This window comes from Lissotriton helveticus, chromosome 12 (assembly GCF_964261635.1).
Source record: "Lissotriton helveticus chromosome 12, aLisHel1.1, whole genome shotgun sequence".
NCBI lineage: Eukaryota > Metazoa > Chordata > Amphibia > Caudata > Salamandridae > Lissotriton > Lissotriton helveticus.
Window position 1 is genome coordinate 131,599,589 of NC_136073.1, and position 141,444 is coordinate 131,741,032.

Consider the following 141,444-nt stretch of genomic DNA (forward strand, 5'->3'; position numbering starts at 1 on the left):
ACGTCCGGGACCCGTGGAGCCCGTCCTGGGCACTCCTGTATGCCGTTGGCCCGGGGAAGGGAGCCCCGGACGTCCGGGACCTGTGGAGCCCGTCCTGGGCACTCTGAAATGCTTTGGCCCGGGGAAGGGAGCCCCGGACACCCGGGGGGAGGACTGCCCGGGACCCGTGGAATTCGTCCTGGGCACTCTGACATGCCGCTGGCCCGGGGAAGGGTGCCCCGGACGCCCGGGGCCCGTGGAGCCTGTCCTGGGCACTCTGACAAGCCGTTGGGCCAGGGAAGGGAGACCTGGACGCCCGGAACCCGTGGAGCCCGTCCTGGGCACTCTGATATGCTTTGGCCCGGGGAAGGGAGCCCCGGACGCCCGGGGGAGGACTGCCCGGGACCCGTGGAACTGGTCCTGGGCACTCTGACATGCCGCTGGCCCGGGGAAGGGTGCCCCGGATGACCGGGGCCCGTGGAGCCCGTCCTGGGCACTCTGACATGCCGCTGGCCCGGGGAAGGGAGCCCCGGACGCCCGGGGCCCGTGGAGCCCGTCCCAGGCACTCTGCCATGCCGTCAGCCTGGATGGAGCCCCGGACGCCCGGGGGGACGAAGGCCCGGGACGCATGGAGCCTGTCCCGGGCACTCTGCCATGCCGTCGGCCTGGATGGAGCACCGGACGCCCGGGGGACGACTGCCCAAGAGCCATGGAGCCCGTCCTGGGCAATTTGACATGCAGTTGGCCTGGAGGAAGGAAGCTCCGGGTGGCCTAGGGAGGTGTTGCCCAGGCATATACCATCTGGTCCCCATGGCAGAGAACCACCAACCCTGGAGGGGTGTCCGGGCATACCCTGCCCCAAAGTAATCCGGAGGCAAATTACCCCCCTTTCTTGCAATCTGTGCACGCGAGGTGACAGAGGGGACTCAAGGCGTGAAAGAACCCGACCTCATGGAGCCCTCGCTGGGATCCGGGAGGCGAATGGCACCTCATTAAGACTTCCAGGGAAGTTCGGCCATCTGGTCCCCCCCATAGGAAAGCGTTGCGGGCGACCAGATGCCCGAGGGGATCCGGGCGACCAGATGGCCGAGGGAATCCGGGCGACCAGATGGCCGGGCATGGAGGTGAAGCCGCCTGGACTCTTCCCCACCCCGTCCCCGTCCCGGGACGAATGCCCGGGACGCATGGAGCCCGTCCTGGCCACTTGACGTCCCGTCCTGGGCATTGAACCATGCCGTCGGCCTGGAGAAGGGAGCCCCCGGACGCCTGGGGGAGGACTGCCCGGTACCCGTGGAGCCCTTCCCGGGTACTTTGCAACTCCGTTGGCCTCCTGGAGATGGGTGCCCCAGATGCCCGGGGGTGGGCTGCCCGGGACCCATGGAGCCCGTCCTGGGCACTTTTACATGCCGTCGGCCTGGAGGTGGGTGCCCTGGACGCCCGGGGGAGGCCTGCCCGGGACCCGTGGAGCCCCTCCCGGGTACTTTGCCAATGCCGTTGGCCTCATGGAGATGGGTGCCCCGGACGCCCGGGGGAGGACTGCCCGGTACCCGTGGAGTCCTTTCCGGGTACTTTGCAACGCTGTTGGCCTCCTGGAGATGTGTGCCCCGAACGCCCGGGGGGAGGGCTGTCCGGGGCCCATGGAGCCCGTCCTGGGCACTGTGACATGCCGTGGGCCTGGAGGTGGGAGCCCCGGACGCCCGGGGGAAGGCTGCCCGGGACCCGTGGAGCCCTTCCCGGGTACTTTGCCATCCCGTTGGCCTCCTGGAGATGGGTGCCCCGGACGCCCAGGGGAGGTCTGTCCGGGACACGTGGAGCCCGTCCTGGGCATTGAGCCATGCCGTTGGCCCGGAGAATGGAGCCCCCAGACGCCCGGGGGAGGTGTTGCCCAGGCATATCTCATCTGGTCCCCCCGGGCAGAGAACCACCAGCCCTGGAGAGGTGTCCGGGCATACCCTGCCCCTAGTAATCCGGAGGGAAATTACCCCCCTTTCTTGCAATCCGTGCACGCGAGGTGACAGAGGGGACCCAAGGCGTAAAAGAACCCGACCTCATGGAGCCCTAGCTGGGATCCAGGAGCCGAATGGCACCTCATCGGGACTTCCAGGGAAGCCCGGCCATCTGGTCGCCCCATTGGAAAGCATCGCGGGCGACCAGAGGGCCGGGATCGAAAGGACTCCCAGCTCCCCATCCATCCCAAGCCTTCGCGGTAGGGTTCCTGACTGCCTGCCCATGCAAGGCAGGGCTCTTGGACCCCGGCTGGGCCTCAGGCGCAGGTTGGACCACCGGAGCTCTAGGGCCCGGACGACCTGGGGGAGGAATGCCCGGGACCCGTGGAGCCCGTCCTGGGTACTTTGACATGCCGTCGGCCTGGAGGTGGGTGCCCCGGACGCCCGGGGGAAGCTGCCCAGGACCCATGGAGCCCGTCCTGGGTACTTTGCCAATGCCGTTGGCCTCATGGAGATGGGTGCCCCGGACGCCCGGGGGAGGTCTACCCGGGACCCATGGAGCCCTTCCCGGGTACTTTGCCAATGCCGTTGGCCTCGTGGAGATGGGTGCCCCGGACGCCCGGGGGAGGTCTACCTGGGACCCATGGAGCCCGTCCTGGGTACTTTGCCAATGCCGTTGGCCTCATGGAGATGGGTGCCCCGGACGCCCAAGGGAGGTCTGCCCGGGACCCATGGAGCCCGTCCTGGGTACTTTGCCAATGCCGTTGGCCTCCTGGAGATGGGTGTCCCGGGCGCCCGGGGGAGGACTGTCCCGGACTCATGGAGCCCGTCCTGGGCACTTTGACATGCCGTCGGCCTGGCGGTGGGAGCCCCGGACGCCCGGGGGAGGGCTGCACGGGACCCATGGAGCCCGACCCGGGCACTCTGTCATGCCGTCAGCCTGGATGGAGCCCCGGAAGCCCGGGGGACGAATGCCCGGGACGCATGGAGCCCTTCCTGGGCACTTTTCCGTGCCTTCGGCCTGGAGCCCCCAGACACCCAGGGGAGGACCACCGTGAAAACCATGGAGCCCGACCCGGGCACTCTGCCTAGATGGAGCCCCGGACGCCCAGGGGACGAATGCCCGGGACGCATGGAGCCCGTCCTGGGCACTTTTCTATGCCGTCAGCCTGGATGGAGCCCCGGACGCCCGGGGGACGACTACCCAGGAGCCATGGAGCCCGTCCTGGGCAATTTGACATGCAGTTGGCCTGGAGGAAGGAAGCCCCGGGTGGCCTAGGGAGGTGTTGCCCAGGCATAGCCCATCTGGTCCCCATGGCAGAGAACCACCAGCCTCGGAGGGGTGTCCGGGCGTACCCTTCTCCCTAGTAATCCGGAGGAAAATTACCCCCTTTTCTTGTAATCTGTGCACGCGAGGTGACAGAGGGGACCCAAGGCGCGAATGTACCCGACCTCCTGGAGCCCTCGCTGGGATCCGGGCAGCGAATAGCACCTCATCGGGACTTCCAGGGAAGTTCAGCCATCTGGTCGCCCCATAGGAAAGCGTTGCGGGCGACCAGATGCCCGGGGGGATCCGGGCGACCAGATGGCCGAGGGAATCTGGGCGATCAGATGCCTGGACACGGAAGTGAAGCCGCCTGGACTCTCCCGACCCTGTCCCCGTCCCCGTGCCCGTGCCCGGGACGCATGGAGCCCGTCCTGGGCACTTTTCCATGCCTTCGGCCTGGAGCCCCCAGACACCCAGGGGAGGACCACCGTGAAAGCCATGGAGCCCGACCCGGGCACTCTGCCATACCGTCAGCCTGGATGGAGCCCCGGACGCCCGGGGGACTAATGCCCGGGACGCATGGAGCCCGTCCTGGGCACTTTTCCATGCCTTCGGCCTGGAGCGCCCCGACACCCAGGGGAGGACCACCCTGAAAACCATGGAGCCCGACCCGGGCACTCTGCCATGCTGTCAGCCTGGATGGAGCCCCGGACGCCCGGGGGACGAAGGCCCGGGACGCATGGAGCCCGTCCCAGGCACTCTGCCATGCCGTCGGCCCGGATGGAGCCCCGGACGCCTGGGGGACGACTGCCCAAGAGCCATGGAGCCCATCCCGGGCACTCTGCCATGCCGTCCCGACAAATTCGACATGTCGGACAACCACGTACACCCAGGGGATAGGACTGCCCGGGTCACATGGACCCCGTCCTGGGCACTCTGATCTGCCGCCGGCGCCGGGGATCGAACCGTGATCACCAGATGGGGATATCCCAAAAATCTGGCATGGATACGGCCCGCCAGGACAGGTTTGGGCACCCCTGCACTATACGATCACGGCGAGCTACTTGGGCTCAATAACATATAGTGACATGGAGAATTTATAATTCGAAACACTCAGGGAACTCCAGTGATAGGCTGAATGTGTTCATTGCTTCCTCATTCCTTATACAAAGGCTTTGTCTCCTCAGTGGTTGATAGGCTGAAACCGTTTCCTGGTTGCCTGCTTGTGAACTGCCAGAAGTCAAAGATCACACATACACTTGTTGGCCTGTGATGGGACACCAATGCAGAGAAACACACCTGGCGCAGATCTTCTATTCTGTCTATTAGGCCTGCATCTCCCCTGTACCTCCTCAAGCCATCTGTATGTGAAGCAAGAAAAAGTTAAGGAGCGGTCCATCTATACTTTTATAGGGAGGATGCTGCCGTGAGCTCCTCCCAGCTAATCACACAAACAGCAGTAAAGCAAGATAACTACACAGTTAGGGGGGACTGCATGGTTAGGTTTTTGAGGAATTATTGAAACTGACCTCAGTGACCCATGATCAGAGCTGTGGCTAATGACTGCGCGCCCAATTATGATGAAGCAAGCACCATGGCTCGTAGGGGCCCCACAACACGCTTTTCTTAGCTCATTGAATTAAAGTATAAACCTCTGCCATGTATGAGTGGTAAAGGCTTGTTAATTTGGTTGCTTTTCCAATTCACGTCTGACAACAAGATGAAGGAACATTGGGGCATCAGAAGCTTTGGAAAGTAGCCACCAACCTCAGAGAAAGAGAGAAAGAGGGAAAAGGCAGTATGAGGTGTGGAGAAAACAGCAGCAGGTACAAGGAGCTCAAATGAGATTAATCGCGCCTAAATAGAGCACATAAAGGAACAGTTACGAATCTAAGAAAAGGGAAAGAAAGACTAGGAAAAAAACATGGAAAGAGCCTGTAGATAAAATTCTCTTCCTGGGACAGCAGGCTAAGAGAAATTACACAGGGAGCAGTTAAGCTTATAACACGGGGAGAATAGAAAAGAAAATGCAGTTTTATGAAGTGTGTTTGCCTAATCCAGCAAGCACTTTTGTTTTATTTTTCTATTTGCTTCTTTTATTGGTAAAGTAAGTTTCAAGTGCATGAATGGTATGACTGAGAGAGCCAGGGTATAATAATTTGAAGTGTTTGCACCAGCGCTAATGTAGGACGAGAGTTATAGCAAAGATATGAAAGGGGTAGCGATAATAAATATGTGAAAGGGCAATAGTGACACCAAAATAAGCCACCTATTTATAAAACTGACATGGAAGAAATTCTAAAGGTTAACTTCTGAAATTGTAGCCGATGTTAAAAAGTTTCTCGTTGTTGGCAGGATTCGAACCTGCGCGGGGAGACCCCAATGGATTTATAGTCCAACTCGGCCACAACAACTGACTGTAAGTTTAGTGCAAATAATCTGTATGAAAGTTTTCAAGGTGTCCCACAGCAAATTCCTGGTATTCTGCAATGCACTTTTTTAAAATAATGTATTTTTCAGCAGGCACATTCTCTCCTAAAAACAAAAATTGCACGAGTATATCTCTAGGTTGGAAAAGGATAGGTTTTCATGCATACTCTCATGTGGCACTCAAGTTTTTGGGACCCTATTGCACTCTGTTTTCGTGCTGCTTTTAGTCTATGGCCCATATTACAGAAGTCTACCATCTTTGAGTATTTGAGGCTCCTTTGTAAGTGCTTTATCTTTTTTACTTGAAGAGCTATATAATAAAGGGGTCAGGGAAAGATTGCATTTATGGAAGATAAAAGAAGGCACACTTGTCTCACCAAATGCCGTAGAGAAACCTGATGTTTTACTCATGTTATCCTTAGTTTGTTTTTGTTAGACCTTGCATTCTTAAGGTGGCCTCAACCCTACCTTATTGCTTTTCACCTACGCATTTTGCTGTATCTTTTTGTTGGCCTTAGGACTCTGATCACTTTATTGCTACTAATCAGTGCTGAAGTGAACGTGCTTCTTCCCAAATCATGTGTGTAATTGGAGTATACCTGACTGACAGATTTCATTGACTTGAAAGCCCCTTGTAAAGTGGTATACCATATACCCAGGAACTGATTGTGCCGCCCAAAAAAGTATCATTTCAAACCTGTCTCAAGCCTGCTACTGCAGTGCCTGTGCTGCAGTGTACTGCCACTTCGACTTGCCATTTAAAACTACTTGCCAAGCCTTAAACTCCAATTTTATTACATATAATTAACCAAAAGGTAGGCCCTAGGTAGTCCTAGGGGCATCATGCTATGTAAGTAAAAGGTAAGACATGTACTGTGGTAGTTTGCATGTCCTGGTAGTACAAAATAGTCTATTACATTTTTCACTACTGTGAGGTCTGCCCCTCTCGTAGGTTAGCATTGGGTATTCCCTTATACTTTTTGGGGGGTAATTCCATATCAGAGAGGAGAAGCTTTATTTATTTATTGATAAAACCTATTTACTGGTGAGGTTGGATTTAACTTTACTACTTTATAAATGCCATTTTTAGAGAGTGAGCATTTCTCTGCACTTACTGCTCTATTTGCCTGAAAACCTGTCTCCAATTGACGTCTGGATTGGGCTGCGAGACAGCTACATTTGTGCATTCCCTCTAGACAGCCACAATACAGGTCACTCAACTGCAACTGCATTCATCTGCATTCTGATTGGCATGGGGGAGAGCTCCATTCCCCCACCGCAAATAGGTTCAAGAACGATAATTTATGTCAGTAGGTACAATATAGCTACATCTTATAATCATGTGTGTTAAAATAATTTGTCGTTAGATCGTTTAAATATTTTAAAGGATCTGTTTTTAATAGACATTTTACAAAAACAACTGGTACATTTTGTAATTCTGTAAAAGAAAAACCCAACTGCAGTGACATTGCCAACCACAATGCCGTGCCTCGGATCCGAACCGAGGTTGCTGCGGCCACAACGCAGAGTACTAACCGCTATACGATCACGGCGAGCTACTTGGGCTCAATAACTTACAGTGACATGGAGAATTTATAATTCGGTACACTTAGGGAACTCCTGTGATAGGCTGAATGTGTTAATTGCTTCCTCATTCCTTATACAAAGGCTTTGTCTCCTCAGTGGTTGATAGGCTGAAACTGTTTCCTGGCCGCCTGCTTGTGAACTGCCAGGAGTCAAAGATCACACATACACTTGTGGGCCTGTGATGGGATACCAATGCAGAGAAACACACCTGGCGCAGATCTTCTATACTGTCTAGTAGACCTGCATCTCCCCTGTACCTCCTCAAGCCATCTGTATGTGAAGCAAGAAAGAGTTAAGGAGCGGTCCATCTACACTTTTATAGGGAGGATGCTGCCGTGAGCTCCTCCCAGCTAATCACACAAACAGCAGTAAAGCAAGATAACTACACAGTTAGGGGGGACTGCATGGTTAGGTTTTTGAGGAATTATTGAAACTGACCTCAGTGACCCATGATCAGAGCTGTGGCTAATGACTGCATGCCTAATTATGATGAAGCAAGCACCATGGCTCGTAGGGGCCCCACAACACGCTTTTCTTAGCTCAATTAAAGTATAAACCTCTGCCATATATGAGTGGTAAAGGCTTGTTAATTTGGTTGCTTTTCCAATTCACGTCTGACAACAAGATGAAGGAACATTGGGGCATCAGAAGCTTTGGAAAGTAGCCACCAACCTCAGAGAAAGAGAGAAAGAGGGAAAAGGCAGTATGAGGTGTGGAGAAAACAGCAGCAGGTACAAGGAGCTTGTGAGAAGTTGGCCCTTATTGTTATTCTTTGGGCAACTGCTGTCAGTTTTTAAATGACCCACCTGTTTACAGGGATAACAATAAGGTTTCTTCTGGTTGTTGGAAGGATTCTGGGACCCACCCCCCTCAGAGGAGTTTTGGGGCCCTGATGTGGTTTGATCTGTAGATTTATTCCCACCCTTCTCTTGAGGCTTGGTTGATTCCTTTTTCTGGTCACCACCTTGGTTCTTGGGCCTAATCCTGGTTCTGACCCATTTGTCTGCCCTCTTACCCAATTCTTGTGGAGAGGTCAGATCAGAGTCTACCAGGTGCTGGTGTAATAACTGGTTCTGACAATTATTTAAGACTTGCTCTCTCATAATAAGATTATACAATCCTGTGAAGTCAGTAACCTTGCTACCCAGTAGCCAGCCTTCCAAAGCCTTAGTGGCACAATCAACAAAGTCAGACCAGTCCTGAGACTGAGTTTTCTGGGTGTCTCTGAACAGCAACCTGTACTGCTCAGTGGTTAAGCCAAACCCATCAACCAGTGCATTTTTCAGGACCTGGTAATCATTAGCATCCTCCACTCTTGTAGTGAGGAGCTTATCTCTACCTTTACCATCAAAGGAGAGCCACAGTATAGCTGCCCACTGACTCTGGGGAATGCACTGCACAGTGCAGGCCCTCTCCAAAGCAGCCATCCATTTCTGGATGTCATCCCCTTGTTTAAAGGGGGGCACTATCTTAGTCAGGTGTTTAGTATCTAAACCCTTCTCTCTATCTCTTGGGAGATTGCTGCCACCAGTGGGAGCTAACCCACTCATCTGCTGCTCTCTAGCAAATGCAAGCTTTTCCTTGGCCAGGGCAAGTTCTTCCCTTTCAATCCTCAGTTTAGCTTGTCTCATCCTTGCTTCATGCTCTCTTCTCTGAGGGGAAGTCAATCTCCTCTGGGGAGAGTTCCTTCTCCCCTGAGAAGAGGCATTAGAGTGCAGAGATCTAATGGAGTCCCTAGAAGGAGATCTATCTCTCCTAACTCCAAGGTTAGGCCTCATTAGGGTCAGTACTGGGGGTCCCCCAGATCCTTCCCCAAGTAGTTCTAAGTTGGCCCTAGTTAGCCTTCTGACTACCTCAAGACCTTTGTCTACCTCATCCCCAGAGAGTTCCTCTTGATCCTCCTCCTCAACTGCAGTAGCAATGTTGGGGAGATCTGGATCCCCAGAGGTTCCCTCTAAGGCTGGCATGTTCTCATGTAACTGAGAAAGCTTTCTGGCATCATATGTCTCTAAGAGACCTATCAGAAAGGGAATGGTGGGGTTAGACCCCTGCTTCAGTTTTCTGGAGACACAGATTTGTCTCATCTCCTGGAAACTGAGAGCTGCATATCTTGAAGTGACCTGTGGAGGGTCAACACTGACCAGGGGAGTCTCAATAGATTCTCCCTGGGTAGACATGCTTTTCTAGTGAGGTGTAAGTGGTGCACTTACCTACACTATATGTTTGCCTACTGATCCCTTGCTAGAGTTGTAGTTTAGGGTGTGCTAGGCCCTAGGAGCTACAACAGCTGGTTCAGTAGAACTCAGAGTATTCTAAGCTAAGTTATATGTACCTTTAGTACTTATGTGATCTTTCACAAGATATTCTTAGGGCATGTGTGGTAAAACAACAGCAAGCTCAAATCCCAACCGCTGCTCACCAATGTGAGAAGTTGGCCTGATGTGCAGTGCTCACTATTCTAGTGATCACTATATATCAGTCCAAACAACCCTTATTGATGATTGGTTGTAAGTCAACCTTATAGACCAGCTATCCTAGTAGCATGGATACGAGCAGTCTAAGGCTAAGACTCTAGAGGGCGTGTTAAGCCAGCTGTTTTACCATCACATTACCCCTTGAACACCCAGTGAAAGGACACCACACAAGTGTTATGAAAATAAACAGTGTATTTATTAGAATCACAACAACCCTGTACTCTTTATGAGGACAGGGTGCTAGGCACACAACAAAACTCTTACGAAAATACTTAAGTTAGCACAGTATACACAAATGCCCGAGGGGCACGAAAAACCATATACTCTAAAAGTGGAATGCGAAATTACTAGCAGGTAAGTACAGTACTAATAGGCTTTGGAATCGCTAGGACTTGACTAGGGAATCGTTAGATTACTTCTAGGAGGCCTAGGGGACTCGGGTGCAGAGTGTGCACTCTCACGCGGGATGCGGGACAAAGTCTATGGAAGCTAGTAACGCTAAAGTTAGTGTTCACGGGCGAACCCGACCTGGTAGGAAGAAAACGACAGTGGATCCTGACACTAGGATAGTGAGGCTATGCTGGGACACCGAAGTGCCGAAGTTACCTAGCCCAGGGGCTGCAGCTGCATAGGTCTGAAAAGACGTCGGGAATCTCGTTGCCGGACCAGGAGCCTGGAAGAAGGAAGTTGCTGGCAGGCGACCAGTGAAGAAAAGTTCGATGGATCCAAGCCTGGATCAAGGAAGAAGAAAACCTGAAAGCAGAGGGGACCAAGTTCTTGTATCACTAGCCAGTGATTAAGTGGGCACCAGGATGGCACCGGGCGAAGTCACCTCGACTAGGTGAGTGGGCGACGCTGGCTCTGCAGATCTCACGGACCAGGAGGTGTTGTCGGCGACCAGGATGGAGAGGCGAGCTGTCCCACGATGGATGAAGCTGTCGGCATCGAAGTTACCCAGGATTGGGCAACAAGCCTTGGCTAATTCAAGCCCATGCGGTGGACTAAAAATGGCGTCTTGAGTGGACCAGGAGGGTCCGGAGTGCTCCTCTTCTGGAAGGGAGCAAGGGCCAGTCTGGAGCAACCAGACTAGCAGCAGTGATGTCGTCGGGCGTCGTTCAGGAGGCCACAAGCCAGCGGGCTAGTAGCCAAACAACGCGGTGAGCAGCAAAAAGCAGAAGGGCCCCACGCCGATCGTGGAGATGCTGGGGGGCTACTCTTCGGTGCTGGAGCTGCTCAGGGTCGGGGCTTCTCGGACCCCAAAGCACTCATCAGGAAATTACTCGGCGGGCTTGCTGTGCAGAAGTCATGCAGTCTTGAAGATGGCCGGTCCCTCGAGGTCTCGTCACACCCACGAATCTCAGCGTGACTGATGATGTAGGTAGAGGTCAGAGGTGCCAGGGAAGCCGGTTCTCGTCGAGCTGGGCAGTCTTGATCCGGAGGAGAGACTTGCAGCAGACCGCAGTGTTCTTAAGATGGTGCCTGCGGATGCAGGGTGACTACTCCTTAGTCACAAGGGAGAAATCTTAGGAAGAAGTCTTGAGTTCCTTTCGTGGAAAGTAGTTTCAGGATTCAAAGATGATCTGATTTGGAAGGGGGCCAGTTCCTACCTTTATCCTGTAAAAAGGGGCTGGCACGCGACTAAGTCCTGCCCTAGGGGTGGGACTAGGAGGGGGGTGGTTACACCTCCTTCCTTGGCGGGCTTTTCCCCAGCACAGGGTCTGGAGTGACCCTGGAACTGGTTCCAGCCAGCCTATGCACAGTGAGCACCGGGGTGCCACGTGCAGTCACCTTCCTCTAAAGCCCTGCCTACCTACAATACACAAAACCCTGTCTGGGACGGTGCTGGCACCGCCCCTGGCAGGAAACCCTTTGTCCTTATCTCCTGCTCTGGGAGGACTCCCAGCAGCAGGAGGGCAGACTTGTGTCTCGGTGGCAGCATCCATTTTGTGGAGCTGAGGCTCTGTTTGACTTTAACCGGGGTTAGGGGTTACATACATGTCGTGTCCCTCTAGAAGGGTGGAATGCTAACCCCGTCACCAGAATTGGCGAGGGGTTAGTATTCCAATTCGTATGACACCTTACTCGACATGTTTTGATAAAGCAATACCAGAGTTGGCATATAACCGCGAGGATTATAATGCACTTAAGAGTATATGGTATGCGATATCATGGAAACGGCTAAGGGATAGATCCCGAAAGCCGCAGACAGGCTCAGCTCATGCCAGAGCACCATCTCACACGATTCCAAGCACTCTGCCTTCAGGATTGTTAAGGCCTGCCATAGGAGTGACTGATAGGAGATCTGTGTGTCCATTTTAGGGTTAGATATAGGTATACTATATCTAAAGCAAAGGGTGATTACACCACCTTGCCCCAGCTGTCAAGCAGCCAGTTGTGTCAGATTTGGATGGCCAGCCAGGGGTGGCATAATACATGCTGCAGCCCCTGGTAGGCCCTGGGTACACCTATGCCCTGGGTACCTAAGGTACACTGTACAGGGACTGATAAGGTGACTCAGTATCCAATTTAGATATGTACCTAAGGTACATGGAATCCATTTTACAGAGAGAGCAGTAGGCCTGGGGCCCTGAATAGCAGGGTCCCAGGTCAACTAAGTCAGAAAACCAGCAAAACACCAGGCAAAAAGTTGGGGGCAACCATAGTCAGGGATCTACCTTCCTACATAACCCCCCCCCAAACGAAAGGAGATAAGGCTAGCCTTGCCAGGTAAGCCTATATTGCCTGAGTGGCCATATAAGGAAGTACCCGCACTGGCATGGTTACCCCCTATCTCATGGTCCACTAAGTAATCCCTCACCCTAAGGGTGTCTGAGGGTCTCCACCATAGGGAATCTCTACCTGTGGTGTGTTTTGGCAAAGTAAAAGGCTGGTGCTGAAATGGAGTACTGAAGTGAGGCTCCACTAATTTTGGGCTCAGCTTCCTCCAATCATTTTCCACCATAGAGGCCTTTCTTTCCAAGACTGAGTTGTTTTGGGCTCTCAGGGTCAACCTCTGGCTACCTACAGCTGGAGGTTGGGTCCCTCTGTTTGGCTTACTGGAGGGACAGGTCAGGTTTGGGTCCCTCAGGTCCCAGGTTTGGCTGTGCCCAACAGTGTCCATCTGTGGGAGGTCCCTAACTAAATTTAAGGGGGATCCCTCAGGAGTTGGTTTTATTTTCACTTGGCTAGGACTACTAGCTTCAGTGCCCTTAATCTGCTGATTGGGGAATTCTTTTGGACAGGGGGCCCTTTGGGGTCCACCACTGGCCTCCCTGACCTCTACAGCCCTGGGCTGACTGAGGCAGGGTAGAGAGGGGCAGGTTACCTGCTCCAGACTGGGTCCCATCTTGGAAGGGTCCACTGACATCAGGGGTTCTGCCAGGCTAGGCCTGACTACCTCTGTGGCAGTTTCTTCACAAGGGGTCAGATCAGTTCCCTGAGGAGGCTGATCTTTTCCTAAAGTCTGGTGGGAGGGAGATTTCTCTTCCTCCTCAATGCTCTCTGTCTGAGTTGAGTGATCCATAGTTTCAGGCTTCACAACACTATCATCTGTCTGAGTTTGAGCTGTGGCCATCACAACTCTCCCGACCTTTTCAGGAGGGGGCTCAGTTTGGGTGTGGGCTGTTACCATGACAGCCTTGACAACCTGTTCTGGGAAGGAAGTTGTCTGAGATTGGGTTGTGACTGGCACAACCCTCCTGACCTGTTCAGGGAGGACATCTTGGACTGGGGCTGTGGCTATCACTGCCCCACTAACCTTACCATGGGTATTTACCATTTTAGAATGGGTTTCTTGCTCAACTTCAGCCCAGGCTGAGAGCTCTAAATCATTCCCCAGTAGGCAATCTACAGGCAAGTTTGGTGACACTGCCACTCTCTTGTGGCCAGTGACACCTCCCCAGCTGAGATTGACCACTGCCATGGGATGATCTCTCTGTACTCCATCAATATTGGTCACCTGGTATGTGGCACCAGGTAAAAGTTGCCTTGAGGGGACTAGACTCTCAGTCACCATAGTGATGCTAGCCCCTGTATCTCTATAGGCCTCAACTTTTATACCATTGATGAGGGGCTCCTGTCTGTACTTGCCCAAAGTGTTGGGACAAGTTGTGAAGTTGGCAAACCCCATGCCAGTCTCACAGACAAGAGTATCTAAGTCAGGGGACCTGGTTAGGCCAGGAACTCCCAAAGTAAATGCATCCAAATTCTTGGGGGCACTCCCACCACCTGGGGGATTACTACTAGTAGTAACAGGAGGTTTGGGAATGTTACTTGGGGGTATGTTTTCCTTATTGTTATTCTTTGGGCAACTGCTGTCAGTTTTTAAATGACCCACCTGTTTACAGGGATAACAATAAGGTTTCTTCTGGTTGTTGGAAGGATTCTGGGACCCACCCCCCTCAGAGGATTTTTGGGGCCCTGATGTGGTTTGATCTGTAGATTTATTCCCACCCTTCTCTTGAGGCTTGGTTGATTCCTTTTTCTGGTCACCACCTTGGTTCTTGGGCCTAATCCTGGTTCTGACCCATTTGTCTGCCCTCTTACCCAATTATTGTGGAGAGGTCAGATCAGAGTCTACCAGGTGCTGGTGTAATAACTGGTTCTGACAATTATTTAAGACTTGCTCTCTCATAATAAGATTATACAATCCTGTGAAGTCAGTAACCTTGCTACCCAGTAGCCAGCCTTCCAAAGCCTTAGTGGCACAATCAACAAAGTCAGGCCAGTCCTGAGACTGAGTTTTCTGGGTGTCTCTGAACAGCAACCTGTACTGCTCAGTGGTTAAGCCAAACCCATCAACCAGTGCATTTTCAGGACCTGGTAATCATTAGCATCCTCCACTCTTGTAGTGAGGAGCTTATCTCTACCTTTACCATCAAAGGAGAGCCACAGTATAGCTGCCCACTGACTCTGGGGAATGCACTGCACAGTGCAGGCCCTCTCCAAAGCAGCCATCCATTTCTGGATGTCATCCCCTTGTTTAAAGGGGGGCACTATCTTAGTCAGGTGTTTAGTATCTAAACCCTTCTCTCTATCTCTTGGGAGATTGCTGCCACCAGTGGGAGCTAACCCACTCATCTGCTGCTCTCTAGCAAATGCAAGCTTTTCCTTGGCCAGGGCAAGTTCTTCCCTTTCAATCCTCAGTTTAGCTTGTCTCATCCTTGCTTCATGCTCTCTTCTCTGAGGGGAAGTCAATCTCCTCTGGGGAGAGTTCCTTCTCCCCTGAGAAGAGGCATTAGAGTGCAGAGATCTAATGGAGTCCCTAGAAGGAGATCTATCTCTCCTAACTCCAAGGTTAGGCCTCATTAGGGTCAGTACTGGGGGTCCCCCAGATCCTTCCCCAAGTAGGTCTAAGTTGGCCCTAGTTAGCCTTCTGACTACCTCAAGACCTTTGTCTACCTCATCCCCAGAGAGTTCCTCTTGATCCTCCTCCTCAACTGCAGTAGCAATGTTGGGGAGATCTGGATCCCCAGAGGTTCCCTCTAAGGCTGGCATGTTCTCATGTAACTGAGAAAGCTTTCTGGCATCATATGTCTCTAAGAGACCTATCAGAAAGGGAATGGTGGGGTTAGACCCCTGCTTCAGTTTTCTGGAGACACAGATTTGTCTCATCTCCTGGAAACTGAGAGCTGCATATCTTGAAGTGACCTGTGGAGGGTCAACACTGACCAGGGGAGTCTCAGTAGATTCTCCCTGGGTAGACATGCTTTTCTAGTGAGGTGTAAGTGGTGCACTTACCTACACTATATGTTTGCCTACTGATCCCTTGCTAGAGTTGTAGTTTAGGGTGTGCTAGGCCCTAGGAGCTACAACAGCTGGTTCAGTAGAACTCAGAGTATTCTAAGCTAAGTTATATGTACCTTTAGTACTTATGTGATCTTTCACAAGATATTCTTAGGGCATGTGTGGTAAAACAACAGCAAGCTCAAATCCCAACCGCTGCTCACCAATGTGAGAAGTTGGCCTGATGTGCAGTGCTCACTATTCTAGTGATCACTATATATCAGTCCAAACAACCCTTATTGATGATTGGTTGTAAGTCAACCTTATAGACCAGCTATCCTAGTAGCATGGATACGAGCAGTCTAAGGCTAAGACTCTAGAGGGCGTGTTAAGCCAGCTGTTTTACCATCACATTACCCCTTGAACACCCAGTGAAAGGACACCACACAAGTGTTATGAAAATAAACAGTGTATTTATTAGAATCACAACAACCCTGTACTCTTTATGAGGACAGGGTGCTAGGCACACAACAAAACTCTTACGAAAATACTTAAGTTAGCACAGTATACACAAATGCCCGAGGGGCACGAAAAACCATATACTCTAAAAGTGGAATGCGAAATTACTAGCAGGTAAGTACAGTACTAATAGGCTTTGGAATCGCTAGGACTTGACTAGGGAATCGTTAGATTACTTCTAGGAGGCCTAGGGGACTCGGGTACAGAGTGTGCACTCTCACGCGGGATGCGGGACAAAGTCTATGGAAGCAAGTAACGCTAAAGTTAGTGTTCACGGGCGAACCCGACCTGGTAGGAAGAAAACGACAGTGGATCCTGACCCTAGGATAGTGAGGCTATGCTGGGACACTGAAGTGCCGAAGTTACCTAGCCCAGGGGCTGCAGCTGCATAGGTCTGAAAAGACGTCGGGAATCTCGTTGCCGGACCAGGAGCCTGGAAGAAGGAAGTTGCTGGCAGGCGACCAGTGAAGAAAAGTTCGATGGATCCAAGCCTGGATCAAGGAAGAAGAAAACCTGAAAGCAGAGGGGACCAAGTTCTTGAATCACTAGCCAGTGATTAAGTGGGCACCAGGATGGCACCGGGCGAAGTCACCTCGACTAGGTGAGTGGGCGACGCTGGCTCTGCAGATCTCACGGACCAGGAGGCGTTGTCGGTGACCAGGATGGAGAGGCGAGCTGTCCCACGATGGATGAAGCTGTCGGCGTCGAAGTTACCCAGGATTGGGCAACAAGCCTTGGCTAATTCAAGCCCACGCGGTGGACTAAAAATGGCGTCTTGAGTGGACCAGGAGGGTCCGGAGTGCTCCTCTTCTGGAAGGGAGCAAGGGCCAGTCTGGAGCAACCAGACTAGCAGCAGTGATGTCGTCGGGCGTCGTTCAGGTGGCCACAAGCCAGCGGGCTAGTAGCCAAACAACGCGGTGAGCAGCAAAAAGCAGAAGGGCCCCACGCCGATCGTGGAGATGCTGGGGGGCTACTCTTCGGTGCTGGAGCTGCTCAGGGTCGGGGCTTCTCGGACCCCAAAGCACTCACCAGGAAATTACTCGGCGGGCTTGCTGTGCAGAAGTCGTGCAGTCTTGAAGATGGCCGGTCCCTCGAGGTTTCGTCACACCCACGAATCTCAGCGTGACTGATGATGTAGGTAGAGGTCAGAGGTGCCAGGGAAGCCGTTTCTCGTCGAGCTGGGCAGTCTTGATCCGGAGGAGAGACTTGCAGCAGACCGCAGTGTTCTTAAGATGGTGCCTGCGGATGCAGGGTGACTACTCCTTAGTCACAAGGGAGAAATCTTAGGAAGAAGTCTTGAGTTCCTTTCGTGGAAAGTAGTTTCAGGATTCAAAGATGATCTGATTTGGAAGGGGGCCAGTTCCTACCTTTATCCTGTAAAAAGGGGCTGGCACGCGACTAAGTCCTGCCCTAGGGGTGGGACTAGGAGGGGGGTGGTTACACCCACTTCCTTGGCGGGCTTTTCCCCAGCACAGGGTCTGGAGTGACCCTGGAACTGGTTCCAGCCAGCCTATGCACAGTGAGCACCGGGGTGCCACGTGCAGTCACCTTCCTCTAAAGCCCTGCCTACCTACAATACACAAAACCCTGTCTGGGACGGTGCTGGCACCGCCCCTGGCAGGAAACCCTTTGTCCTTATCTCCTGCTCTGGGAGGACTCCCAGCAGCAGGAGGGCAGACTTGTGTCTCGGTGGCAGCATCCATTTTGTGGAGCTGAGGCTCTGTTTGACTTTAACCGGGGTTAGGGGTTACATACATGTCGTGTCCCTCTAGAAGGGTGGAATGCTAACCCCGTCGCCAGAATTGGCGAGGGGTTAGTATTCCAATTCGTATGACACCTTACTCGACATGTTTTGATAAAGCGATACCAGAGTTGGCATATAACCGCGAGGATTATAATGCACTTAAGAGTATATGGTATGCGATATCATGGAAACGGCTAAGGGATAGATCCCGAAAGCCGCAGACAGGCTCAGCTCATGCCAGAGCACCATCTCACACGATTCCAAGCACTCTGCCTTCAGGCTGACCCCAAAGTGCTGAAAAATTATAGACCCATTTCTCAGCTGCCATACCTGTCCAAGGTCTTGGAACAACATGTGCTGATATCGCTGACCTCGTTTCTGGATACTAACCATCTTCTCCATGAGATGCAGGCCGGGTTTCGTGCACATCACAGCACCGAGTTAGTTATGCTCTCGGTGCTGGACGATCTAAGAATGATGGCTGACAGTAAAAAACCTAGCGCGCTGATACTTTTAGATCTGTCAGCGGCATTTGATACTGTCAGCCATCCGCTACTCTTGGACAGGTTGGCAGGCTTTGGGTTCAGAGACTCAGCATATGCCTGGCTAGAATCCTTCTTGTTAGGGAGGACCCAGAGAATTCAGCTGGGAGATATGGTTTCAGGAGTGGGAGAACTTACTTGCGGGGTCCCTCAAGGCTCTGCATTGTCCCCTCTCCTATTTAACCTGTATCTACAACCCTTAATAAAAACTCTGACCGAGATGGGTTGCCGCGTATTTAATTACGCGGATGATACTCAGCTGCTTTTAAGTATGGAGGACACAGAACGAGCTCAACTACAAGCACAGGAGGTGCTTCGATATACAGTCAAATGGATGTCAAGTAACCTCCTTAAGATCAACCCCGAGAAAACCGAGGTGTTGATCGTTTCATCCACTTGTTCGCCTTGGAGCGACCTGTATTGGCCACAGGAACTGGGCTCCACTCCTAAACCAGCTGACGCGGTAAAAAGTCTTGGCATCAAGATAGATAGTGCGCTATCTATGAAATGCCAAGTCTCTACCGTGGTAGGAGTTTGCAATGGTCTTTTGAGACAGTTGCGGAAACTAGTCCCACTTTTGTCCCAATCCATGCTCCGTACTGTAGTCTCGGCTACCATACTCTCGAGACTCGATTACGGGAATGTTCTTTACCTGGGCCTACCCAAGACACTAACTAACAGACTGCAGGTGGTTCAAAATGATGCAGCACGACTCATTTTCAAACTGCCGCGGAACTCCCATGCTTCTCCGCTGCTACAGAACTTACACTGGTTACCTGTGATACAAAGATCTATCTTTAAAAGTCTCTGCATAGCCCATAAATCCATCTATGGCCAAGCCCCTGCATATGTTAAGGGAAGGTTGGAGATCTATCGACCTGAGAGAAGACTGAGGTCGGCGGAAGCACAACTGTTAGTATGCCCCCGGTTCAAACTAGCAACAAAAGGAGGCAGAGCATTTTCAGTACTGTTACCAAAAATCTGGAATGAATTACCTGAAGCCCTGCGCAGGGATGGTAACAGGCTCCATTTCAGGAAAACTTTAAAAACCATCCTGTTTAAGGCAGCGTGGAAATCAGTTTAGTCTGCTCCCTCCCTTAGATGGTTGATTAAGTTGTTATGTTTTTTATGGTCAAAGCGCCTTGAGACCTGTCGGTGAGTTGGCGCTATACAAGCACATATTAACAATAACAATAACAATTGTTAAGGCCTGCCATAGGAGTGACTGATAGGAGATCTGTGTGTCCATTTTAGGGTTAGATATAGGTATACTATATCTAAAGCAAAGGGTGATTACACCACCTTGCCCCAGCTGTCAAGCAGCCAGTTGTGTCAGATTTGGATGGCCAGCCAGGGGTGGCATAATACATGCTGCAGCCCCTGGTAGGCCCTGGGTACACCTATGCCCTGGGTACCTAAGGTACACTGTACAGGGACTGATAAGGTGACTCAGTATCCAATTTAGATATGTACCTAAGGTACATGGAATCCATTTTACAGAGAGAGCAGTAGGCCTGGGGCCCTGAATAGCAGGGTCCCAGGTCAACTAAGTCAGAAAACCAGCAAAACACCAGGCAAAAAGTTGGGGGCAACCATAGTCAGGGATCTACCTTCCTACAGAGCTCAAATGAGATTAATGGCGCCTAAATAGAGCACGTAAAGGAACAGTTACAAATCTAAGAAAAAGGAAAGAAAGACTAGGAAAAAAACACGGAAAGAGCCTGTAGATAAAATTCTCTTCCTGGGACAGCAGGCTAAGAGAAATTACACAGGGAGCAGTTAAGCTTGTAACACGGGGAGAATAGAAAAGAAAATGCAGTTTTATGAAGTGTGTTGCCTAATCCAGCAAGCACTTTTGTTTTATTTTTCTATTTGCTTCTTTTATTGGTAAAGTAAGTTTCAAGTGCATGAATGGTATGACTGAGAGAGCCAGGGTATAATAATTTGAAGTGTTTGCACCAGCGCTAATGTAGGACGAGAGTTATAGCAAAGATATGAAAGGGGTAGCGATAATGAATATGTGAAAGGGCAATAGTGACACCAAAATAAGCCACCTATTTATAAAACTGACATGGAAGAAATTCTAAAGGTTAGCTTCTGAAATTGTAGCCTATGTTAAAAAGTTTCTCGTTGTTGGCAGGATTCGAACCTGCGTGGGGAGACCCCAATGGATTTCTAGTCCATCCCCTTAACCACTCGGCCACAACAACTGACTGTAAGTTTTGTGCAAATAATCTGCATGAAAGTTTTCAAGGTGTGCCACAGCAAATTCCTGATATCCTGCAATGCACTTTTTAAAAATAATGTTTTTTTCAGCAGGCACATTCTCTCCTAAAAACAAAAATAAGGCTACATCTTATAATCATGTGTGTTTAAATAATTTGTCGTAAGATCGTTTAAATATTTTAAAGGATCTGTGTTTAATAGACATTTTACAAAAACAACTGGTACATTTGGTAATTCTGTAAAAGAAAAACCCAACTGCCGTGACATTGCCAACCACAATGCCGTGACTCGGATTCGAACCGAGGTTGCTGCGGCCACAACGCAGAGTACTAACCACTATACGATCACGGCAAGCTACTTGGGCTCAATAACATACAGTGACATGGAGAATTTATAATTCGGAACACTCAGGGAACTCCTGTGATAGGCTGAATGTGTTCATTGCTTCCTCATTGCTTATACAAAGGCTTTGTCTCCTCAGTGGTTGATAGGCTGAAACCATTTCCTGGCCGCCTGCTTGTGAACTGCCAGAAGTCAAAGATCACACATACACTTGTGGGCCTGTGATGGGACACCAATGCAGAGAAACACACCTGGCGCAGATCTTCTATTCTGTCTATTAGACCTGCATCTCCCCTGTACCTCCTCAAGCCATCTGTATGTGAAGCAAGAAAAAATTAAGGAGCGGTCCATCTATACTTTTATAGGGAGGATGCTGCCGTGAGCTCCTCCCAGCTAATCACACAAACAGCAGTAGAGCAAGATAACTATACAGTTAGGGGGGACTGCATGGTTAGGTTTTTGAGGAATTATTGAAACTGACCTCAGTGACCCATGATCAGAGCTGTGGCTAATGACTGCGCGCCCAATTATGATGAAGCAAGCACCATGGCTCGTAGGGGCCCCACAACACGCTTTTCTTAGCTCATTGAATTAAAGTATAAACCTCTGCCATCTATGAGTGGTAAAGGCTTGTTAATTTGGTTGCTTTTCCAATTCACGTCTGACAACAAGATGAAGGAACATTGGGGCATCAGAAGCTTTGGAAAGTAGCCACCAACCTCAGAGAAAGAGAGAAAGAGGGAAAAGGCAGTATGAGGTGTGGAGAAAACAGCAGCAGGTACAAGGAGCTCAAATGAGATTAATGGCGCCTAAATAGAGCACATAAAGGAACAGTTACAAATCCAAGAAAAGGGAAAGAAAGACTAGGAAAAAAACACGGAAAGAGCCTGTAGATAAAATTCTCTTCCTGGGACAGCAGGCTAAGAGAAATTACACAGGGAGCAGTTAAGCTTGTAACACGGGGAGAATAGAAAAGAAAATGCAGTTTTATGAAGTGTGTTTGCCTAATCCAGCAAGCACTTTTATTTTATTTTTCTATTTGCTTCTTTTATTGGTAAAGTAAGTTTCAAGTGCATGAATGGTATGACTGAGAGAGCCAGGGTATAATAATTTGAAGTGTTTGCACCAGCGCTAATGTAGGACGAGAGTTATAGCAAAGATATGAAAGGGGTAGCGATAATAAATATGTGAAAGGGCAATAGTGACACCAAAATAAGCCACCTATTTATAAAACTGACATGGAAGAAATTCTAAAGGTTAACTTCTGAAATTGTAGCCGATGTTAAAAAGTTTCTCGTTGTTGGCAGGATTCAAACCTGCGCGGGGAGACCCCAATGGATTTCTAGTCCATCGCCTTAACCACTCGGCCACAACAACTGACTGTAAGTTTTGTGCAAATAATCTGTATGAAAGTTTTCAAGGTGTCCCACAGCAAATTCCTGGTATTCTGCAATGCACTTTTTAAAAATAATGTTTTTTTCAGCAGGCACATTCTCTCCTAAAAACAAAAATAAGGCTACATCTTATAATCATGTGTGTTTAAATAATTTGTCGTTAAATCGTTTAAATATTTTAAAGGATCTGTTTTTAATAGACATTTTACAAAAACAACTGGTACATTTGGTAATTCTGTAAAAGAAAAACCCAACTGCCGTGACATTGCCAACCACAATGCCGTGACTCAGATACGAACCGAGGTTGCTGCAGCCACAACGCAGAGTACTAACCACTATACGATCACAGCGAGCTACTTGGGCTCAATAACATACAGTGACATGGAGAATTTATAATTCGAAACACTCAGGGAACTCCAGTGATAGGCTGAATGTGGTCATTGCTTCCTCATTCCTTATACAAAGGCTTTGTCTCCTCAGTGGTTGATAGGCTGAAACCGTTTCCTGGTTGCCTGCTTGTGAACTGCCAGAAGTCAAAGATCACACATACACTTGTTGGCCTGTGATGGGACACCAATGCAGAGAAACACACCTGGCGCAGATCTTCTATTCTGTCTATTAGACCTGCATCTCCCCTGTACCTCCTCAAGCCATCTGTATGTGAAGCAAGAAAAAGTTAAGGAGCGGTCCATCTATACTTTTATAGGGAGGATGCTGCCGTGAGCTCCTCCCAGCTAATCACACAAACAGCAGTAAAGCAAGATAACTATACAGTTAGGGGGGACTGCACGGTTAGGTTTTTGAGGAATTATTGAAACTGACCTCAGTGACCCATGATCAGAGCTGTGGCTAATGACTGCGTGCCTAATTATGATGAAGCAAGCACCATGGCTCGTAGGGGCCCCACAACACGCTTTTCTTAGCTCATTGAATTAAAGTATAAACCTCTGCCATGTATGAGTGGTAAAAGCTTGTTAATTTGGTTGCTTTTCCAATTCACGTCTGACAACAAGATGAAGGAACATTGGGGCATCAGAAGCTTTGGAAAGTAGCCACCAACCTCAGAGAAAGAGAGAAAGAGGGAAAAGGCAGTATGAGGTGTGGAGAAAACAGCAGCAGGTACAAGGAGCTCAAAGGAGATTAATGGCGCCTAAATAGAGCACATAAAGGAACAGTTACAAATCTAAGAAAAGGGAAAGAAAGACGAGGAAAAAAACACGGAAATAGCCTGTAGATAAAATTCTCTTCCTGGGACAGCAGGCTAAGAGAAATTACACAGGGAGCAGTTAAGCTTGTAACACGGGGAGAATAGAAAAGAAAATGCAGTTTTATGAAGTGTGTTTGCCTAATCCAGCAAGCACTTTTATTTTATTTTTCTATTTGCTTCTTTTATTGGTAAAGTAAGTTTCAAGTGCATGAATGGTATGACTGAGAGAGCCAGGGTATAATAATTTGAAGTGTTTGCACCAGCGCTAATGTAGGACGAGAGTTATAGCAAAGATATGAAAGGGGTAGCGATAATAAATATGTGAAAGGGCAATAGTGAAACCAAAATAAGCCACCTATTTATAAAACTGACATGGAAGAAATTCTAAAGGTTAACTTCTGAAATTGTAGCCGATGTTAAAAAGTTTCTCGTTGTTGGCAGGATTCTAACCTGCGCGGGGAGACCCCAATGGATTTCTAGTCCATCGCCTTAACCACTCGGCCACAACAACTGACTGTACGTTTTGTGCAAATAATCTGTATCGAAGTTTTCAAGGTGTCCCACAGCAAATTCCTGGCATTCTGCTATGCACTTTTTTAAAATAATGTATTTTTCAGCGGGCACATTCTCTCCTAAAAACAAAAATTGCATGAGTATATCTCTAGTTTGGAAAAGGATAGGCTTTCATGCATACTCTCATGTGGCACTCAAGTTTTTGGGACCCTATTGCACTCTGTTTTCGTGCTGCTTTTAGTCTATGGCCCATATTACAGAAGTCTACCATCTTTGAGTATTTGAGGCTCCTTTGTAAGTGCTTTATCTTTTTTACTTGAAGAGCTATATAATTAAGGGGTCAGGGAAAGATTGCATTTATGGAAGATAAAAGAAGGCACACTTGTCTCACCAAATGCCGTAGAGAAACCTGATGGTTTAACTCATGTTATCCTTAGTTTGTTTTTGTTAGACCTTGCATTCTTAAGGTGGCCTCAACCCTACCTTATTGCTTTTCACCTACGCATTTTGCTGTATCTTTTTGTTGGCCTTAGGACTCTGATCACTTTATTGCTACTAATCAGTGCTGAAGTGAACGTGCTTCTTCCCTAATCATGTGTGTAATTGGAGTATACCTGACTGACAGATTTCATTGACTTGAAAGCCCCTTGTAAAGTGGTATACCATATACCCAGGAACTGATTGTGCCGCCCAAAAAAGTATCATTTCAAACCTGTCTCAAGCCTGCTACTGCAGTGCCTGTGCTGCAGTGTACTGCCACTTCGACTTGCCATTTAAAACTACTTGCCAAGCCTTAAACTCCAATTTTATTACATATAATTAACCAAAAGGTAGGCCCTAGGTAGTCCTAGGGGCATCATGCTATGTAAGTAAAAGGTAAGACATGTACTGTGGTAGTTTGCATGTCCTGGTAGTACAAAACAGTCTATTACATTTTTCACTACTGTGAGGTCTGCCCCTCTCGTAGGTTAGCATTGGGTATTCCCTTATACTTTTTGGGGGGTAATTCCATATCAGAGAGGAGAAGCTTTATTTATTTATTGATAAATCCTATTTACTGGTGAGGTTGGATTTAACTTTACTACTTTATAAATGCCATTTTTAGAGAGTGAGCATTTCTCTGTACTTACTGCTCTATTTGCCTGAAAACCTGTCTCCAATTGACGTCTGGATTGGGCTGCGAGACAGCTACATTTGTGCATTCCCTCTAGACAGCCACAATACAGGTCACTCAACTGCAACTGCATTCATCTGCATTCTGATTGGCATGGGGGAGAGCTCCATTCCCCCACCGCAAATAGGTTCAAGAACGATAATTTATGTCAGTAGGTACAATATAGCTACATCTTATAATCATGTGTGTTAAAATAATTTGTCGTTAGATCGTTTAAATATTTTAAAGGATCTGTTTTTAATAGACATTTTACAAAAACAACTGGTACATTTGGTAATTCTGTAAAAGAAAAACCCAACTGCCGTGACATTGCCAACCACAATGCCGTGACTCGGATTCGAACCGAGGTTGCTGCGGCCACAACGCAGAGTACTAACCACTATACGATCACGGCAAGCTACTTGGGCTCAATAACATACAGTGACATGGAGAATTTATAATTCGGAACACTCAGGGAACTCCTGTGATAGGCTGAATGTGTTCATTGCTTCCTCATTGCTTATACAAAGGCTTTGTCTCCTCAGTGGTTGATAGGCTGAAACCATTTCCTGGCCGCCTGCTTGTGAACTGCCAGAAGTCAAAGATCACACATACACTTGTGGGCCTGTGATGGGACACCAATGCAGAGAAACACACCTGGCGCAGATCTTCTATTCTGTCTATTAGACGTGCATCTCCCCTGTACCTCCTCAAGCCATCTGTATGTGAAGCAAGAAAAAATTAAGGAGCGGTCCATCTATACTTTTATAGGGAGGATGCTGCCGTGAGCTCCTCCCAGCTAATCACACAAACAGCAGTAAAGCAAGATAACTATACAGTTAGGGGGGACTGCATGGTTAGGTTTTTGAGGAATTATTGAAACTGACCTCAGTGACCCATGATCAGAGCTGTGGCTAATGACTGCGCGCCCAATTATGATGAAGCAAGCACCATGGCTCATAGGGGCCCCACAACACGCTTTTCTTAGCTCATTGAATTAAAGTATAAACCTCTGCCATCTATGAGTGGTAAAGGCTTGTTAATTTGGTTGCTTTTCCAATTCACGTCTGACAACAAGATGAAGGAACATTGGGGCATCAGAAGCTTTGGAAAGTAGCCACCAACCTCAGAGAAAGAGAGAAAGAGGGAAAAGGCAGTATGAGGTGTGGAGAAAACAGCAGCAGGTACAAGGAGCTCAAATGAGATTAATGGCGCCTAAATAGAGCACATAAAGGAACAGTTACAAATCTAAGAAAAGGGAAAGAAAGACTAGGAAAAAAACACGGAAAGAGCCTGTAGATAAAATTCTCTTCCTGGGACAGCAGGCTAAGAGAAATTACACAGGGAGCAGTTAAGCTTGTAACACGGGGAGAATAGAAAAGAAAATGCAGTTTTATGAAGTGTGTTTGCCTAATCCAGCAAGCACTTTTATTTTATTTTTCTATTTGCTTCTTTTATTGGTAAAGTAAGTTTCAAGTGCATGAATGGTATGACTGAGAGAGCCAGGGTATAATAATTTGAAGTATTTGCACCAGCGCTAATGTAGGACGAGAGTTATAGCAAAGATATGAAAGGGGTAGCGATAATAAATATGTGAAAGGGCAATAGTGACACCAAAATAAGCCACCTATTTATAAAACTGACATGGAAGAAATTCTAAAGGTTAACTTCTGAAATTGTAGCCGAGGTTAAAAAGTTTCTCGTTGTTGGCAGGATTCAAACCTGCGCGGGGAGACCACAATGGATTTCTAGTCCATCACCTTAACCACTCGGCCACAACAACTGACTGTAAGTTTTGTGCAAATAATCTGTATGAAAGTTTTCAAGGTGTCCCACAGCAAATTCCTGGTATTCTGCTATGCACTTTTTTAAAATAATGTATTTTTCAGCAGGCACATTCTCTCCTAAAAACAAAAATTGCATGAGTATATCTCTAGTTTGGAAAAGGATAGGCTTTCATGCATACTCTCATGTGGCACTCAAGTTTTTGGGACCCTATTGCACTCTGTTTTCGTGCTGCTTTTAGTCTATGGCCCATATTACAGAAGTCTACCATCTTTGAGTATTTGAGGCTCCTTTGTAAGTGCTTTATCTTTTTTACTTGAAGAGCTATATAATAAAGGGGTCAGGGAAAGATTGCATTTATGGAAGATAAAAGAAGGCACACTTGTCTCACCAAATGCCGTAGAGAAACCTGATGTTTTAACTCATGTTATCCTTAGTTTGTTTTTGTTAGACCTTGCATTCTTAAGGTGGCCTCAACCCTACCTTATTGCTTTTCACCTACGCATTTTGCTGTATCTTTTTGTTGGCCTTAGGACTCTGATCACTTTATTGCTACTAATCAGTGCTGAAGTGAACGTGCTTCTTCCCTAATCATGTGTGTAATTGGAGTATACCTGACTGACAGATTTCATTGACTTGAAAGCCCCTTGTAAAGTGGTATACCATATACCCAGGAACTGATTGTGCCGCCCAAAAAAGTATCATTTCAAACCTGTCTCAAGCCTGCTACTGCAGTGCCTGTGCTGCAGTGTACTGCCACTTCGACTTGCCATTTAAAACTACTTGCCAAGCCTTAAACTCCAATTTTATTACATATAATTAACCAAAAGGTAGGCCCTAGGTAGTCCTAGGGGCATCATGCTATGTAAGTAAAAGGTAAGACATGTACTGTGGTAGTTTGCATGTCCTGGTAGTACAAAACAGTCTATTACATTTTTCACTACTGTGAGGTCTGCCCCTCTCGTAGGTTAGCATTGGGTATTCCCTTATACTTTTTGGGGGGTAATTCCATATCAGAGAGGAGAAGCTTTATTTATTTATTGATAAATCCTATTTACTGGTGAGGTTGGATTTAACTTTACTATTTTATAAATGCCATTTTTAGAGAGTGAGCATTTCTCTGCACTTACTGCTCTATTTGCCTGAAAACCTGTCTCCAATTGACGTCTGGATTGGGCTGCGAGACAGCTACATTTGTGCATTCCCTCTAGACAGCCACAATACAGGTCACTCAACTGCAACTGCATTCATCTGCATTCTGATTGGCATGGGGGAGAGCTCCATTCCCCCACCGCAAATAGGTTCAAGAACGATAATTTATGTCAGTAGGTACAATATAGCTACATCTTATAATCATGTGTGTTAAAATAATTTGTCGTTAGATCGTTTAAATATTTTAAAGGATCTGTTTTTAATAGACATTTTACAAAAACAACTGGTACATTTGGTAATTCTGTAAAAGAAAAACCCAACTGCCGTGACATTGCCAACCACAATGCCGTGACTCGGATTCGAACCGAGGTTGCTGCGGCCACAACGCAGAGTACTAACCACTATACGATCACGGCAAGCTACTTGGGCTCAATAACATACAGTGACATGGAGAATTTATAATTCGGAACACTCAGGGAACTCCTGTGATAGGCTGAATGTGTTCATTGCTTCCTCATTGCTTATACAAAGGCTTTGTCTCCTCAGTGGTTGATAGGCTGAAACCATTTCCTGGCCGCCTGCTTGTGAACTGCCAGAAGTCAAAGATCACACATACACTTGTGGGCCTGTGATGGGACACCAATGCAGAGAAACACACCTGGCGCAGATCTTCTATTCTGTCTATTAGACCTGCATCTCCCCTGTACCTCCTCAAGCCATCTGTATGTGAAGCAAGAAAAAATTAAGGAGCGGTCCATCTATACTTTTATAGGTAGGATGCTGCCGTGAGCTCCTCCCAGCTAATCACACAAACAGCAGTAAAGCAAGATAACTATACAGTTAGGGGGGACTGCATGGTTAGGTTTTTGAGGAATTATTGAAACTGACCTCAGTGACCCATGATCAGAGCTGTGGCTAATGACTGCGCGCCCAATTATGATGAAGCAAGCACCATGGCTCATAGGGGCCCCACAACACGCTTTTCTTAGCTCATTGAATTAAAGTATAAACCTCTGCCATCTATGAGTGGTAAAGGCTTGTTAATTTGGTTGCTTTTCCAATTCACGTCTGAGAACAAGATGAAGGAACATTGGGGCATCAGAAGCTTTGGAAAGTAGCCACCAACCTCAGAGAAAGAGAGAAAGAGGGAAAAGGCAGTATGAGGTGTGGAGAAAACAGCAGCAGGTACAAGGAGCTCAAATGAGATTAATGGCGCCTAAATAGAGCACATAAAGGAACAGTTACAAATCTAAGAAAAGGGAAAGAAAGACTAGGAAAAAAACACGGAAAGAGCCTGTAGATAAAATTCTCTTCCTGGGACAGCAGGCTAAGAGAAATTACACAGGGAGCAGTTAAGCTTGTAACACGGGGAGAATAGAAAAGAAAATGCAGTTTTATGAAGTGTGTTTGCCTAATCCAGCAAGCACTTTTATTTTATTTTTCTATTTGCTTCTTTTATTGGTAAAGTAAGTTTCAAATGCATGAATGGTATGACTGAGAGAGCCAGGGTATAATAATTTGAAGTGTTTGCACCAGCGCTAATGTAGGACGAGAGTTATAGCAAAGATATGAAAGGGGTAGCGATAATAAATATGTGAAAGGGCAATAGTGACACCAAAATAAGCCACCTATTTATAAAACTGACATGGAAGAAATTCTAAAGGTTAACTTCTGAAATTGTAGCCGAGGTTAAAAAGTTTCTCGTTGTTGGCAGGATTCAAACCTGCGCGGGGAGACCACAATGGATTTCTAGTCCATCACCTTAACCACTCGGCCACAACAACTGACTGTAAGTTTTGTGCAAATAATCTGTATGAAAGTTTTCAAGGTGTCCCACAGCAAATTCCTGGTATTCTGCTATGCACTTTTTTAAAATAATGTATTTTTCAGCAGGCACATTCTCTCCTAAAAACAGAAATTGCATGAGTATATCTCTAGTTTGGAAAAGGATAGGCTTTCATGCATACTCTCATGTGGCACTCAAGTTTTTGGGACCCTATTGCACTCTGTTTTCGTGCTGCTTTTAGTCTATGGCCCATATTACAGAAGTCTACCATCTTTGAGTATTTGAGGCTCCTTTGTAAGTGCTTTATCTTTTTTACTTGAAGAGCTATATAATAAAGGGGTCAGGGAAAGATTGCATTTATGGAACATAAAAGAAGGCACACTTGTCTCACCAAATGCCGTAGAGAAACCTGATGTTTTACTCATGTTATCCTTAGTTTGTTTTTGTTAGACCTTGCATTCTTAAGTTGGCCTCAACCCTACCTTATTGCTTTTCACCTACGCATTTTGCTGTATCTTTTTGTTCGCCTTAGGACTCTGATCACTTTATTGCTACTAATCAGTGCTGAAGTGAACGTGCTTCTTCCCAAATCATGTGTGTAATTGGAGTATACCTGACTGACAGATTTCATTGACTTGAAAGCCCCTTGTAAAGTGGTATACCATATACCCAGGAACTGATTGTGCCGCCCAAAAAAGTATCATTTCAAACCTGTCTCAAGCCTGCTACTGCAGTGCCTGTGCTGCAGTGTACTGCCACTTCGACTTGCCATTTAAAACTACTTGCCAAGCCTTAAACTCCAATTTTATTACATATAATTAACCAAAAGGTAGGCCCTAGGTAGTCCTAGGGGCATCATGCTATGTAAGTAAAAGGTAAGACATGTACTGTGGTAGTTTGCATGTCCTGGTAGTACAAAACAGTCTATTACATTTTTCACTACTGTGAGGTCTGCCCCTCTCGTAGGTTAGCATTGGGTATTCCCTTATACTTTTTGGGGGGTAATTCCATATCAGAGAGGAGAAGCTTTATTTATTTATTGATAAATCCTATTTACTGGTGAGGTTGGATTTAACTTTACTACTTTATAAATGCCATTTTTAGAGAGTGAGCATTTCTCTGCACTTACTGCTCTATTTGCCTGAAAACCTGTCTCCAATTGATGTCTGGATTGGGCTGCGAGACAGCTACATTTGTGCATTCCCTCTAGACAGCCACAATACAGGTCACTCAACTGCAACTGCATTCATCTGCATTCTGATTGGCATGGGGGAGAGCTCCATTCCCCCACCGCAAATAGGTTCAAGAACGATAATTTATGTCAGTAGGTACAATATAGCTACATCTTATAATCATGTGTGTTAAAATAATTTGTCGTTAGATCGTTTAAATATTTTAAAGGATCTGTTTTTAATAGACATTTTACAAAAACAACTGGTACATTTTGTAATTCTGTAAAAGAAAAACCCAACTGCCGTGACATTGCCAACCACAATGCCGTGACTCGGATTCGAACCGAGGTTGCTGCGGCCACAACGCAGAGTACTAACCACTATACGATCACGGCGAGCTACTTGGGCTCAATAACATACAGTGACATGGAGAATTTATAATTCGGTACACTCAGGGAACTCCTGTGATAGGCTGAATGTGTTAATTGCTTCCTCATTCCTTATACAAAGGCTTTGTCTCCTCAGTGGTTGATAGGCTGAAACTGTTTCCTGGCCGCCTGCTTGTGAACTGCCAGGAGTCAAAGATCACACATACACTTGTGGGCCTGTGATGGGATACCAATGCAGAGAAACACACCTGGCGCAGATCTTCTATACTGTCTAGTAGACCTGCATCTCCCCTGTACCTCCTCAAGCCATCTGTATGTGAAGCAAGAAAGAGTTAAGGAGCGGTCCATCTACACTTTTATAGGGAGGATGCTGCCATGAGCTCCTCCCAGCTAATCACACAAACAGCAGTAAAGCAAGATAACTACACAGTTAGGGGGGACTGCATGGTTAGGTTTTTGAGGAATTATTGAAACTGACCTCAGTGACCCATGATCAGAGCTGTGGCTAAAGACTGCATGCCTAATTATGATGAAGCAAGCACCATGGCTCGTAGGGGCCCCACAACATGCTTTTCTTAGCTCAATTAAAGTATAAACCTCTGCCCTATATGAGTGGTAAAGGCTTGTTAATTTGGTTGCTTTTCCAATTCACGTCTGACAACAAGATGAAGGAACATTGGGGCATCAGAAGCTTTGGAAAGTAGCCACCAACCTCAGAGAAAGAGAGAAAGAGGGAAAAGGCAGTATGAGGTGTGGAGAAAACAGCAGCAGGTACAAGGAGCTCAAATGAGATTAATGGCGCCTAAATAGAGCACGTAAAGGAACAGTTACAAATCTATGAAAAAGGAAAGAAAGACTAGGAAAAAAACACGGAAAGAGCCTGTAGATAAAATTCTCTTCCTGGGACAGCAGGCTAAGAGAAATTACACAGGGAGCAGTTAAGCTTGTAACACGGGGAGAATAGAAAAGAAAATGCAGTTTTATGAAGTGTGTTGCCTAATCCAGCAAGCACTTTTGTTTTATTTTTCTATTTGCTTCTTTTATTGGTGAAGTAAGTTTCAAGTGCATGAATGGTATGACTGAGAGAGCCAGGGTATAATAATTTGAAGTGTTTGCACCAGCGCTAATGTAGGACGAGAGTTATAGCAAAGATATGAAAGGGGTAGCGATAATAAATATGTGAAAGGGAAATAGTGACACCAAAATAAGCCACCTATTTATAAAACTGACATGGAAGAAATTCTAAAGGTTAGCTTCTGAAATTGTAGCCGATGTTAAAAAGTTTCTCGTTGTTGGCAAGATTCAAACCTGCGCGGGGAGACCCCAATGGATTTCTAGTCCATCGCCTTAACCACTCGGCCACAACAACTGACTGTAAGTTTTGTGCAAATAATCTGCATGAAAGTTTTCAAGGTGTGCCACAGCAAATTCCTGATATCCTGCAATGCACTTTTTAAAAATAATGTTTTTTTCAGCAGGCACATTCTCTCCTAAAAACAAAAATAAGGCTACATCTTATAATCATGTGTGTTTAAATAATTTGTCGTTAGATCGTTTAAATATTTTAAAGGATCTGTTTTTAATAGACATTTTACAAAAACAACTGGTACATTTGGTAATTCTGTAAAAGAAAAACCCAACTGCCGTGACATTGCCAACCACAATGCCGTGACTCGGATTCGAACCGAGGTTGCTGCGGCCACAACGCAGAGTACAAACCACTATACAATCACGGCAAGCTACTTGGGCTCAATAACATACAGTGACATGGAGAATTTATAATTCGGAACACTCAGGGAACTCCTGTGATAGGCTGAATGTGTTCATTGCTTCCTCATTGCTTATACAAAGGCTTTGTCTCCTCAGTGGTTGATAGGCTGAAACCATTTCCTGGCCGCCTGCTTGTGAACTGCCAGAAGTCAAAGATCACACATACACTTGTGGGCCTGTGATGGGACACCAATGCAGAGAAACACACCTGGCGCAGATCTTCTATTCTGTCTATTAGACCTGCATCTCCCCTGTACCTCCTCAAGCCATCTGTAAGTGAAGCAAGAAAAAGTTAAGGAGCGGTCCATCTACACTTTTATAGGGAGGATGCTGCCGTGAGCTCCTCCCAGCTAATCACACAAACAGCAGTAAAGCAAGATAACTACACAGTTAGGGGGGACTGCATGGATAGGTTTTTGAGGAATTATTGAAACTGACCTCAGTGACCCATGATCAGAGCTGTGGCTAATGACTGCGTGCCCAATTATGATGAAGCAAGCAGCATGGCTCGTAGGGGCCCCACAACACGCTTTTCTTAGCTCATTGAATTAAAGTATAAACCTCTGCCATGTATGAGTAGTAAAGGCATGTTAATTTGGTTGCTTTTCCAGTTCACGTCTGACAACAAGATGAAGGAACATTGGGGCATCAGAAGCTTTGGAAAGTAGCCACCAACCTCAGAGAAAGAGAGAAAGAGGGAAAAGGCAGTATGAGGTGTGGAGAAAACAGCAGCAGGTACAAGGAGCTCAAATGAGATTAATGGCGCCTAAATAGAGCACGTAAAGGAACAGTTACAAATCTAAGAAAAGGGAAAGAAAGACTAGGAAAAAAACACGGAAAGAGCCTGTAGATAAAATTCTCTTCCTAGGACAGCAGGCTAAGAGAAATTACACAGGGAGCAGTTAAGCTTGTAACACGGGGAGAATAGAAAAGAAAATGCAGTTTTATGAAGTGTGTTTGCCTAATCCAACAAGCACTTTTGTTTTATTTTTCTATTTGCTTCTTTTATTGGTAAAGTAAGTTTCAAGTGCATGAATGGTATGACTGAGAGAGCCAGGGTATAATAATTTGAAGTGTTTGCACCAGCGCTAATGTAGGACGAGAGTTATAGCAAAGATATGAAAGGGGTAGCGATAATAAATATGTGAAAGGGCAATAGTGACACCAAAATAAGCCACCTATTTATAAAACTGACATGGAAGAAATTCTAAAGGTTAACTTCTGAAATTGTAGCCGATGTTAAAAAGTTTCTCGTTGTTGGCAGGATTCGAACCTGCGCGGGGAGACCCCAATGGATTTCTAGTCCATCGCCTTAACCACTCGGCCACAACAACTGACTGTAAGTTTTGTGCAAATAATCTGCATGAAAGTTTTCAAGGTGTGCCACAGCAAATTCCTGATATCCTGCAATGCACTTTTTAAAAATAATGTTTTTTTCAGCAGGCACATTCTCTCCTAAAAACAAAAATAAGGCTACATCTTATAATCATGTGTGTTTAAATAATTTGTCGTTAAATCGTTTAAATATTTTAAAGGATCTGTTTTTAATAGACATTTTACAAAAACAACTGGTACATTTGGTAATTCTGTAAAAGAAAAACCCAACTGCCGTGACATTGCCAACCACAATGCCGTGACTCAGATTCGAACCGAGGTTGCTGCAGCCACAACGCAGAGTACAAACCACTATACGATCACGGCGAGCTACTTGGGCTCAATAACATACAGTGACATGGAGAATTTATAATTCGAAACACTCAGGGAACTCCAGTGATAGGCTGAATGTGGTCATTGCTTCCTCATTCCTTATACAAAGGCTTTGTCTCCTCAGTGGTTGATAGGCTGAAACCGTTTCCTGGTTGCCTGCTTGTGAACTGCCAGAAGTCAAAGATCACACATACACTTGTTGGCCTGTGATGGGACACCAATGCAGAGAAACACACCTGGCGCAGATCTTCTATTCTGTCTATTAGACCTGCATCTCCCCTGTACCTCCTCAAGCCATCTGTATGTGAAGCAAGAAAAAGTTAAGGAGCGGTCCATCTATACTTTTATAGGGAGGATGCTGCCGTGAGCTCCTCCCAGCTAATCACACAAACAGCAGTAAAGCAAGATAACTATACAGTTAGGGGGGACTGCACGGTTAGGTTTTTGAGGAATTATTGAAAATGACCTCAGTGACCCATGATCAGAGCTGTGGCTAATGACTGCGTGCCTAATTATGATGAAGCAAGCACCATGGCTCGTAGGGGCCCCACAACACGCTTTTCTTAGCTCATTGAATTAAAGTATAAACCTCTGCCATGTATGAGTGGTAAAGGCTTGTTAATTTGGTTGCTTTTCCAATTCACGTCTGACAACAAGATGAAGGAACATTGGGGCATCAGAAGCTTTGGAAAGTAGCCACCAACCTCAGAGAAAGAGAGAAAGAGGGAAAAGGCAGTATGAGGTGTGGAGAAAACAGCAGCAGGTACAAGGAGCTCAAAGGAGATTAATGGCGCCTAAATAGAGCACATAAAGGAACAGTTACAAATCTAAGAAAAGGGAAAGAAAGACGAGGAAAAAAACACGGAAAGAGCCTGTAGATAAAATTCTCTTCCTGGGACAGCAGGCTAAGAGAAATTACACAGGGAGCAGTTAAGCTTGTAACACGGGGAGAATAGAAAAGAAAATGCAGTTTTATGAAGTGTGTTTGCCTAATCCAGCAAGCACTTTTATTTTATTTTTCTATTTGCTTCTTTTATTGGTAAAGTAAGTTTCAAGTGCATGAATGGTATGACTGAGAGAGCCAGGGTATAATAATTTGAAGTGTTTGCACCAGCGCTAATGTAGGACGAGAGTTATAGCAAAGATATGAAAGGGGTAGCGATAATAAATATGTGAAAGGGCAATAGTGACACCAAAATAAGCCACCTATTTATAAAACTGACATGGAAGAAATTCTAAAGGTTAACTTCTGAAATTGTAGCCGATGTTAAAAAGTTTCTCGTTGTTGGCAGGATTCGAACCTGCGCGGGGAGACCCCAATGGATTTCTAGTCCATCGCCTTAACCACTCGGCCACAACAACTGACTGTAAGTTTTGTGCAAATAATCTGTATCGAAGTTTTCAAGGTGTCCCACAGCAAATTCCTGGCATTCTGCAATGCACTTTTTTAAAATAATGTATTTTTCAGCGGGCACATTCTCTCCTAAAAACAAAAATTGCATGAGTATATCTCTAGTTTGGAAAAGGATAGGCTTTCATGCATACTCTCATGTGGCACTCAAGTTTTTGGGACCCTATTGCACTCTGTTTTCGTGCTGCTTTTAGTCTATGGCCCATATTACAGAAGTCTACCATCTTTGAGTATTTGAGGCTCCTTTGTAAGTGCTTTATCTTTTTTACTTGAAGAGCTATATAATAAAGGGGTCAGGGAAAGATTGCATTTATGGAAGATAAAAGAAGGCACACTTGTCTCACCAAATGCCGTAGAGAAACCTGATGTTTTAACTCATGTTATCCTTAGTTTGTTTTTGTTAGACCTTGCATTCTTAAGGTGGCCTCAACCCTACCTTATTGCTTTTCACCTACGCATTTTGCTGTATCTTTTTGTTGGCCTTAGGACTCTGATCACTTTATTGCTACTAATCAGTGCTGAAGTGTACGTGCTTCTTCCCTAATCATGTGTGTAATTGGAGTATACCTGACTGACAGATTTCATTGACTTGAAAGCCCCTTGTAAAGTGGTATACCATATACCCAGGAAGTGATTGTGCCGCCCAAAAAAGTATCATTTCAAACCTGTCTCAAGCCTGCTACTGCAGTGCCTGTGCTGCAGTGTACTGCCACTTCGACTTGCCATTTAAAACTACTTGCCAAGCCTTAAACTCCAATTTTATTACATATAATTAACCAAAAGGTAGGCCCTAGGTAGTCCTAGGGGCATCATGCTATGTAAGTAAAAGGTAAGACATGTACTGTGGTAGTTTGCATGTCCTGGTAGTACAAAACAGTCTATTACATTTTTCACTACTGTGAGGTCTGCCCCTCTCGTAGGTTAGCATTGGGTATTCCCTTATACTTTTTGGGGGGTAATTCCATATCAGAGAGGAGAAGCTTTATTTATTTATTGATAAATCCTATTTACTGGTGAGGTTGGATTTAACTTTACTACTTTATAAATGCCATTTTTAGAGAGTGAGCATTTCTCTGCACTTACTGCTCTATTTGCCTGAAAACCTGTCTCCAATTGACGTCTGGATTGGGCTGCGAGACAGCTACATTTGTGCATTCCCTCTAGACAGCCACAATACAGGTCACTCAACTGCAACTGCATTCATCTGCATTCTGATTGGCATGGGGGAGAGCTCCATTCCCCCACCGCAAATAGGTTCAAGAACGATAATTTATGTCAGTAGGTACAATATAGCTACATCTTATAATCATGTGTGTTAAAATAATTTGTCGTTAGATCGTTTAAATATTTTAAAGGATCTGTTTTTAATAGACATTTTACAAAAACAACTGGTACATTTGGTAATTCTGTAAAAGAAAAACCCAACTGCCGTGACATTGCCAACCACAATGCCGTGACTCGGATTCGAACCGAGGTTGCTGCGGCCACAACGCAGAGTACTAACCACTATACGATCACGGCGAGCTACTTGGGTCAATAACATACAGTGACATGGAGAATTTATAATTCGGTACACTCAGGGAACTCCTGTGATAGGCTGAATGTGTTAATTGCTTCCTCATTCCTTATACAAAGGCTTTGTCTCCTCAGTGGTTGATAGGCTGAAACTGTTTCCTGGCGCCTGCTTGTGAACTGCCAGGAGTCAAAGATCACACATACACTTGTGGGCCTGTGATGGGACACCAATGCAGAGAAACACACCTGGCGCAGATCTTCTATACTGTCTAGTAGACCTGCATCTCCCCTGTACCTCCTCAAGCCATCTGTATGTGAAGCAAGAAAGAGTTAAGGAGCGGTCCATCTACACTTTTATAGGGAGGATGCTGCCATGAGCTCCTCCCAGCTAATCACACAAACAGCAGTAAAGCAAGATAACTACACAGTTAGGGGGGACTGCATGGTTAGGTTTTTGAGGAATTATTGAAACTGACCTCAGTGACCCATGATCAGAGCTGTGGCTAATGACTGCGTGCCTAATTATGATGAAGCAAGCACCATGGCTCGTAGGGGCCCCACAACACGCTTTTCTTAGCTCAATTAAAGTATAAACCTCTGCCATATATGAGTGGTAAAGGCTTGTTAATTTGGTTGCTTTTCCAATTCACGTCTGACAACAAGATGAAGGAACATTGGGGCATCAGAAGCTTTGGAAAGTAGCCACCAACCTCAGAGAAAGAGGGAAAAGGCAGTATGAGGTGTGGAGAAAACAGCAGCAGGTACAAGGAGCTCAAATGAGATTAATGGCGCCTAAATAGAGCACGTAAAGGAACAGTTACAAATCTAAGAAAAAGGAAAGAAAGACTAGGAAAAAAACACGGAAAGAGCCTGTAGATAAAATTCTCTTCCTGGGACAGCAGGCTAAGAGAAATTACACAGGGAGCAGTTAAGCTTGTAACACGGGGAGAATAGAAAAGAAAATGCAGTTTTATGAAGTGTGTTGCCTAATCCAGCAAGCACTTTTGTTTTATTTTTCTATTTGCTTCTTTTATTGGTAAAGTAAGTTTCAAGTGCATGAATGGTATGACAGAGAGCCAGGGTATAATAATTTGAAGTGTTTGCACCAGCGCTAATGTAGGACGAGAGTTATAGCAAAGATATGAAAGGGGTAGCGATAATAAATATGTGAAAGGGCAATAGTGACACCAAAATAAGCCACCTATTTATAAAACTGACATGGAAGAAATTCTAAAGGTTAGCTTCTGAAATTGTAGCCGATGTTAAAAAGTTTCTCGTTGTTGGCAGGATTCGAACCTGCGCGGGGGGACCCCAATGGATTTCTAGTCCATCGCCTTAACCACTCGGCCACAACAACTGACTGCAAGTTTTGTGCAAATAATCTGTATGAAAGTTGTCAAGGTGTCCCACAGAAAATTCCTGATATCCTGCAATGCACTTTTTAAAAATAATGTTTTTTTCAGCAGGCACATTCTCTCCTAAAAACAAAAATAAGGCTACATCTTATAATCATGTGTGTTTAAATAATTTGTCGTTAGATCGTTTAAATATTTTAAAGGATCTGTTTTTAATAGACATTTTACAAAAACAACTGGTACATTTGGTAATTCTGTAAAAGAAAAACCCAACTGCCGTGACATTGCCAACCACAATGCTGAGACTCGGATTCGAACCGAGGTTGCTGCGGCCACAACGCAGAGTACTAACCACTATACGATCACGGCGAGCTACTTGGGCTCAATAACATACAGTGACATGGAGAATTTATAATTCGAAACACTCAGGGAACTCCTGTGATAGGCTGAATGTGTTCATTGCTTCCTCATTCCTTATACAAAGGCTTTGTCTCCTCAGTGGTTGATAGGCTGAAACTGTTTCCTGGCGCCTGCTTGTGAACTGCCAGGAGTCAAAGATCACACATACACTTGTGGGCCTGTGATGGGACACCAATGCAGAGAAACACACCTGGCGCAGATCTTCTATACTGTCTAGTAGACCTGCATCTCCCCTGTACCTCCTCAAGCCATCTGTATGTGAAGCAAGAAAGAGTTAAGGAGCGGTCCATCTACACTTTTATAGGGAGGATGCTGCCATGAGCTCCTCCCAGCTAATCACACAAACAGCAGTAAAGCAAGATAACTACACAGTTAGGGGGGACTGCATGGTTAGGTTTTTGAGGAATTATTGAAACTGACCTCAGTGACCCATGATCAGAGCTGTGGCTAATGACTGCGTGCCTAATTATGATGAAGCAAGCACCATGGCTCGTAGGGGCCCCACAACACGCTTTTCTTAGCTCAATTAAAGTATAAACCTCTGCCATATATGAGTGGTAAAGGCTTGTTAATTTGGTTGCTTTTCCAATTCACGTCTGACAACAAGATGAAGGAACATTGGGGCATCAGAAGCTTTGGAAAGTAGCCACCAACCTCAGAGAAAGAGGGAAAAGGCAGTATGAGGTGTGGAGAAAACAGCAGCAGGTACAAGGAGCTCAAATGAGATTAATGGCGCCTAAATAGAGCACGTAAAGGAACAGTTACAAATCTAAGAAAAAGGAAAGAAAGACTAGGAAAAAAACACGGAAAGAGCCTGTAGATAAAATTCTCTTCCTGGGACAGCAGGCTAAGAGAAATTACACAGGGAGCAGTTAAGCTTGTAACACGGGGAGAATAGAAAAGAAAATGCAGTTTTATGAAGTGTGTTGCCTAATCCAGCAAGCACTTTTGTTTTATTTTTCTATTTGCTTCTTTTATTGGTAAAGTAAGTTTCAAGTGCATGAATGGTATGACAGAGAGCCAGGGTATAATAATTTGAAGTGTTTGCACCAGCGCTAATGTAGGACGAGAGTTATAGCAAAGATATGAAAGGGGTAGCGATAATAAATATGTGAAAGGGCAATAGTGACACCAAAATAAGCCACCTATTTATAAAACTGACATGGAAGAAATTCTAAAGGTTAGCTTCTGAAATTGTAGCCGATGTTAAAAAGTTTCTCGTTGTTGGCAGGATTCGAACCTGCGCGGGGGGACCCCAATGGATTTCTAGTCCATCGCCTTAACCACTCGGCCACAACAACTGACTGCAAGTTTTGTGCAAATAATCTGTATGAAAGTTGTCAAGGTGTCCCACAGAAAATTCCTGATATCCTGCAATGCACTTTTTAAAAATAATGTTTTTTTCAGCAGGCACATTCTCTCCTAAAAACAAAAATAAGGCTACATCTTATAATCATGTGTGTTTAAATAATTTGTCGTTAGATCGTTTAAATATTTTAAAGGATCTGTTTTTAATAGACATTTTACAAAAACAACTGGTACATTTGGTAATTCTGTAAAAGAAAAACCCAACTGCCGTGACATTGCCAACCACAATGCTGAGACTCGGATTCGAACCGAGGTTGCTGCGGCCACAACGCAGAGTACTAACCACTATACGATCACGGCGAGCTACTTGGGCTCAATAACATACAGTGACATGGAGAATTTATAATTCGAAACACTCAGGGAACTCCTGTGATAGGCTGAATGTGTTCATTGCTTCCTCATTCCTTATACAAAGGCTTTGTCTCCTCAGTGGTTGATAGGCTGAAACCGTTTCCTGGCCGCCTGCTTGTGAACTGCCAGAAGTCAAAGATCACACATACACTTGTGGGCCTGTGATGGGACACCAATGCAGAGAAACACACCTGGCGCAGATCTTCTATTCTGTCTATTAGACCTGCATCTCCCCTGTACCTCCTCAAGCCATCTGTATGTGAAGCAAGAAAAAGTTAAGGAGCGGTCCATCTATACTTTTATAGGGAGGATGCTGCCGTGAGCTCCTCCCAGCTAATCACACAAACAGCAGTAAAGCAAGATAACTATACAGTTAGGGGGGACTGCATGGTTAGGTTTTTGAGGAATTATTGAAACTGACCTCAGTGACCCATGATCAGAGCTGTGGCTAATGACTGCGCGCCCAATTATGATGAAGCAAGCACCATGGCTCGTAGGGGCCCCACAACACGCTTTTCTTAGCTCATTGAATTAAAGTATAAACCTCTGCCATCTATGAGTGGTAAAGGCTTGTTAATTTGGTTGCTTTTCCAATTCACGTCTGACAACAAGATGAAGGAACATTGGGGCATCAGAAGCTTTGGAAAGTAGCCACCAACCTCAGAGAAAGAGAGAAAGAGGGAAAGGCAGTATGAGGTGTGGGGAAAACAGCAGCAGGTACAAGGAGCTCAAATGAGATTAATGGCGCCTAAATAGAGCACATAAAGGAACAGTTACAAATCTAAGAAAAGGGAAAGAAAGACTAGGAAAAAAACACGGAAAGAGCCTGTAGATAAAATTCTCTTCCTGGGACAGCAGGCTAAGAGAAATTACACAGGGAGCAGTTAAGCTTGTAACACGGGGAGAATAGAAAAGAAAATGCAGTTTTATGAAGTGTGTTTGCCTAATCCAGCAAGCACTTTTATTTTATTTTTCTATTTGCTTCTTTTATTGGTAAAGTAAGTTTCAAGTGCATGAATGGTATGACTGAGAGAGCCAGGGTATAATAATTTGAAGTGTTTGCACCAGCGCTAATGTAGGACGAGAGTTATAGCAAAGATATGAAAGGGGTAGCGATAATAAATATGTGAAAGGGCAATAGTGACACCAAAATAAGCCACCTATTTATAAAACTGACATGGAAGAAATTCTAAAGGTTAGCTTCTGAAATTGTAGCCGATGTTAAAAAGTTTCTCGTTGTTGGCAGGATTCGAACCTGCGCGGGGGGACCCCAATGGATTTCTAGTCCATCGCCTTAACCACTCGGCCACAACAACTGACTGCAAGTTTTGTGCAAATAATCTGTATGAAAGTTGTCAAGGTGTCCCACAGAAAATTCCTGATATCCTGCAATGCACTTTTTAAAAATAATGTTTTTTTCAGCAGGCACATTCTCTCCTAAAAACAAAAATAAGGCTACATCTTATAATCATGTGTGTTTAAATAATTTGTCGTTAGATCGTTTAAATATTTTAAAGGATCTGTTTTTAATAGACATTTTACAAAAACAACTGGTACATTTGGTAATTCTGTAAAAGAAAAACCCAACTGCCGTGACATTGCCAACCACAATGCTGAGACTCGGATTCGAACCGAGGTTGCTGCGGCCACAACGCAGAGTACTAACCACTATACGATCACGGCGAGCTACTTGGGCTCAATAACATACAGTGACATGGAGAATTTATAATTCGAAACACTCAGGGAACTCCTGTGATAGGCTGAATGTGTTCATTGCTTCCTCATTCCTTATACAAAGGCTTTGTCTCCTCAGTGGTTGATAGGCTGAAACCGTTTCCTGGCCGCCTGCTTGTGAACTGCCAGAAGTCAAAGATCACACATACACTTGTGGGCCTGTGATGGGACACCAATGCAGAGAAACACACCTGGCGCAGATCTTCTATTCTGTCTATTAGACCTGCATCTCCCCTGTACCTCCTCAAGCCATCTGTATGTGAAGCAAGAAAAAGTTAAGGAGCGGTCCATCTACACTTTTATAGGGAGGATGCTGCCGTGAGCTCCTCCCAGCTAATCACACAAACAGCAGTAAAGCAAGATAACTACACAGTTAGGGGGGACTGCATGGATAGGTTTTTGAGGAATTATTGAAACTGACCTCAGTGACCCATGATCAGAGCTGTGGCTAATGACTGCGTGCCCAATTATGATGAAGCAAGCACCATGGCTCGTAGGGGCCCCACAACACGCTTTTCTTAGCTCATTGAATTAAAGTATAAACCTCTGCCATGTATGAGTGGTAAAGGCTTGTTAATTTGGTTGCTTTTCCAATTCACGTCTGACAACAAGATGAAGGAACATTGGGGCATCAGAAGCTTTGGAAAGTAGCCACCAACCTCAGAGAAAGAGAGAAAGAGGGAAAAGGCAGTATGAGGTGTGGAGAAAACAGCAGCAGGTACAAGGAGCTCAAATGAGATTAATGGCGCCTAAATAGAGCACGTAAAGGAACAGTTACAAATCTAAGAAAAGGGAAAGAAAGACTAGGAAAAAAACACGGAAAGAGCCTGTAGATAAAATTCTCTTTCTGGGACAGCAGGCTAAGAGAAATTACACAGGGAGCAGTTAAGCTTGTAACACGGGGAGAATAGAAAAGAAAATGCAGTTTTATGAAGTGTGTTTGCCTAATCCAGCAAGCACTTTTGTTTTATTTTTCTATTTGCTTCTTTTATTGGTAAAGTAAGTTTCAAGTGCATGAATGGTATGACTGAGAGAGCCAGGGTATAATAATTTGAAGTGTTTGCACCAGCGCTAATGTAGGACGAGAGTTATAGCAAAGATATGAAAGGGGTAGCGATAATAAATATGTGAAAGGGCAATAGTGACACCAAAATAAGCCACCTATTTATAAAACTGACATGGAAGAAATTCTAAAGGTTAACTTCTGAAATTGTAGCCGATGTTAAAAAGTTTCTCGTTGTTGGCAGGATTTGAACCTGCGCGGGAGAACCCAATGGATTTCTAGTCCATCGCCTTAACCACTCGGCCACAACAACTGACTGTAAGTTTTGTGCAAATAATCTGCATGAAAGTTTTCAAGGTGTGCCACAGCAAATTCCTGATATCCTGCAATGCACTTTTTAAAAATAATGTTTTTTTCAGCAGGCACATTCTCTCCTAAAAACAAAAATAAGGCTACATCTTATAATCATGTGTGTTTAAATAATTTGTCGTTAAATCGTTTAAATATTTTAAAGGATCTGTTTTTAATAGACATTTTACAAAAACAACTGGTACATTTGGTAATTCTGTAAAAGAAAAACCCAACTGCCGTGACATTGCCAACCACAATGCCGTGACTCGGATTCGAACCGAGGTTGCTGCAGCCACAACGCAGAGTACTAACCACTATACGATCACGGCGAGCTACTTGGGCTCGATAACATACAGTGACATGGAGAATTTATAATTCGAAACACTCAGGAAACTCCAGTGATAGGCGGAATGTGTTCATTGCTTCCTCATTCCTTATACAAAGGCTTTGTCTCCTCAGTGGTTGATAGGCTGAAACCGTTTCCTGGTTGCCTGCTTGTGAACTGCCAGAAGTCAAAGATCACACATACACTTGTTGGCCTGTGATGGGACACCAATGCAGAGAAACACACCTGGCGCAGATCTTCTATTCTGTCTATTAGACCTGCATCTCCCCTGTACCTCCTCAAGCCATCTGTATGTGAAGCAAGAAAAAATTAAGGAGCGGTCCATCTATACTTTTATAGGGAGGATGCTGCCGTGAGCTCCTCCCAGCTAATCACACAAACAGCAGTAAAGCAAGATAACTATACAGTTAGGGGGGACTGCATGGTTAGGTTTTTGAGGAATTATTGAAACTGACCTCAGTGACCCATGATCAGAGCTGTGGCTAATGACTGCGCGCCCAATTATGATGAAGCAAGCACCATGGCTCGTAGGGGCCCCACAACACGCTTTTCTTAGCTCATTGAATTAAAGTATAAACCTCTGCCATCTATGAGTGGTAAAGGCTTGTTAATTTGGTTGCTTTTCCAATTCACGTCTGACAACAAGATGAAGGAACATTGGGGCATCAGAAGCTTTGGAAAGTAGCCACCAACCTCAGAGAAAGAGAGAAAGAGGGAAAGGCAGTATGAGGTGTGGGGAAAACAGCAGCAGGTACAAGGAGCTCAAATGAGATTAATGGCGCCTAAATAGAGCACATAAAGGAACAGTTACAAATCTAAGAAAAGGGAAAGAAAGACTAGGAAAAAAACACGGAAAGAGCCTGTAGATAAAATTCTCTTCCTGGGACAGCAGGCTAAGAGAAATTACACAGGGAGCAGTTAAGCTTGTAACACGGGGAGAATAGAAAAGAAAATGCAGTTTTATGAAGTGTGTTTGCCTAATCCAGCAAGCACTTTTATTTTATTTTTCTATTTGCTTCTTTTATTGGTAAAGTAAGTTTCAAGTGCATGAATGGTATGACTGAGAGAGCCAGGGTATAATAATTTGAAGTGTTTGCACCAGCGCTAATGTAGGACGAGAGTTATAGCAAAGATATGAAAGGGGTAGCGATAATAAATATGTGAAAGGGCAATAGTGACACCAAAATAAGCCACCTATTTATAAAACTGACATGGAAGAAATTCTAAAGGTTAGCTTCTGAAATTGTAGCCGATGTTAAAAAGTTTCTCGTTGTTGGCAGGATTCGAACCTGCGCGGGGGGACCCCAATGGATTTCTAGTCCATCGCCTTAACCACTCGGCCACAACAACTGACTGCAAGTTTTGTGCAAATAATCTGTATGAAAGTTGTCAAGGTGTCCCACAGAAAATTCCTGATATCCTGCAATGCACTTTTTAAAAATAATGTTTTTTTCAGCAGGCACATTCTCTCCTAAAAACAAAAATAAGGCTACATCTTATAATCATGTGTGTTTAAATAATTTGTCGTTAGATCGTTTAAATATTTTAAAGGATCTGTTTTTAATAGACATTTTACAAAAACAACTGGTACATTTGGTAATTCTGTAAAAGAAAAACCCAACTGCCGTGACATTGCCAACCACAATGCTGAGACTCGGATTCGAACCGAGGTTGCTGCGGCCACAACGCAGAGTACTAACCACTATACGATCACGGCGAGCTACTTGGGCTCAATAACATACAGTGACATGGAGAATTTATAATTCGAAACACTCAGGGAACTCCTGTGATAGGCTGAATGTGTTCATTGCTTCCTCATTCCTTATACAAAGGCTTTGTCTCCTCAGTGGTTGATAGGCTGAAACCGTTTCCTGGCCGCCTGCTTGTGAACTGCCAGAAGTCAAAGATCACACATACACTTGTGGGCCTGTGATGGGACACCAATGCAGAGAAACACACCTGGCGCAGATCTTCTATTCTGTCTATTAGACCTGCATCTCCCCTGTACCTCCTCAAGCCATCTGTATGTGAAGCAAGAAAAAGTTAAGGAGCGGTCCATCTACACTTTTATAGGGAGGATGCTGCCGTGAGCTCCTCCCAGCTAATCACACAAACAGCAGTAAAGCAAGATAACTACACAGTTAGGGGGGACTGCATGGATAGGTTTTTGAGGAATTATTGAAACTGACCTCAGTGACCCATGATCAGAGCTGTGGCTAATGACTGCGTGCCCAATTATGATGAAGCAAGCACCATGGCTCGTAGGGGCCCCACAACACGCTTTTCTTAGCTCATTGAATTAAAGTATAAACCTCTGCCATGTATGAGTGGTAAAGGCTTGTTAATTTGGTTGCTTTTCCAATTCACGTCTGACAACAAGATGAAGGAACATTGGGGCATCAGAAGCTTTGGAAAGTAGCCACCAACCTCAGAGAAAGAGAGAAAGAGGGAAAAGGCAGTATGAGGTGTGGAGAAAACAGCAGCAGGTACAAGGAGCTCAAATGAGATTAATGGCGCCTAAATAGAGCACGTAAAGGAACAGTTACAAATCTAAGAAAAGGGAAAGAAAGACTAGGAAAAAAACACGGAAAGAGCCTGTAGATAAAATTCTCTTTCTGGGACAGCAGGCTAAGAGAAATTACACAGGGAGCAGTTAAGCTTGTAACACGGGGAGAATAGAAAAGAAAATGCAGTTTTATGAAGTGTGTTTGCCTAATCCAGCAAGCACTTTTGTTTTATTTTTCTATTTGCTTCTTTTATTGGTAAAGTAAGTTTCAAGTGCATGAATGGTATGACTGAGAGAGCCAGGGTATAATAATTTGAAGTGTTTGCACCAGCGCTAATGTAGGACGAGAGTTATAGCAAAGATATGAAAGGGGTAGCGATAATAAATATGTGAAAGGGCAATAGTGACACCAAAATAAGCCACCTATTTATAAAACTGACATGGAAGAAATTCTAAAGGTTAACTTCTGAAATTGTAGCCGATGTTAAAAAGTTTCTCGTTGTTGGCAGGATTTCAACCTGCGCGGGAGAACCCAATGGATTTCTAGTCCATCGCCTTAACCACTCGGCCACAACAACTGACTGTAAGTTTTGTGCAAATAATCTGCATGAAAGTTTTCAAGGTGTGCCACAGCAAATTCCTGATATCCTGCAATGCACTTTTTAAAAATAATGTTTTTTTCAGCAGGCACATTCTCTCCTAAAAACAAAAATAAGGCTACATCTTATAATCATGTGTGTTTAAATAATTTGTCGTTAAATCGTTTAAATATTTTAAAGGATCTGTTTTTAATAGACATTTTACAAAAACAACTGGTACATTTGGTAATTCTGTAAAAGAAAAACCCAACTGCCGTGACATTGCCAACCACAATGCCGTGACTCGGATTCGAACCGAGGTTGCTGCAGCCACAACGCAGAGTACTAACCACTATACGATCACGGCGAGCTACTTGGGCTCGATAACATACAGTGACATGGAGAATTTATAATTCGAAACACTCAGGGAACTCCAGTGATAGGCGGAATGTGTTCATTGCTTCCTCATTCCTTATACAAAGGCTTTGTCTCCTCAGTGGTTGATAGGCTGAAACCGTTTCCTGGTTGCCTGCTTGTGAACTGCCAGAAGTCAAAGATCACACATACACTTGTTGGCCTGTGATGGGACACCAATGCAGAGAAACACACCTGGCGCAGATCTTCTATTCTGTCTATTAGACCTGCATCTCCCCTGTACCTCCTCAAGCCATCTGTATGTGAAGCAAGAAAAAATTAAGGAGCGGTCCATCTATACTTTTATAGGGAGGATGCTGCCGTGAGCTCCTCCCAGCTAATCACACAAACAGCAGTAAAGCAAGATAACTATACAGTTAGGGGGGACTGCATGGTTAGGTTTTTGAGGAATTATTGAAACTGACCTCAGTGACCCATGATCAGAGCTGTGGCTAATGACTGCGCGCCCAATTATGATGAAGCAAGCACCATGGCTCGTAGGGGCCCCACAACACGCTTTTCTTAGCTCATTGAATTAAAGTATAAACCTCTGCCATCTATGAGTGGTAAAGGCTTGTTAATTTGGTTGCTTTTCCAATTCACGTCTGACAACAAGATGAAGGAACATTGGGGCATCAGAAGCTTTGGAAAGTAGCCACCAACCTCAGAGAAAGAGAGAAAGAGGGAAAGGCAGTATGAGGTGTGGGGAAAACAGCAGCAGGTACAAGGAGCTCAAATGAGATTAATGGCGCCTAAATAGAGCACATAAAGGAACAGTTACAAATCTAAGAAAAGGGAAAGAAAGACTAGGAAAAAAACACGGAAAGAGCCTGTAGATAAAATTCTCTTCCTGGGACAGCAGGCTAAGAGAAATTACACAGGGAGCAGTTAAGCTTGTAACACGGGGAGAATAGAAAAGAAAATGCAGTTTTATGAAGTGTGTTTGCCTAATCCAGCAAGCACTTTTATTTTATTTTTCTATTTGCTTCTTTTATTGGTAAAGTAAGTTTCAAGTGCATGAATGGTATGACTGAGAGAGCCAGGGTATAATAATTTGAAGTGTTTGCACCAGCGCTAATGTAGGACGAGAGTTATAGCAAAGATATGAAAGGGGTAGCGATAATAAATATGTGAAAGGGCAATAGTGACACCAAAATAAGCCACCTATTTATAAAACTGACATGGAAGAAATTCTAAAGGTTAACTTCTGAAATTGTAGCCGATGTTAAAAAGTTTCTCGTTGTTGGCAGGATTCGAACCTGCGCGTGGAGACCACAATGGATTTCTAGTCCATCGCCTTAACCACTCGGCCACAACAACTGACTGTAAGTTTTGTGCAAATAATCTGTATGAAAGTTTTCAAGGTGTCCCACAGCAAATTCCTGGTATTCTGCAATGCACTTTTTTAAAATAATGTATTTTTCAGCAGGCACATTCTCTCCTAAAAACAAAAATTGCATGAGTATATCTCTAGTTTGGAAAAGGATATGCTTTCATGCATACTCTCATGTGGCACTCAAGTTTTTGGGACCCTATTGCACTCTGTTTCCGTGCTGCTTTTAGTCTATGGCCCATATTACAGAAGTCTACCATCTTTGAGTATTTGAGGCTCCTTTGTAAGTGCTTTATCTTTTTTACTTGAAGAGCTATATAATAAAGGGGTCCGGGAAAGATTGCATTTATGGAAGATAAAAGAAGGCACACTTGTCTCACCAAATGCCGTAGAGAAACCTGATGTTTTACTCATGTTATCCTTAGTTTGTTTTTGTTAGACCTTGCATTCTTAAGGTGGCCTCAACCCTACCTTATTGCTTTTCACCTACGCATTTTGCTGTATCTTTTTGTTGGCCTTAGGACTCTGATCACTTTATCGCTACTAATCAGTGCTGAAGTGCACGTGCTTCTTCCCTAATCATGTGTGTAATTGGAGTATACCTGACTGACAGATTTAATTGGCTTGAAAGCCCCTTGTAAAGTGCTATACCATATACCCAGGGACTGATTGTGCCGCCCAAAGAAGTAGCATTTCAAACCTGTCTCCAGCCTGCTACTGCAGTGCCTGTGCTGCAGTGTACTGCCACTTCGACTTGCCATTTAAAACTACTTGCCAAGCCTTAAACTCCAATTTTATTACATATAATTAACCCCTAAGGTAGGCCCTAGGTAGTCCTAGGGGCATCATGCTATGTAAGTAAAAGGTAAGACATGTACTGTGGTAGTTTGCATGTCCTGGTAGTACCAAACAGTCTATTACATCTTTCACTACTGTGAGGTCTGCCCCTCTCATAGGTTAGCATTGGGTATTCCCTTATACTTTTTGGGGGGTAATTCCATATCAGAGAGGAGAAGCTTTATTTATTTATTGATAAATCCTATTTACTGGTAAGTTTGGATTTAACTTTACTATTTTATAAATGCCATTTTTAGAGAGTGAGCATTTCTCTGCACTTACTGCTCTATTTGCCTGAAAACCTGTCTCCAATTGACGTCTGGATTGGGCTGCGAGACAGCTACATTTGTGCATTCCCTCTAGACAGCCACAACACAGGTCACTCAACTGCAACTGCATTCTGATTGGCATGGGGGAGAGCTCCGTTCCCCCCACCGCAAATAGGTTCAAGAACGATAATTTATGTCAGTAGGTACAATATAGCTACATCTTATAATCATGTGTGTTTAAATAATTTGTCGTTAGATCGTTTAAATATTTTAAAGGATCTGTTTTTAATAGACATTTTACAAAAACAACTGGTACATTTGGTAATTCTGTAAAAGAGAAACCCAACTGCCGTGACATTGCCAACCACAATGCCGTGACTCGGATTCGAACCGAGGTTGCTGCGCCCACAACGCAGAGTACTAACCACTATACGATCACGGCGAGCTACTTGGGCTCAATAATATACAGTGACATGGAGAATTTATAATTCTGAACACTCAGGGAACTCCTGTGACAGGCTGAATGTGTTCATTGCTTCCTCATTCCATATACAAAGGCTTTGTCTCCTCAGTGGTTGATAGGCTGAAACCGTTTCCTGGCCGCCTGCTTGTGAACTGCCAGGAGTCAAAGATCACACATACACTTGTGGGCCTGTGATGGGACACCAATGCAGAGAAACACACCTGGCGCAGATCTTCTATTCTGTCTAGTAGACCTGCATCTCCCCTGTACCTCCTCAATCCATCTGTATGTGAAGCAAGAAAGAGTTAAGGAGCGGTCAATCTACACTTTTATAGGGAGGATGCTGCCAGGAGCTCCTCCCAGCTAATCACACAAACAGCAGTAAAGCAAGATAACTACACAGTTAGGGTGGACTGCATGGTTAGGTTTTTGAGGAATTATTGAAACTGACCTCAGTGACCCATGATCAGAGCTGTGGCTAATGACTGCGTGCCTAATTATGATGAAGCAAGCACCATGGCTCGTAGGGGCCCCACAACACGCTTTTCTTAGCTCATTGAATTAAAGGTTAAACCTCTGCCATGTATGAGTGGTAAAGGCTTGTTAATTTGGTTGCTTTTCCAATTCACGTCTGACAACAAGATGAAGGAACATTGGGGCATCAGAAGCTTTGGAAAGTAGCCACCAACCTCAGAGAAAGAGGGAAAAGGCAGTATGAGGTGTGGAGAAAACAGCAGCAGGTACAAGGAGCTCAAATGAGATTAATGGCGCCTAAATAGAGCAGGTAAAGGAACAGTTACAAATCTAAGAAAAGGGAAAGAAAGACTAGGAAAAAAACACTGAAAGAGCCTGTAGATAAAATTCTCTTCCTGGGAAAGCAGGCTAAGAGAAATTACACAGGGAGCAGTTAAGCTTGTAACACGGGGAGAATAGAAAAGAAAATGCAGTTTTATGAAGTGTGTTTGCCTAATCCAGCAAGCACTTTTGTTTTATTTTTCTATTTGCTTCTTTTATTGGTAAAGTACGTTTCAAGTGCATGAATGGTATGACTGAGAGAGCCAGGGTATAATAATTTGAAGTGTTTGCACCAGCGCTAATGTAGGACGAGAGTTATAGCAAAGATATGAAAGGGGTAGCGATAATAAATATGTGAAAGGGCAATATTGACACCAAAATAAGCCACCTATTTGTAAAACTGACATGGAAGAAATTCTAAAGGTTAACTTCTGAAATTGTAACCGATGTTAAAAAGTTTCTCGTTGTTGGCAGGATTCGAATCTGCACGGGGAGACCCCAATGGATTTCTAGTCCATCGCCTTAACCACTCGGCCACAACAACTGACTGTAAGTTTTGTGCAAATAATCTGTATGAAAGTTTTCAAGGTGTCCCACAGCAAATTCCTGATATTCTGCAATGCACTTTTTAAAAATAATGTTTTTTCCAGCAGGCACATTCTCTCCTAAAAACAAAAATAAGGCTACATCTTATAATCATGTGTGTTTAAATAATTTGTCGTTAGATCGTTTAAATATTTTAAAGGATCTGTTTTTAATAGACATTTTACAAAGACAACTGGTACATTTGGTAATTCTGTAAAAGAAAAACCCAACTGCCGTGACATTGCCAACCACAATGCCGTGACTCAGATTCGAACCGAGGTTGCTGCAGCCACAACACAGAGTACTAACCACTATACGATCATGGCGAGCTACTTGGGCTCAATAGCATACAGTGACATGGAGAATTTATAATTCGGAACACTCAGGGAACTCCTGTAATAGGCTGAATGTGTTCATTGCTTCCTCATTCCTTATACAAAGGCTTTGTCTCCTCAGTGGTTGATAGGCTGAAACCGTTTCCTGGCCGCCTGCTTGTGAACTGCCAGAAGTCAAAGATCACACATACACTTGTTGGCCTGTGATGGGACACCAATGCAGAGAAACACACCTGGCGCAGATCTTCTATTCTGTCTATTAGACCTGCATCTCCCCTGTACCTCCTCAAGCCATCTGTATGTGAAGCAAGAAAAAATTAAGGAGCGGTCCATCTATACTTTTATAGGGAGGATGCTGCCGTGAGCTCCTCCCAGCTAATCACACAAACAGCAGTAAAGCAAGATAACTATACAGTTAGGGGGGACTGCATGGTTAGGTTTTTGAGGAATTATTGAAACTGACCTCAGTGACCCATGATCAGAGCTGTGGCTAATGACTGCGCGCCCAATTATGATGAAGCAAGCACCATGGCTCGTAGGGGCCCCACAACACGCTTTTCTTAGCTCATTGAATTAAAGTATAAACCTCTGCCATCTATGAGTGGTAAAGGCTTGTTAATTTGGTTGCTTTTCCAATTCACGTCTGACAACAAGATGAAGGAACATTGGGGCATCAGAAGCTTTGGAAAGTAGCCACCAACCTCAGAGAAAGAGAGAAAGAGGGAAAGGCAGTATGAGGTGTGGGGAAAACAGCAGCAGGTACAAGGAGCTCAAATGAGATTAATGGCGCCTAAATAGAGCACATAAAGGAACAGTTACAAATCTAAGAAAAGGGAAAGAAAGACTAGGAAAAAAACACGGAAAGAGCCTGTAGATAAAATTCTCTTCCTGGGACAGCAGGCTAAGAGAAATTACACAGGGAGCAGTTAAGCTTGTAACACGGGGAGAATAGAAAAGAAAATGCAGTTTTATGAAGTGTGTTTGCCTAATCCAGCAAGCACTTTTATTTTATTTTTCTATTTGCTTCTTTTATTGGTAAAGTAAGTTTCAAGTGCATGAATGGTATGACTGAGAGAGCCAGGGTATAATAATTTGAAGTGTTTGCACCAGCGCTAATGTAGGACGAGAGTTATAGCAAAGATATGAAAGGGGTAGCGATAATAAATATGTGAAAGGGCAATAGTGACACCAAAATAAGCCACCTATTTATAAAACTGACATGGAAGAAATTCTAAAGGTTAACTTCTGAAATTGTAGCCGATGTTAAAAAGTTTCTCGTTGTTGGCAGGATTCGAACCTGCGCGTGGAGACCACAATGGATTTCTAGTCCATCGCCTTAACCACTCGGCCACAACAACTGACTGTAAGTTTTGTGCAAATAATCTGTATGAAAGTTTTCAAGGTGTCCCACAGCAAATTCCTGGTATTCTGCAATGCACTTTTTTAAAATAATGTATTTTTCAGCAGGCACATTCTCTCCTAAAAACAAAAATTGCATGAGTATATCTCTAGTTTGGAAAAGGATAGGCTTTCATGCATACTCTCATGTGGCACTCAAGTTTTTGGGACCCTATTGCACTCTGTTTTCGTGCTGCTTTTAGTCTATGGCCCATATTACAGAAGTCTACCATCTTTGAGTATTTGAGGCTCCTTTGTAAGTGCTTTATCTTTTTTACTTGAAGAGCTATATAATAAAGGGGTCCGGGAAAGATTGCATTTATGGAAGATAAAAGAAGGCACACTTGTCTCACCAAATGCCGTAGAGAAACCTGATGTTTTACTCATGTTATCCTTAGTTTGTTTTTGTTAGACCTTGCATTCTTAAGGTGGCCTCAACCCTACCTTATTGCTTTTCACCTACGCATTTTGCTGTATCTTTTTGTTGGCCTTAGGACTCTGATCACTTTATCGCTACTAATCAGTGCTGAAGTGCACGTGCTTCTTCCCTAATCATGTGTGTAATTGGAGTATACCTGACTGACAGATTTAATTGGCTTGAAAGCCCCTTGTAAAGTGCTATACCATATACCCAGGGACTGATTGTGCCGCCCAAAGAAGTAGCATTTCAAACCTGTCTCCAGCCTGCTACTGCAGTGCCTGTGCTGCAGTGTACTGCCACTTCGACTTGCCATTTAAAACTACTTGCCAAGCCTTAAACTCCAATTTTATTACATATAATTAACCCCTAAGGTAGGCCCTAGGTAGTCCTAGGGGCATCATGCTATGTAAGTAAAAGGTAAGACATGTACTGTGGTAGTTTGCATGTCCTGGTAGTACCAAACAGTCTATTACATCTTTCACTACTGTGAGGTCTGCCCCTCTCATAGGTTAGCATTGGGTATTCCCTTATACTTTTTGGGGGGTAATTCCATATCAGAGAGGAGAAGCTTTATTTATTTATTGATAAATCCTATTTACTGGTAAGTTTGGATTTAACTTTACTATTTTATAAATGCCATTTTTAGAGAGTGAGCATTTCTCTGCACTTACTGCTCTATTTGCCTGAAAACCTGTCTCCAATTGACGTCTGGATTGGGCTGCGAGACAGCTACATTTGTGCATTCCCTCTAGACAGCCACAACACAGGTCACTCAACTGCAACTGCATTCTGATTGGCATGGGGGAGAGCTCCGTTCCCCCCACCGTAAATAGGTTCAAGAACGATAATTTATGTCAGTAGGTACAATATAGCTACATCTTATAATCATGTGTGTTTAAATAATTTGTCGTTAGATCGTTTAAATATTTTAAAGGATCTGTTTTTAATAGACATTTTACAAAAACAACTGGTACATTTGGTAATTCTGTAAAAGAGAAACCCAACTGCCGTGACATTGCCAACCACAATGCCGTGACTCGGATTCGAACCGAGGTTGCTGCGCCCACAACGCAGAGTACTAACCACTATACGATCACGGCGAGCTACTTGGGCTCAATATTATACAGTGACATGGAGAATTTATAATTCTGAACACTCAGGGAACTCCTGTGACAGGCTGAATGTGTTCATTGCTTCCTCATTCCATATACAAAGGCTTTGTCTCCTCAGTGGTTGATAGGCTGAAACCGTTTCCTGGCCGCCTGCTTGTGAACTGCCAGGAGTCAAAGATCACACATACACTTGTGGGCCTGTGATGGGACACCAATGCAGAGAAACACACCTGGCGCAGATCTTCTATTCTGTCTAGTAGACCTGCATCTCCCCTGTACCTCCTCAAGCCATCTGTATGTGAAGCAAGAAAGAGTTAAGGAGCGGTCAATCTACACTTTTATAGGGAGGATGCTGCCAGGAGCTCCTCCCAGCTAATCACACAAACAGCAGTAAAGCAAGATAACTACACAGTTAGGGTGGACTGCATGGTTAGGTTTTTGAGGAATTATTGAAACTGACCTCAGTGACCCATGATCAGAGCTGTGGCTAATGACTGCGTGCCTAATTATGATGAAGCAAGCACCATGGCTCGTAGGGGCCCCACAACACGCTTTTCTTAGCTCATTGAATTAAAGGTTAAACCTCTGCCATGTATGAGTGGTAAAGGCTTGTTAATTTGGTTGCTTTTCCAATTCACGTCTGACAACAAGATGAAGGAACATTGGGGCATCAGAAGCTTTGGAAAGTAGCCACCAACCTCAGAGAAAGAGGGAAAAGGCAGTATGAGGTGTGGAGAAAACAGCAGCAGGTACAAGGAGCTCAAATGAGATTAATGGCGCCTAAATAGAGCAGGTAAAGGAACAGTTACAAATCTAAGAAAAGGGAAAGAAAGACTAGGAAAAAAACACTGAAAGAGCCTGTAGATAAAATTCTCTTCCTGGGAAAGCAGGCTAAGAGAAATTACACAGGGAGCAGTTAAGCTTGTAACACGGGGAGAATAGAAAAGAAAATGCAGTTTTATGAAGTGTGTTTGCCTAATCCAGCAAGCACTTTTGTTTTATTTTTCTATTTGCTTCTTTTATTGGTAAAGTACATTTCAAGTGCATGAATGGTATGACTGAGAGAGCCAGGGTATAATAATTTGAAGTGTTTGCACCAGCGCTAATGTAGGACGAGAGTTATAGCAAAGATATGAAAGGGGTAGCGATAATAAATATGTGAAAGGGCAATATTGACACCAAAATAAGCCACCTATTTGTAAAACTGACATGGAAGAAATTCTAAAGGTTAACTTCTGAAATTGTAACCGATGTTAAAAAGTTTCTCGTTGTTGGCAGGATTCGAATCTGCACGGGGAGACCCCAATGGATTTCTAGTCCATCGCCTTAACCACTCAGCCACAAAAACTGACTGTAAGTTTTGTGCAAATAATCTGTATGAAAGTTTTCAAGGTGTCCCACAGCAAATTCCTGATATTCTGCAATGCACTTTTTAAAAATAATGTTTTTTCCAGCAGGCACATTCTCTCCTAAAAACAAAAATAAGGCTACATCTTATAATCATGTGTGTTTAAATAATTTGTCGTTAGATCGTTTAAATATTTTAAAGGATCTGTTTTTAATAGACATTTTACAAAAACAACTGGTACATTTGGTAATTCTGTAAAAGAAAAACCCAACTGCCGTGACATTGCCAACCACAATGCCGTGACTCAGATTCGAACCGAGGTTGCTGCAGCCACAACACAGAGTACTAACCACTATACGATCATGGCGAGCTACTTGGGCTCAATAGCATACAGTGACATGGAGAATTTATAATTCGGAACACTCAGGGAACTCCTGTGATAGGCTGAATGTGTTCATTGCTTCCTCATTCCTTATACAAAGGCTTTGTCTCCTCAGTGGTTGATAGGCTGAAACCGTTTCCTGGCCGCCTGCTTGTGAACTGCCAGAAGTCAAAGATCACACATACACTTGTGGGCCTGTGATGGGACACCAATGCAGAGAAACACACCTGGCGCAGACCTTCTATTCTGTCTAGTAGACCTGCATCTCCCCTGTACCTCCTCAAGCCATCTGTATGTGAAGCAAGAAAGAGTTAAGGAGCGGTCCATCTACACTTTTATAGGGAGGATGCTGCCGTGAGCTCCTCCCAGCTAATCACACAAACAGCAGTAAAGCAAGATAACTACACAGTTAGAGGGGACTGCATGGTTAGGTTTTTGAGGAATTATTGAAACTGACCTCAGTGACCCATGATCAGAGCTGTGGCTAATGACTGCGTGCCTATTTATGATGAAGCAAGCACCATGGCTCGTAGGGGCCCCACAACACGCTTTTCTTAGCTCATTGAATTAAAGTATAAACCTCTGCCATATATGAGTGGTAAAGGCTTGTTAATTTGGTTGCTTTTCCAATTCACGTCTGACAACAAGATGAAGGAACATTGGGGCATCAGAAGCTTTGGAAAGTAGCCACCAACCTCTGAGAAAGAGAGAAAGAGGGAAAAGGCAGTGTGAGGTGTGGAGAAAACAGCAGAAGGTACAAGGAGCTCAAATGAGATTAATGGCGCCTAAATAGAGCACGTAAAGGAACAGTTACAAATCTAAGAAAAGGGAAAGAAAGACTAGGAAAAAAACACGGAAAGAGCCTGTAGATAAAATTCTCTTCCTGGGACAGCAGGCTAAGAGAAATTACACAGGGAGCAGTTAAGCTTGTAACACGGGGAGAATAGAAAAGAAAATGCAGTTTTATGAAGTGTGTTTGCATAATCCAGCAAGCACTTTTGTTTTATTTTTCTATTTGCTTCTTTTATTGGTAAAGTATGTTTCAGGTGCATAAATGGTATGACTGAGAGAGCCAGGGTATAATAATTTGAAGTGTTTGCACCAGCGTTAATGTTGGACGAGAGTTATAGCAAAGATATGAAAGGGGTAGCGATAATAAATATGTGAAAGGGCAATAGTGACACCAAAATAAGCCACCTATTTATAAAACTGACATGGAAGAAATTCTAAAGGTTAACTTCTGAAATTGTAGCCAATGTTAAAATGTTTCTCGTTGTTGGCAAGATTCGAACCAGCGCGGGGAGACCCCAATGGATTTCTAGTCCATCGCCTTAACCACTCGGCCACAACAACTGACTGTAAGTTATGTGCAAATAATCTGTATGAAAGTTTTCAAGGTGTCCCACAGCAAATTCCAGGTATTCTGCAATGCATTTTTTAAAATAATGTTTTTTTCAGCAGGCACATTCTCTCCTAAAAACAAAAATTGCATGAGTATATCTCTAGTTCGGAAAAGGATAGGCTTTCATGCATACTCTCATGTGGCACTCAAGTTTTTGGGACCCTATAGCACTCTGTTTTCGTGCTGCTTTTAGTCTATGGCCCATATTACGGAAGTCTACCATCTTTGAGTATTTGAGGCTCCTTTGTAAGTGCTTTATCTTTTTTACTTGAAGAGCTATATAATAAAGGGGTCGGGGAAAGATTGCATTTATGGAAGATAAAAGAAGGCACACTTGTCTCACCAAATACTGTAGAGAAACCTGATGTTTTACTCATGTTATCCTTAGTTTGTTTTTGTTAGACCTTGCATTCTTAAGGTTGCCTCAACCCTACCTTATTGCTTTTCACCTACGCATTTTGCTGTATCTTTTTGTTGGCCTTAGGACTCTGATCACTTTATCGCTACTAATCAGTGCTGAAGAAGTGCACGCGCTTCTTCCCTAATCATGTGTGTAATTGTAAGTAATTTACTTAAAAGCCCCTTGTAAAGTGGTATACCATATACCCAGGGACTGATTGTGCCGCCCAAAGAAGTAGCATTTCAAACCTGTCTCAAGCCTGCTACTGCAGTGCCTGTGCTGCAGTGTACTGCCACTTCAACTTGCCATTTAAAACTACTTGCCAAGCCTTAAACTCCAATTTTATTACATATAATTAACCCCTAAGGTAGGCCCTAGGTAGTCCTAGGGGCATCATGCTATGTAAGTAAAAGGTAAGACATGTACTGTGGTAGTTTGCATGTCCTGGTAGTACCAAACAGTCTATTACATTTTTCACTACTGTGAGGTCTGCCCCTCTCATAGGTTAGCATTGGGTATTCCCTTATACTTTTTGGGGGGTAATTCCATATCAGAGAGGAGAAGCTTTATTTATTTATTGATAAATCCTATTTACTGGTGAGGTTGGATTTAACTTTATTATTTTATAAATGCCATTTTTAGAGAGTGAGCATTTCTCTGCACTTACTGCTCTATTTGCCTGAAAACCTGTCTCCAATTGACGTCTGGATTGGGCTGCGAGACAGCTACATTTGTGCATTCCCTCTAGACAGCCACAACACAGGTCACTCAACTGCAACTGCATTCATCTGCATTCTGATTGGCATGGGGGAGAGCTCCATTCCCCCCACCGCAAATAGGTTCAAGAACGATAATTTATGTCAGTAGGTACAATATAGCTACATCTTATAATCATGTGTGTTTAAATAATTTGTCGTTAGATCATTTAAATATTTTAAAGGATCTGTTTTTAATAGACATTTTACAAAAACAACTGGTACATTTGGTAATTCTGTAAAAGAAAAACCCAACTGCCGTGACATTGCCAACCACAATGCCGTGACTCGGATTCGAACCGAGGTTGCTGCGGCCACAACGCAGAGTACTAACCACTATACGATCACGGAAAGCTACTTGGGCTCACTAACATACAGTGACATGGAGAATTTATAATTCGGAACACTCAGGGAACTCCTGTGATAGGCTGAATGTGTTCATTGATTCCTCATTCCTTATACAAAGGCTTTGTCTCCTCAGTGGTTAATAGGCTAAAACCGTTTCCTGGCCGCCTGCTTGTGAACTGCCAGGAGTCAAAGATCACACATACACTTGTGGGCCTGTGATGGGACACCAATGCAGAGAAACACACCTGGCACAGATCTTCTATTCTGTCTATTAGACCTGCATCTCCCCTGTACCTCCTCAGCCATCTGTATGTGAAGCAAGAAAGAGTTAAGGAGCGGTCCATCTACACTTTTATAGGGAGGATGCTGCCGTGAGCTCCTCCCAGCTAATCACACAAACAGCAGTAAAGCAAGATAACTACACAGTTAGGGGGGACTGCATGGTTAGGTTTTTGAGGAATTATTGAAACTGACCTCAGTGACCCATGATCAGAGCTGTGGCTAATGACTGCGTGCCTAATTATGATGAAGCAAGCACCATGGCTCGTAGGGGCCCCACAACACGCTTTTCTTAGCTCATTGAATTAAAGTATAAACCTATGCCATGTATGAGTGGTAAAGGCTTGTTAATTTGGTTGCTTTTCCAATTCACGTCTGACAACAAGATGAAGGAACATTGGGGCATCAGAAGCTTTGGAAAGTAGCCACCAACCTCAGAGAAAGAGAGAAAGAGGGAAAAGGCAGTATGAGGTGTGGAGAAAACAGCAGCAGGTACAAAGAGCTCAAATGAGATTAATGGCGCCTAAATAGAGCACGTAAAGGAACAGTTACAAATCTAAGAAAAGGGAAAGAAAGACTAGGAAAAAAACACGGAAAGAGCCTGTAGATAAAATTCTCTTCCAGGGACAGCAGGCTAAGAGAAATTACACAGGGAGCAGTTAAGCTTGTAACACGGGGAGAATAGAAAAGAAAATGCAGTTTTATGAAGTGTGTTTGCCTAATCAAGCAAGCACTTTTGTTTTATTTTTCTATTTGCTTCTTTTATTGGTAAAGTACGTTTCAAGTGCATGAATGGTATGACTGAGAGACCCAGGGTATAATAATTTGAAGTGTTTGCACCAGCGCTAATGTAGGACGAGAGTTATAGCAAAGATATGAAAGGGGTAGCGATAATAAATATGTGAAAGGGCAATATTGACACCAAAATAAGCCACCTATTTGTAAAACTGACATGGTAGAAATTCTAAAGGTTAACTTCTGAAATTGTAACCGATGTTAAAAAGTTTCTCGTTGTTGGCAGGATTCGAACCTGCGCGGGGAGACCCCAATGGATTTCTAGTCCATCGCCTTAACCACTCGGCCACAACAACTGACTGTAAGTTTTGTGCAAATAATCTGTATGAAAGTTTTCAAGGTGTCCCACAGCAAATTCCTGATATTCTGCAATGCACTTTTTAAAAATAATGTTTTTTTCAGCAGGCACATTCTCTCCTAAAAACAAAAATAAGGCTACATCTTATAATCATGTGTGTTTAAATAATTTGTCAATAGATCGTTTAAATATTTTAAAGGATCTGTTTTTAATAGACACAAAAACAACTGGTACATTTGGTAATTCTGTAAAAGAAAAACCCAACTGCCGCGACATTGCCAACCTCAATGCCGTGACTCGTATTCGAACCGAGGTTGCTGCGGCCACAACGCAGAGTACTAACCACTATACGATCACAGCAAGCTACTTGGGCTCAATAACATACAGTGACATGGAGAATTTATAATTTGAAACACTCAGGGAACTCCTGTGATAGGCTGAATGTGTTCATTGCTTCCTCATTCCTTATACAAAGGCTTTGTCTCCTCAGTGGTTGATAGGCTGAAACCGTTTCCTGGCCGCCTGCTTGTGAACTGCCAGAAGTCAAAGATCACACATACACTTGTGGGCCTGTGATGGGAGACCAATGCAGAGAAACACACCTGGCGCAGATCTTCTATTCTGTCTATTAGACCTGCATCTCCCCTGCACCTCCTCAAGCCATCTGTATGTGAAGCAAGGAAAAGTTAAGGAGCGGTCCATCTACACTTTTATAGGGAGGATGCTGCCGTGAGCTCCTCCCAGCTAATCACACAAACAGCAGTAAAGCAAGATAACTACACAGTTAGGGGGGACTGCATGGTTAGGTTTTTGAGGAATTATTGAAACTGACCTCAGTGACCCTTGATCAGAGCTGTGGCTAATGACTGCGTGCCCAATTATGATGAAGCAAGCACCATGGCTCGTAGGGGCCCCACAACACGCTTTTCTTAGCTCATTGAATTAAAGTATAAACCTCTGCCATGTATGAGTGGTAAAGGCTTGTTAATTTGGTTGCTTTTCCAATTCACGTCTGACAACAAGATGAAGGAACATTGGGGCATCAGAAGCTTTGGAAAGTAGCCACCAACCTCAGAGAAAGAGAGAAAGAGGGAAAAGGCAGTATGAGGTGTGGAGAAAACAGCAGCAGGTACAAGGAGCTCAAATGAGATTAATGGCGCCTAAATAGAGCACATAAAGGAACAGTTAGAAATCTAAGAAAAGGGAAAGAAAGACTAGGAAAAAAACACGGAAAGAGCCTGTAGATAAAATTCTCTTCCTGGGACAGCAGGCTAAGAGAAATTACACAGGGAGCAGTTAAGATTGTAACACGGGGAGAATAGAAAAGAAAATGCAGTTTTATGAAGTGTGTTTGCCTAATCCAGCAAGCACTTTTGTTTTATTTTTCTATTTGCTTCTTTTATTGGTAAAGTAAGTTTCAAGTGCATGAATGGTATGACTGAGAGAGCCAGGGTATAATAATTTGAAGTGTTTGCACCAGCGCTAATGTAGGACGAGAGTTATAGCAAAGATATGAAAGGGGTAGCGATAATAAATATGTGAAAGGGCAATAGTGACACCAAAATAAGCCACCTATTTATAAAACTGACATGGAAGAAATTCTAAAGGTTAACTTCTGAAATTGTAGCCGATGTTAAAAAGTTTCTCATTGTTGGCAGGATTCGAACCTGCGCGGGGAGACCCCAACGGATTCCTAGTCCATCGCCTTAACCACTCGGCCACAACAACTGACTGTAATTTGTGTGCAAATAATCTGTATGAAAGTTTTCAAGGTGTCCCACAGCAAATTCCTGGTATTCTGCAATGCACTTTTTAAAAATAATGTTTTTTTCAGCAGGCACATTCTCTCCTAAAAACAAAAATTGCATGAGTATATGTAGGCGGGGGTGAAGGGACGACCAAGGCACCAGGTGTAGAGGGCAATGCAGGCTTTATTTTCAAAGAGCTTTTATAGACAAAAGTCCTTCTCCGTCTCTGTGTCAGGCGGTCACGGGATGGCGCTCCGGGCTCCGTGGTGGTGTTCTTGTCTTTACTGGGATTCTGTTCGGTCTTGGTCTTGGGGAAGAGTAGGGGAATCCAGGCCAGCTCATCCACATGAAAGAAACCAGAAATAAGGGATGGCGTTAGGTCAGGTTCTACCCAGAGCTGCACCTTGAGGGCCGGGGTAGTGAGGAAAACCCTTGTGGATAGTGCTTAGACACAGCGCTCTTTACTCAGTGCACGGTGAGCGTAGGTGGGGATAGGAGGTGAGGGACAGGGTCGGAAAGGGGGAATGGAGGGGGGGGAAAGGTCACACAACGGGGAGGCAACAAACAAGGGCTTTTTACACTTCTTTAAACGTGAGCCCTCCGGCTCCCCACCCAGGCTGCCCAACGCCGCCGTACCTGTGACAGCCACACTCCTCCCTCGGGAGTGTGGCACGGCGGGTCACGGGGTCGTTGGCCTCCTGGCTCTCCTTCTGCTCTCCCGGCCTCTCCTCGATCTCCTTTCAGGTTCTCCGCTCCTTCTCCGTCCTCGTCTCCGCTCTTCGTCGCCTTCTCTCCCTCCTTCCGCTCTCCCGGGGTGTAAACACACCCTCCGTACAGTACTTCCTGGTTTTTGGCCATTCCGGCCGGGATGACGTCGTTAGGGGGCGGGGCTTCCTCTTCGGAAGCATAGGTCCAGTTAAAGGGGCAGCTGCTGTCGTCGGGTGCGTCTATGTCGTCTTGCTTGTTTCTCCACGGGTCAGTCTGTAATGGACAAGGGGTTGCAGGGTCAGCGGGGCGCGGACACCACCAATCCCCCTGAGACAGCCCACCTCCCGCTCCCCCGTTACATTCCTCCCCACCGGGATTCGACCGCTCGGGTAGAATAGGGATACGGGAAAGAAAGTCCGCATTCCCGTTGTGGATACCTTTCCTATGTACAACAGTGAAGGCAAATGGCTGCAGAAACAAAAACCACCTGAGGATCCTAGTGTTCTGCGAACGGTTTCTCTGCATCCACTGTAATGGGGCATGATCAGAATACAGGGTGAAGGCTTTACCCTCCAAGTAATATCGAAGCTTGTCCACCGCCCACCGTATTGCCAAGCATTCCTTCTCTACTGTGGGGTACTTCTGTTCCCTTGGATGTAGTTTTCTGCTCACATACAAGATAGGGTGTTCGAGTCCGTCAGCTCCTTCCTGGGACAACACCGCACCTAAGCCAGTGTCGGAGGCGTCGGTGGCCAGGGAAAAGGGCTTCTCAAAGTCTGGAGAAATCAAGATGGGGCTCGAAGTGATCGCCTCCTTCAGGGCTTGGAAGGCCCTACAAGACACCTCCGAGGGGGGGCTGGGTAAGGAGTTCCTTACATGTTTTTGTAGTAAGTCCGTCAAAGGGGAAGAGGTGGCCGCGAAGTTTGGGATAAAAAGTCTATAGTACCCGATAAGCCCCAGAAAAGCCCTTAAGTCTCTTTTGGTCGCAGGGAACGGCGTCTTGGTAATGGCTTTGATCTTTTCTTCTTGTGGGGCTATCACGCCATTCCCCAACATGAACCCCAGATACTTCACTTTGGAAAAGGCTGCTCTAGATTTCCTGGCGTTTACGTGTAGTCCGGCCGATTGCAGGGCCCGAAGGACTTCGGTCACATGGCCCAGGTGTTCCCCCCAGGTGTTGCTAAAGACTACTATGTCGTCCAGATAGACCGAGCTATACTCGGTATGTGGGGCCAACACAGAGTTCATCAACCTCTGAAAAGTGGCGGGGGCACCGTGTAACCCGAAAGGGAGCACGTTAAATTCGAACAGCCCGTCTTCTGTGGCGAAGGCCGTTTTGTGCCTATCCCCCTCCCGCAGAGGCACCTGCCAATACCCTTTTGTCAGGTCAAATGTTGTGATATAGTGAGCTTCCCCTATTCGCTCAATCAGCTCGTCCACTCTCGGGATGGGAAAGGCGTCAAAGGAAGAAATCGAATTTAATGCTCTAAAGTCCATACAAAAACGGGTTGACCCGTCGGGTTTGGGGACCATAACAATGGGGGATGACCAGCTGCTCTTTGAGGGTCTGATGACTCCTAGCCTTAGCATGTCCTGTACCTCCCTTCTTACGTCGGCCCGTTTGGCTGCAGGAATGCGATATGCTTTCTGCTTGATGATCTGTCCCTCTTTGGTGTGTATTTGATGTTCTGCCATGTGGGTACACCCGGGGGTGTCAGAGAACAAAGGGGAAAAGGGACGTACAGCTTCCATCAATTCTTGTTTTTTTTCAGCGGTTATTTCAGGGTTCACCGGAAGGTGTTCCAAGGTCGTCTCCTGCCTGCTGGAAGGAAGGACCAAATTGGCGGGGCTGGGGGGTGGTCCTATCCATTTCTTTAGAAGATTGATGTGGAAGGTTTGTCTCCTGGAGGGTGACAGTTGCAACCTATATGTAGTGCGCCCGATGGTCTCCACTACCTTAAACGGACCCTTCCACTCGCTCCTGAACTTTTGGGTGGACGATGGTAAGAGCACCAGTGCCCAATCCCCTATCCGTAAGGTTCGCCATTTTTTTCCCTTATTGTACTGAAACCTTTGGTTGGTTTGTGCTTTTTCTAGATTGGAATATGCTAGGTCTCTTAGCTTGCCCAGGCGGGACCTCAACTGTTGTGTGTATTCCAGTAGGGATCGTTGCTCCGCGGCCTCCTCCCCCTCCCAGGCTTCTCTGGTGATTTCTAGTAGAGACCTAGGCTGGCGACCGTATAGGAGCTCGAATGGCGAAAACCCCAGGCTACTCTGGACTTGGGATCTCACAACATAAAGGGCCAGAGGTAACACCCTATCCCAATCCTTTGTCTCTGTGCTCAGCATTTTTTTTAAGGTTGTTTTCAGTGTGCGGTTATACCGCTCAACGAGGCCGTCTGTTTGGGGATGGTATGCGGAAGTCCGGATGTGCCGAAGGTCCAGCAGCTTGCATACTTCTGTCATCATCCTTGAAACGAACGGGGTCCCTTGATCCGTTAGGATCTCCCTCGGAAACCCAACCCGGGAGAACAGCTCCACCAGTTTGTCTGCCACATTCTTGGTAGTGGGCGCACTGAGGGGAAAAGCCTCCGGGAACCTGGTGTTGTAGTCAACCACTACCAAGGCATAAGTGTTTCCTCTAGAGGTGCGGGGTAAGGGTCCAATGAGATCCATCCCCACCCTTTCCCAGGGGTTGCCAATGACGGGTAACGGTTGGAGGGGAACGGCAGGGGGTCTAGTAAGGTTCTTCTTCTGGCATACCTCACACTGTCTACAATATGCTTCCGCTTCTTTGTAGATTCCTGGCCAGTAGAACAGGCGTAGGATGTTTTGAGTTGTTTTCTCAGCTCCGCTATGCCCTGCGGTTAAGTGGGTGTGGGCATAGAACAGGATCTGTTCCCTGCAGTCTTTCGGAACCACGAGTTGTCTGTGTTCCCCAGCCTTCCCTTCTCTATACAGGAGGTCCTTTTCGATCAGAAACCGGGGGTACCCCGTTGTGGGGTTGTTTTGGGCCACATGTGCCACTTCCCACGCATTCAGGAGGGTGGGATCGTTGGCCTGGGCGAACTTGAAACCCCTATCGAGGGCCCAGGGTTCTATCGACAGGTATGCTCCTGCCGGACTATCTTGCAGTTCCCTCTTGAACAAGGACAGGAAGTCTGGGTTATCTACGCCTATGATCAACTCCTCGGGCAAAGTACCCACTACACCCACCTTTACCAAGCACGGCTCTCTACCCTTCGGGTGTAATGTAATGCATGCCAAGGGGTAGGGCTTCACATCCCCGTGCACACATCTGATGTGTACTATGCCTTGGTGTCTGTATTGGGTGGGGTGCAGCAGCCTCTCCTGGATGACAGATTGTCTACAACCAGAGTCCAGAAGGGCTCTCACTTTTTTCTGATTAACCAGGACGCTTACATAGAAGGAGGGTCCCATTTCGGCGGTGTACATCACTGCTTTCGGTATGTATCCAACCTCCATGGGTTCTTCTGTTGTTCGTCTATGTGGGCACATCCGAGCTATGTGCCCCCAGTCCCCGCACTCAAAGCATTGCGGCCCTTTCATGGTGGGTTGTTCCAGTCGGAAAGGTCGAGGTCTGAGAGGCTCAGGGATCGTCTTCTTTTTGTCTGGTTTTTGTGGGGGCGCACTGGCCTTACTGCCTTTGTCCGTATCCCAAGGGAATGATCGGGGAGCGGCCCTGGTGTAGTTGGCTGCCATCTCGATGGCCTGAGCGGCCGTTAACCCCGGATGCTGTCGCAACCACCTCTGTGTGCCATATGGTAAGGCCTCCATGAATTGTTCCAGTATTATACTGGTCATGACTTCGTCCTTGCTTCTGCTACCAGGTCTCAGCCATTTCTCGGCTGCCATCTTAATTCTCAAGTACAGAGTTTTGGGGTTCTCTCCTGCGTTCCCCTTCTCTTTCCTGAACCTGAGCCGGTAGGCCTCTGCATCCATCCCTAAGTGGTCCAGTATCACTTCCTTGACCTCATTATAGGACGCGGTGCCGGAGTGGTTGGCTACCTGATAGGCCGTTTGGGCCTCGCTAGTCAGTAGAGGAGCCAAAAAGAAGGGCCATTTCTCCTCGGCCCACCCACAAGCCCTTGCTGCCCGTTCAAAATTGAGTAGAAATGCATCGGGGTCTTCCCCCGCCACGTATTTTTGAAGCGCCACTCCAGTCGGGTGTGGTCCTATGGGTCTTCTATCCGTAGGTAGTACAGCGCCGGGGGCCTGTACCGTCTTTTGAATACTGTCCATCTGTTGAGACATTGTAGTGCGGAAGAGCTCCCTGTCAGCGTCCGCTGTGTTAATCTGTTGGCTCACGGCCCATTCCAGCTTCTGTTGCCCTTCTATGAGAGTCTGGATCACCTGGTCCATCGCCATGGTCGGGTTTGTAGGGGGAGATCCCACTTCTGACACCAGTGTAGGCGGGGGTGAAGGGACGACCAAGGCACCAGGTGTAGAGGGCAATGCAGGCTTTATTTTCAAAGAGCTTTTATAGACAAAAGTCCTTCTCCGTCTCTGTGTCAGGCGGTCACGGGATGGCGCTCCGGGCTCCGTGGTGGTGTTCTTGTCTTTACTGGGATTCTGTTCGGTCTTGGTCTTGGGGAAGAGTAGGGGAATCCAGGCCAGCTCATCCACATGAAAGAAACCAGAAATAAGGGATGGCGTTAGGTCAGGTTCTACCCAGAGCTGCACCTTGAGGGCCGGGGTAGTGAGGAAAACCCTTGTGGATAGTGCTTAGACACAGCGCTCTTTACTCAGTGCACGGTGAGCGTAGGTGGGGATAGGAGGTGAGGGACAGGGTCGGAAAGGGGGAATGGAGGGGGGGGAAAGGTCACACAACGGGGAGGCAACAAACAAGGGCTTTTTACACTTCTTTAAACGTGAGCCCTCCGGCTCCCCACCCAGGCTGCCCAATGCCGCCGTACCTGTGACAGCCACACTCCTCCCTCGGGAGTGTGGCACGGCGGGTCACGGGGTCGTTGGCCTCCTGGCTCTCCTTCTGCTCTCCCGGCCTCTCCTCGATCTCCTTTCAGGTTCTCCGCTCCTTCTCCGTCCTCGTCTCCGCTCTTCGTCGCCTTCTCTCCCTCCTTCCGCTCTCCCGGGGTGTAAACACACCCTCCGTACAGTACTTCCTGGTTTTTGGCCATTCCGGCCGGGATGACGTCGTTAGGGGGCGGGGCTTCCTCTTCGGAAGCATAGGTCCAGTTAAAGGGGCAGCTGCTGTCGTCGGGTGCGTCTATGTCGTCTTGCTTGTTTCTCCACGGGTCAGTCTGTAATGGACAAGGGGTTGCAGGGTCAGCGGGGCGCGGACACCACCAATCCCCCTGAGACAGCCCACCTCCCGCTCCCCCGTTACAGTATATCTCTAGTTTGGAAAAGGATAGGCTTTCATGCATACTCTCATGTGGCACTCAAGTTTTTTGGACCCTATTGCACTCTGTTTTCGTGCTGCTTTTAGTCTATGGCCCATATTACAGAAGTCTACCATCTTTGAGTATTTGAGGCTCCTTTGTAAGTGCTTTATCTTTTTTACTTGAAGAGCTATATAATAAAAGGGTCAGGGAAAGATTGCATTTATGGAAGATAAAAGAAGGCACACTTGTCTCACCAAATGCCGTAGAGAAACCTGATGTTTTACTCATGTTATCCTTAGTTTGTTTTTGTTAGACCTTGCATTCTTAAGGTGGCCTCAACCCTACCTTATTGCTTTTCAACTACGCATTTTGCTGTATCTTTTTGTTGGCCTTAGGACTCTGATCACTTTATCGCTACTAATCAGTGCTGAAGTGCACGTGCTTCTTCCCTAATCATGTGTGTAATTGGAGTATACCTGACTGACAGATTTAATTGACTTGAAAAGCCCCTTGTAAAGTGGTATACCATATACCCAGGAACTGATTGTGCCGCCCAAAGAAGTAGCATTTCAAACCTGTCTCAAGCCTGCTACTGCAGTGCCTGTGCTGCAGTGTACTGCCACTTCGACTTGCCATTTAAAACTACTTGCCAAGCCTTAAACTCCAACTTTATTACATATAATTAACCCCTAAGGTAGGCCCTAGGTAGTCCTAGGGTCAGCATGCTATGTAAGGAAAAGGTAAGACATGTACTGTGGTAGTTTGCATGTCCTGGTAGTACCAAACAGTCTATTACATTTTTCACTACAGTGAGGTCTGCGCCTCTCATAGGTTAGCATTGGGTATTCCCTTATACTTTTTGGGGGGTAATTCCATATCAGAGAGGAGAAGCTGTATTTATTTATTGATAAATCCTATTTACTGGTGAGGTTGGATTTAACTTTACTATTTTATAAATGCCATTTTTAGAGAGTGAGCATTTCTCTGCACTTACTGCTCTATTTGCCTGAAAACCTGTCTCCAATTGACGTCTGGATTGGGCCGCGAGACAGCTACATTTGTGCATTCCCTCTAGACAGCCACAACACAGGTCACTCAACTGCAATTGCATTCATCTGCATTCTGATTGGCATGGGGGAGAGCTCCATTCCCCCACCGCAAATAGGTTCAAGAACGATAATTTATGTCAGTAGGTACAATATAGCTACATCTTATAATCATGTGTGTTTAAATAATTTGTCGTTAGATCGTTTAAATATTTTAAAGGATCTGTTTTTAATAGACATTTTACAAAAACAACTGGTACATTTGGTAATTCTGTAGAAGAAAAACCCAACTGCCGTGACATTGCCAACCACAATGCCGTGACTCGGATTCGAACCCAGGTTGCTGCGGCCACAACGCAGAGTACTAACCACTATACGATCACGGCGAGCTACTTGGTCTCAATAACAAACAGTGACATGGAGAATTTATAATTCGGAACACTCATGGAACTCCTGTGATAGGCTGAATGTGTTCATTGCTTCCTCATTCTTTATACAAAGGCTTTGTCTCCTCAGTGGTTGATAGGCTGAAACTGTTTCCTGGCCGCCTGCTTGTGAACTGCCAGGAGTCAAAGATCACACATACACTTGTGGGCCTGTGATGGGACACCAATGCAGAGAAACACACCTGGCGCAGATCATCTATTCTGTCTAGTAGACCTGCATCTCCCCTGTACCTCCTCAAGCCATCTGTATGTGAAGCAAGAAAGAGTTAAGGAGCGGTCCATCTACACTTTTATAGGGAGGATGCTGCCGTGAGCTCCTCCCAGCTAATCACACAAACAGCAGTAAAGCAAGATAACTACACAGTTAGGGGGGACTGCATGGTTAGGGTTTTGAGGAATTATTGAAACTGACCTCAGTGACCCATGATCAGAGCTGTGGCTAATGACTGCGTGCCTAATTATGATGAAGCAAGCACCATGGCTCATAGGGGCCCCACAACACGCTTTTCTTAGCTCAATTAAAGTATAAACCTCTGCCATGTATGAGTGGTAAAGGCTTGTTAATTTGGTTGCTTTTCCAATTCACGTCTGACAACAAGATGAAGGAACACTGGGACATCAGAAGCTTTGGAAAGTAGCCACCAACCTCAGAGAAAGAGAGAAAGAGGAAAAAGGCAGTATGAGGTGTGGAGAAAACAGCAGCAGGTACAAGGAGCTCAAATGAGATTAATGGCGCCTAAATAGAGCATGTAAAGGAACAGTTACAAATCTAAGAAAAGGGAAACAAAGACTAGGAAAAAAACACGGAAAGAGCCTGTAGATAAAATTCTCATCCTGGGACAGCAGGCTAAGAGAAATTACACAGGGAGCAGTTAAGCTTGTAACACGGGGAGAATAGAAAAGAAAATGCAGTTTTATGAAGTGTGTTTGCCTAATCCAGCAAGCACTTTTGCTTTATTTTTCTATTTGCTTCTTTTATTGGTAAAGTAAGTTTCAAGTGCATGAATGGTATGACTGAGAGAGCCAGGGTATAATAATTTGAAATGTTTGCACCAGCGCTAATGTAGGACGAGAGTTATAGCAAAGATATGAAAGGGGTAGCGATAATGAATATGTGAAAGGGCAATAGTGACTCCAAAATAAGCCACCTATTGATAAAACTGACATGGAAGAAATTCTAAAGGTTAACTTCTGAAATTGTAGCCGATGTTAAAAAGTTTCTCGGTGTTGGCAGGATTCAAACCTGCGCGGGGAGACCCCAATGGATTTCTAGTCCATCACCTTAACCACCCAACCACAACAACTGACTGTAAGTTTTGTGCAAATAATCTGTATGAAAGTTTTCAAGGTGTCCCACAGCAAATTCCTGGTATTCTGCAATGCACTTTTTAAAAATAATGTTTTTTTAAGCAGGCACATTCTCTCCTAAAAACAAAAATTGCATGAGTATATCTCTAGTTTGGAAAAGGATAGGCTTTCATGCATACTCTCATGTGGCACTCAAGTTTTTGGGACCCTATTGCACTCTGTTTTCGTGCTGCTTTTAGTCTATGGCCCATAATACAGAAGTCTACCATCTTTGAGTATTTGAGGCTCCTTTGTAAGTGCTTTATCTTTTTTACTTGAAGAGCTATATAATAAAGGGGTCAGGGAAAGATTGCATTTATGGAAGATAAAAGAAGGCACACTTGTCTCACCAAATGCCGTAGAGAAACCTGATGTTTTACTCATGTTATCCTTAGTTTGTTTTTGTTCGACCTTGCATTCTTAAGGTGGCCTCAACCCTACCTTATTGCTTTTCACCTACGCATTTTGCTGTATCTTTTTGTTGGCCTTAGGACTCTGATCACTTTATTGCTACTAATCAGTGCTGAAGTGCACGTGCTTCTTCCCTAATCATGTGTGTAATTGGAGTATACCTGACTGACAGATTTAATTGACTTGAAAGCCCCTTGTAAAGTGGTATACCATATACCCAGGGACTGATTGTGCCGCCCAAAGAAGTAGCATTTCAAACCTGTCTCAAGCCTGCTACTGCAGTGCCTGTGCTGCAGTGTACTGCCACTTCGACTTGCCATTTAAAACTACTTGCCAATCCTTAAACTCCAATTTTATTACATATAATTAACCCCTAAGGTAGGCCCTAGGTAGTCCTAGGGGCATCATGCTATGTAAGTAAAAGGTAAGACATGTACTGTGGTAGTTTGCATGTCCTGGTAGTACCAAACAGTCTATTACATCTTTCACTACTGTGAGGTCTGCCCCTCTCATAGGTTAGCATTGGGTATTCCCTTATACTTTTTGGGGGGTAATTCCATATCAGAGAGGAGAAGCTTTATTTATTTATTGATAAATCCTATTTACTGGTAAGTTTGGATTTAACTTTACTATTTTATAAATGCCATTTTTAGAGAGTGAGCATTTCTCTGCACTTACTGCTCTATTTGCCTGAAAACCTGTCTCCAATTGACGTCTGGATTGGGCTGCGAGACAGCTACATTTGTGCATTCCCTCTAGACAGCCACAATACAGGTCACTCAACTGCAACTGCATTCATCTGCATTCTGATTGGCATGGGGGAGAGCTCCATTCCCCCACCGCAAATAGGTTCAAGAACGATAATTTATGTTAGTAGGTACAATATAGCTACATCTTATAATCATGTGTGTTAAAATAATTTGTCGTTAGATCGTTTAAATATTTTAAAGGATCTGTTTTTAATAGACATTTTACAAAAACAACTGGTACATTTGGTAATTCTGTAAAAGAAAAACCCAACTGCCGTGACATTGCCAACCACAATGCGGTGACTCGGATTCGAACCGAGGTTGCTGCGGCCACAACGCAGAGTACTAACCACTATACGATCACGGCGAGCTACTTGGGCTCAATAACATACAGTGACATGGAGAATTTATAATTCGGTACACTCAGGGAACTCCTGTGATAGGCTGAATGTGTTAATTGCTTCCTCATTCCTTATACAAAGGCTTTGTCTCCTCAGTGGTTGATAGGCTGAAACTGTTTCCTGGCCGCCTGCTTGTGAACTGCCAGGAGTCAAAGATCACACATACACTTGTGGGCCTGTGATGGGACACCAATGCAGAGAAACACACCTGGCGCAGATCTTCTATTCTGTCTAGTAGACCTGCATCTCCCCTGTACCTCCTCAAGCCATCTGTATGTGAAGCAAGAAAGAGTTAAGGAGCGGTCAATCTACACTTTTATAGGGAGGATGCTGCCGTGAGCTCCTCCCAGCTAATCACACAAACAGCAGTAAAGCAAGATAACTACACAGTTAGGGGGGACTGCATGGTTAGGTTTTTGAGGAATTATTGAAACTGACCTCAGTGACCCATGATCAGAGCTGTGGCTAATGACTGCGTGCCTAATTATGATGAAGCAAGCACCATGGCTCGTAGGGGCCCCACAACACGCTTTTCTTAGCTCATTGAATTCAAGTATAAACCTCTGCCATGTATGAGTGGTAAAGGCTTGTTAATTTTGTTGCTTTTCCAATTCACGTCTGACAACAAGATGAAGGAACATTGGGGCATCAGAAGCTTTGGAAAGTAGCCACCAACCTCAGAGAAAGAGAGAAAGAGGGAAAAGGCAGTGTGAGGTGTGAAGAAAACAGCAGCAGGTACAAGGAGCTCAAATGAGATTAATGGCACCTAAATAGAGCAGGTAAAGGAACAGTTACAAATCTAAGAAAAGGGAAAGAAAGACTAGGAAAAAAACACGGAAAGAGCCTGAAGATAAAATTCTCTTCCTGGGACAGCAGGCTAAGAGAAATTACACAGGGAGCAGTTAAGCTTGTAACTCGGGGAGAATAGAAAGGAAAATGCAGTTTTATGAAGTGTGTTTGCCTAATCCAGCAAGCACTTTTGTTTTATTTTTCTATTTGCTACTTTTATTGGTAAAGTAAGTTTCAAGTGCATGAATGGTATGACTGAGAGAGCCAGGGTATAATAATTTGAAGTGTTTGCACCAGCGCTAATGTAGGACGAGAGTTATAGCAAAGATATGAAAGGGGTAGCGATAATAAATATATGAAATGGCAATAGTGACAACAAAATAAGCCACCTATTTATAAAACTGACATGGAAGAAATTCTAAAGGTTAACTTCTGAAATTGTAGCCGATGTTAAAAAGTTTCTCGTCGTTGGCAGGATTCGACCTGCGCGGGGAGACCCCATTGGATTTCTAGTCCATCGCCTTAACCACTCGGCCACAGCAACTGACTGTAAGTTTTGTGCAAATAATCTGTATGGAAGTTTTCAAGGTGTCCCACAGCAAATTCCTGATATTCTGCAATGCACTTTTTAAAAATATTGTTTTTTTCAGCAGGCACATTCTCTCATAAAAACAAAAATTGCATGAGTATATCTCTAGTTTGGAAAAGGATAGGCTTTCATGCATACTCTCATGTGGCACTCAAGTTTTTGGGACCCTATTGGACTCTGTTTTCGTGCTGCTTTTAGTCTATGGCCCATATTACAGAAGTCTACCATCTTTGAGTATTTGAGGCTCCTTTGTAAGTGCTTTATCTTTTTTACTTGAAGAGCTATATAATAAAGGGGTCCGGGAAAGATTGCATTTATGGAAGATAAAAGAAGGCACACTTGTCTCACCAAATGCCGTAGAGAAACCTGATGTTTTACTCATGTTATCCTTAGTTCCTTTTTGTTAGACCTTGCATTCTTAAGGTGGTCTCAACCCTACCTTATTGCTTTTCACCTCCGCATTTTGCTGTATCTTTTTGTTGGCCTTAGGACTCTGATCACTTTATCGCTACTAATCAGAGCTGAAGTGCACGTGCTTCTTCCCTAATCATGTGTGTAATTGGAGTATACCTGACTGACAGATTTAATTTACTTGAAAGCCCCTTGTAAAGTGGTATACCATATACCCAGGGACAGATTGTGCCGCCCAAAGAAGTAGCATTTCAAACCTGTCTCAAGCCTGCTACTGCAGTGCCTGTGCTGCAGTGTACTGCCACTTCGACTTGCCATTTAAAACTACTTGCAAGCCTTAAACTCTAATTTTATTACATATAATTAACCCCTAAGGTAGGCCCTAGATAGTCCTAGGGGCATCATGCTATGTAAGTAAAAGGTAAGACATGTACTGTGGTAGTTTGCATGTCCTGGTAGTACCAAACAGTCTATTACATTTTTCACTAATGTGAGGTCTGCCCCTCTCATAGTTTAGCATTGGGTATTCCCTTATACTTTTTGGGGGGTAATTCCATATCAGAGAGGAGAAGCTTTATTTATTTATTGATAAATCCTATTTACTGGTGAGGTTGGATTTAACTTTACTATTTTATAAATGCCATTTTTGGAGAGTGAGCATTTCTCTGCACTTACTGCTCTATTTGCCTGAAAACCTGTCTCCAATTGATGTCTGGATTGGGCTGCGAGACAGCTACATTTGTGCATTCCCTTTAGACAGCCACAACACAGGTCACTCAACTGCAACTGCATTCATCTGCATTCTGATTGGCATGGGGGAGAGCTCCATTCCCCCCACCGCAAATAGGTTCAAGAACGATAATTTATGTCAGTAGGTACAATATAGCTACATCTTATAATCATGTGTGTTTAAATAATTTGTCGTTAGATCGTTTAAATATTTTAAAGGATCTGTTTTTAATAGACATTTTACAAAAACAACTGGTACATTTGGTAATTCTGTAAAAGAAAAACCCAACTGCCGTGACATTGCCAACCACAATGCCGTGACTCGGATTCGAACTGAGGTTGCTGAGGCCACAACGCAGAGTACTAACCACTATACGATCATGGCGAGCTACTTGGGCTCTATAATATACAGTGACATGGAGAATTTATAATTCGGAACACTCAGGGAACTCCTGTGACAGGCTGAATGTGTTCATTGCTTCCTCATTCCATATACAAAGGCTTTGTCTCCTCAGTGGTTGATAGGCTGAAACCGTTTCCTGGCCGCCTGCTTGTGAACTGCCAGGAGTCAAAGATCACACATACACTTGTGGGCCTGTGATGGGACACCAATGCAGAGAAACACACCTGGCGCAGATCTTCTATTCTGTCTAGTAGACCTGCATCTCCCCTGTACCTCCTCAAGCCATCTGTATGTGAAGCAAGAAAGAGTTAAGGAGCGGTCAATCTACACTTTTATAGGGAGGATGCTGCCGTGAGCTCCTCCCAGCTAATCACACAAACAGCAGTAAAGCAAGATAACTACACAGTTAGGGGGGACTGCATGGTTAGGTTTTTGAGGAATTATTGAAACTGACCTCAGTGACCCATGATCAGAGCTGTGGCTAATGACTGCGTGCCTAATTATGATGAAGCAAGCACCATGGCTCGTAGGGGCCCCACAACATGCTTTTCTTAGCTCATTGAATTCAAGTATAAACCTCTGCCATGTATGAGTGGTAAAGGCTTGTTAATTTTGTTGCTTTTCCAATTCACGTCTGACAACAAGATGAAGGAACATTGGGGCATCAGAAGCTTTGGAAAGTAGCCACCAACCTCAGAGAAAGAGAGAAAGAGGGAAAAGGCAGTGTGAGGTGTGAAGAAAACAGCAGCAGGTACAAGGAGCTCAAATGAGATTAATGGCACCTAAATAGAGCAGGTAAAGGAACAGTTACAAATCTAAGAAAAGGGAAAGAAAGACTAGGAAAAAAACACGGAAAGAGCCTGAAGATAAAATTCTCTTCCTGGGACAGCAGGCTAAGAGAAATTACACAGGGAGCAGTTAAGCTTGTAACTCGGGGAGAATAGAAAGGAAAATGCAGTTTTATGAAGTGTGTTTGCCTAATCCAGCAAGCACTTTTGTTTTATTTTTCTATTTGCTACTTTTATTGGTAAAGTAAGTTTCAAGTGCATGAATGGTATGACTGAGAGAGCCAGGGTATAATAATTTGAAGTGTTTGCACCAGCGCTAATGTAGGACGAGAGTTATAGCAAAGATATGAAAGGGGTAGCGATAATAAATATATGAAATGGCAATAGTGACAACAAAATAAGCCACCTATTTATAAAACTGACATGGAAGAAATTCTAAAGGTTAACTTCTGAAATTGTAGCCGATGTTAAAAAGTTTCTCGTCGTTGGCAGGATTCGACCTGCGCGGGGAGACCCCATTTGGATTTCTAGTCCATCGCCTTAACCACTCGGCCACAACAACTGAATGTAAGTTTTATACAAATAATCTGTATGAAAGTTTTCAAGGTGTCCCACAGCAAATTCCTGATATTCTGCAATGCACTTTTTAAAAATATTGTTTTTTTCAGCAGGCACATTCTCTCATAAAAACAAAAATTGCATGAGTATATCTCTAGTTTGGAAAAGGATAGGCTTTCATGCATACTCTCATGTGGCACTCAAGTTTTTGGGACCCTATTGGACTCTGTTTTCGTGCTGCTTTTAGTCTATGGCCCATATTACAGAAGTCTACCATCTTTGAGTATTTGAGGCTCCTTTGTAAGTGCTTTATCTTTTTTACTTGAAGAGCTATATAATAAAGGGGTCCGGGAAAGATTGCATTTATGGAAGATAAAAGAAGGCACACTTTTCTCACCAAATGCCGTAGAGAAACCTGATGTTTTACTCGTGTTATCCTTAGTTCGTTTTTGTTAGACCTTGCATTCTTAAGGTGGTCTCAACCCTACCTTATTGCTTTTCACCTACGCATTTTGCTGTATCTTTTTGTTGGTCTTAGGACTCTGATCACTTTATCGCTACTAATCAGTGCTGAAGTGCACGTGCTTCTTCCCTAATCATGTGTGTAATTGGAGTATACCTGACTGACAGATTTAATGTACTTGAAAGCCCCTTGTAAAGTGGTATACCATATACCCAGGGACTGATTGTGCCACCCAAAGAAGTAGCATTTCAAACCTGTCTCAAGCCTGCTACTGCAGTGCCTGTGCTGCAGTGTACTGCCACTTCGACTTGCCATTTAAAACTACTTGCCAAGCCCTAAACTCCAATTTTATTACATATAATTAACCCGTAAGGTATGCCCTAGGTAGTCCTAGGGGCATCATGCTATGTAAGTAAAAGGTAAGACATGTACTGTGGTAGTTTGCATGTCCTGGTAGTACAAAACAGTCTATTACATTTTTTACTACTGTGAGGTCTGCCCCTCTCATAGGTTAGCATTGGGTATTCCCTTATACTTTTTGGGGGGTAATTCCATATCAGAGAGGAGAAGCTTTATTTATTTATTGATAAATCCTATTTACTGGTGAGGTTGGATTTAACTTTACTATTTTATAAATGCCATTTTTAGAGAGTGAGCATTTCTCTGCACTTACTGCTCTATTTGCCTGAAAACCTGTCTCCAATTGACGTCTGGATTAGGCTGCGAGACAGCTACATTTGTGCATTCCCTCTAGACAGCCACAACACAGGTCACTCAACTGCAACTGCATTCATCTGCATTCTGATTGGCATGGGGGAGAGCTCCATTCCCCCCACCGCAAATAGGTTCAAGAACGATAATTTATGTCAGTAGGTTCAATATAGCTACATCTTATAATCATGTGTGTTTAAATAATTTGTCGTTAGATCGTTTAAATATTTTAAAGGATCTGTTTTTAATAGACATTTTACAAAAACAACTGGTACATTTGGTAATTCTGTAAAAGAAAAACCCAACTGCCGTGACATTGCCAACCACAATGCCGTGACTCGGATTCGAACCAAGGTTGCTGCGGCCACAACGCAGAGTACTAACCACTATACGATCACGGCGAGCTACTTGGGCTCAATAACATACAGTGACATGGAGAATTTATAATTCGGAACACTCAGGGAACTCCTGTGATAGGCTGAATGTGTTCATTGCTTCCTCATTCCTTATACAAAGGCTTTGTCTCCTCAGTGGTTGATAGGCTGAAACCGTTTCCTGGCCGCCTGCTTGTGAACTGCCAGGAGTCAAAGATCACACATACACTTGTGGGCCTGTGATGGGACACCAATGCAGAGAAACACACCTGGCGCAGATCTTCTATTCTGTCTATTAGACCTGCATCTCCCCTGTACCTCCTCAAGCCATCTGTATTTGAAGCAAGAAAGAGTTAAGGAGCGGTCCATCTACACTTTTATAGGGAGGATGCTGCCGTGAGTTCCTCCCAGCTAATCACAAAAACAGCAGTACAGCAAGATAACTACACAGTTAGGGGGGACTGCATGGTTAGGTTTTTGTGGAATTATTGAAACTGACCTCAGTGACCCATGATCAGAGCTGTGGGTAATGACTGCGTGCCTAAATATGATGAAGCAAGCACCATGGCTCGTAGGGGCCCCACAACACGCTTTTCTTAGCTCACTGAATTAAAGTATAAACCTCTGCCATGTATGAGTGGTAAAGGCTTGTTAATTTGGTTTCTTTTCCAATTCACGTCTGACAACAAGATGAAGGAACATTGGGGCATCAGAAGCTTTGGAAAGTAGCCACCAACCTCAAAGAAAGAGAGAAAGAGGGAAAAGGCAGTATGAGGTGTGGAGAAAACAGCAGCAGGTACAAGGAGCTCAAATGAGATTAATGGCGCCTAAATAGAGCACGTAAAGGAACAGTTACAAATCTAAGAAAAGGGAAAGAAAGACTAGGAAAAAAACACGGAAAGACCCTGTAGATAAAATTCTCTTCCTGGGACAGCAGGCTAAGAGAAATTACACAGGGAGCAGTTAAGCTTGTAACACGGGGAGAATAGAAAAGAAAATGCAGTTTTATGAAGTGTGTTTGCCTAATCCAGCAAGCACTTTTGTTTTATTTTTCTATTTGCTTCTTTTATTGGTAAAGTAAGTTTCAAGTGTATGAATGGTATGACTGAGAGAGCCAGGGTATAATAATTTGAAGTGTTTGCACCAGCGCTAATGTAGGACGAGAGTTATAGCAACTATATGAAAGGGGTAGCGATAATAAATATGTGAAAGGGCAATAGTGACACCAAAATAAGCCACCTATTTATAAAACTGACATGGAAGAAATTCTAAAGGTTAACTTCTGAAATTGTAGCCGATGTTAAAAAGTTTCTCGTTGTTGGCAGGATTCGAACATGCGCGGGTAGACCCCAATGTATTTCTAGCCCATCGCCTTAAACACTCGGCCACAACAACTGACTGTAAGTATTGTGCAAATAATCTGTATGAAAGTTTTCAAGGTGTCCCACAGCAAGTTCCTGATATTCTGCAATGCACTTTTTAAAAATAATGTTTTTTTCAGCAGGCACATTCTCTCCTAAAAACAAAAATTGCATGAGTATATCTCTAGTTCGGAAAAGGATAGGCTTTCATGCATACTCTTATGAGGCATTCAAGTTTTTGGGACCCTATTGCACTCTGTTTTCGTGCTGCTTTTAGTCTATGGCCCATATTACAGAAGTCTACCATCTTTGAGTATTTGAGGCTCCTTTGTAAGTGCTTTATATTTTTTACTTGAAGAGCTATATAATAAAGGGGTCCGGGAAAGATTGCATTTATGGAAGATAAAAGAAGGCACACTTTTCTCACCAAATGCCGTAGAGAAACCTGATGTTTTACTCATGTTATCCTTAGTTCGTTTTTGTTAGACCTTGCATTCTTAAGGTGGTCTCAACCCTACCTTATTGCTTTTCACCTACGCATTTTGCTGTATCTTTTTGTTGGCATTAGGACTCTGATCACTTTATCGCTACTAATCAGTGCTGAAGTGCACGTGCTTCTTCTCTAATCATGTGTGTAATTGGAGTATACCTGACTGACAGATTTAATGTACTTGAAAGCCCCTTGTAAATTGGTATACCATATACCCAGGGACTGATTGTGCCGCCCAAAGAAGTAGCATTTCAAACCTGTCTCAAGCCTGCTACTGCAGTGCCTGTGCTGCAGTGTACTGCCACTTCGACTTGCCATTTAAAACTACTTGCCAAGCCTTAAACTCCAATTTTATTACATATAATTAACCCGTAAGGTATGCCCTAGGTAGTCCTAGGGGCATCATGCTATGTAAGTAAAAGGTAAGACATGTACTGTGGTAGTTTGCATGTCCTGGTAGTACAAAACAGTCTATTACATTTTTTACTACTGTGAGGTCTGCCCCTCTCATAGGTTAGCATTGGGTATTCCCTTATACTTTTTGGGGGGTAATTCCATAGCAGAGAGGAGAAGCTTTATTTATTTATTGATAAATCCTATTTACTAGTGAGGTTGGATTTAACTTTACTATTTTATAAATGCCATTTTTAGAGAGTGAGCATTTCTCTGCACTTACTGCTCTATTTGCCTGAAAACCTGTCTCCAATTGACGTCTGGATTAGGCTGCGAGACAGCTACATTTGTGCATTCCCTCTAGACAGCCACAACACAGGTCACTCAACTGCAACTGCATTCATCTGCATTCTGATTGGCATGGGGGAGAGCTCCATTCCCCCCACCGCAAATAGGTTCAAGAACGATAATTTATGTCAGTAGGTTCAATATAGCTACATCTTATAATCATGTGTGTTTAAATAATTTGTCGTTAGATCGTTTAAATATTTTAAAGGATCTGTTTTTAATAGACATTTTACAAAAACAACTGGTACATTTGGTAATTCTGTAAAAGAAAAACCCAACTGCTGTGACATTGCCGTGACTCGGATTCGAAACAAGGTTGCTGCGGCCACAACGCAGAGTACTAACCACTATACGATCACGGCGAGCTACTTGAGCTCAATAACATACAGTGACATGGAGAATTTATAATTCGGAACACTCGGGGAACTCCTGTGATAGGCTGAATGTGTTCATTGCTTCCTCATTCCTTATACAAAGGCTTTGTCTCCTCAGTGGTTAATAGGCTGAAACCGTTTCCTGGCCGCCTGCTTGTGAACTGCCAGGAGTCAAAGATCACACATACACTTGTGGGCCTGTGATGGGACACCAATTCAGAGAAACACACCTGGCGCAGATCTTCTATTCTGTCTAGTAGAACTGCATCTCCCCTGTACCTCCTCAAGCCATCTGTATGTGAAGCAAAAAGAGTTAAGGAGCGGTCCATCTACACTTTTATAGGGAGGATGCTGCCGTGAGCTCCTCCCAGCTAATCACACAAACAGCAGTAAAGCAAGATAACTACACAGTTAGGGGGGACTGCATGGTTAGGTTTTTGAGGAATTATTGAAACTGACCTCAGTGACCCATGATCAGAGCTGTGGCTAATGACTGCGTGCCTAATTATGATGAAGCAAGCACCATGGCTCATAGGGGCCCCACAACACGCTTTTCTTAGCGCATTGAATTAAAGTATAAACTTCTGCCATGTATGAGTGGTAAAGGCTTGTTAATTTGGTTGCTTTTCCAATTCACGTCTGACAACAAGATGAAGGAACATTGGGGCATCAGAAGCTTTGGAAAGTAGCCACCAACCTCAGAGAAAGAGAGAAAGAGGGAAAAGGCAGTATGAGGTGTGGAGAAAACAGCAGCAGGTACAAGGAGCTCAAATGAGATTAATGGCGCCTAAATAGAGCACATAAAGGAACAGTTACAAATCTAAGAAAAGGGAAAGAAAGACTAGGAAAAAAACACGGAAAGAGCCTGTAGATAAAATTCTCTTCCTGGGACAGCAGGCTAAGAGAAATTACACAGGGAGCAGTTATGCTTGTAACACGGGGAGAATAGAAAAGAAAATGCAGTTTTATGAAGTGTGTTTGCCTAATCCAGCAAGCACTTTTGTTTTATTTTTCTATTTGCTTCTTTTATTGGTAAAGTAAGTTTCAAGTGCATGAATGGTATGACTGAGAGAGCCAGGGTATAATAATTTGAAGTGTTTGCACCAGCGCTAATGTAGGACGAGAGTTAAAGCAAAGATATGAAAGGGGTAGCGATAATAAATATGTGAAAGGGCAATAGTGACACCAAAATAAGCCACCTATTTATAAAACTGACATGGAAGAAATTCTAAAGGTTAACTTCTGAAATTGTAGCCGATGTTAAAATGTTTCTCGTTGTTGGCAGGATTCGAACCTGCGCGGGGGGACCCCAATGGATTTCTAGTCCATCGCCTTAACCACTCGGCCACAACTGACTGTAAGGTTTGTGCAAATAATCTGTATGAAAGTTATCAAGGTGTCCCACAGCAAATTCCTGGTATTCTGCAATGCACTTTTTAAAAATAATGTTTTTTTCAGCAGGCACATTCTCTCATAAAAACAAAAATTGCATGAGTATATCTCTAGTTTGGAAAAGGATAGGCTTTCATGCATACTCTCATGTGGCACTCGAGTTTTTGGGACCCTATTGCACTCTGTTTTCGTGCTGCTTTTAGTCTATGGCCCATATTACAGAAGTCTACCATCTTTGAGTATTTGAGGCTCCTTTGTAAGTGCTTTATCTTTTTTACTTGAAGAGCTATATAATAAAGGGGTCAGGGAAAGATTGCATTTATGGAAGATAAAAGAAGGCACACTTGTCTCACCAAATGCCGTAGAGAAACCTGATGTTTTACTCATGTTATCCTTAGTTTGTTTTTGTTAGACCTTGCATTCTTAAGGTGGCCTCAACCCTACCTTATTGCTTTTCACCTACGCATTTTGCTGTATCTTTTTGTTGGCTTTAGGACTCTGATCACTTTATCGCTACTAATCAGTGCTGAAGTGCACGTGCTTCTTCCCTAATCATGTGTGTAATTGGAGTATACCTGACAGACAGATTTAATTTACTTGAAAGCCCCTTGTAAAGTGGTATACCATATACCTTGGGACTGATTGTTCCGCCCAAAGAAGTAGCATTTCAAACCTGTCTCAAGCCTGCTACTGCAGTGCCTGTGCTGCAGTGTGCTGCCACTTCGACTTGCCATTTAAAACTACTTGCCAAGCCTTAAACTCCAATTTTATTACATATAATTAACCCCTAAGGTAGTCCCTAGGTAGTCCTAGGGTCATCATGCTATGTAAGTAAAAGGTAAGACATGAACTGTGGTAGTTTGCATGTCCTGGTAGTACCAAACAGTCTATTACATTTTTCACTACTGTGAGGTCTGCCCCTCTTATAGGTTAGCATTGGGTATTCCCTTATACTTTTTTGGGGGTAATTCCATATCAGAGAGGAGAAGCTTTATTTATTTATTGATAAATCCTATTTACTGGTGAGGTTGGATTTAACTTTACTATTTTATAAATGCCATTTTTAGAGAGTGAGCATTTCTCTGCACTTACGGCTCTATTTGCCTGAAAACCTGTCTCCAATTGACGTCTGGATTGGGCTGCGAGACAGCTACATTTGTGCATTCCCTCTAGACAGCCACAACACAGGTCACTCAACTGCAACTGCATTCATCTGCATTCTGATTGGCATGGGGGAGAGCTCCATTCCCCCCACCGCAAATAGGTTCAAGAACGATAATTTATGTCAGTAGGTACAATACAGCTACATCTTATAATCATGTGTGTTTAAATAATTTGTCGTTAGATCGTTTAAATATTTTAAAGGATCTGTTTTTAATAGACATTTTACAAAAACAACTGGTACATTTGGTAATTCTGTAAAAGAAAAAGCCAACTGCCGTGACATTGCCAACCACAATGCTGTGACTCGGATTCGAACCGAGGTTGCTGCGGCCACAACGCAGAGTACTAACCACTATACGATCACGGCGAGCTACTTGGGCTCAATAATGTTCAGTGACATGGAGAATTTATAATTCGGAACACTAAGGGAACTCCTTTGATAGGCTGATTGTGTTCATTGCTTCCTCTTTCCTTATACAAAGGCTTTGTCTCTTCAGTGGTTGATAGGCTGAAACCGTTTCCTGGCCGCCTGCTTGTGAAATGCCAGGAGTCAAAGATGACACATACACTTGTGGGCCTGTGATGGGACACCAATGCAGAGAAACACACCTGGCGCAGATCTTCTATTCTGTCTAGTAGACCTGCATCTCCCTTGTACCTCCTCATGCCATCTGTATGTGAAGCAAGAAAGAGTTAAGGCGCGGTCCATCTACACTTTTATAGGGAGGATGCTGCCGTGAGCTCCTCCCAGCTAATCACACAAACAGCAGTAAAGCAAGATAACTACACAGTTAGGGGGGACTGCATGGTTAGGTTTTTGAGGAATTATTGAAACTGACCTCAGTGACCCATGATCAGAGCTGTGGCTAATGACTGCGTGCCTAATTATGATGAAGCAAGCACCATGGCTCGTAGGGGCCCCACAACACGCTTTTCTTAGCTCATTGAATTCAAGTATAAACCTCTGCCATGTATGAGTGGTAAAGGCTTGTTAATTTTGTTGCTTTTCCAATTCACGTCTGACAACAAGATGAAGGAACATTGGGGCATCAGAAGCTTTGGAAAGTAGCCACCAACCTCAGAGAAAGAGAGAAAGAGGGAAAAGGCAGTGTGAGGTGTGAAGAAAACAGCAGCAGGTACAAGGAGCTCAAATGAGATTAATGGCACCTAAATAGAGCAGGTAAAGGAACAGTTACAAATCTAAGAAAAGGGAAAGAAAGACTAGGAAAAAAACACGGAAAGAGCCTGAAGATAAAATTCTCTTCCTGGGACAGCAGGCTAAGAGAAATTACACAGGGAGCAGTTAAGCTTGTAACTCGGGGAGAATAGAAAGGAAAATGCAGTTTTATGAAGTGTGTTTGCCTAATCCAGCAAGCACTTTTGTTTTATTTTTCTATTTGCTACTTTTATTGGTAAAGTAAGTTTCAAGTGCATGAATGGTATGACTGAGAGAGCCAGGGTATAATAATTTGAAGTGTTTGCACCAGCGCTAATGTAGGACGAGAGTTATAGCAAAGATATGAAAGGGGTAGCGATAATAAATATATGAAATGGCAATAGTGACAACAAAATAAGCCACCTATTTATAAAACTGACATGGAAGAAATTCTAAAGGATAACTTCTGAAATTGTAGCCGATGTTAAAAAGTTTCTCGTCGTTGGCAGGATTCGACCTGCGCGGGGAGACCCCATTGGATTTCTAGTCCATCGCCTTAACCACTCGGCCACAACAACTGAATGTAAGTTTTGTACAAATAATCTATATGAAAGTTTTCAAGGTGTCCCACAGCAAATTCCTGATATTCTGCAATGCACTTTTTAAAAATAATGTTTTTTTCAGCAGGCACATTCTCTCCTAAAAACAAAAATAAGGCTACATCTTATAATCATGTGTGTTTAAATAATTTGTCGTTAGATCGTTTAAATATTTTAAAGGATCTGTTTTTAATAGACATTTTACAAAAACAACTAGTACATTTGGTAATTCTGTAAAAGAAAAACCCAACTGCCGTGACATTGCCAACCACAATGCCGTTACTCGGATTCGAACCGAGGTTGCTGCGGCCACAACGCAGAGTACTAACCACTATACGATCACGGCGAGCTACTTGGGCTCATTAACATACAGTGACATGGAGAATTTATAATTCGGAACACTCAGGGAACTCCTGTGATAGGCTGAATGTGTTCATTGCTTCCTCATTCCTTATACAAAGGCTTTGTCTCCTCAGTGGTTGATAGGCTGAAACCGTTTCCTGGCCGCCTGCTTGTGAACTGCCAGAAGTCAAAGATCACACATACACTTGTGGGCCTGTGATGGGACACCAATGCAGAGAAACACACCTGGCACAGATCTTCTATTCTGTCTATTAGATCTGCATCTCCCCTGTACCTCCTCAAGCCATCTGTATGTGAAGCAAGAAAAAGTTATGGAGCGGTCCATCTACACTTTTATAGGGAGGATGCTGCAGTGAGCTCCTCCCAGCTAATCACACAAACAGCAGTAAAGCAAGATAACTACACAGTTAGGGGGGACTGCATGGTTAGGTTTTTGAGGAATTATTGAAACTGACCTCAGTGACCCATGATCAGAGCTGTGGCTAATGACTGCGTGCCTAATTATGATGAAGCAAGCACCATGGCTCATAGGGGCCCCACAACACGCTTTTCTTAGCGCATTGAATTAAAGTATAAACTTCTGCCATGTATGAGTGGTAAAGGCTTGTTAATTTGGTTGCTTTTCCAATTCACGTCTGACAACAAGATGAAGGAACATTGGGGCATCAGAAGCTTTGGAAAGTAGCCACCAACCTCAGAGAAAGAGAGAAAGAGGGAAAAGGCAGTATGAGGTGTGGAGAAAACAGCAGCAGGTACAAGGAGCTCAAATGAGATTAATGGCGCCTAAATAGAGCACATAAAGGAACAGTTACAAATCTAAGAAAAGGGAAAGAAAGACTAGGAAAAAAACACGGAAAGAGCCTGTAGATAAAATTCTCTTCCTGGGACAGCAGGCTAAGAGAAATTACACAGGGAGCAGTTAAGCTTGTAACACGGGGAGAATAGAAAAGAAAATGCAGTTTTATGAAGTGTGTTTGCCTAATCCAGCAAGCACTTTTGTTTTATTTTTCTATTTGCTTCTTTTATTGGTAAAGTAAGTTTCAAGTGCATGAATGGTATGACTGAGAGAGCCAGGGTATAATAATTTGAAGTGTTTGCACCAACGCTAATGTAGGACGAGAGTTAAAGCAAAGATATGAAAGGGGTAGCGATAATAAATATGTGAAAGGGCAATAGTGACACCAAAATAAGCCACCTATTTATAAAACTGACATGGAAGAAATTCTAAAGGTTAACTTCTGAAATTGTAGCCGATGTTAAAATGTTTCTCGTTGTTGGCAGGATTCGAACCTGCGCGGGGAGACCCCAATGGATTTCTAGTCCATCGCCTTAACCACTCGGCCACAACTGACTGTAAGGTTTGTGCAAATAATCTGTATGAAAGTTTTCAAGGTGTCCCACAGCAAATTCCTGGTATTCTGCAATGCACTTTTTAAAAATAATGTTTTTTTCAGCAGGCACATTCTCTCATAAAAACAAACATTGCATGAGTATATCTCTAGTTTGGAAAAGGATAGGCTTTCATGCATACTCTCATGTGGCACTCAAGTTTTTGGGACCCTATTGCACTCTGTTTTCGTGCTGCTTTTAGTCAATGGCCCATATTACAGAAGTCTACCATCTTTGAGTATTTGAGGCTCCTTTGTAAGTGCTTTATCTTTTTTACTTGAAGAGCTATATAATAAAGGGTTCAGGGAAAGATTGCATTTATGGAAGATAAAAGAAGGCACACTTGTCTCACCAAATGCCGTAGAGAAACCTGATGTTTTACTCCTGTTATCCTTAGTTTGTTTTTGTTAGACCTTGCAGTCTTAAGGTGGCCTCAACCCTACCTTATTGCTTTTCACCTACGCATTTTGCTGTATCTTTTTGTTGGCTTTAGGACTCTGATCACTTTATCGCTACTAATCAGTGCTGAAGTGCACGTGCTTCTTCCCTAATCATGTGTGTAATTGGAGTATACCTGACAGACAGATTTAATTTACTTGAAAGCCCCTTGTAAAGTGGTATACCATATACCTTGGGACTGATTGTGCCGCCCAAAGAAGTAGCATTTCAAACCTGTCTCAAGCCTGCTACTGCAGTGCCTGTGCTGCAGTGTGCTGCCACTTCGACTTGCCATTTAAAACTACTTGCCAAGCCTTAAACTCCAATTTTATTACATATAATTAACCCCTAAGGTAGGCCCTAGGTAGTCCTAGGGGCATCATGCTATGTAAGTAAAAGGTAAGACATGAACTGTGGTAGTTTGCATGTCCTGGTAGTACCAAACAGTCTATTACATTTTTCACTACTGTGAGGTCTGCCCCTCTTATAGGTTAGCATTGAGTATTCCCTTATACTTTTTTGGGGGTAATTCCATATCAGAGAGGAGAAGCCGTATTTATTTATTGATAAATCCTATTTACTGGTGAGGTTGGATTTAACTTTACTATTTTATAAATGCCATTTTTAGAGAGTGAGCATTTCTCTGCACTTACGGCTCTATTTGCCTGAAAACCTGTCTCCAATTGACGTCTGGATTGGGCTGCGAGACAGCTACATTTGTGCATTCCCTCTAGACAGCCACAACACAGGTCACTCAACTGCAACTGCATTCATCTGCATTCTGATTGGCATGGGGGAGAGCTCCATTCCCCCCACCGCAAATAGGTTCAAGAACGATAATTTATGTCAGTAGGTACAATACAGCTACATCTTATAATCATGTGTGTTTAAATAATTTGTCGTTAGATCGTTTAAATATTTTAAAGGATCTGTTTTTAATAGACATTTTACAAAAACAACTGGTACATTTGGTAATTCTGTAAAAGAAAAAGCCAACTGCCGTGACATTGCCAACCACAATGCCGTGACTCGGATTCGAACCGAGGTTGCTGCGGCCACAACGCAGAGTACTAACCACTATACGATCACGGCGAGCTACTTGGGCTCAATAACGTTCAGTGACATGGAGAATTTATAATTCGGAACACTAAGGGAACTCCTTTGATAGGCTGATTGTGTTCATTGCTTCCTCTTTCCTTATACAAAGGCTTTGTCTCTTCAGTGGTTGATAGGCTGAAACCGTTTCCTGGCCGCCTGCTTGTGAACTGCCAGGAGTCAAAGATCACACATACACTTGTAGGCCTGTGATGGGACACCAATTCAGAGAAACACACCTGGCGCAGATCTTCTATTCTGTCTAGTAGAACTGCATCTCCCCTGTACCTCCTCAAGCCATCTGTATGTGAAGCAAGAAAGAGTTAAGGAGCGGTCCATCTACACTTTTATAGGGAGGATGCTGCCGTGAGCTCCTCCCAGCTAATCACCCTCACCAAAATGGAAGCTCTTCATTTAGTGTGATTTCAGTGTTTACAGTGGTATTCATTTACCATTAAAACATAGTATTCATTTAGTATGCATGAAGACTAAGTAGTATGCCCACAAGCCGAAATATGCTAATGAGGGAATACTAGTTCTACTCAACTACCCTTCAAATACATGATGAACACTTCAATTGATTGCTAAAAGAAGACTAGTAGTATTCTAGAAGAATAGTATTTGAAGCTTAGTAGTATTCTGTTAGTGTTTATTTGCAGCTCTTGTGCTATTTCAAGAGCAAAATGAAGGCTAGTCTCATTGATTGTGACCACTATTTGAAGACTAGTGGTATTCTTTGTGAGCAATATCTGAATACTAACGGACCACTATTTGAAGACTAGTGGTATTCTTTGTGAGCAATATATGAATACTAACGGACCACTATTTGAAGACTAGTGGTATTCTTTGTGAGCAATATCTGAATACTAACAGACCACTATTTGAAGACTAGTGGTATTCTTTGCGAGCAATATCTGAATACTAACGGCAATGATTGTGAAGCCTCAAGTAAGACTAGCAGAATTTAAAGTGAATGTTAATTGAACACTATTGTGCTATTTCAAGGGCAAAATTAAGGCTAGTCTCATTTATTGTGACCGCTAATTGAAGATTAGTGGTAGCTTTGTGAGCAATATCTGAAGACTAATTGCAATGACCGTCAAGTACCTTTCTAACAATCATTCTTACCTTGAAAAGTTCTAATTTTTCAGACCAGTAGCAGGGCAATCTGACAAATAGCTGTAATAATTGACTAGGAGATATAAGTGATTTACTAATGTTAAAAAGTATTTTGTAAATAGGCACATAACATTGTGTATTCAACTTCTTAAGCATAAACAGACAGGCGTGTGTGGTTGAGTTTCACTAACCATACACCATATTATGGCATATTGAGTGGTGAATATCATAACTTTATTACACAGATACCACAGTTTAGTTCTAGTTTGACCAGAGTTTTCATAGGAAAAACATGTATTTCCTTTCTTTAATAGCCTTGGTACTATTTCATTAAAAAGAATGAAGAAAAAAACACAATCACTTTGGCTTCATCACAGAAAGTTATTCAGAAATTATACCAAAATTGATCTGGAAAATGTTAGAACTTTATAGAGAAAACCTGTTTTTGGTTATTTGGTGTAAATCTCTTCAGCCATTTTTTAGAAATTAGCATCCAAATGGAGATCATGATGAGCTGCTCTCCTGTCTTCGTGGACTAATGCATCCACTGTAGGAGTCTATACATGACCTCACTGCAACGGGTTCAAATCCCAATCCACTCAGCCTTTTATCCTGAGGTTGATAAAATAAGTACCATGGAGTTGGGTAAAAACATCTATTAATCAGCAACAAGATACATTTTCACTGAATGTGTGCATTAGAAATGTACATGTTACGGTAAACACCAGTTAAAACTTAAAAATAACTGAGCCATTGGTGCCAAATAATCTGCTATTGGCCAATTCAAAGTGGAAGGGTGGACCCCGATTGGCTGGCCATGAAAATGTTGGGTCAGCCATCTCAATCCTCTAGTCCTGAAGGAGGGAAAAAATCACAATGGCCACATAGGGGTCAGGATAGGCATGCCTTTGCGACACCCCACTTTAATTGAAAACAGGTAAAAACTGAAAAATAAGAAGATTGGGTCGCAGGTACCCCGGTATCAGTGCCTGGTACTAGGGTACCAAGCACAGTAGCCACTGTGGTACCAATAAAACATGAAAAAATTAAATACAAAACCCTACGGACAATCACCACTTTGCACATGCGAAAGACAGCCACCATCATATGGTATTTACAACAAGGGGTGGTATGGACAGAGTCTCTGAATTAAGCAGAGTACTCTCACCCAGTCAAGAGATCAGGGCTAGATCCAACACCGTTTTTTAGCTCATTGCACCATCCCAGTTTCAGAACCTGGCTGTATGCAAATTAGTCTGTCCCTGGCCCAGTGCATCATGGGAACAGGGCAGAACAGACTACAAAAGCCAATTCTTACACTGGGAAGGAAACAAGCTTCCGGGGACCGGTTTCTGGCATTACAGCCGTCTTCGGCCCGGCTTGCTTGAATCCTGATGGTGCAATGAGCAAGGGACTCACATCTGAGTATACCCTTCCACGCTTAAGGTGGACAAAATTATTTACAACAAGGGGTGGTGATGGACAGAGTCTCTGAATTAAGCAGAGTACTCTCACCCAGTCAAGAGATCAGGGCTAGATCCAACACCGTTTTTTAGCTCATTGCACCATCCCAGTTTCAGAACCTGGCTGTATGCAAATTAGTCTGTCCCTGGCCCAGTGCATCATGGGAACAGGGCAGACCAGACTACAAAAGCCAATTCTTACACTGGGAAGGAAACAAGCTTCCGGGGACCGGTTTCTGGCATTACAGCCGTCTTCGGCCCGGCTTGCTTGAATCCTGATGGTGCAATGAGCAAGGGACTCACATCTGAGTATACCCTTCCACGCTTAAGGTGGACAAAATTATTTACAACAAGGGGTGGTGATGGACAGAGTCTCTGAATTAAGCAGAGTACTCTCACCCAGTCAAGAGATCAGGGCTAGATCCAACACAGTTTTTTAGCTCATTGCACCATCCCAGTTTCAGAACCTGGCTGTATGCAAATTAGTCTGTCCCTGGCCCAGTGCATCATGGGAACAGGGCAGACCAGACTACAAAAGCCAATTCTTACACTGGGAAGGAAACAAGCTTCCGGGGGGCGCGGTTTCTGGCATTACAGCCGTCTTCGGCCCGGCTTGCTTGAATCCTGATGGTGCAATGAGCAAGGGACTCACATCTGAGTATACCCTTCCACGCTTAAGGTGGACAAAATTATTTACAACAAGGGGTGGTGATGGACAGAGTCTCTGAATTAAGCAGAGTACTCTCACCCAGTCAAGAGATCAGGGCTAGATCCAACACCGTTTTTTAGCTCATTGCACCATCCCAGTTTCAGAACCTGGCTGTATGCAAATTAGTCTGTCCCTGGCCCAGTGCATCATGGGAACAGGGCAGACCAGACTACAAAAGCCAATTCTTACACTGGGAAGGAAACAAGCTTCCGGGGACCGGTTTCTGGCATTACAACCGTCTTCGGCCCGGCTTGCTTGAATCCTGATGGTGCAATGAGCAAGGGACTCACATCTGAGTATACCCTTCCACGCTTAAGGTGGACAAAATGATTTACAACAAGGGGTGGTGATGGACAGAGTCTCTGAATTAAGCAGAGTACTCTCACCAAGTCAAGAGATCAGGGCTAGATCCAACACCGTTTTTTAGCTCATTGCACCATCCCAGTTTCAGAACCTGGCTGTATGCAAATTAGTCTGTCCCTGGCCCAGTGCATCATGGGAACAGGGCAGACCAGACTACAAAAGCCAATTCTTACACTGGGAAGGAAACAAGCTTCCGGGGACCGGTTTCTGGCATTACAGCCGTCTTCGGCCCGGCTTGCTTGAATCCTGATGGTGCAATGAGCAAGGGACTCACATCTGAGTATACCCTTCCACGCTTAAGGTGGACAAAATTATTTACAACAAGGGGTGGTGATGGACTGGGTAAGAGTGGTCTGCTTAATTCAGACACTCTGTTCATCACCACCCCCTTTTCTGAATCGTTTTTGGCCACTATAGGTGTGGCAGGGTATACTCAGACATGAGTCCCTTTCTCACTGCTCCATCAGGATTCAAGCAAGCCGGGCCAAAGAGGCTGAAATGCCAGAAACCGGTCCCCGGTAGCTTGTCTCCTTTCTGGTGAAGAATTGGCTTGGTAGTTTGGTCTGCCCTGTTCCCATGATGCACTGGGCCAGGGACAGACTAATTTGCATATAGCCAGGTTCTGAGCTGGGATGGGGCAGTGAGATAAATAACGGTGATGGATCAAGCCCTGATCTTTGGACTGGGTAAGAGTGGTCTGCTTAATTCAGACACTCTGTTCATCACCACCCCCTTTTCTGAATCGTTTTTGGCCACTATAGGTGTGGCAGGGTATACTCAGACATGAGTCCCTTTCTCACTGCTCCATCAGGATTCAAGCAAGCCGGGCCGAAGAGGCTGAAATGCCAGAAACCGGTCCCCGGTAGCTTGTCTCCTTTCTGGTGAAGAATTGGCTTGGTAGTTTGGTCTGCCCTGTTCCCATGATGCACTGGGCCAGGGACAGACTAATTTGCATATAGCCAGGTTCTGAGCTGGGATGGGGCAGTGAGATAAATAACGGTGATGGATCAAGCCCTGATCTTTGGACTGGGTAAGAGTGGTCTGCTTAATTCAGACACTCTGTTCATCACCACCCCCTTTTCTGAATCGTTTTTGGCCACTATAGGTGTGGCAGGGTATACTCAGACATGAGTCCCTTTCTCACTGCTCCATCAGGATTCAAGCAAGCCGGGCCGAAGAGGCTGAAATGCCAGAAACCGGTCCCCGGTAGCTTGTCTCCTTTCTGGTGAAGAATTGGCTTGGTAGTTTGGTCTGCCCTGTTCCCATGATGCACTGGGCCAGGGACAGACTAATTTGCATATAGCCAGGTTCTGAGCTGGGATGGGGCAGTGAGATAAATAACGGTGATGAATCAAGCCCTGATCTTTGGACTGGGTAAGAGTGGTCTGCTTAATTCAGACACTCTGTTCATCACCACCCCCTTTTCTGAATCGTTTTTGGCCACTATAGGTGTGGCAGGGTATACTCAGACATGAGTCCCTTTCTCACTGCTCCATCAGGATTCAAGCAAGCCGGGCCGAAGAGGCTGAAATGCCAGAAACCGGTCCCCGGTAGCTTGTCTCCTTTCTGGTGAAGAATTGGCTTGGTAGTTTGGTCTGCCCTGTTCCCATGATGCACTGGGCCAGGGACAGACTAATTTGCATATAGCCAGGTTCTGAGCTGGGATGGGGCAGTGAGATAAATAACGGTGATGGATCAAGCCCTGATCTTTGGACTGGGTAAGAGTGGTCTGCTTAATTCAGACACTCTGTTCATCACCACCCCCTTTTCTGAATCGTTTTTGGCCACTATAGGTGTGGCAGGGTATACTCAGACATGAGTCCCTTTCTCACTGCTCCATCAGGATTCAAGCAAGCCGGGCCGAAGAGGCTGAAATGCCAGAAACCGGTCCCCGGTAGCTTGTCTCCTTTCTGGTGAAGAATTGGCTTGGTAGTTTGGTCTGCCCTGTTCCCATGATGCACTGGGCCAGGGACAGACTAATTTGCATATAGCCAGGTTCTGAGCTGGGATGGGGCAGTGAGATAAATAACGGTGATGGATCAAGCCCTGATCTTTGGACTGGGTAAGAGTGGTCTGCTTAATTCAGACACTCTGTTCATCACCACCCCCTTTTCTGAATCGTTTTTGGCCACTATAGGTGTGGCAGGGTATACTCAGACATGAGTCCCTTTCTCACTGCTCCATCAGGATTCAAGCAAGCCGGGCCGAAGAGGCTGAAATGCCAGAAACCGGTCCCCGGTAGCTTGTCTCCTTTCTGGTGAAGAATTGGCTTGGTAGTTTGGTCTGCCCTGTTCCCATGATGCACTGGGCCAGGGACAGACTAATTTGCATATAGCCAGGTTCTGAGCTGGGATGGGGCAGTGAGATAAATAACGGTGATGAATCAAGCCCTGATCTTTGGACTGGGTAAGAGTGGTCTGCTTAATTCAGACACTCTGTTCATCACCACCCCCTTTTCTGAATCGTTTTTGGCCACTATAGGTGTGGCAGGGTATACTCAGACATGAGTCCCTTTCTCACTGCTCCATCAGGATTCAAGCAAGCCGGGCCGAAGAGGCTGAAATGCCAGAAACCGGTCCCCGGTAGCTTGTCTCCTTTCTGGTGAAGAATTGGCTTGGTAGTTTGGTCTGCCCTGTTCCCATGATGCACTGGGCCAGGGACAGACTAATTTGCATATAGCCAGGTTCTGAGCTGGGATGGGGCAGTGAGATAAATAATGGTGATGGATCAAGCCCTGATCTTTGGACTGGGTAAGAGTGGTCTGCTTAATTCAGACACTCTGTTCATCACCACCCCCTTTTCTGAACCATTATATGGTAGCCAACAACAGGACAGGAATTCCTACCATTATACCCAACCCAGAATTTTATCAGAGGTAGCCAACATATCATGCATGCTCACATACGGCTAAGAATGACCTTTTTGTGACTGGACCAATGTTTTACAAAGGTTGGGTATCATGCAATGGTTACCTAGTTGCCAAGGAAAACCATTACGCGAGGGTCAGCATATCACCAGTGTTGGCAATGGGAGCAACACTAATCCCTCAGGCACTCACAGAGACTTAAATGTTTTTCTAGATTACCTTTTACTGCTGTCACGACGCCAAATGGTGCTCCAGGCTGCCTTGCTTTTACTGCTGTCACGACGCCAAATGGTGCTCCAGGCTGCCTTGCTTTTACCCTCACGTGGACAGCAGCAGTTCTCCAATTAGTAGTTCTGGGAGAAGTGGACGCGAGTCCTTTGGGTAGACTGCAGGAGACAACTGGGAGAGAATGACACCGCCTGGGAGAGGGTTTGAAACAGGAGAGCATGAGAGCAGCAAGCAGGAGTGGGAGTGCATGGATAACTGGACACTGCAGTGGTGAGAGACCTTGTTATGTGAAAACTGTAGGTGTAAATGAAAGCATGAGTGACTCCACACCCATGTAAACATTTCCAATCTTTCTGATAGGACCATCAGGAATAATTAAGTAAATGAGAATGCTAGCAGCTGAGGGACAGTATGAGTTAGCATACACACGTCTTTTATTGGTTCATCTATTTAAACTCAATAATATTTGGTGTTAGAACTTTCTATGTAGAAGCCTCTACTTGAGTAGTGGCTGCTTTCAATAGAAAGTGGTAGGGCAGCGGATATTTAAAAAAAGAAAAAAGGACTTACCTGCCGCTGTCCAGCTTCTTCCGCGAGCATAGTCCAGCTCCCAGACTGCACACCCAGTCCAGATGTTGCTCTCATGCTATTACCCAGGATGACAGCATTACCTGGATTGGTCTGCACGGACTAGTTTAACGCTCACTAAGGCATATGAGTCTGTGGCTCTTCTCTACCTGGGAATACAACACAGCTGGGTTAGAGAACTGTAAGTGTGCATGTTGGTTTGAGCGTCCTAGGTTGGCCGGCCAAACCAACAAGCAAACTAACAGTGCCCACCACTCCTCCTCCCTGCTATTGTCCCTAGAGGATGGCCCTGTATATCAACAATGATTCACTGCCTAGAACCATCTTTATAACCTTGATAACAGGGAGTATGCACAGCACCTGCCCAATTGTATGGATCTGGAACACTGCCGGAATCCAGCGTGGTCTGATGACACAGTACTTGGTTGTGCGATTGCTGTTTACTGGAGTCCTGTTGGATTAAGGGTAACAAGATGGAATGGATTCAACTGGGTAGGAGCCTGCTGGAGTTTCCCATGGATCTTTCTTAGGAGTAGGATACGTTTGCTCAGTCGCCCTGCATGTGTGTTTCTGCTAGGCTGCAGCTGCTCTACTTTAGGTGGGTGTTGCTTTCCTGGGCACCACCCCCCAAATCCACAACTAATAACTTCACAACTGCAAACAACCCCTGGAAAGTATTCAGCAATGTTTACCACCTTGTCACCGCAAGCATCCCAACCTTGCATCTACCAGCAGGCTCATCAGCATCTGTAATGACGGCTCTCAAATGCTACACCAAGCCATTCAAAGATAGTAATCCCACACACCAGTCTGGCAAGCACATGTCCGCCTTCCAACCGACTCCTGCCTAACGTACCTCGCATCATAACTTTGGTTTACAAGTGCTAAACTGGCCACCAACAGTCGCAAAAACTCACCTGCTGCCTGTAGACAACCCCCCATCCAGGCTTAATCGAGTGTCACCCCTGCATCAATCATACCCTAAGCTTCAAGCTTGCACTAGCCACTGTGCAGATCTGCACCCACGCCATCATGCAATGCTCCAGCACTGCAAACTCCTACTTGTCAGTCTGCAGTGACTGACCCCGCCACCTCTAAAGCCATGTCCAACAGTCCAGGACAAGCCAGTATGACAGCCATATCCACCCAGTGTCCTCCAGCTGTGTCCACACCAACATGTAAAACCATTAATATACCCAGTCCACACCTCACTTCCTGTTGCTAATGCAGCTCTACCACAAGTACCTGTTGCTAATGCAGCTCTACCACAAGTACCTGTCAGTCTGTGGACTAGATCATGAAAATACCCGTCAGTATCAGTGAAGCCACTACCTACCCTAAACTTGCAGCAATCCACCTCCTCCCAGGCATACGCGACCACCCACTACAGTTTTCTGCAACCCGTCGAGGCCACACACTGACAGTGAATAATGCTGCAGTTAAAGCTACAGTCCGACATCGATCACCCTCTGTGTCCCTGGTATGGGTGGGGCCGGTAGCGCGCAGACAAGCTGACGACACACCCCACAGCTGACTGCAAAACAAATACACCTTAGGCAAAGGCCTGCCAGCAACAAAGATAGCCTCAGCCAGGTGTCAGCAGCCACCACCACACAAAACAATCTGCCCTGTAAAACAACAACCCGACGAACAACCAACGCGATGGGCGAAACACCACAACAGATATCGGAGAAGAAAACAAGCTCTAAGACAGGCTACGTAGTGTCAAGAACTATACCTGTGAATAAATTTCACACAATCAGCAGTTAGGAAAGCAAAAATGAAGCACTTTTTTGGTAATTCTGAAATGTGATGAAAACAAAGATTTAAATAGGAAGACACTTTCCTTGGTGATGCACAAGTAATAAATATTAACGGAATCCCAATTTCCACACATTATCATTTGTATGCAATATATTTTTATCAGTAAAACTGTACGTCTGTGCAAATTAAGTGGCTATTTCAATGAAAAATGTGCTGTTTGTAAATGGCCGTGCACTACCACAGGATGCTTTTGTCAATCAAAAATTGTGCGCCTCATGTACATTAAAGCTAGGTGGATCACAAAGGTTTGTGGTTCTAAAAATTGGGTTGTGGTTCTTAAAAGTTTGTTAAGCACTACTCTGAGACGTACAGGCACAATGCACCTTCCTCTGGTACGAATGGGTGACTGTCAGGCGAAAAGGAAAAAGTAATGCGACAGGAGAAGATTCTGCCCAAGAACCGCTTCGCTTACTATTGTTATGAAGGATAGGGATTCTCTTTGCGTAACCTACATCTGTTTATACAATTGGTCAACTTCTGTAAGGTTTTAAGCAAAAGAAAAATATTGTAGTTGGGATTCCCGTCTGGTCCTGTTGTTTCATGGTCTTTAGCCAGAACAGCGAGCCAAATGAAAAGCGATGAAGAAACGATGGAGTCAAACAAACTGTATATCTGACAGAGAGATTTCTGGGAGTTTGGAAAACATGGACTTCTTTGTCACCACTTGATATATCCGGTCTGTGCAGGACAGTACAGGGGATTTGATGCCTATGCGAACGAATGCAAGGTCACCCACAACCCGAGAGGGGTTGGATCAGCCGGGAATGTTCCCGGGAGCAAGGAATGTACGTACGTACCCCTCCTAGTACCTCAACTTCAAGGAGCGAAGGAGGTATGAAAGGGAAGGTAGTGTGTCCCTACACTTATTGTGCATGTCTGCGTGAACCCTACTTGCATAACAGCAGACAGGTTTGATTGTGTTTTGTGGGGGCGGAGTGCATTCTGCAATACAGTGTGGACACATTCACCCCCTACAGAAGACCAGCGTTCGGTCGGCATTAACCCGGCGAGTTACCTCACTGGGTTTTAACTTTTGCTCGGTAGGTTGCACAAATATCCCCGAGGCAGACGAAGCGATCACCCAAAGAATCCTCTTCAGGACAAAGCCCTGTGACCCGCCGATGATACTTGAGCCGATCACTTAAAATACTTCCGGAAGGATGCAGACTGGAGTCTGTCTAAAATTTCTAGTTCCTAGTTACTTAAGGGCGGAACTAAACTGATGCGAAGGCACGGCCATCCAAATTTAGGAAGGAGATTGGGGAATCGCATGAGGTGAATACATATCACGCTTCTCACCTGCCTCCGCTCCTCCCCACCAACCACGCGGTTAGACAGTGCGACAAAGCGTTGTTTTAGTGGGGATAAGTCAACATCGCTTTATTCACGGACCTGTGAGGATCTCCGTGCCACTCCCACAAGCCCGGGTGTCAGTCCTGCCAAGTATCACGGATCAGACATGACACTACCGCATTTCAGTGTGGTGTGCCGCAAACCGCACTTAAATGCATTGTCATGCATTTTAATCATGCCACTGATTCTCTGCTGTAACCAGCTCTGAAAGTAACTGGCAATGCCAGGCTGCTAGTGCTAGCGTGCACCTGTAGCCTGCGCCGGTTCTGCTGCCCCCCGCAGATTTGCCGGCCGGGGCGCTGCCACCAGCACATTCATGTGCACTGCTGCTACAATGTATCTTTGTAGCCTGCTGCATTGTAATTCCCGCCCGGCGCGGCTAAGTCACTCACTGACTACAGCCAGGCCAGGCCTGATGTCACCTGGACAAGGTAGTGCTGTGCCCAATTATACCCAGGCACCCGGGCTGGGCCTGCCCCCGTCGGCCAGTGGATGTGATAACTGGATGTTGCACCGCGGAGCGGTGTGACCTCACCTCCTGGAAGGAAGCGAGGATTCAAGAAGCAAAACTGGGGAGGCGTGCGTGACCGGCGGCGAACTGGACCACTGCTGACTGCCTTACCGCGTGGTTTCCAGCTTCCTTGAACATAGCTACCAAGGTTTTAGATTGCTATGTGTGACATTTTCATAGTTTCAGTGCAATTAAGAGTGACATTTCAAGAACTATGAGTGACACTTTCTCGCAAGTAAAACCAAGCAATGAAGACGAAGGAAACATACAAATACTAGCAATTACTTCCCACTGAGCAACTAAAAACTCTAAAGACTATCTTAAAACTGCTGCAAAGCACCAGAAATTGAAGGACACTAATGGGAGACAGAATGTGTGACTGCAGTCCTCGGTAATGGAGGGCAGGCAGGCACTACAACTGCTAAGAAGATTATCTTAGCTGCACCATGCAGATTTTGCAATATTGACATAGAGTATACCACTGGAGGAAGCAACAGGATGTTGTTTAGCAGTGACAGAAAAAGCCCTGTGTTAAATCTGCTGGGCCTTTCTCTGCCTGGATCTCACCAGCCAGTTAACTCCTTTTCTGTAGTTGTTTTAGTTAGGGGGTGGGTGCTCTGCTTTGTGGCTGGCACAGGCATAGCTGCCAGGTTTTCAATATGCTCCTGTGTGAGATTTAAAGGCTTTCAGGGTATTTATGAGTAACGTTTTGCTGCCTCATATGTAACACTTAGTAACGAACTAAAGACAGCTCCTAATATCTTTTTCATGCAAGCTTCATTTTTTCATAAATTATTGTTGTATTCAGCCTCTCTCATAACCCATAGACTGCAGTGCAATGTGAGATCGCTTTTGACAATAGCTTTCACCAATATTCCTTTTCGTTTACAGACCCAAAATATGTCAACATTCTTGATGGCTAGTAGTCACTAATTTAAATCAGTGTGGCTCACTAAGACTAAGAAAATAACTCAATTCGGATATTAATACAATTAGAGGTAAATATGTGGTCAAAGAGCGAAAACTATCCCTCAAAACAAATGCACAGTGCTGCTGTTAATGGGACATGATTATTTTTTACGGACCTTTTCATTATTGCGGTGTCAGGATGGCAGATGCTCCAAGCTGCAGCAAGGGCTCTCTTTTGCTGCTGACGACGTAGTATAGAGGGCTGGCAAAGTTTAACCATTTAACCAAAGTTTTAGCCATGAAATTTATCTGTAAGCAGTATGTATGGGGAAATGTATGCTCCTTGGATGTGCTAACGCGGGATTACTGGTTACTAATTATCTTACCAAATCCCATTTCCTGTCGACTGAATCGTTGGTACCTGTCTTGAGTAAAAGGTAATCTCGCAGTAAACAATCAATTTAAGAACTTACACCACTCTAAATGACCACTGACCAAAATTAAGTTTTAAAGATTTAATATAAAGTCAAAGATAACTGAAGATACAAACTTCTCAAAATGAGATTAAGAAGATAAATCGGTATCACTATGAACATGAACTTTTTGAATAATCTGAGTCTGAAAAACAGAATAATAAGTACAAGCTCGAAAACCATCAGGTTTGCCAAAATGGATACAAGTTGCAACCTCAAAGTCATTACAGAAAAGAAAATTAAGGTTAGTCTGTCCCTACACTACACTAAATGACATCCCTACTTAACAAGATCTTTACCCTCTAGGTGTCAGCCGTGGTGATTTCCTAAGAAGATCACGCACTTCTCTTTGTCTCTTCTCTGATAATGGGTCTCTCCTGATCAGCCTATCTGCCTACCCATCCGCTTCCTTAGGCTCCCAAAATCATCTGCTCTGCTCTCCTCCCGGGTCACTTTCCCTAATACCAAATCACATTTCCAATAGAAACGCCCCTTGGGACGCCCCTCACGTGGTACATCTTTGCGCGGTAAACTCCATGATGGTACTCTTGAAGACCCTCGTTATAGTTGACCTTGGTTCCCAGGCGGCTTCTTCAGTGCGCTGATACCCCCTGAAATTCCTGGAAACTCCTACAGGCCTGCGCAAGGCGCCACTGAACAAAGTCCCTTTCATTCGAGCTGATTAGGACCCTCGCACCTGCATACAGCTCGTCCTGCAGTGGGCCTCAAATTCCAGACTTCACCATATCTTAGGCCATAAAACACTCTCAGAGCTCCATACTGGACACCTCACGACCTCTCCTCTAACGAGCACATGACGATTTAAACTACATGACATTATCTGTTCTGGCCTACTTGATTTACATGCAGCAGGTTCCTGCACTCTTAAAACGTTAACTTGATTTAAACAGCAAACATTCTTAACTAGCATACGTTTCTAAAATAACACATCTATAAAGCATATACTTTTAACCCTAAGTTCAATAGTACATTTTGAAAGAACCATGTCAACTTTATCTCACATCATTTTAGCAGCACGTTCAGGTTTGCTGTGAATTGCCCTAAGGCCTACACAAAATACTGGAATCCAAAGTTACATTTAATTCGGACATGACTCTTTTAACATGAGAGAACCATGAGGTTTTCACATATACTCCAACATTTCTACATTTAATCTCACACCGTTATAATTATGGTTACTCTACTTAACATTCTATACATTTCGCTATTGAATATAAAACACTCGTGTGCAAAACATGTTTAAACTAACTACGTGCTTGTAAATATGGCGTACTTATACATTTTTTTCAAACTTGTGCTCTCTCAGTCCCCCCTTTGATGACCTTTAGGGGTCATCATTACCATCACACTAAAATGTAGAACCTTTAAAGTGAAGACAGGGTAGTACCACTTCTTTTCATACTCTCTAATGCTTTCAGACTCTTATATTGAGTGTCCTGCATCGCTGTCAACTCTTCTTCCTGTTTCTTCATAGCTCTCTGTAACCTATTTGCTCTATACCATTGATACAAACGCACCAATCCCCACAAAGTGATTACACAAATCATTACTATGATGATGGGCTTCAATATGTACCAAACGATACCCTTTCCTAAGTTGGCAAACCAACTTCCAACTTTACCCATTCCATGACCTACTTTTTCCCACACATTTACCTTTGCCAGGTCCTCAATTTCGTAGTGTATGGCAGTGATGTTTTGTATATACTTCTCTAGAGGCTTTGAATTGTCTGGAATGTAAGTACAGCATTCCTGTACCTTCAAGGCCCTACAGACTCCTCCCTCTTTTGCTAACAGAACATCTAAAGCAAGTCGGTTCTGAAGAACCATTGCCCTAATCGATTGCATCTCCCCCTCTATCAGCATCAAGGATCTTGCAGTACTGGCAGACAGTCTATCTACGACTGTAGCTAACCTCCTGATCTTAATGTCATTCATTATCAATCCTAAGAAAGGGAATGCAGCACCTATTACATCTCCAACTACTTCTGCTGCACCCAGCCCTCGCTTCCATCTAGTTGATATTTCTTTCTTAGGCGTGTCTAAATTCTCAACATGATATATTTTAGGAAAGACAACAGCCAGATAGCATGATCCGTACCAATTATCTGGTAACTTCACATAGGCATATCTTCCACATACAAAATATACATTTGGTATTGCTTGCATCCCTTTCATGAAGTTCTTAGAATAGTACTCCAATTGAAAGGCATGTTCACAATTTACTTGTCCTACATAAACGTTTTCATAATAGGAGTAACTCCTGTGAATGCACAGTTTCCCCCGTTTCTCCTTATCCAAAGCAATTGGACCAATACTACCTTTTCGTTGTTGTGCCCTTTCCTCCTTGGTCCAATCTGTTTCCCCTTGTCCTGATGCCTTCAATATCTTCTGCCTCCTGTATCTAGTATCTACCTGAGCTATAAACTTTTTCTCAACTTCTGATATTTGACAAGTCAGATTGTTGATTCGAGCATGTGAAGTATCTAACGTTCTCCATGGAATAAACCATTTGTGTAACCTGTCTTCGCTTTTGTAGTAGTCCCATTTGTTCAAATGCTTGAAATTCGGAACCTCTGGCAATGTCGAGTCGAAATTCGAGAAGTAATACTCAAATCCGTCTCGTCCATAAAACATACTTAACAATAAACTGCACGTTATCCCATAGGTCAACGGGAGATGATGGTATTTGATACCCTCCTCCACCGAAATTGGTAATTGCATACAGACATAGCAATCCTTTACCTCCATGGCATCAACATATTCATAAAGCAACTTAGCATAAGCATTTGACTTGTAATTCCCCTGTGACTCATCCATGTGTAACCTTTTTACTTCTGCATCTAACAACGCTTTGTCTTTCTCATTGATGTTTCCCTTCTCCTTAATAATGGTAGTTCTCGGTGTTGACACTCCCTTATCCTCCTTAACTGTGGTTCCATCCCCTTCGTGTCCCGCTAGGAATGAAACAGTTACCACTAAAATTATAAGAGAAACCACTACTCCTAAAAATGTAACAGCTATACATTTTGCCCTGCGGTTCGGGTTGCCAGCCTCCATGTTCTCAAACAGTGTAGTTTTCGACTATCTTCCAGCATTCACTTCCTCTTCTTTTCAAACAAAGTCTTTCTCTCTTGCAATGTCTTTCTTGGAACACTTGGAAGCTTGACAATTTATTTCCGCAAAACAATTCAAAGTCCAGTAAAATAGACAACCCTAGCCCTTCTCCATCCGCTAAAAGGAAACCCCTACCATTTTTTTTTCTTCTTCCACTCGGCGCTAGGTTATCTTGCAACAATTTACAATTTCTTTTCAAAAGTCTTATTTTCGTCTGAAGTTATGTATGACTCAAGGAGTGACACTACTTCTTCATAAACGTCCATCCGAAGTATCATTCCCTCAGGTTCTGGACAGTTCGTACCACACCATGGAAAGTCAACCTTTTCTAGGATTATTCTCCTTATTTCGCTCAAGACAAGTGGACGGACGAAATTGAGAGTTAGCGTTTTTTCAATTTCCAATCCTGGTACTATCAGTTCTATATCCACAATTACAAAGGGGTCCGTTCTAATCAAGATCACTTTCTTCACCTTTCCAGTTCTGCGCCCCTTTGAAGACATTCACAATATGGTATTAATCCACAACAATAAGCGCTCCTAGCATTTCTACTACTCGCTCAAGCATTTCCAAACGAAGAAGAGTTCCCTCCAATATTGGATATCGTGAACAGCAAACTGGAAACTCAACTGTTTCTAAAATCAACTTTCTTATTCCACTCAGGAGAGCAGGATGAACGATGTTGAGTGTCAGCAACCTTTCGGTCTCCGCTCCTGGCAGTAGAAACTTTATTTGCACTGTGATGATCGGGTCAGTTCTGATCAGTTCCACCTCCCTGATCCTCCCTGTTCTGTGTCTCCCAGACATCTGCCACGAGGTAGGTCCAGTCGGGAGTAGAGTATCTTCTGCTAGGCACTCGCACCCTACTTGATCTTCTAAGACCCTCCTCGGCTTGATCCTGGATATCTTCTTCTGGATCTGAGTCTTCGGATATAGGAGTGAGCGTTTCTTCCTGGGCCGACCTCAAACTTAGCCTTCTTCTCCTTGTTGGCCAAGTGGCAGCTCCAAGCCTTATTCTCCTATTCCTTGTCCTCCCACTTGGTTCTTGGTCGCTCCGATACGGATCTGAGTCTGAGTCATATTCACTTCTGCTCTCTCCTTCAGTTGCGTCTTCTGTCTCACTGCCGTCCTGCCTTCGCTCTTCTTCTGAATCCGATGCGTTCCCAACTTCTTCCGACACCTCCTCAGCTGCCTCAATCCCTTCTTGCGACTCTTCTTCCACTTCCGGGCTTTCGTCTGGGATGGGAGCTGTTCCTTCTAGAGGTGCTGGAACTCTTCTAGTATGGGATGCATGGATCCAATTTGGCAGCCCCCCGCACTTCACCGCGGTGTTCGTGATCAGGATTACCTGAAAGGGCCCACGCCAGCGAACATCTAGGCAGTTCTTCCGGACGTGCTTTTTTACCAAGACCCAGTCCCCTGGGTTCAGGTCATGACACAGGTTCCTCGCTGCTGGAACTTCAGCCGCATGCACCTGAAGGGACACAGAATGGATGGCGTCAGACAGTCCTTTACAATAATCCAAGATCAGATCATCTGTAATATTCAATAGAGCAGTAGTTGGAACTGTAGGAAGTCTCATGGCCCTCCCCATCAGGATCTCGTGGGGAGAGAGACCTGTCCTCCTATCAGGTGTGCTGCGCATGCTCATGAGCACCAATGGAAGAGCATCTGGCCAACTCAAGGATGTGGATGCCACTACTTTAGCCAATCTATTCTTCAAAGTGCCATTCACTTGTTCCACAATTCCTGAAGCTTCTGGTCGATAACTACAATGCAGCTTTTGATCGATATTCAGTGTGGAGCACAACATCTTCACTATTTCGCTGTTAAAATGTTTTCCTCTGTCCGATTCCAAAGAGGCAGGCACCCCGAAGCGCGGTATCAACTCCCTGAGCAACAATTTAGCCACTGTGAGTGTATCGCACCTACGTGTAGGGTACGCTTCAACCCATCTGGAAAATACGCATACAATCACCAACACATACCGAAGGCGATTGACTCTTGGCATCTCGATGAAGTCTAGTTGCATTCTATTGAAAGGCCCCCCCGACCTCCCAATGTGACTCAGTGTGACTGGTGTTCGTTTGCCTACGTTCAGTTGTTGGCAGGTAACACATCGCTTACATACTGATTCTGCTGCTATTCTGAATTTCGGGCAATACCAAGTCTGCCTAAAAACTCTCATCATAGCATCCCTTCCTAGATGTACTGGACCATGTATTTCTCTCGCCATGGGATTAGCTAATTCTTCAGGTAACACAGCTCTCCCATCTGCTGAAACCCAAAAATCCATTTCACTTCGCACACAGCCTGCTATTTCCCATGCCTTTTTCTCTGTTTCAGGTGCGTTCTCCTGCATTATCCTTAAATCCTCCCAAGTGTCTACAGTTTCTAACATCATACTTAATTCAGTCTTTTCTTCTGCACCTTCTATTTCCACCTTTGAGAAAGAATAACTTTGTTCCGCACAATAGCGTGCGACTTCATCAGCATATCTATTACCTTGTGACACAAAATCTGTATTCTTAGTATGAGCTACACACTTCACTACTGCAATGTCAACAGGACCTTGTAATGCTTCTATCAGCAATCGCACAAATTCTCCATTTCGAATGGGCGAACCAGAGGAGGTCATGTAACCCCTCTGAGACCACAACTGCCCGAAATCATGAACCACACCGAAACCATATTGGCTGTCCGTGTAGATGGTGACTCTCTTTCCATTTCCTGCTATGCAGGCACGAGTTAGGGCAATAATCTCTGCTACCTGTGCGGAATGTACTCCTTCCAGGCAAGCGGCTTCCACAACTCCAGTAATGGTACAAACAGCATAAGCTGCTCTCAACCGACCAGTATCGTCTCTTAAACATGAGCCATCAACAAAGTAAATTTCATCGGGGTCAGACAATGGCTCATCCACTATATCTGGTCTGGGTTTCGTGCATAGTTCAGTCACATCAAGGCAATCGTGGTCTTCACATCCTTCGCCTTCTATTACCGAAGGTAATGGCATCAAAGTAGCAGGATTCAAGACAGAGCATCTCCTGAGAGTCACGTTTTCTGCGGCAAGTATAACTTGCTCATAACGCGTGAGCCTGCTATTGGTCAGATGCTGCGTCTTCGTCCTGGTCATTAACAATTCAACTGAATGCGGTACATACACCACCACTGGATGTCCCATTACAATACTTTCGCTCCTTTCAATGCTGACACCCGTTGCGGCAACGGATTTGAGACATCCGGGCAACGCTGCGGCTACTGGATCTAATGTAGCCAAAAAATATGCAACTGGTCTACGGGCATTACCGTGGGTCTGTGCCAAGACTGACAAAGCACATCCCTCTCTCTCACAGCAATAGAGTGAAAATGACTTTTCGTAATCTGGCATTCCCAGAGCCGGAGCACGACATAAATCGTCTCTCAGCTGTAAAAACGCCACCAGACATTCTTCATCCCATGGTACCGGATCACTCACCTCCTTGTGCGTCAGTTTCTGTAAGGGCTTTGCTTTCAGTGAAAAGTTAACTATCCACTGTCTGCAGTAACCCACCATTCCTAAGAACATTCTAACTTCTCTCTGTGTTGTAGGCGCATTCATTTTCATTATCGCCTCAATCCTCTCTGGGGACACCTTACGTTTCCCTTTTTCTAACCTGTGCCCTAGATACTGTACTTCTGTCAGACAATACTGTAACTTGCTCGGAGATACCTTATGTCCATTTTCAGCTAAATGATTCAGTAAGGCAATTGAATCTACTTTACAAGCTTCCTCTGTTTCTGACGCAACAAGTAGGTCATCTATGTACTGTACCAGAACCGAGTTCTGTGGCAGTACTAGATTCTCAAGATTCTTTTTCAACAACTGATTAAAGATGGATGGACTGTCTGTGAATCCTTGTGGGATTCGACACCATGTTAAAACGCGATCTTCCATTTTAAACGCAAAAAGGTACCTGCTCTCTTCATCCAATGGGATTGAAAAGAAAGCCTGACAAAGATCTATCACTGTGAACCATTCTGCTTGACATGGTATTTGAAACAATATTACTGATGGATTCGGTACCACGGGACAACATGAAACGACTATGTTGTTAATTTTTCGTAAATCCTGAACTATCCTAAACTTCCCGCTAGGTTTCTGCAAACCCATAATCGGGGAGTTACAAGGACTGCCCACGATTTCCTTCAGTATTCCCTGCTGTATCATTGACTCGATCACAGGCTTTATTCCCGCAATCGTTTCCTGGGACAATTTGTATTGAGGCGTTCTTGGAAACTCAACATTTGGTTTTACCAGAATTTTTACCGGTTCTACCCCTTTAATCAATCCTATATCTTCTCCTGTGAAATCCCACACCTCTGACGCCACTGCATCTCTTAAGTCTTGTGGAAGATCTTCTACAGTCAGAGTAGGATATAGTTCTACACAGAATTTTGAATTGGCCACCTTAAAGGTAGCATCATCGTCGGTAGTCTGTACCTCCACTCCTTGTGGGGTGCAGTATATGGTGCAATTCAATTTGCATAACAAATCCCTACCTAACAGACATACCGGACTCGAGTCACAAACCACAAACTGATGTTCGTTCATGTGGTTTCCAATTTTCACAGACACTGGTTCTGTCAAGGGACTAGTCATTCTTTTATTTGCGACTCCTACCACTTGAATTGTTTCCCCTGACATTGGCAAGTCTGGAACTACCGCTGATCTCAGAGTCGAACGAGTAGCCCCAGTGTCCACTAAGAACGTAGTGGGACACCCTGCCACTTCTGCCTCAACAAATGGCCCTCTCTGATCCACTTCTAGAACTGCCCCGAGGGTACAGTCTTCTTCACTGCTCACCCGTTGTCCTGTCAATGGATCAATGTAATAACATTTTTCTTCCTCGATAAACAGAGGCATTTGTTTAAAGACCTTTCCTCCAGCTGCTATCTTCGGTGGCTGTGGGAATTGGGCCCGTGGAGCCGAAGTCCCCCCTTTGGCCACCTTACTGCTTGGGACTGTCACTTTTTGCACTGGGTCTTCTTGGACCTGCTCTTCTACTTCTAGCTCTCCGTTTTCAGGGTTAAAGGGACACTCGCGTCGCCAATGCCCCACCTGATGACACAGATGACACTTTGTCGTTTTCTTTAAAGTGGCAAAGTCTATCCTAGGTCTCTGCCCTTCTTCATTATCTTTGTTCTGACCATTTGGTTTTCGTCCCATCCCCTGCTTCTGCTGGCCACCCTTCCCAGCGGACTGCATTTGCACCACCATCAATTTCTCCTTTAGATTCTTGGCTTTAGAATCTATCTCGTCACTGCAGTACCTCGCATATCGTAAAATCTCATCTAGTGGTTTGTTCTGCCAACAGATTAAATGTTGCTGTATCATCAAACAAATATCAGGTCTCAACCCCAAGACAAACTTTGACACGAACTGCCCTATGTCTTTGGGATCCATTACATCTAGTCCACTGTATTGCTTGAATGTTTTCAACAATCTTTCATAAAACTCGTGAACTGTCTCCTTGGGTTCCTGCCTTGTTCGGTCTATTTTTACCCAATCTATATCCTGTGGTGGTACCTTATCTTTCAGCCATGCTATTACCCTTTCATACTTTCGCATGACAATCTCAGATGGTCCATTTGTTCGAGCATCCCTCAATGGTTCAGCATTTGGCCATTCGACACTAGTCTTACAAGGGGTCCATAGATCAGATGGGACCACGATGTCAAACAACGTGTTCAAATCTATCCACAGTACTTTCGAGATTTTAACGAACCTCTCTACCTGCTTATACCATTCGACTGGATTGTCCCGCAACTTCGGAAATGAGTTGGTAAATGCGGCTAAGTCTCCTCTACTCCAGGGCACATGTACATAATTTCCATTTGATATTTCTCGCAAAGGGAATGCCTCCATCTGCATTACCCTTCCCTCAGGGGTCATCACATTTGTACTTCGCCTAACTGTGCCCTTTTTCGACCACCTTTCTTCCCATGTATCCAGTTCTCTCCACACTCTTATCCCTGTTACCAACTCTCTTATGTGTGTTTTTAATCCAGTAGTTCTCTTCTCATCTAGATCTTGGTCTGCGTACTGTAATCTGTGGTTGCTCTGCAATGCCCTTGTCCTAGACAAAACCACGGCATATCTATCTGCCAAATCAGTCAATTTCTCATGAAACGCTCTAGCTTTCCTAGTAATATCCTTTGCCATGAACAATAACTCATCCTGTTCATACAATTCTATCCTTTCCAAAGGTAATGTTCCATCTATTATCTCGTCAACATCTGATTTTAAACTGGTAACATCAAGCCTTTTTGCCTTTATTTCAGCTTTCAAGACACTCAATTTAGCTCCTCCATCCGCATCTCTCCCATCCCAGCTCCGAGATCTACGTTTAGGTATTGGTGAATTATAGGGAGTCCTCCCCTGTTCCCATCTCTCTAAGTCCCATGCCTTTCCATCTTCTCGGGGTGGGTGGTGAAACACTCCTTCATGCCTCCCAGCCTCTCTCTCTCCATCCTGGCTAGTTTCACGGGATAGAGGGTAAGAGGTTCTATTACTCCCTCTTTCTTCCCTACTTCCCTGTGATTCCTGATTATTCGAGGCGTGGCGGGACCTATCGCTGTTCTCCTTTCTCCAATGTTGAACGTCTTCCCCAAGTGTATGATGAAGGCACCTAAACCTATTCTGAAAAGCCCGTACCGCCTCATCTCCTCCGTTCCCCCAGAGACGGGACATTTCCTCACATTCTACAATCTTAGTATTTTGTTCCGGCTGTTCTCTCTGATTTGTAGGACATGCATCCCCTCTATTCTCTTGACTTTGGCCTTCCCGGCTCTGACTACTCTCGCTGGCCCCACAATGAGATACTGTCCCGTTTCCCCTGCTTTCCCACTCTGGTTCCGTTCTTGTCCTGTTACTCGGAGATACTATGGACCCGTCCCATTCCCTCAAATCAGCTCTTAACTCTGAAAAAGATCTTGGCCGCGGTCCCCTTAGATCCATTGGTCCTCTCGGACCTCCCTGTTCTGAATTGGGACCGACAGTTGTGTCTAATGGGGTGTTCCACGTTACCGAACCTGGTAATTGTTTCCATGCATTCGTCACATTATTCCTCCTTTCCATCTCAATCCTTTCCCTATCCAATTGCCTTTGTTGTTCCCCTCTATCTCTCTCAGAATTATAGATCGAAACTATGGGTCCTATGGTAACAGGCACTTGAAGAGCGTCTGGCAATCCCACAGACTCAACCCTTTCTGTGGTTGGCGTTTTCTGCACCACAAACCTTCCCACTACACTCTGTACAGTGTTGTTTGGAGGTGTTTCTCCGCCTTTGCTAGGTGTCCATTCCGATATAGGGAGTGGTGTATATCCCTCTATCTCATTCCCATCTTCCCTTGCGAGCCCTCTATCTTCTATCAATCCCACTCTCGGAGGTGGTCTATCCATTAACAATCTGTTTATCAGATTGTCCTCCGACTCGCTTTCCTCGTCTTCTTCCATGAGGTTTCCTCCTCCTGACACCTCCCTCATCGGATACATTTTCTCCACCTCAATAGTCTGTACCCTCCAACGCTTTTCCTCCTCATCCCATTTGGAATCTCGCACTGCCCTTACCGATCGCGTCAGCCTTTGTTGACGCCTGTTCAAATTTCGGTCGTGTGCAGCCTTAATCCATGCATTAAGAGCCTCAAACTGTGTTGGTCTAGGTGAGGGTTTCAATGAGGACATGGTTGCTTTTAGCCGATGTAACACCTCTAACTTAAACGTTCCATACTTCGGGAACTGCATTTCCACATTTCCTTCCGTAAGCTTATTCCAAGCCCCAATCCACAATATCGTATGCAGCCCCACATTCGTTGCCATATAATGAGCTGGCGTACCCTCTGGGGGAGCCTCTTCCCCGTAATAATGTTCACTTCGTTTACGTTTAAAAATCCCTTTCAAACACTTAAAACACTTCATGATTTCTCTTTTCTCCGCGTTTGTTTACTTCCTGATGATATTCCACCAATCTCAGCGCCGTTCTCACTAACTGGCCTATCCGTACGCGGCTTTCCTCCGACGTCACTCTAGCCACCCAACCAGAGCGCGGCTCTAGCTAACGTCACACCAACCGCTCAATCAGAGCGCGGCTCTAGCCGACGTCACCCGTCCCCCTTCGCAGCAGTTCCCCTCCTTTCTCAGCTCGTCTCCTCGGTCATGCACGCATCCCATTCATACTCTGAAAAATGATTACTTCCGTCCAAGCGATCACCTTTCTTTGACTGTACGCCCACAGTCTTTCTGTAGTTGTCACCCTAACTTGGCGAAATGTCTTTCCGTTTACTTCCAGACAATCGCCTTCTCCGATAGGTTACTCACACGCAGTAACTTTCGACCAGCGTCCGTTACTCATACACTCACTCTTACACTCCCCCTATCTTGGATCCACGGCGGTCAATGGTACCTCGTGACCTCCGTACTATGGTCGACAACTACCCTGGATGTTCGATACACCCAAAACCACTTAAGCTCTGGCCTGAACTTAAGATTTCACCAGTTCACCCGTTTACCAGGTTACCAGTTTACCAGGTTGCGCGCGCTCACAACCTTCTCTCTTTCACACTACAGGCATTCAACTCCGCAAGACATTACAATACAAATACAACACAAAACACCGCAATCTGTTCACGCATGACCCTTTTTATACTCACTCTCCGATACTGCTGCTTTTCTCGCACCGTCTGCACCTTTCGGCACACGATTCTTCCGCTGCTCGTCTCTCGACGTCTCGGGCCTTGGGGTAAACTAACCTCTCTAGATTACCTTCCTCAAGAAGATAACCATCCTCACTCTGCTACCAACTGCTAACGCGGGATTACTGGTTACTAATTATCTTACCAAATCCCATTTCCTGTCGACTGAATCGTTGGTACCTGTCTTGAGTAAAAGGTAATCTCGCAGTAAACAATCAATTTAAGAACTTACACCACTCTAAATGACCACTGACCAAAATTAAGTTTTAAAGATTTAATATAAAGTCAAAGATAACTGAAGATACAAACTTCTCAAAATGAGATTAAGAAGATAAATCGGTATCACTATGAACATGAACTTTTTGAATAATCTGAGTCTGAAAAACAGAATAATAAGTACAAGCTCGAAAACCATCAGGTTTGCCAAAATGGATACAAGTTGCAACCTCAAAGTCATTACAGAAAAGAAAATTAAGGTTAGTCTGTCCCTACACTACACTAAATGACATCCCTACTTAACAAGATCTTTACCCTCTAGGTGTCAGCCGTGGTGATTTCCTAAGAAGATCACGCACTTCTCTTTGTCTCTTCTCTGATAATGGGTCTCTCCTGATCAGCCTATCTGCCTACCCATCCGCTTCCTTAGGCTCCCAAAATCATCTGCTCTGCTCTCCTCCCGGGTCACTTTCCCTAATACCAAATCACATTTCCAATAGAAACGCCCCTTGGGACGCCCCTCACGTGGTACATCTTTGCGCGGTAAACTCCATGATGGTACTCTTGAAGACCCTCGTTATAGTTGACCTTGGTTCCCAGGCGGCTTCTTCAGTGCGCTGATACCCCCTGAAATTCCTGGAAACTCCTACAGGCCTGCGCAAGGCGCCACTGAACAAAGTCCCTTTCATTCGAGCTGATTAGGACCCTCGCACCTGCATACAGCTCGTCCTGCAGTGGGCCTCAAATTCCAGACTTCACCATATCTTAGGCCATAAAACACTCTCAGAGCTCCATACTGGACACCTCACGACCTCTCCTCTAACGAGCACATGACGATTTAAACTACATGACATTATCTGTTCTGGCCTACTTGATTTACATGCAGCAGGTTCCTGCACTCTTAAAACGTTAACTTGATTTAAACAGCAAACATTCTTAACTAGCATACGTTTCTAAAATAACACATCTATAAAGCATATACTTTTAACCCTAAGTTCAATAGTACATTTTGAAAGAACCATGTCAACTTTATCTCACATCATTTTAGCAGCACGTTCAGGTTTGCTGTGAATTGCCCTAAGGCCTACACAAAATACTGGAATCCAAAGTTACATTTAATTCGGACATGACTCTTTTAACATGAGAGAACCATGAGGTTTTCACATATACTCCAACATTTCTACATTTAATCTCACACCGTTATAATTATGGTTACTCTACTTAACATTCTATACATTTCGCTATTGAATATAAAACACTCGTGTGCAAAACATGTTTAAACTAACTACGTGCTTGTAAATATGGCGTACTTATACATTTTTTTCAAACTTGTGCTCTCTCAGATGTGAACAACAAGAAGAACGGCAAGCACCATCAGAGACAGTCATTACGTTGAGTCTGGGGGGCGGGGGAGGCCAGGAGCACGAGAGCTATGTTAAAGATATGCTCTCGCCTGACTTCCCCGTGGTTCATGCCACAGCAAAAACGAAATCATCTACATACTTCACCATAATGCCCACACGAGTTGGCAAGCTGGTAAACCGACTACGGGACTTGCACGTGACCCCATAAAAAACAAGATGCCAGTTAAGACTGCCTGATAATCCCGACCGACGACCGCACTTGGTGAAAACACTGGATACACGAGGCCGGGAGGAGGGAGGGGGCCTGATCTCAGGAATTATGTTTTTTTTCCCACCACTTGTGACTGGTCGCGCTAAATAAAACGAACTTGAGCTGAATACATTAATAAAAAAAGTCGTGCATGCGTGTCTAATCTGCTTGCCTTTGTGACAGGCATCAGGCTGGGCACTGACTTACTGTTTCTCTGTGTCGGGAGGGTCGGCAAGAGTCAGTTAGTTAGTGGTGTCCAGCAGACGTAAACCGACTCGGACCTCGCCCACAGCAATGCCGGCCACTGAACATGATACAGGCTGCCTCAGACAGGCGGGTGTGTGTGTTCACCGGCATCTCTCCTGAAACCGTTGGAGGCTGTTAAAGGTTCGCTCTGTCCCGGACGTGGGCCTCTCGATTGCTCCTCTTCCTCCATCTTGTTCTTTTTTTTTTTTAGAGGCAAACTTGCATCCAGATAAATTTGGATCTCCCGCTGAAATAAGAGGCCGCTGATTGGCTGCGAAGCCTAAAGAGAAAAGTGGGCAGGCCCCGCCCAGGGGCGAAGGGAAACAAAACAGCCAATTTCGTTTGCCCTTAAAGGCATAGTACACAGTAAAAGGGATAGGATGGTGTTGGGGGAGGGCTGGAGTGCGAGCTAAGGAAACAGGGGTAGGTTATAACTTAATGCACAGGGGATGATTAAAAATCGGTGGCGAATTAATGGGCTAGTGGTACTGGATGCTAGTCCGTTTTATAATGTGGACGTTTGTTATATTTTTAGACAACACTAATGTCAGAAATGTTTAATTAGTTAATAGTCTCCGCAATGTTTATTTTGATTCGAACTTGAAATGGAGGTAATTCGAAAAATGCTCACGGATGGCAAATACGTGTGACATATTTCTGTTCAAGCAATCACCCCTATAACTCAAATGTGCTTTGATGGTTAAGGATCTGTTGATGGAAAAACAAAACCAATGACAAACGCATTCTGGGTTGAAAACAGGGGCAGTTGGTACCCTTTGGAACTGGTAGTATGAGTGAAGTGCTCCAACACCTCCCAAAACAAGCATTTGCAATGCAATAGGTCTCGCATTAGGAAAGTTTGAGCTAATGGTATTGTAAATGACAATTTTTTTATTTATGTGTTGGTTTTGAAAATAGCTAAATTAATAGCTTTGTCATTTACAATGCCAATAGTTATAACTTTCGCAAATGTGAGACCTATAGCATATGTAATGCAATATGTGTTGTATTTACGTGACTTGGATGTATTGACATTACAAATAACAATGGCTTTTATTTATTTTTTATTAATTAATACTTAAATAAAAGTTACTGTAATTTATAATGGCAATAGCTTAAAGTTTTGTTAATAACTTTTGTGAAGATTATGTTCAGTGTATTTTATTGTGACTAAAATCCAAGAACAGAAGTGAAATATTAACATCTTTTTGTGACATTTGTAATAAAGCTTGAAACATTGAGAGAACATATTTGAACCAGTTGTTGTTGAATGGTTGCACAGATGGATGCTGTGGTTGCGCTGAGTGATGTTGTGGTGGCGACGAGTGATGCTGTGGCGTTCAGTGATGCTGTGGTAGCGCATAGTGATGTTGTGGTGCCCCTGAGTGATGCTGTGGTGGTGCTGAGTGATGCTGTGGTGATGCGATAGATAGAGTGAGTTCGATGGATAGATAGAGTGAGGGCGATAGATAGACAGAGTGAGGGCGATAGATAGATAGATAAAGTGAGGGCGATAGATAGACAGATAGATAGAGTGAGGGCGATCGATAGATAGATAGATAGATAGATAGATAGATAGATAGATAGATAGATAGATAGATAGATAGATAGATAGATAGATAGATAGATAGATAGATAGATAGATAGATAGATAGATAGAGGGCAATAGATAGATAGATAGATAGATAGATAGATAGATAGATAGATAGATAGATAGATAGATAGATAGATAGATAGATAGATAGATAGATAGATAGATAGATAGATAGATAGATAGATAGATAGATTGATAGATAGATAGATAGATAGATAGAGGGATGGTGATAGATAGAGTGAATGCGATAAATAGACAGATAGAGTTAGGGCGATATATAGATAGATAGATAGATAGATAGATAGATAGATAGATAGATAGATAGATAGATAGATAGATAGATAGATAGGTAGAGTGAGGCGATAGATAGATAGAGTGAGGGTGATAGATAGATGGAGGGCATCAGATAGATAGAGTGAGGGCGATAGATAGATTGATAGAGTGAGGGGTGATAGATAGATAGATTGATAGTGAGGGTATAGATAGAGTGAGGGCGATAGATAGAATGAGGGCGATAGATAGATAGAGTGAGGGCAATAGATAGACAGAGTGAGGGCGATAGATAGATAGATTGCTAGAGTGAGGGACGATAGATAGATTAATAGAGTGAGGGTATAGATAGAGTGAGGGTGATAGAGTGAGGGCGATAGAGTGAGGGCGATAGATAGAGTGAGGGCGATAGATGGACAGAGTGAGGGCGATAGATAGCTCCTGTTCATGATTTGGCTGGACTGCTGCCTTACAATATTTCCATTGTTTACAGCATTAGCACACATCAAATAGTGGCTTCTGATTCCGTCACCCAACATAAAGAGCAGTACCGATGAAGAAGGACAACTGGACAAAGTGACGGGACTAAGGGCTATAGAAATTGAAGACATTCTGTGAGCTTAAAAAAACACTTGTGAGTGTATGATTAGTTATTTAAGGAAGTACATCCAATTTTGTAATGCATGCAAACATGAAAAGCACAGCTCCCTTGGTATACAGAGCATTGCTGCATCTGCAACATAAGAAACTTAAAGTAGCATCGCCAGAAGCTCTGTCTGACGCAGCCATTATGAGGGCAGCACAGCACCCCCGCCCCTTCACACACATTGCACTCGCAGCATGGTAGTTTTCAGCAGTGATTGTGTTGAAAGAAGCCTGCCCGTCGGCTAGGGAAAACGATTTCCAACAAACATTTAAAGTCTCTGTTCAAATCTTAACAGTCGACCCAGCAGCTCTGTCTCAGGAATGGATCACGTGAGCAGAGAGATGCCGGAGGGGGAGGAAGGGTGGGCAACCTCACACAAGCTTTACATTTTTTTTTTATCTACGCTGGGCGGAAACATAAATTGTAAACAGTAGTGCTTGAGAAAAACACTGTTGGCCACAGAAGTGCTGATGACCAGCTGTGGGATCACCGAGCAGCAGAGCACCCCGCCCCCTCACACACATCGCACTGGCATGTTGATTCTGAACCAAAACAAAAATAAAAGGAGTGCGAGAGATGCTCCAGCAACTCTGCATGACGAGAATGGATCACGTGAGCCAATTGATGGGGGGGCAGCGAGGATAGGGAACTTCATGTGAGCTTTGCGGGGGTTTTTGTAAGCAAATTTGTGCACGGACTCGGAGGAAATGTGAAATGTAAACATTAGTTAGTGGTTGTGAAAAGCACTGTAGGCCATAGAATTGTGGGTGACCAGCTGTGGGGTAATGAGAGAGTGCGCCTGCAAATGCCACGAGCCGCCCCCTCTCTGCTCTGACGGGCTGAGAGACCTGCGGAAATCCCCGATTCTAGTGCCGTTCCCACCACCCACGGCCCGGCCTTAGCAACAGGAGGAGCTGTTTCCGGAAGGCAGGAGTGTGAAGGGGTGGTAGGGAGACTGAACCAGCACGGAAGGCAGCTACGTAAAAATCACAGTATAGTACAGTCCGATGCAGTGCAGCCGGAAGGAGTCTTGAGAAAGGAGGGCCATAAGGCACTGGGCACGAAAGGTAGCAGAGAGGTGGCATGAAGAGGAGGTGGGGCATCGTCGCAACAAGGATATCAAAGAGGGAACATGAGCGAAACGCGGTTTGTAAAGCATAACAAAGTGGGTAAAAGGAGAAGCCAGTGCCATGAATGGTGGTATGGAGGGAAGATGAGAGAGGGAGGGGGTGGCTATGAGAGACAAGCTCTCAGCATTGCTGTGGTGGGGGGTGGGCGGGGGAGCGGCACCCTTTGAAATCTGATGCCGAGGCTCAGACAAATGGTGGTGTGCGAACGGCTTCCTTTCAAGTTTGATGGGGGGTGCGGGGGAGAAAATGGCGAGCGCGTGCCCGGTGCACATGCACTGGCCTATAATCCGCATTCCAAAGCCCTCTTGGTAGGATTTTCTGGTGCCCCTCTATATCTCTCGCCAGCAATGCGCAAGCGCATTGGCAGGCGAGACCTAAAAACAAAATAAAATTCCCTCCATCCAAAATCCAAAGTGAACCACACATCCCATCAAAAACCCAAAATGAAATACCCCCTTCCTCCAAAAGCCCAAATGGAAACATAACACTGACTACAAAATAAACAAGCATTGACATAGCCAATAGGTCTCACCTTTGGGCCATTATAAGTGTTTAGCCATGCGATAGTTGATGTTGCACCAAGGATATTGTGCTGCATGATTAAATACTTATAAGGTCCCAAAGGCGAGACCTATTGGCTATGCAATGCTTGTTATTCAGGTTCCAGTACCCCCTGGAACCTCCGCTCTGCCTGTACCTTACATTTGTATTTTAAATTTACTGCCATAGTGTGCGACATTTCATCAAAATGAATATAAAGTAGGGTTGCCAGCACAACCCTCCCCGACCCCCAGTCCGCTTCCCACACTCAAACACTACCCTGCAGGACCCCCAGCACTACCCTAAACACTAAAACACTACCCTACACTACACAAACACCACAACACAATCCTAAACCCTAAAACACTACCCCCAGCACGACCCTCCACCGACCCCCAGTCCAGTCCCCACACTCAAACACTACCCTGCACGACCCCCCCAGCACTACCCTAAACCCTAAAACACTACCCTACACTACACAAACACAACAACACTACCCTAAAACACTAACCCCAGCACAACCCACCCCGACCCCCAGTCCGGTCCCCACACTCAAACACTACCCTCACGACCCCTCAGCACTACCCTAAACTCTAAAACTCTACCCTATACTAAACAAACACCCCAACACTACCCTAAACCCCATAAAAACTACCCCCAGCACAACCTTTCCCTGACCCCCAGTCCGGTCCCCACACTCTAAAACTACCCTGCACGAACCCCCCAGCACTAACCTAAACCCAAAAACACTACCTACACTACACAAACACCATAATGCTACCCTAAACCCTAAAGCACTAACCCCAGCACAACCCTCCTCCGACCTCCTGTCGGGTCCCCACACTCAATCACTACCCTGCACGATCCCTCAGCACTACCCTATAACACTACCGTACACAACACAAACACCACAATAGTATAATAAATAAGGCATACAAATAGTATAATAAATAAGGCACCGATCTACCATTCAGCAAGCAGCTTGAATAGAATGTTAATAGTAGTCTGGGTATTCCAGTAGTATTCAAATTGTTTGTATTCACTAAATATTCTGCATTGTAAATGAAGACTATGCGATTACAAATAAGTATGTGCTTAGTATTCTGTTAGTATTCAAGAAGTACCACTCACATATCAGTAGTCTTCATGCACTAGCCTTCCCAAAAAGAACACTATTGAATACTAAAATTGGCACAAAATAGTCTTCGAATGCTATCAAAAGACAGGTTAACCACTAAATGTAGTATTCCACTTCGGTAAGGGCACACAAACAGCAGTAAAGCAAGATAACTACACAGTTAGGGGGGACTGCATGGTTAGGTTTTTGAGGAATTATTGAAACTGACCTCAGTGACCCATGATCAGAGCTGTGGCTAATGACTGTGTGCCTAATTATTATGAAGCAAGCACCATGGCTCATAGGGGCCCCACAACACGCTTTTCTTAGCTCATTGAATTAAAGTATAAACTTCTGCCATGTATGAGTGGTAAAGGCTTGTTAATTTGGTTGCTTTTCCAATTCACGTCTGACAACAAGATGAAGGAACATTGGGGCATCAGAAGCTTTGGAAAGTAGCCACCAACCTCAAAGAAAGAGAGAAAGAGGGAAAAGGCAGTATGAGGTGTGGAGAAAACAGCAGCAGGTACAAGGAGCTCAAATGAGATTAATGGCGCCTAAATAGAGCACGTAAAGGAACAGTTACAAATCTAAGAAAAGGGAAAGAAAGACTAGGAAAAAAACACGGAAAGAGCCTGTAGATAAAATTCTCTTCCTGGGACAGCAGGCTAAGAGAAATTACACAGGGAGCAGTTAAGCTTGTAACACGGGGAGAATAGAAAAGAAAATGCAGTTTTATGAAGTGTGTTTGCCTAATCCAGCAAGCCCTTTTGTTTTATTTTTCTATTTGCTTCTTTTATTGGTAAAGTAAGTTTCAAGTGCATGAATGGTATGACTGAGAGAGCCAGGGTATAATAATTTGAAGTGTTTGCACCAGCGCTAATGTAGGACGAGAGTTAAAGCAAAGATATGAAAGGGGTAGCGATAATAAATATGTGAAAGGGCAATAGTGACACCAAAATAAGCCACCTATTTATAAAACTGACATGGAAGAAATTCTAAAGGTTAACTTCTGAAATTGTAGCCGATGTTAAAATGTTTCTCGTTGTTGGCAGGATTCGAACCTGCACGGGGAGACCCCAATGGATTTCTTGTCCATCACCTTAACCACTCGGCCACAACTGACTGTAGGGTTTGTGCAAATAATCTGTATGAAAGTTTTCAAGGTGTCCCACAGCAAATTCCTGGTATTCTGCAATGCACTTTTTAAAAATAATGTTTTTTTCAGCAGGCACATTCTCTCATAAAAACAAAAATTGCATGAGTATATCTCTAGTTTGGAAAAGGATAGGCTTTCATGCATACTCTCATGTGGCACTCAAGTTTTTGGGACCCTATTGCACTCTGTTTTCGTGCTGCTTTTAGTCTATGGCCCATATTACAGAAGTCTACCATCTTTGAGTATTTGAGGCTCCTTTGTAAGTGCTTTATCTTTTTTACTTGAAGAGCTATATAATAAAGGGGTCAGGGAAAGATTGCATTTATGGAAGATAAAAGAAGGCACACTTGTCTCACCAAATGCCGTAGAGAAACCTGATGTTTTACTCATGTTATCCGTAGTTTTTTTTTTTAGACCTTGCATTCTTAAGGTGGCCTCCACCCTACCTTATTGCTTTTCACCTACGCATTTTGCTGTATCTTTTTGTTGGCCTTAGGACTCTGATCACTTTATCGCTACTAATCAGTGCTGAAGTGCACGTGCTTCTTCCCTAATCATGTGTGTAATTGGAGTATACCTGACTGACAGATTTAATTTACTTGAAAGCCCCTTGTAAAGTGGTATACCATATACCCAGGGACTGATTGTGCCGCCCAAAGAAGTAGCATTTCAAACCTGTCTCAAGCCTGCTACTGCAGTGCCTGTGCTGCAGTGTACTGCCACTTCGACTTGCCATTTAAAACTACTTGCCAGCCCTTAAACTCCAATTTTATTACATATAATTAACCCCTAAGGTAGGCCCTAGGTAGTCCTAGGGGCATCATGCTATGTACGTAAAAGGTAAGAAATGTACTGTGGTAGTTTGCATGTCCTGGTAGTACCAAACAGTCTATTACATTTTTCACTACTGAGAGGTCTGCCCCTCTCATAGGTTAGCATTGGGTATTCCCTTATACTTTTTGGGGGGGTAATTCCATATCAGAGAGGAGAAGCTTTATTTAATTATTGATAAATCCTATTTACTGGTGAGGTTGGATTTAACTTTACTATTTTATAAATGCCATTCTTAGAGAGTGAGCATTTCTCTGCACTTACTGCTCTATTTGCCTGAAAACCTGTCTCCAATTGACGTCTGGATTGGGCTGCGAGACAGCTACATTTGTGCATTCCCTCTAGACAGCCACAACACAGGTCACTCAACTGCAACTGCATTCATCTGCATTCTGATTGGCATGGGGGAGAGCTCCATTCCCCCCACCGCAAATAGTTTCAAGAACGATAATTTATGTCAGTAGGTACAATATAGCTACATCTTATAATCATGTGTGTTTAAATAATTTGTCGTTAGATCGTTTAAATATTTTAAAGGATCTGTTTTTAATAGACATTTTACAAAAACAACTGGTACATTTGGTAATTCTGTAAAAGAAAAACCCAACTGCCGCGACATTGCCAACCACAATGCTGTGACTGGGATTCGAACCGAGGTTGCTGCGGCCACAACGCAGAGTACTAACAACGAGACGATCACGGCGAGCTACTTGGGCTCAATAACATACAGTGACATGGAGAATTTATAATTCGGAACACTCAGGGAACTCCTGTGATAGGCTGAATGTGTTCATTGCTTCCTCATTCCTTATACAAAGGCTTTGTCTCCTCAGTGGTTGATAGGCTGAAACCGTTTCCTGGCCGCCTGCTTGTGAACTGCCAGGAGTCAAAGATCACACATACACTTGTGGGCCTGTGATGGGACACCAATGCAGAGAAACACACCTGGCGCAGATCTTCTATTCTGTCTAGTAGACCTGCATCTCCCCTGTACCTCCTCAAGCCATCTGTATGTGAAGCAAGAAAGAGTTAAGGAGCGGTCCATCTACACTTTTATAGGGAGGATGCTGCCGTGAGCTCCTCCCAGCTAATCACACAAACAGCAGTAAAGCAAGTTAACTACACAGTTAGGGGGGGACTGCATGGTTAGGTTTTTGAGGAATTATTGAGACTGACCTCAGTGACCCATGATCAGAGCTGTGGCTACTAACTGCGTGCCTAATTATGATGAAGCAAGCACCATGGCTCGTAGGGGCCCCACAACACGCTTTTCTTAGCTCATTGAATTAAAGTATAAACCTCTGCCATGTATGAGTGGTAAAGGCTTGTTAATTTGGTTGCTTTTCCAATTCACGTCTGACAACAAGATGAAGGAACATTGGGGCATCAGAAGCTTTGGAAAGTAGCCACCAACCTCAGAGAAAGAGAGAAAGAGGCAAAAGGCAGTATGAGGTGTGGAGAAAACAGCAGCAGGTACAAGGAGCTCAAATGAGATTAATGGCGCCTAAATAGAGCACGTAAAGGAACAGTTACAAATCTAAGAAAAGGCAAAGAAAGACTAGAAAAAAAACACGGAAAGAGCCTGTAGATAAAATTCTCTTCCTGGGACAGCAGGCTAAGAGAAATTACACAGGGAGCAGTTAAGCTTGTAACACGGGGAGAATAGAAAAGAAAATGCAGTTTTATGAAGTGTGTTTGCCTAATCCAGCAAGCACTTTTGTTTTATTTTTCTATTTGCTTCTTTTATTTGTAAAGTAAGTTTCAAGTGCATGAATGGCATGACTGCGAGAGCCAGGGTATAATAATTTGAAGTGTTTGCACCAGCGCTAATGTAGGACGAGAGTTATAGCAAAGATATGAAAGGGGTAGCGATAATAAATATGTGAAAGGGCAATAGTGACACCAAAATAAGCCACCTATTTATAAAACTGACATGGAAGAAATTCTAAAGGTTAACTTCTGAAATTGTAGCCGATGTTAAAAAGTTTCTCGTTGTTGGCAGGATTCGAACCTGCGCGGGGGTACCCCAATGGATTTCTAGTCCATCACCTTAACCACTCGGCCACAACAACTGACTGTAAGTTTTGTGCAAATAATCTGTATGAAAGTTTTCAAGGTGTTCCACAGCAAATTCCTGATATCCAGCAATGCACTTTTTAAAAATAATGTTTTTTTCAGCAGGCACATTCTCTCCTAAAAACAAAAATAAGGCTACATCTTATAGGGCCGGATGTATCAAACAATCGTTTTGCGATTCTGTAAATACCGAAACGCAATTTGAAAATTCCAAAACTATTCTTTCCTTAGGTTGGAGCGCCATCTAGCGCAAGTTGGGCAGGGAATGTGTTGGAATATTCCTTATGTTGGAGCGCCATCTAGCGCAAGTGGGGCAGGGAAGGTGTTGGAACATTCCTTATGTTGGAGCGCCATCTAGCGCAAGTTGGGCAGGGAAGGTGTTGGAATATTCCTTATGTTGGAGCGCCATCTAGCGCAAGTCGGGCAGGGAAGGTGTTGGAATATTCCTTATGTTGGAGCGCCATCTAGCGCAAGTCGGGCAGGGAAGGTGTTGGAACATTCCTTATGTTGGAGCGCCATCTAGCGCAAGTTGGGCAGGGAAGGTGTTGGAATATTCCTTATGTTGGAGCGCCATCTAGCGCAAGTTGGGCAGGAAAGGTGTTGGAATATTCCTTATGTTGGAGCGCCATCTAGCGCAAGTCGGGCAGTAAAGGTGTTGGAATATTCCTTATGTTGGAGCGCCATCTAGCGCAAGTCGGGCAGGGAAGGTGTTGGAACATTCCTTATGTTGGAGCGCCATCTAGCGCAAGTCGGGCAGGGAAGGTGTTGGAACATTCCTTATGTTGGAGCGCCATCTAGCGCAAGTTGGGCAGGGAAGGTGTTGGAATATTCCTTATGTTGGAGCGCCATCTAGCGCAAGTTGGGCAGGAAAGGTGTTGGAATATTCCTTATGTTGGAGCGCCATCTAGCGCAAGTCGGGCAGTAAAGGTGTTGGAATATTCCTTATGTTGGAGAGCCATCTAGCGCAAGTCGGGCAGGGAAGGTGTTGGAACATTCCTTATGTTGGAGAGCCATCTAGCGCAAGTCGGGCAGGGAAGGTGGTTTTCCCGGTATTCCTCCCCTGGGTGTCCAGGGCTCCAGGCCGACGGCATGGGCGAGTGCCCGGGACGGGCTCCATGGTTTTCCCGGTATTCCTCCCCTGGGTGTCCAGGGCTCCAGGCCGACGACATGGCCCATTGCCCGGGACGGGCTCCATGGTTTTCACGGCAGTCCTCCCCTGGGTGTCCAGGGCTCCAGGCCGACGGCATGGCGGAGTGCCCAGGACGGGCTCCATGCATCCCGGGCAGTTGTCCCCCGGGCGTCCGGGGCTCCAGGCCGATGGCATGGCTGATTGCCCGGTACGGGCTCCATGGTTTTCCCGGTATTCCTCCCCTGGGTGTCCAGGGCTCCAGGCCGACGGCATGGGCGAGTGCCCGGGACGGGCTTCATGCGTCCCGGGCAGTCGTCCCCCAGGGCGTTCGGGTCTCCAGGCCAACGGCATAGGCGAGTGCCCAGGTCAGGCTCCATGGTTTTCACGGTAGTCCTCTCCGGGCGTCCGTGGCTCCAGGCCATCGGCATGTAAAATGTAAATTTATCATTGGAATAGGCACCGATGCGAGAATTATTGGTTCCGTGGAATTTTGAGCCCAAGACCCGCCGAGGCGGGGAATTGAAACCTGGTCCCGGGCTAGACCTCTGCATCAGGGTCTGCCGCTCTAACCATTGAGCCACACTTCTCCACTGCATGGCTGAGTGCCCGGGACGGGCTCCATGGTTTTCCTGGTATTCTTACTCTGGGTGTCCGTGGCTCCAGGCCGACGGCATGGCCGATTGCCCCGGACGGGCTCCATGGTTTTAACAGTAGTCCTCCCCCGGGCGTCCGGGGCTCCAGTCCGATGGCATGGCCGAGTGCCCGGGTTGGGCTCCAGGGTTTTCATGGTAGTCCTCCCCCGGGCATCCGTAGCTCCAGGCCGACGGCATGTCAAAGTGCCCAGGACGGGCTCCATGCATCCCGGGCAGTCGTCCCCCCGTGCGTCCGGGGCAGTAGTCCCCCAGGTCTCCAGGCCAACGGCATGGGTGAGTGCCCAGGTCGGGCTCCATGGTATTCACTGTAGTACTCCCCCGGGCGTCCGTGGCTCCAGGCCGACGGCATGTCAAAGTGACCAGGACGGGATCCATGTGTCCCGGGCAGTTGTCCCCCGGGTCTCCAGGCCAACGGCATGGGCAGAGTGCCTGGGTCGGGCTCCATGGTTTTCACGGTAGTCCTCCCCTGGGCGTTCGTGGCTCCAGGCCGGCGCATTTCAAAGTGCCCAGGACGGGCTCCATGCGTCCCGGGCAGTCGTCCCCCGGGGCGTCCGGGTCTCCAGGCCAACGTCATAAGCGAGTGCCCAGGTCGGGCTCCATGGTTTTCACGGTAGTCCTCCCCGGGCGTCCGTGGCTCCAGGCCGGCGGCATGTAAAATGTAAATTTATCATTGGAATAGGCACCGAGGTGAGAATTATGGGGTCCGTGGAATTTTGAGCCCAAGACCCGCCGAGGCGGGGAATTGAACCCTGGTCCCGGGCTAGACCTCTGCATCAGGGTCTGCCGCTCTAACCATTGAGCCACACTTCTCCACTGCATGGCCGAGTGCCCGGGACGGGCTCCATGGTTTTCCTGGTATTCTTCCCCTGGCTGTCCATGGCTCCAGGCCGACGGCATGTCAAAGTGCCCAGGACGGGCTCCATGCGTCCCGGGCAGTCGTCCCCCGGGTCTCCAGGCCAACGGCATGGGTGAGTGCCCAGGTCGGGCTCCATGGTATTCACGGTAGTCCTCCCCCGGGCGTCCGTGGCTCTAGGCCGATGGCATGTCAAAGTGCCCAGAACGGGCTCCATGCGTCCCGGGCAGTTGTCCCCCGGGTCTCCAGGCCAACAGCATGGGCAGAGTGCCCGGGTCGGGCTCCATGGTTTTCACGGTAGACCTCCCCCCCGGGCGTCCGTGGCTCCAGGCCGACGGCATGTCAAAGTGCCCAGGACGGGCTCCATGCGTCCCGGGCAGTCGTCCCCCGGGGCGTCCAGGTCTCCAGGCCAACGGCATGGGCAAAGTGCCTGGGTTTTCCTCTTCGTCCCGGGACGGGGTGGGGAAGAGTCCAGGCGGCTTCACCTCCATGCCCGGCCATCTGATCGCCCAGATTCCCTCGGCCATCTGGTCGCCCGAAACGCTTTCCTATGGGGGGGACCAGATGGCCGAACTTCCCTGGAAGACCCGATGAGGTGCCATTTGCCTCCCGGATCCCAGCTAGGGCTCCATGAGGTCGGGTTCTTTCACGCCTTGGGTCTCCAGGTCTCCAGGCCAACGGCATGGGCAAAGTGCCTGGGTCGGGCTCCATGGTTTTCACGCTAGTCCTCCCCCCAGGCGTCCGTGGCTCCAGGCCAACAGCATGTCAAAGTGCCCAGGACGGGCTCCATGCGTCCCGGGCAGTCGTCCCCCGGGGCGTCCAGGTCTCCAGGCCAACGGCATGGGCAAAGTGCCTGGGTCGGGCTCCATGGTTTTCACGCTAGTCCTCCCCCCAGGCGTCCGTGGCTCCAGGCCAACAGCATGTCAAAGTGCCCAGGACGGGCTCCATGTGTCCCGGGCAGTCGTCCCCCCGGGCGTCCGGGCCTTGAAGCTCCGGTGGTCCTCACCGTGCCTGAGGCCCAGCCGGGGTCCCCGAGCCCTTGCCGGCGTGGGCAGGCAGCAGCCCTACCACGAAGGCTCGGGGTGGGAATCAGGGAGTCCTTTCGGTCCCGGCCACCTGGTTGCACCTTTCCCCTCGCCCATCTGGTCTCCCGCAATGCTATCCAATAGGGCGACCAGATGGCCAAACTTCCCTGGAAGTCCCTATGAGGTGCCATTTGCCTCCCCGATCCCAGCAAGGGCTCCAGGAGGTCGGGTACTTTCACGCCTTGGGTCCCCTCTGTCACCTCGTGTGCACAGATTACAAGAAAGGGGGGTAATTTTCCTCCGGATTTCTAGGGGCAAGGTACCTTTGGACACCCCTCCCAGGCTGGTGGTTCTCTGCCATGGGGGACCAGATGGGCGATGCCTGGGTAACACCACCCGGGGCTTCCTTCCTCCAGGCCAACGGCATGTCAAAGTGCCCAGGACGGGCTCCATGCGTCCCGGGCAGTCGTCCCCCGGGTCTCCAGGCCGATGGCAGGTTAAAGTGCCCAGGACGGGCTCCACGGGTCCCGGCGCAGTCCTCCCCTGGGCGACCGGGGCACCCATCTCCAGGAGGCCAACGGCATTGGCAAAGCACCCGGGAAGGGCTCCATGGGTCCCGGGCAGTCCTCCCCTGGGTGTCCGGCGCTCCCTTCTCCAGGCCGACGGCAGGTTAAAGTGCCCAGGACGGGCTCCACGGGTCCTGGTGCAGTCCTCCCCTGGGCGTCCAGCGCTCCCTTCTCCAGGCCGACGGCAGGTCAAAGTGCCCAGGACGGGCTCCACAGGTCCCGGGCAGTCCTCCCCTGGGCGACCGGGGCACCCATCTCCAGGAGGCCAACGGCATTGGCAAAGCACCCGGGAAGGGCTCCATGGGTCCCGGGCAGTCCTCCCCTGGGTGTCCGGCGCTCCCTTCTCCAGGCCGACGGCATGTCAAAGTGCCCAGGACGGGCTCCATGAGTCTGGGACAGTCCTCCCCCGGGCGTCCGGGACACCCATCTCCAGGAGGCCAACGGCATTGCAAAGTACCCAGGACGGGCTCCATGGGTCCCGGGCAGACCTCCCCCGGGCGTCCGGGGCACCCATCTCCATGAGGCCAACGGCATTGGCAAAGTACCCTGGAAGGGCTCCACGGGTCCCGGGCAGGCCTCTCCCCCGGGCGTCCAGGGCACCCACGTCCAGGCCGACGGCATGTAAAAGTTCCCAGGACGGGTCCATGGGTCCCGGGCAGCCCGCCCCCGGGCGTTCGGGGCACCCATCTCCAGGAGGCCAACGGCGTTGCAAAGTACCCAGGATGGGCTCCATGCGTCCCGGGCATTCGTCCCCCAGGCGCCCGGGGCTCCATCCAGGCTGACGGTATGGCAGAGTGCCCGGGTCGGGCTCCATGGTTTTCACGGTGGTCCTCCCCTGGGTGTTGGGGCGCTCCAGGCCAATGGCATGGAAAAAGTGCCCAGGATGGGCTCCATGCATCCTGGGCATTCGTCCCCCGGGCGTCCGGGGCTCCATCCAGGCTGACGGCATGGCAGAGTGCCCGGGTCGGGCTCCGTGGTTTTCAGGGTGGTCCTCCCCTGAGTGTCGGGGCGCTCCAGGCCGACAGCATGGAAAAGTGCCCAGGACGGGCTCCATGCGTCCCGGGCCTTCGTCCCCCGGGCGCCCGAGGCTCCATCCAGGCTGACGGCATGGCAGAGTGCCCGGGTCGGGCTCCATGGTTTCCAGGGTGGTCCTCCCCTGGGTGTCGGGGCGCTCCAGGCCGACGGCATGGAAAAGTGCCCAGGACGGGCTCCATGCGTCCTGGTCCTTCGTCCCGGGACGGGGTGGGGAAGAGTCCAGGCGGCTTCACCTCCATGCCCGGCCATCTGATCGCCCAGATTCCCTCGGCCATCTGGTCGCCCGCAACGCTTTCCTATGGGGGGGACCAGATGGCCGAACTTCCCTGGAAGACCCGATGAGGTGCCATTTGCCTCCCGGATCCCAGCTAGGGCTCCATGAGGTCGGGTTCTTTCACGCCTTGGGTCTCCAGGTCTCCAGGCCAACGGCATGGGCAAAGTGCCTGGGTCGGGCTCCATGGTTTTCACGCTAGTCCTCCCCCAGGCGTCCGTGGCTCCAGGCCAACAGCATGTCAAAGTGCCCAGGACGGGCTCCATGTGTCCCGGGCAGTCGTCCCCCCTGGTGTCCGGGCCTTGGAGCTCCGGTGGTCCTCACCGTGCCTGAGGCCCAGCCGGGGTCCCCGAGCCCTTGCCGGCGTGGGCAGGCAGCAGCCCTACCACGAAGGCTCGGGGTGGGAATCAGGGAGTCCTTTCGGTCCCGGCCACCTGGTTGCACCTTTCCCCTCGCCCATCTGGTCTCCCGCAATGCTATCCAATAGGGCGACCAGATGGCCAAACTTCCCTGGAAGTCCCTATGAGGTGCCATTTGCCTCCCCGATCCCAGCAAGGGCTCCAGGAGGTCGGGTACTTTCACGCCTTGGGTCCCCTCTGTCACCTCGTGTGCACAGATTACAAGAAAGGGGGGTAATTTTCCTCCGGATTTCTAGGGGCAAGGTACCTTTGGACACCCCTCCCAGGCTGGTGGTTCTCTGCCATGGGGGACCAGATGGGCGATGCCTGGGTAACACCACCCGGGGCTTCCTTCCTCCAGGCCAACGGCATGTCAAAGTGCCCAGGATGGGCTCCATGCGTCCCGGGCAGTCGTCCCCCGGGTCTCCAGGCCGATGGCAGGTTAAAGTGCCCAGGACGGGCTCCACGGGTCCCGGCGCAGTCCTCCCCTGGGCGACCGGGGCACCCATCTCCAGGAGGCCAACGGCATTTGCAAAGCACCCGGGAAGGGCTCCATGGGTCCCGGGCAGTCCTCCCCTGGGTGTCCGGCGCTCCCTTCTCCAGGCCGATGGCAGGTTAAAGTGCCCAGGACGGGCTCCACGGGTCCCGGCGCAGTCCTCCCCTGGGCGTCCAGCGCTCCCTTCTCCAGGCCGACGGCAGGTCAAAGTGCCCAGGACGGGCTCCACAGGTCCCGGGCAGTCCTCCCCTGGGCGACCGGGGCACCCATCTCCAGGAGGCCAACGGCATTGGCAAAGCACCCGGGTCGGGCTCCATGGGTCCCGGGCAGCCCTCCCCCGGGCGTCCGGGGCTCCCACCTCCAGGTCGACGGCATGTCAAAGTGCCCAGGACGGGCTCCATGATTCCAGGACAGTCCTCCCCCGGGCGTCCTGGACACCCATCTCCATGAGGCCAACGGCATTGGCAAAGTACCCAGGAGGGGCTCTATGGGTCCCGGGCAGACCTCCCCCGGGCGTCCGGGGCACCCATCTCCATGAGGCCAACGGCATTGGCAAAGTACCCGGGAAGGGCTCCATGGGTCCCGGGCAGACCTCCCCCGGGCGTCCGGGGCACCCATCTCCATGAGGCCAACGGCATTGGCAAAGTACCCGGGAAGGGCTCCATGGGTCCCGGGTAGACCTCCCCCGGGCGTCCGGAGCACCCATCTCCATGAGGCCAACCGCATTGGCAGAGTACCCGGGAAGGGCTCCATGGGTCCCGGGTAGACCTCCCCCGGGCGTCCGGGGCACCCATCTCCATGAGGCCAACGGCATTGGCAAAGCACCCGGGAAGGGCTCCATGGGTCCCAGGCAGTCCTCCCCTGGGTGTCCGGCGCTCCCTTCTCCAGGCCGACGGCATGTCAAAGTGCCCAGGACGGGCTCCATTAGTCTGGGACAGTCCTCCCCCGGGCGTCCGGGACACCCATCTCCAGGAGGCCAACGGCATTGCAAAGTACCCAGGACGGGCTCCATGGGTCCCGGGCAGACCTCCCCCGGGCGTCCGGGGCACCCATCTCCATGAGGCCAACGGCATTGGCAAAGTACCCGGGAAGGGCTCCATGGGTCCCGGGTAGACCTCCCCCGGGCGTCCGGAGCACCCATCTCCATGAGGCCAACCGCATTGGCAGAGTACCCGGGAAGGGCTCCATGGGTCCCGGGTAGACCTCCCCCGGGCGTCCGGGGCACCCATCTCCATGAGGCCAACGGCATTGGCAAAGCACCCGGGAAGGGCTCCATGGGTCCCAGGCAGTCCTCCCCTGGGTGTCCGGCGCTCCCTTCTCCAGGCCGACGGCATGTCAAAGTGCCCAGGACGGGCTCCATTAGTCTGGGACAGTCCTCCCCCGGGCGTCCGGGACACCCATCTCCAGGAGGCCAACGGCATTGCAAAGTACCCAGGACGGGCTCCATGGGTCCCGGGCAGACCTCCCCCGGGCGTCCGGGGCACCCATCTCCATGAGGCCAACGGCATCGGCAAAGTACCCTGGAAGGGCTCCACGGGTCCCGGGCAGGCCTCCCCCCCCGGGCGTCCAGGGCACCCACGTCCAGGCCGACGGCATGTAAAAGTTCCCAGGACGGGGTCCATGGGTCCCGGGCAGCCTGCCCCCAGGCGTTCGGGGCACCCATCTCCAGGAGGCCAACGGCGTTGCAAAGTACCCAGGATGGGCTCCATGCATCCCGGGCATTCGTCCCCCAGGCGCCCGGGGCTCCATCCAGGCTGACGGTATGGCAGAGTGCCCGGGTCGGGCTCCATGGTTTTCACGGTGGTCCTCCCCTCGGTGTTGGGGCGCTCCAGGCCAATGGCATGGAAAAAGTGCCCAGGATGGGCTCCATGCATCCTGGGCATTCGTCCCCCGGGCGTCCGGGGCTCCATCCAGGCTGACGGCATGGCAGAGTGCCCGGGTCGGGCTCCGTGGTTTTCAGGGTGGTCCTCCCCTGAGTGTCGGGGCGCTCCAGGCCGACGGCATGGAAAAGTGCCCAGGACGGGCTCCATGCGTCCCGGGCCTTCGTCCCCCGGGCGCCCGAGGCTCCATCCAGGCTGACGGCATGGCAGAGTGCCCGGGTCGGGCTCCATGGTTTCCAGGGTGGTCCTCCCCTGGGTGTCGGGGCGCTCCAGGCCGACGGCATGGAAAAGTGCCCAGGACGGGCTCCATGTGTCCTGGGCATTCGTCCCGGGACGGGGTGGGGAAGAGTCCAGGCGGCTTCACCTCCATGCCCGGCCATCTGATCGCCCAGATTCCCTCGGCCATCTGGTTGCCCGCAACGCTTTCCTATGGGGGGGACCAGATGGCCGAACATCCCTGGAAGACCCGATGAGGTGCCATTTGCCTCCCGGATCCCAGCTAGGGCTCCATGAGGTCGGGTTCTTTCGCGCCTTGGGTCCCCTCTGTCACCTCGCGTGTACAGATTACAAGAAAAGGGGGTAATTTTGCTCCGGATTACTAGGGAGAAGGGTACGCCCGGACACCCCTCCGAGGGTGGTGGTTCTCTGCCATGGGGACCAGATGGGATATGCCTGGGCAACACTTCCCTAGGCCATCCGGGGCTTCCTTCCTCCAGGCCAACTGCATGTCAAATTGCCCAGGACGGGCTCCATGGCTTCTGGGCAGTCGTCCCCCGGGTGTCCAGGGCTCCATCCAGGCTGACGGCATGGAAAAGTGCCCAGGACAGGCTCCATGCGTCCCGGGCATTCATCCCCCGGGCGTCCGGGGCTCCATCTAGGCTGACGGTATGGCAGAGTGCCCAGGTCGGGCTCCATGGTTTTCATGGTGGTCCTCCCCTGGGTGTCTGGGGGCTCCAGGCCGAAGGCATGGAAAAGTGCCCAGGACGGGCTCCATGCGTCCCGGGCATTCGTCCCCTGGGCGTCCGGGGCTCCATCTAGGCTGACGGTATGGCAGAGTGCCCAGGTCGGGCTCCATGGTTTTCATGGTGGTCCTCCCCTGGGTGTCTGGGGGGCTCCAGGCCGAAGGCATGGAAAAGTGCCCAGGACGGGCTCCATGCGTCCCGGGGATTCTTCCCCTGGGCGTCCGGGGCTCCATCTAGGCTGACGGTATGGCAGAGTGCCCGGGTCGGGCTCCATGGTTTTCACGGTGGTCCTCCCCTGGGTGTCTGGGGGCTCCAGGCCGAATGCATGGAAAAGTGCCCAGGACGGGCTCCATGCGTCCCGGGCATTCGTCCCCTGGGCGTCCGGGGCTCCATCTAGGCTGACGGTATGGCAGAGTGCCCAGGTCGGGCTCTATGGTTTTCACGGTGGTCCTCCCCTGGGTGTCTGGGGGCTCCAGGCCGAAGGCACGGAAATGTGCCCAGGACGGGCTCCATGCATCCCGGGCATTCGTCCCCCGGGCGTCCGGGGCTCCATCCAGGCTGACGGCATGGCAGAGTGCCCGGGTCGGGCTCCATGGGTCCCGGGCAGCCCTCCCCCGGGCGTCCGGGGCTCCCACCTCTAGGCCGACGGCATGTCAAAGTGCCCAGGACGGGCTCCATGAGTCCAGGACAGTCCTCCCCCGGGCGTCCTGGACACCCATCTCCATGAGGCCAACGGCATTGGCAAAGTACCCAGGACGGGCTCCATGGGTCCCGGGCAGACCTCCCCCGGGCGTCCGGGGCACCCATCTCCATGAGGCCAACGGCATTGGCAAAGTACCCGGGAAGGGCTCCATGGGTCCCGGGCAGACTTTCCCCGGGCGTCCGGGGCACCCATCTCCATGAGGCCAACGGCATTGGCAAAGTACCCGGGAAGGGCTCCATGGGTCCCGGGTAGACCTCCCCCGGGCGTCCGGGGCACCCATCTCCATGAGGCCAACCGCATTGGCAGAGTACCCGGGAAGGGCTCCATGGGTCCCGGGTAGACCTCCCCCGGGCGTCCGGGGCACCCATCTCCATGAGGCCAACGGCATTGGCAAAGTACCCAGGACGGGCTCCATGGGTCCCGGGCAGACCTCCCCCCGGGCGTCAGGGGCTACCACCTCCAGGCCGACGGAATGTCAAAGTACCCAGGACGGGCTCCATGGGTCCCGGGCAGCTTCTCCCGGGCGTCCGGGGCACCCACCTCCAGGCCGACGGCATGTCAAAGTACCCAGGACGGGCTCCACGGGTCCCGGGCATTCCTCCCCCAGGTCGTCCGGGCCCTAGAGCTCCGGTGCTCCAACCTGCGCCTGAGGCCCAGCCGGGGTCCAAGAGCCCTGCCTTGCGTGGGCAGGCAGTCAGGAACCCTACCGCGAAGGCTTGGGATGGATGGGGAGCTGGGAGTCCTTTCGATCCCGGCCATCTGGTCACCCGCGATGCTTTCCAATAGGGCGACCAGATGGCCGGGCTTCCCTGGAAGTCCCGATGAGGTGCCATTCGCCTCCCGGATCCCAGCTAGGGCTCCATGAGGTCGGGTTCTTTTACGCCTTGGGTCCCCTCTGTCACCTCGCGTGCACGGATTGCAAGAAAGGGGGGTAATTTCCCTCCGGATTAATAGGGGCAGGGTACGCCCGGACACCCCTCCAGGGCTGGTGGGTCTCTGCCTGGGGGACCAGATGAGATATGCCTGGGCAACACCTCCCCCGGGCGTCTGGGGGCTCCATTCTCCGGGCCAACGGCATGGCTCAATGCCCAGGACGGGCTCCACGTGTCCCGGACAGACCTCCCCTGGGCGTCCGTGGCTCCCACCTCCAGGCCGACGGCATGTCACACTGCCCAGGACGGGCTCCATGGGCCCCGGACAGACCGCCCCCGGGTGTCCGGGGGGGGCACCCATCTCCAGGAGGCCAACGGGATGGCAAAGTACCCGGGAAGGGCTCCACGGGCCCCGGGCAGCCTTCCCCCGGGCGTCCGGGGCTCCCACCTCCAGGACGACGGCATGTCAAATTGCCCAGGACGGGCTCCATGGCTCTTGGGCAGTCCTCCCCCGGGCGTCCGGGGCTCCATCCAGGCTGACGACATGGCAGATTGCCCGGGACGGGTTCCATGCGTCCCGGGCCTTCGTCCCCCGGGCGTCCGGGGCTCCATCCAGGCTGACAGCATGGCAGAGTGCCCGGGTCGGGCTCCATGGTTTTCAGGGTGGTCCTCCCCTGGGTGTCGGGGCGCTCCAGGCCAATGGAATGGAAAAGTGCCCAGGACGGGCTCCATGCGACCCGGGCATTCACCCCACGGGCGTCCGGGGCTCCATCCAGGCTGACGGCATGGCAGAGTGCCCGGGTCGGGCTCCATTGTTTTCAGGGTGGTCCTCCCCTGGGTGTCGGGGCGCTCCAGGCCAATGGAATGGAAAAGTGCCCAGGACGGGCTCCATGCGACCCGGGCCTTCGTCCCCCGGGCGTCTGGGGCTCCATCCAGGCTGACGGCATGGCAGAGTGCCCGGGTCGGGCTCCATAGTTTTCAGGGTGGTCCTCCCCTGGGTGTCGGGGCGCTCCAGGCCGATGGCATGGAAAAGTGCCCAGGACGGGCTCCATGCATCCCGGGCCTTCGTCCCCCAGGCGTCCGGGGCTCCAGCCAGGCTGATGGCATGGCAGAGTGCCCGGGTCGGGCTCCATGGCTCTTGGGCAGTCGTCCCCCGGGCGTCCAGGGCTCCATCCAGGCCGATGGCATGGAAAAGTGCCCAGGACGGGCTCCATGCGACCGGGCATTCCTCCCCAAGGTGGTCCGGGCCCTAGAGCTCCGGTGGTCCAACCTGCGCCTGAGGCCCAGCCGGGGTCCAAGAGCCCTGCCTTGCGTGGGCAGGCAGTCAGGAACCCTACCGCGAAGGCTTGGGATGGATGGGGAGCTGGGAGTCCTTTCGATCCCGGCCATCTGGTCACCCGCGATGCTTTCCAATAGGGCGACCAGATGGCCGGGCTTCCCTGGAAGTCCCGATGAGGTGCCATTCGGCTCCCGGATCCCAGCCAGGGCTCCATGAGGTCGGGTTCTTTCACGCTTTGGGTCCCCTCTGTCACCTCGCGTGCACGGATTGCAAGAAAGGGGGGTAATTTCCCTCCGGATTACTAGGGGCAGGGTACGCCCGGACACCTCTCCAGGGCTGGTGGGTCTCTGCCCGGGGGACCAGATGAGATATGCCTGGGCAACACCTCCCCCGGGCGTCTGGGGGCTCCATTCTCCGGGCCAACGGCATGTCACACTGCCCAGGACGGGCTCCATGGGCCCCGGACAGACCTCCCCCGGGCGTCCGGGGCACCCATCTCCAGGAGGCCAACGGGATGGCAGAGTAACCGGGAAGGGCTCAATGGGTCCCGGGCAGCCCTCCCCCGTGCGTCCGGGGCTCCCACCTCCAGGCCGACGGCATGTCACACTGCCCAGGACGGGCTCCATGGGCCCCGGACAGACCTCCCCCGGGCGTCCGGGGGGGCACCCATCTCCAGGAGGCCAACGGGATGGCAAAGTACCCGGGAAGGGCTCCACTGGTCCCGGGCAGCCTTCCCCCGGGCATCCGGGGCTCCCACCTCCAGGACGACGGCATGTCACACTGCCCAGGACGGGCTCCATGGGCCCCGGACAGACCTCCCCTGGGCGTCCGGGGCACCCATCTCCAGGAGGCCAATGGGATGCAAAGTACCCGGGAAGGGCTCCACGGGTCCCGGGCAGCCTTCCCCCGGGCGTCCGGGGCTCCCACCTCCAGGCCGACGGCATGTCACACTGCCCAGGACGGGCTCCATGGGCCCCGGACAGACCTCCCCCGGGCGTCCGGGGGGGCACCCATCTCCAGGAGGCCAACGGGATGGCAAAGTACCTGGGAAGGGCTCCACGGGTCCCGGGCAGCCTTCCCCCGGGCGTCCGTGGCTCCCACCTCCAGGACGACGGCATGTCAAATTGCCCAGGACGGGCTCCATGGCTCTTGGGCAGTCCTCCCCCGGGCGTCCGGGGCTCCATCCAGGCCGACGGCATGGCAGAGTGCCCGGGACGGGTTCCATGCGTCCTGGGCCTTAGTCCCCCGGGCGTCCGGGGCTCCATCCAGGCTGACAGCAAGGCATAGTGCCCGGGTCGGGCTCCATGGTTTTCAGGGTGGTCCTCCCCTGGGTGTCGGGGCGCTCCAGGCCAATGGAATGGAAAAGTGCCCAGGACGGGCTCCATGCGACCCGGGCATTCATCCCCCGGGCGTCCGGGGCTCCATCCAGGCTGACGGCATAGCAGAGTGCCCGGGTCGGGCTCCATGGTTTTCAGGGTGGTCCTCCCCTGGGTGTCGGGGCGCTCCAGGCCAATGGAATAGAAAAGTGCCCAGGACGGGCTCCATGCGACCCGGGCCTTCGTCCCCCGGGCGTCCGGGGCTCCATCCAGGCTGACGGCATGGCAGAGTGCCCGGGTCAGGCTCCATGGTTTTCAGGATGGTCCTCCCCTGGGTGTCGGGGCGCTCCAGGCCGATGGCATGGAAAAGTGCACAGGACGGGCTCCATGCGTCCCAAGCCTTCGTCCCCCGGGCGTCCGGGGCTCCAGCCAGGCTGACGGCATGGCAGAGTGCCCGGGTCGGGTTCCATGGCTCTTGGGCAGTCGTCCCCCGGGCGTCCGGGGCTCCATCCAGGACGATGGCATGAAAAAGTGCCCAGGACGGGCTCCATGCGACCCGGGCATTCCTCCCCCAGGTCGTCCGGGCCCTAGAGCTCCGGTGGTCCAACCTGCGCCTGAGGCCCAACCGGGGTCCAAGAGCCCTGCCTTGCGTGGGCAGGCAGTCAGGAACCCTACCGCGAAGGCTTGGGATGGATGGGGAGCTGGGATTCCTTTCGATCCCGGCCATCTGGTCACCCGCGATGCTTTCCAATAGGGCGACCAGATGGCCGGGCTTCCCTGGAAGTCCCGATGAGGTGCCATTCGGCTCCCGGATCCCAGCTAGGGCTCCATGAGGTCGGGTTCTTTCACGCCTTGGGTCCCCTCTGTCACCTCGCGTGCACAGATTGCAAGAAAGGGGGGTAATTTCCCTCCGGATTACTAGGGGCAGGGTACACCCGGACACCTCTCCAGGGCTGGTGGTTCTCTGCCCGGGGGACCAGATGAGATATGCCTGGGCAGCACCTCCCCCTGGCGTCTGGGGGCTCCATTTTCCGGGCCAACGGCATGTCACACTGCCCAGGACGGGCTCCATGGGCCCCGGACAGACCTCCCCCGGGCGTCCGGGGCACCCATCTCCAGGAGGCCAACGTGATGGCAGAGTAACCGGGAAGGGCTCCATGGGTCCCGGGCAGCCCTCCCCCGGGCGTCCGGGGCTCCCACCTCCAGGACGACGGCATGTCACACTGCCCAGGACGGGCTCCATGGGCCCCGGACAGACCTCCCCCGGGCGTCCGGGGCAACCATCTCCAGGAGGCCAACGGGATGGCAAAGTACCCGGGAAGGGCTCCACGGGTCCCGGGCAGCCTTCCCCCGGGCGTCCGGGGCTCCCACCTCCAGGCCGACGGCATGTCACACTGCCCAGGACGGGCTCCATGGGCCCCGGACAGACCTCCCCCGGGCGTCCAGGGCACCCATCTCCAGGAAGCCAACGGGATGGCAGAGTAACTGGGAAGGGCTCCATGGGTCCCGGGCAGCCCTCCCCCGGGCGTCCGGGGCTCCCACCTCCAGGACGACGGCATGTCAAAGTGCCCAGGGCGGGCTCCACGGGCCCCGGGCAGCCCTCCCCCCGGGCGTTCGGGGCACACATCTCCAGGAGGCCAACGGCGTTGCAAAGTACCCGGAAAGGGCTCCACGGGTACCGGGCAGTCCTCCCCCGGGCGTCCGGGGCACCCATCTCCATGAGGCCAACGGCATTGGCAAAGTACCCGGGAAGGACTCCACGGGTCCCCACCAGGCCTCCCCCGGGCGTCCCAGGCACCCACCTCCAGGCCGACGGCATGTCAAAGAGCCCAGGACGGGATCCACGGGTACCGGGCAGTCCTCCCCCGGGCGTCCGGGGCAACCATCTCCAGGAGGCCAACGGGATGGCAAAGTACCCGGGAAGGGCTCCACGGGTCCCAGGTAGCCTTCCCCCGGGCGTCTGGGGCTCCCACCTCC

The 141,444-nt window shown here is 46.8% G+C and overlaps 35 non-coding genes across 35 annotated transcripts; all 35 read right to left on the bottom strand.

Moving 5' to 3' along the window:
* Positions 1 to 20,340: 20,340 nt before the first annotated feature.
* Positions 20,341 to 20,422, bottom strand: TRNAS-AGA (transfer RNA serine (anticodon AGA)). The gene has a single exon. It is a non-coding gene; the product is annotated as a tRNA-Ser (tRNA).
* Positions 20,423 to 20,717: 295 nt separating this feature from the next.
* On the bottom strand, positions 20,718 to 20,789 carry TRNAH-GUG (transfer RNA histidin (anticodon GUG)). The gene has a single exon. It is a non-coding gene; the product is annotated as a tRNA-His (tRNA).
* A 1,286-nt stretch (positions 20,790 to 22,075) lies between these two features.
* Positions 22,076 to 22,157, bottom strand: TRNAS-AGA (transfer RNA serine (anticodon AGA)). Its single transcript has one exon. It is a non-coding gene; the product is annotated as a tRNA-Ser (tRNA).
* A 1,653-nt stretch (positions 22,158 to 23,810) lies between these two features.
* On the bottom strand, positions 23,811 to 23,892 carry TRNAS-AGA (transfer RNA serine (anticodon AGA)). The gene has a single exon. It is a non-coding gene; the product is annotated as a tRNA-Ser (tRNA).
* Positions 23,893 to 25,390: 1,498 nt separating this feature from the next.
* TRNAH-GUG (transfer RNA histidin (anticodon GUG)) lies at positions 25,391 to 25,462 on the bottom strand. Its single transcript has one exon. It is a non-coding gene; the product is annotated as a tRNA-His (tRNA).
* Positions 25,463 to 26,748: 1,286 nt separating this feature from the next.
* On the bottom strand, positions 26,749 to 26,830 carry TRNAS-AGA (transfer RNA serine (anticodon AGA)). The gene has a single exon. It is a non-coding gene; the product is annotated as a tRNA-Ser (tRNA).
* A 1,498-nt stretch (positions 26,831 to 28,328) lies between these two features.
* TRNAH-GUG (transfer RNA histidin (anticodon GUG)) lies at positions 28,329 to 28,400 on the bottom strand. The gene has a single exon. It is a non-coding gene; the product is annotated as a tRNA-His (tRNA).
* Positions 28,401 to 29,686: 1,286 nt separating this feature from the next.
* Positions 29,687 to 29,768, bottom strand: TRNAS-AGA (transfer RNA serine (anticodon AGA)). Its single transcript has one exon. It is a non-coding gene; the product is annotated as a tRNA-Ser (tRNA).
* A 1,497-nt stretch (positions 29,769 to 31,265) lies between these two features.
* Positions 31,266 to 31,337, bottom strand: TRNAH-GUG (transfer RNA histidin (anticodon GUG)). Its single transcript has one exon. It is a non-coding gene; the product is annotated as a tRNA-His (tRNA).
* A 1,281-nt stretch (positions 31,338 to 32,618) lies between these two features.
* Positions 32,619 to 32,700, bottom strand: TRNAS-AGA (transfer RNA serine (anticodon AGA)). The gene has a single exon. It is a non-coding gene; the product is annotated as a tRNA-Ser (tRNA).
* A 295-nt stretch (positions 32,701 to 32,995) lies between these two features.
* Positions 32,996 to 33,067, bottom strand: TRNAH-GUG (transfer RNA histidin (anticodon GUG)). The gene has a single exon. It is a non-coding gene; the product is annotated as a tRNA-His (tRNA).
* A 1,286-nt stretch (positions 33,068 to 34,353) lies between these two features.
* On the bottom strand, positions 34,354 to 34,435 carry TRNAS-AGA (transfer RNA serine (anticodon AGA)). The gene has a single exon. It is a non-coding gene; the product is annotated as a tRNA-Ser (tRNA).
* Positions 34,436 to 36,088: 1,653 nt separating this feature from the next.
* Positions 36,089 to 36,170, bottom strand: TRNAS-AGA (transfer RNA serine (anticodon AGA)). Its single transcript has one exon. It is a non-coding gene; the product is annotated as a tRNA-Ser (tRNA).
* A 1,498-nt stretch (positions 36,171 to 37,668) lies between these two features.
* Positions 37,669 to 37,740, bottom strand: TRNAH-GUG (transfer RNA histidin (anticodon GUG)). Its single transcript has one exon. It is a non-coding gene; the product is annotated as a tRNA-His (tRNA).
* A 1,269-nt stretch (positions 37,741 to 39,009) lies between these two features.
* On the bottom strand, positions 39,010 to 39,091 carry TRNAS-AGA (transfer RNA serine (anticodon AGA)). The gene has a single exon. It is a non-coding gene; the product is annotated as a tRNA-Ser (tRNA).
* A 1,637-nt stretch (positions 39,092 to 40,728) lies between these two features.
* TRNAS-AGA (transfer RNA serine (anticodon AGA)) lies at positions 40,729 to 40,810 on the bottom strand. Its single transcript has one exon. It is a non-coding gene; the product is annotated as a tRNA-Ser (tRNA).
* A 1,652-nt stretch (positions 40,811 to 42,462) lies between these two features.
* TRNAS-AGA (transfer RNA serine (anticodon AGA)) lies at positions 42,463 to 42,544 on the bottom strand. Its single transcript has one exon. It is a non-coding gene; the product is annotated as a tRNA-Ser (tRNA).
* Positions 42,545 to 44,197: 1,653 nt separating this feature from the next.
* Positions 44,198 to 44,278, bottom strand: TRNAS-AGA (transfer RNA serine (anticodon AGA)). Its single transcript has one exon. It is a non-coding gene; the product is annotated as a tRNA-Ser (tRNA).
* A 295-nt stretch (positions 44,279 to 44,573) lies between these two features.
* On the bottom strand, positions 44,574 to 44,645 carry TRNAH-GUG (transfer RNA histidin (anticodon GUG)). The gene has a single exon. It is a non-coding gene; the product is annotated as a tRNA-His (tRNA).
* Positions 44,646 to 45,930: 1,285 nt separating this feature from the next.
* TRNAS-AGA (transfer RNA serine (anticodon AGA)) lies at positions 45,931 to 46,012 on the bottom strand. Its single transcript has one exon. It is a non-coding gene; the product is annotated as a tRNA-Ser (tRNA).
* Positions 46,013 to 47,665: 1,653 nt separating this feature from the next.
* TRNAS-AGA (transfer RNA serine (anticodon AGA)) lies at positions 47,666 to 47,746 on the bottom strand. Its single transcript has one exon. It is a non-coding gene; the product is annotated as a tRNA-Ser (tRNA).
* A 295-nt stretch (positions 47,747 to 48,041) lies between these two features.
* Positions 48,042 to 48,113, bottom strand: TRNAH-GUG (transfer RNA histidin (anticodon GUG)). Its single transcript has one exon. It is a non-coding gene; the product is annotated as a tRNA-His (tRNA).
* Positions 48,114 to 49,398: 1,285 nt separating this feature from the next.
* Positions 49,399 to 49,480, bottom strand: TRNAS-AGA (transfer RNA serine (anticodon AGA)). The gene has a single exon. It is a non-coding gene; the product is annotated as a tRNA-Ser (tRNA).
* A 2,839-nt stretch (positions 49,481 to 52,319) lies between these two features.
* Positions 52,320 to 52,401, bottom strand: TRNAS-AGA (transfer RNA serine (anticodon AGA)). The gene has a single exon. It is a non-coding gene; the product is annotated as a tRNA-Ser (tRNA).
* Positions 52,402 to 54,053: 1,652 nt separating this feature from the next.
* TRNAS-AGA (transfer RNA serine (anticodon AGA)) lies at positions 54,054 to 54,135 on the bottom strand. The gene has a single exon. It is a non-coding gene; the product is annotated as a tRNA-Ser (tRNA).
* A 2,839-nt stretch (positions 54,136 to 56,974) lies between these two features.
* Positions 56,975 to 57,056, bottom strand: TRNAS-AGA (transfer RNA serine (anticodon AGA)). The gene has a single exon. It is a non-coding gene; the product is annotated as a tRNA-Ser (tRNA).
* A 1,653-nt stretch (positions 57,057 to 58,709) lies between these two features.
* TRNAS-AGA (transfer RNA serine (anticodon AGA)) lies at positions 58,710 to 58,791 on the bottom strand. The gene has a single exon. It is a non-coding gene; the product is annotated as a tRNA-Ser (tRNA).
* Positions 58,792 to 61,631: 2,840 nt separating this feature from the next.
* On the bottom strand, positions 61,632 to 61,713 carry TRNAS-AGA (transfer RNA serine (anticodon AGA)). Its single transcript has one exon. It is a non-coding gene; the product is annotated as a tRNA-Ser (tRNA).
* Positions 61,714 to 63,361: 1,648 nt separating this feature from the next.
* Positions 63,362 to 63,443, bottom strand: TRNAP-AGG (transfer RNA proline (anticodon AGG)). The gene has a single exon. It is a non-coding gene; the product is annotated as a tRNA-Pro (tRNA).
* A 16,264-nt stretch (positions 63,444 to 79,707) lies between these two features.
* Positions 79,708 to 79,779, bottom strand: TRNAH-GUG (transfer RNA histidin (anticodon GUG)). The gene has a single exon. It is a non-coding gene; the product is annotated as a tRNA-His (tRNA).
* Positions 79,780 to 83,991: 4,212 nt separating this feature from the next.
* On the bottom strand, positions 83,992 to 84,074 carry TRNAS-AGA (transfer RNA serine (anticodon AGA)). The gene has a single exon. It is a non-coding gene; the product is annotated as a tRNA-Ser (tRNA).
* Positions 84,075 to 86,927: 2,853 nt separating this feature from the next.
* On the bottom strand, positions 86,928 to 87,008 carry TRNAS-AGA (transfer RNA serine (anticodon AGA)). Its single transcript has one exon. It is a non-coding gene; the product is annotated as a tRNA-Ser (tRNA).
* Positions 87,009 to 88,661: 1,653 nt separating this feature from the next.
* Positions 88,662 to 88,744, bottom strand: TRNAS-AGA (transfer RNA serine (anticodon AGA)). Its single transcript has one exon. It is a non-coding gene; the product is annotated as a tRNA-Ser (tRNA).
* A 1,495-nt stretch (positions 88,745 to 90,239) lies between these two features.
* On the bottom strand, positions 90,240 to 90,311 carry TRNAH-GUG (transfer RNA histidin (anticodon GUG)). Its single transcript has one exon. It is a non-coding gene; the product is annotated as a tRNA-His (tRNA).
* A 35,632-nt stretch (positions 90,312 to 125,943) lies between these two features.
* Positions 125,944 to 126,025, bottom strand: TRNAS-AGA (transfer RNA serine (anticodon AGA)). The gene has a single exon. It is a non-coding gene; the product is annotated as a tRNA-Ser (tRNA).
* Between the last annotated feature and the right edge of the window lie 15,419 nt (positions 126,026 to 141,444).